This window comes from Notamacropus eugenii, chromosome 4, assembly GCF_028372415.1.
Source record: "Notamacropus eugenii isolate mMacEug1 chromosome 4, mMacEug1.pri_v2, whole genome shotgun sequence".
NCBI classification, from domain to species: Eukaryota; Metazoa; Chordata; class Mammalia; order Diprotodontia; family Macropodidae; genus Notamacropus; species Notamacropus eugenii.
The window spans coordinates 240,549,926-240,694,104 of NC_092875.1; the positions used below are offsets into that span (position 1 = coordinate 240,549,926).

Here is a 144,179-nt window from a genome sequence, read left to right on the forward strand (position 1 = left end):
TGGGAGAGGCTTATCACCAGTAGGTAACTGTTGGGTGACAATATTAACTTAGCTATTGAGACTCCAAATGTGACATCCTTGTCCAGCAACTAACAAGTGAACAAAAACGGAAATTGTAGATAAATAAGAGAACAGCTCCTGGGTTCTCCTCAGAGAGGCTAATTGAAGACTTAGTAAAGCTGATTTTTTTGTGCTCCCAAAGGCAACAAGAAACATGATTTTGAGGGAACTGCTCATGCACAAAGCTGATCTTCCTCCTCCTGACCAACCACATGTGGACTTAGCTTTGGAAAGGATGGGCAGCTTCACTCCACGTGTGACTCAGCAATGAAAGGACTTAATGTCTTGATTATTAGAATAATTCAGCAAACCCTGAGTAGCTGCTTGGTCCTTCCCCCCTCTTCCAGGTCTCCTCACCCACAATGTCAGGGGAGTCGGATGCTGTATAAGTTAAAAAGGAAACGCAGTTTTTGGTCTTCTCTATTCCATCAGCTCTTTCATGTGGCCAGTCTCTGCCACAAGATTTCCATGGGCAACCTGGTGTTTGTGTATGTCATAAATGGTCTACTTCCCCTACCCTGAGGCCACTCAACCAGGTAAGATTGCAACTGGGCCTCTGACTGCCTTTTCTATTTTGTATTTCCTTCCCTGAATAGGTGACTGGATATTATTTCCAAGATGGATGTGTCCAACCTAGTATGTGGTCTTATGAATTTGAGAGACCCTAGGTCACAGTATTGAGTTGATTTGCAGCAAGGGAAGTTTAGTCATTAAAAAAGATGGCTGCAGGTGAAAGGATGCCTGGCAGTTGTTTGCACAGTGCAGAAGCAAGGTAAAAAGTGGTCAGGCCCATTTGGCAGTCTTGCAAACTGCTTCTTAACGTAATGTTTGTGACAGTCTGCCAAGTAAATTATAACAGTGGTTTTAAGCTACTGATAACCTGAGTCCTGTTAATGTATGTGGTGGGTCTTTGGTGTCCCATTTCTTTTGTGAGAAGGAATTAAATACAGTCAATTCTGCTACAGCTTGACATACGTCTTCCTAAAAATCACTGAGCTGTGCAAAATTGCACGGTAAAAATGACAGAGCTTATGGGGAAAGTGAGGTTAAGGATATAGCACTCAAAAACTTAGTGACAAATTTTTTAAAAGGTAGAAATAATAAAAATGTAGCACAGTTTTATACACATTAAATGGTTAAGAAATACACAAATAATAAATATAGTGGTGGCATCCTTGGCTCCAAGGTGCTGCTCTGTGTGTTCCTGTTACCTGGGAAGGTGTGTTTGTGTGTGGAGTGTGTGGGTTTGGACCAGCCCTCCTCCATCTATACCTTCTACTGCATCAGAAGATACGTAATAGATAATACAATTAATATAGCACTTTACCTTGACAGGGACCTTAAGTCGGAAGCCACCAAAGCTGCAGCTTATCATAAGATCCTAGTTACTGACAACACCAGCCACTGCCCAGTGAAGGGTATAGATGGGATCAACCCATAGCTGAGAATGAGAGACACACACAGTACAGCCTCCTATGGTTGTAGTGGTGGGGTGTCTCTGTCTTCCCTTTTGCCACCTCTCCAGGTCCCTGCCCTGTTACTCTTAATACCACACCCCTCCAGGTAGTTCTCACTGCATCCTGTGTCAAGGAAGATGATCAAGGCATCATTTTGTCCTAATCAGAGCCAGATATTTTCTCTTCCCATAGATTCCACCACATGCTAGTAGTATCCATCCCCACCCCTCTCAACTGAACTATCAAGGTCAACCCACCTCCCATAAATTCCCTGCCAGTTTTCCTTCAGAACAAAATCTCAAATAAACAAAGCAAAAGTCAAATTATGCTCAAACTGTTCCCTTGTGTTGGAACAAATTCTCATTTTCATAATAAGCATTAAAGGCAGAATTGACTATACCTGTACCATACCTGATTCATATTGTATATTTTAGTACATTTTCACTCTTCTTTTTTTGGGGAGGGGGAGACTCTAGACATAATCCAAAACTTAAGCACTGAGGTGAATATGAGCCAGAGAGTCTGAGCAAAAAGAAGCTTTACCCCTCTCATTAAAGGTAAGCTTCCCGTAGGACTGAACCAGTATCGGGGGGCCAGAGTAGGACTACTCAGGGAAAAAAGGTGAGAGCAGTATCCCAGTTCATGGGTCTAGCAGCATTAACAATTGTTAGACATGAATCAGTTGGTCATCTCTTCTTGCAGTGCTTATAAAAAATATTTGCAAAATAATTTCACTTTGAAGGTAATTAATTGAAGCTTATGAACCAACATCTATTACAGAGAATGAGAAAGTAAAGAGATTTTACAAAGAACTTCATAAGACCTCTAAATTAAAACAACGTATATATTTTAATATTTGAACTTTAGTAAAGCTATGGTTATTGGGTAAGATAACTAAGAATATGTTGGAAAACATACTTCAGGAATAAGAAATGAGAAAGGCCAAAGGATTATAGAGTGTACAGAAGACTTATACCCATTTGTCATAAATGTGATATACGCTCTTTAAGAATATATTTTTTCCAAAAATAAAATGAATGGTTGGACATGGTAACAACTAACATCACAAAAAATAAAATTGATTTTATTTTGATAAGAAATTATATGGGAATTATTTTTAATCATCTATTTGCGTAAAGACAGACCAGCAATTTATTAGAACAAATATCAGTCACTACTCAGAAGAAAGAATAAAAGTTAGAGGGTATGGCACCAACTGAGACAACTTCAAGTTGACTTATTAAAGCAAGTAGATGAAGTAGGAAACTGGGAAAGGGATAAAAGAACTGACTTGATATGGACTCAATGATTTCCTAAATAAGCTTAATGGTTGTAAACCAATGACCACATTGAGAAAGCCAAGAGCTTCCTGGAGACTGTCTCAGCCAGCAGATACTTGATCTCCTTGACAAGTTTAAAGATGAGACACCTCAGGGTAATACCAGTTTAGTAACTTGTTTATAAATTGAGGAGGAATTTGGTAAAAGATTATGGGCAATATTACCTCATAAAGCCGTCAAGTTTATAGAATGCTTAGAGAAAGATTATATATAGTAGATCAAATTACCTCAAGGTTATTTAAAGATGAAACCTGAAGGAAGATAACAAATATGGAAAAATGCAAAAGATCTGTGAAGATTTCCATATCAAACTCTTATTTTCCTTCAGTGACAGTGGAGCCACCACATTTACACACTGAAATTACAGTCCCTGTTATGTTATATAAGCAAGTAAAAATGGCACAAAAGAAAACAAAGATAGAGCAGCTAGACTAAACAAAGGAGTCCATAATGGAAATGACATATTTTTGATGGTTTTGAGGGCTTATATATCAAAGTATTTGATGCCAATCACTTGGGGGAAAATAATCACAGGCTTTGTTATGACCAAAAACAGCAACCAAGAAAGCATCAGTCACTACTGACACATGTTCCTCCTTTCCCATCTCTACTGAGAATAATCTACTTTATGAGAATAATCTACTCATGCATTGAAGGTATCCTTGATGAAAGTTTAAGAAGGAAACAGATAAGGTTTCACAAATATTATTCCATAGCAGACAATATCTTCGTAATCATACTGAAAGCTAAAAAAAATAGACTAAAGCACTGAAAGCTGTAAAGAATGCAACATCTCATTTGTTGATGAGATCATTTATTTGTTGATTAAAAAAACATTTAATTCAGTGGGGCAAACTATGGCCTAAAGCAGTTATTCTTAACTTTTTTTCCTTTGAAGCTTTGTTTGTGGGTGCTTAAGAGTTATTCTCCCATTCTGTGTTCTGTCTTGGACATCCCTGACATCACAATTGATCTTTATTATTTTTTTTTTTGTTTACTCATTTTTTCACCCTAAATTAGGTCTCTGTGTTAGGATCATTTTGCACATTTCTGGCAGTAATTGTAGTAGTCTTATCTGGGAAGCTGCCACTATGTTCTCTAGGTATAGAGTGCTATGTTCTTCCAGGCTCACGGTGGCAGTTTGAGTCAGGGAGCAGCAGACTTTCATTGAGTCCTACATAGTCAAATCAAAGGGGCTTTCCAGGCTTCCAACCCTGTTTCTGTTCAGGTTACAGAGCTATAGATTTGTCCCTGGGTGGTACTCCAATAGACAGTAATTGGCCTTGTCAACCAGCTAAAGACTCAGTGAGTTCAGAGAGGGATCTTCTGCTGACCTCTAGGCCAGAGTTCAGTCCCTAGACTCTTCTAGAGATGCTACTGGTCTAATGAGTTCTATGCCTGTGACTGAGAGCCCTGAGAGGGCTGAGTCCTTGATCCTTACTAAGTGACTAAGCTTAGGTTTAGGCATTGACTCGTTCTAAACTACTCTGTCAGTACTGTTCAGAGCACTGGAGGATGTTTTCAATCCCTCTCTGGGACACCCTCTGCTGCTGACCTAGTTCTGTTTTCTGCTTAAGGCTCTGGTCCACCTATACGACTAGCCTCGCTTTATTCTCTGCCTGTGATCTTAGCAGCTTTGGCTGCTAGTGTACCTCTTGTCCAGGAGCCTCAGGGGCTAAGTCTCTGATCCTGGACTCTATGGGAGACGCCCTCCTGGGACCAGGATTAAATTTATGATCCTGACCCTTGTTCCATAGTTCCTACCCTGTTTACTTGTCTATACGATCTTGGGATAGGAAAAATAACCCAGTGTGGTTTGTTATTAGATTTCCTAATTATCACTCATTCTGGAGGTCTTACGTTTGCTGGAGTAGTTGTGGGGAGAGTTGAGTTGTACACAGTGGTATGCAGGAACCAGTTTGTAAGAGCTCTTGAAAGCTGATTGTTAAATACTCATTATGAACATTCATCTTTCAAAAATTAGCAAACACTATAAGTCAGGACTTGTATTATTGTTTTGTCGATTGTCTAGACTTAAGAAAGTGATCATGAAAATGCTAATAATGCAGATGAAACTTAAAAGTGTGTCATGTATGTATTTTTGTTCTTTTGTGAGTCACTTGTTAAGCAATTGCCAACACAGTTCTGGCTGAATTTTGTCTTCCAATTCCCATTTGTCCTTGCCACAGGTATTTGTCTCTCTCATGGAGGATGTTCAGTATCAAGTCCATACTGAAAGGTGTTCCCTAGGACAGGTGAGAGCCTTCAGGTGCAAACTATTCTGAATTCATCAGAAAACTGCTGAGCCTCCTAAATGAATGTCAGGGTCACTCAAAAAGTTTTGGGTAAACTCTTTACACAGGAGAAACTGAGTAGATAAGGCATGCCTTTTGTCCAGATTATGATGTGTAGCGGCACCAACTCCCAGAGTTGGTTCATCAGTGGAGAGACAAAGATCTGGATGCAGAATTGAACAAGGGGAGGAAAGCTTGCTGCGGCATCTTTGGGAAATTGCAGTGTGTTTTAAAGTATACCAAGCTTCCCAAAAAGAAGGCCTATCTTTTTTAAAGTCAGCATTCTTCATTTGAGGATTGATGGCTGCATATCATGTGGTACCTTCAGAATTCTCTTAAGAATTAGAGTTGGGGGAGGGGAGAGGTTACCAAAAACTCAAGTAGAGAAGTGTATAGTAGGCCTGAATAAGTTGTAGCTTATTACTAATGAAGAATTATGCAGAAGGGATGTAAAGGATGTCATCAAAGAGATACAGTTATCTCTTCCACATTGTGACTTTCCCCATCATGGTTTTGATACATTGCAGGTCAACATAAGAAATTAAATGGTGAATTTGGGGAGGGGGATTTGTGGAAGCCTCAGATGACAGAGAAAAGTTTAGAAATTCAGAAATGTGTAAAATATGTATATAATATTATATGATATCAACATATTTTTTAATACCATAATTATTCAGACTTCTTCTTTGGTATGAAGGGAAAGCCAAAAAATTTTACGCAGGTATTCCAGATCACAGGGGCAATGTAGAAGGGATGATTGTACATGTACATGACTGGAAAAGGAGATTGGGCTGTCATGTCATGAAGGTGAATAACTTGCATATACCATCAATATCCATTCAGTGTCACTAGAGGTGGACCCCTAGCATGTTAGATGATCACACCCACCCTGGTGGTTTTGCGGGAGGACATGAATAGTTGTCCTGCAAGTTGAAAAGCCATGAATGCCTTTGCACCTGCATTGATTTGGGGAACCTCTGCACCTATGTGATCAGAGATCTTTGAAAGTATTGGCTACTGGAGAGTCTGGCAACTAGATTTCAGATCTCAAAATAACAGTTTAAAAAATGCTATGGAAAAAGGCCACAAGATTATATATTTAAAACTGGAAGAGATCTCTAAGGTCAGGTGGACCTACCCTCTTATTTTACCAAAGAGAAACTGAGGACCAGAGAGATGAAATGATTTGCCTATGTTGACGCAGGTAGCAGAGACAAGCTCTGAACTGAGTCCTCTATCTACAAATCTAGCTCTCTTTCTGCAATTCATTTAATCTCCATGAAAAGCTGAAATAAAAATAAAGAGGAAAGACCTTTAAATTAGAGAAAAGTGAATTAGCAAGAGCAATATGAAAAAATCTAATTTTAAAGTAGGTAGAGTTAAATGAACTATTTCACATTTAAGTAATAACTTAGCAGAGGGGTGAATATGTATGAAATAACTCAATTTTACTGGCATCCTTCATGAAATGGGGTCTGTTTCAAATAGTCATTGCAGAATAAATTCATAGTCAGCTAAAATCTCCAAATATTCTTATGTAAACACATCTTCACAATACCCCAAGTATAGGAAGTAAAGGGTTTTAATTCCCCTGGTGGGTTTCTTTACTATGTTCCTCCAAATTCCTAGTTATTTCCCAAGGAACTCTGCATAACTTAGGTTGCCAAAGCAAGAGCATTAAGACTTAAAGAACTTCTCATAACTGCAGTGCTCTGCAGGTTATCAGAATGAACTGAATAGAACTGTGGCTTCTTAACTTGCATCACAATCTTCTTTTTAGAGCAGAAAAAGCAGGGCCTGAAAGGGTTCACAGGTCTTTCTAAACAAGAAAATCATACTCTGTTCTCTTCACATAATGAATAAGCCCATTTTTCATTGTTAATGCCCAATTTTTTTTTTTTAAAAAGTAAACCTCATTTTAAAAATCATTGAATTTATAATAGCATTACACTATTAAAATACTTCAATAGATAATTTCAGAGCTATAAGACACCTTCAAAATTATTTAGAGCAGCCCTCTCATTTTACAGATGAAAAACCCGAGACCCAGAGAGGAAACATATCTAGATAATCTGACTCTTGTTTTGCATGACATTCTACTGTCAGTTTCACGGTGTAGAGCAATGTTCTCTAAACTCTTTTGGTAGGGCACTCCTATCAGGGAAAAAACGTTGGAGAATGCATTCCATTATATGTTTATTTACTTATTTGTGAATAGTAGGTAATGGAGGACTAGCCAATGAGGGCCCAGTTCTTAGAGCATGCAGGTTTGCTTTTCCTGATTGCTTGTACAGAATGTGTGCTATATTCTCTACCTGCTGCCAATCTAATATATGGAACTTTGGGGAGCCATTGTCTGATCATGAGTGACTAACTGGAGTTGAGAGAGTGCGTGGAGATGGAAAGTCTTTTAATTGACTACTGAACTGAAACTGAAAGCACATGCAAAAGGTTAGAGTGAACATCTTGCTCTTTTCCATGGTGGATTTTGAGTGAGGAAGAATAGCTGTGATCCTCTGAGTGGGGAAAGGGGCAGTGGGCTCTAGCTTCTATCTGGCTGCTCATGGGGAGTTCCTCAACCCAGAAGTCCTGAGATCCTTCCAGGCACCAATTCCTCCTAACATTGGACAGGAGATCAGTAAATCAGGAGGCAAGGGGAAAAGATAAAAAGTTTAATTAGCATCAGCTGATGGGCATTTGCCAGGTGGATAGCAAAGTAAAGAGCACGAGCCCTCCCCCCCCCCCCCCTGCCCACGCAGCTGCTTGGCTATTTTCTGGTTTTTTTGCAAGGTTAAATAATAAGGACAAGATATCAGGTGATTTGGGAGAGAATGCATTAACCTTGAGGTCTCCAGAATTGCCAAAGATCAGATTTGTTCCAGTGGGAAATTCATTTCTCTGAGGTTAGTCTTATCAGAATATCCTGGTGGAATGGGAAATCTCTAAGACAGTGGAGGCTTCTTTCAAAGTAGAAATTGTTAAGGTTCATCCCCTCCTTGCTAGCCTAAGGGTTGCTATTTGTACAACTCTGTAGCTTCTTCTTTTACCTCTAAGGTTACTTTTTGGGAGGAGAAGATGTTTCCCCCAAATTATGGGTCACCTCCTCTACACCACCATATGTGTGTGAACCCATGATACCTTTCTTTTCTCTCTTTTGTGTTTATTCTTTCCTAATCATAGGTAAACGAGTGTGTGTTCATCCTTCGTTGCCAAAGAAGACCATGCCATCAGAGAAATGATGACATGACTTGCACTTGACTTTGTTTGGAGTGAGGGAGGGCTGTGCAGGTCACCAGCCTCACTTCTCCTCCAGAGCCATCTGAATCCAGTGACCAGATATTCATCAGGATGACTGGAGATGACCTAGGATGAGGCAATTGGGGTTAAGTGACTTGCCCAAGGTCACACAGCCAGTGAGTGTCAAGTGTCTGAGGTGAGATTTGAACTCAGGTCCTCTTGACTCCTGCACTGGTGCTCTATCCACTGCATCACCTAGCTAACCTTAGGTGAATGAGTATCCTGAGGTGGGAGTGCCCTGGTGGCTAGCGAGACTGGTAGATCCATCCTAGCCATCCAAAGTCTCACTGACAACTAGAATTCCAGTCAGTAGCATCAGTGAGTCCTGTTTGAAACTGGCACAATCATAGTGTGAACTGCTTGACCCAGCCCAGCATCAGTGTGGAAGGAGCTAGGGTAGCTGAGCAAGAGAGTGATTTATTCATTAGGTATGCCAGAAAAAAGACTCATAGGGCTAGGCAGCACACACACACACACGCACACACACACGCGCGCACACACACACACACACACACACACACACTAACCACTTTTAAGTTTGAACTCAAGCTTCTCAGGGATCAAATAGATTCCCAGGAGAGGTAGTGCCTTGTTTGTGGTGGGGCGGGTGTGTTTTTGTCCTTCTATATTGTTATAACTTCTTAGTAACTACCCTTTTGTAAAAGTTGATTGATTTCTGTGGGTTAATTGATAATGAGAATACTAGATGATGGCCCATGTACAATAGCACTAAAATACTCAGCCCAAGAGTTCTTCCTAGTAGGGAGGGGCGTGGAGGGGAGAAGGGGTGGGAGGAGAAATCAGTTGCTCCTCTGGGATCCCTCCAGCCAGTGACAGTGTAGATGGGGAGAGTGAATATTGCAAGGGTGCTAAATAGGTAACTACTGCTGTGTGATTCGTTCTGCCCCACCTAAAATACAAATAGGGTGGGGCCAGGACTTTTACTCATCGTCCATGTCCTCTGTCTTGGAGCCTGCCAGCTAAGTAGTGTCTTCCACAGTTTGGGGCAATCTAGGGGTGCAGGGGTGGGTATACTGAAGGTGTGTGTGGTGGATGTGTGGATTTTCCCACTGGCACTTCTGCAGCTGCTTGTCCAGGTAGCATTGTTAGAACTTTCCTGAGTGGCTGATTAGTGATATGAAGGAAGAAATTTGGGAATGGAGGTGCTGGGAGAAGTGGAGATATGTTAAGCCATGATGAGTAAAAGGCAGCTGCAGTGGATAGTACCTAGTACAGTGCCTAGAGTCAGAAAGATTCATCTTCCTGAGTTCAAACACGGCTTCAGATATTTATTCTGCATGCTCTGCTGGCAGTAGCTCAATGTTTGGGAGGCTCTGAAGGAAAGAATGGGAAGGAAGAATTAGGATCCTAAAGAACTAGGAAGGATTGTAGAGGCCATCAAGTTACATCCTTTCATTTGAGGAAAGTGAGGCTCAATCATAAAGGCAAATTAAGTCAATAAGCATTTATTAAGTGCTTTCTGTGTGCTAGACACAGGGTCTAAATTGTGGGGATATAAAGAAAGATTAAAAACAGTTCTTGCTCTCAAAGCACTCACCTTTTCATCAATCAGCAAGCATTTACTAAGTCCTTATAAAGTTCTAGAGATACAAAGAAAAAGCAAAAATGGGGAAAATAACATGTATCTATAAATCATCACACATAAGATACATACAGTGTCTATGGAAGCTAACAAAGGGGAATATGCCAGCAGCTGGGAGGACCAGGAAAGATGTCCTGCAGAAGGTGGTATCTAAAGGAAGCCAGGGATGGGTTCTAGGGAGTGGCGTTAAGGAGGGAGAACATTTCAGACATGGGCAAAGGCACAGACACAGGACATGGAAAGTCCTGTGGGAAGTACAGCAAGAAGGTGATCATGACTGAACCAGAGTACCTTGAGTAATGGGTAAGAAGACCGGAAAGGTTGGAAGAAATGTTGGTAAAGAGCTTTACAAGCTGAATAAAGGAGTTTATGCTTGATCCCAGAGTGGGGAGGCACTGGGAATTTCTGAGTAGAGAGTCAGGTAACAGGGTCAGATCTATGCTTAAAAAGTCTTTAGCAGCTGTGTGGAGAATGACTTGGAATGGGGAGAGACCACTCTGTGAGACCAGTTTGAAGCCTATTGCAATAATCTAGTTGGGTCCTTGTGATAGTTATTAATAGGCAATCACAATTTCATGAAACTTACATGAAAACTAGGTTTATTACAAGAGAAATGAATATGCATGTGGAACCCAAAGAGTTCATGATCCACATAGAAGTTTGCATTTTTAATGTGCATTTGTCCTTTGTTGCTGAAGAAGACCATGCCATCAGAGAAATAATGACATAACTTGCACTTGACTTTGTTTTGAGTGAAGAAGGGCTGTGCAAGGTCACCAGCCTCACTTCTCCTCCAGAGCCATCTGAATCCAGTGACCAGATATTCTTCAGGATGACTGGAGATGACCCAGGATAAGGCAATTGGGGTTAAGTGACTTGTCCAAGATCACACAGCTAGTGAGTGTCAAGTGCCTGAGGTGAGATTTGAACTCAGGTCCTCCTGACTGCTGCACTGGTGCTCTATCCACTGCACCACCAAGCTGCCCTTGCATTTTTATAACAGCAGGACAAAGAAAAGAGGAGATACCAGAAATCTCTACCTGAGGGAGCGTGGGAGGGGAAAAGGTGCGGTAAAGGAGGGGAAAGGACAAAACTCCTCCAGAAGGGGAGGAGCAAGGCAACAGCCAAAGCCACATGCTTTTCTCTTGCGAACTGCTAGACTATGAAGATAGGATGGTCTGCTTATCTACAATGGTCCCAGCGGCACAAGCGGTTCCTCAGCCTAGCACAGACTGATTGATGCCTGTCTTGACTCTCAAGGACACACAGGAAGTCCAGTTTGGGATGCAAACCACACATTATGTCAGCTGAGGAGTGTTTTGTCCTGGACATACTCAAGGTTTCCTGCATATGCTGGGTCCAGTATTTCTGGAAAATCTGGCAACTCAAAAAGACAAGTTCAGGGGACCCGTTAACAATCCTTAACATGATAAAATGAGACAATGAATGTGAGTCCCATCTGTAATCTCCAAGCACTCAGAAATTTGTTGTTATAACCTGAGAACTATAGCCCTGACCACAGCATCCACAAGGAGAAGCTATCAAAGTCCCAAGCCACGACTCTCCTCCAAGAGACCCCCTTAAAAACTCATCAGACTCCCCTCTATGTATAGTAGTTGTCATCGCTGCAATTATTATCAGTGGTAGGAGCAAATGTTAACCAGGATAGTAATATTCTTATGACCAAGTGCTGAAGTTGGTAGGAAAAAATCAAACTCTTAAAAATTGTGCCAATGTGTTTTCAGTATGTTTAACCCGAATATTTAACAGTCATTTTGAACTAGAAGATAACCTCCAAGCTGTTGTCCTTTTTTTTTTTCCCATGGAGCATCAAAGGCAAAAACAATGGCTGTTGGAGAAGGGTGAACTCTGTCTCAGTGGCCTGTTAACCAAGCCTAATTATTATCATTTAAATGCTAACATGGTCGTTGTCAGTGTTTCATCACTGCTTCACTGCCAGAAGCATCCAGCTAAGCATTATAGTTGGAAACACCTGCTGGGCCCTGATGTTTGATTTATTTTAAAGAATGTTAGATGGAAATAAATTGGAAGGTTTTAAAAATGCAAATAATTAAATGTTGCATCAGAGAGTATTTTGGTTATTGAGATACCTGCTGCACTCTTTAAAAATTAATGTCAGAAGGGATTTGAATTGCCAATGGCTAAAGCAATGTCCCTCACTAGGAAATTGCAAAGGGCCCTATTCAGGTGTCTGGAATCATCAGGAGGGCCACAGGTGTATTTGCATAATGGCATAAAATTTGCATGGGGTTTACATATATCATTTCTTTCTCAGTTATGCTCTTGAGATTTTGTTTTCATTTTCTTTTGCCATTAACTCACTCTTGCTGTCCCACTAAGTGACTGATCTTCACTCCCCACATTGAAGGTGAGGTAGTGTTATTAATGTGCTCCTTATCTAGGCTTAGCATCTACAATTCAGGGAATTTGGAATTGCATTCATTTATCAAACAATTTTGAGCACCAGTTACATGCAGGGGACCATTTTGGGTACTATGGGAGACTTAAAAGATGAATACAGCAGAGCACTTTGTTTCTAGAAGAAAGGGGATATAGTCAGAAGACCACAGGATTACATGTCAAAAGCCCTGGGTTCTAGTCCTGACTAGGACTCTCTATGTTGTGAATCTCTACACAGGTAACTCTCCTGGTATCTTAGAATCTCAGTTTGCCTATTTGTAAATTGCCTACCTACCTCAAAGGGGATGTTATGAAACTCATAGGATCATAGATTTAGAATAGAAGGGTGGGATTTTAGAAGCCTTAGAGGCCAACCTCCTCATTTTACAGAGGAGGAAACTGAAACTGCTATAGTACTGATATAATATAATATATCAATATATGATATATAAACTGATACTGGTATAATAGTATTATGTGGTATGCTATAGATACTATATAATATACTATATATATGTGTGTGTGTGTGTATATATATACATATATGATGTACTATACATATTATATGGGCAGCTGGGTGGCTTAGTGGATGAAGTCAGAAAGTCGTTCAGTTGCGTCCAACTCTTCGTGACCCTAAATGGGGCTCTCTTGTTAGATACTAGAGTGGTTTGCCATTCTCCAGTGGATTAAGGCATTAAGGTCATCTGTTGAAGTGATGACCTTGTAACCTTTTAACTTGAAAAGGTTACAAGCTAAGACTGAAGTGGAAGGAGAGTTGGTTGTGTGACCTTTTTTCCCAGAAGATAGTGTATTCAATGCAGCTTCTAAGGCTGAGATGTAACAGAGAATTTCTCTGCTGCTTATGCTAATTTTGTCCTGTTAATTAACACCAAGAAAACAGCCAGATAGCACCATATAGTCACAAGTGGAACCATCAATTACAGCAAATAGAGAAATGTGTGTATAAGTTCATTTACCTTAGCAGTGTGCTTTCAAGGGATGTCCACATAGATGATGAGGTTGACTGGAGCTAGCTCGGTGTTTGGAAAGCTCCAGAGAAAAATGTGGAAGAGAAGAGGTATTAGGCTGCCTACAAAACTGAAGGTCTAGAGAGCTATTGTGCTGACCTCACTGCTGTATGCACATAAAACCTAGACAGTATACCAGCGCCATGCCAGGAAATAAAATCACTCCCATTTGAATTGTGTTAGGAAGATTCTGAAGATCACCTGGCAAGACAGGGTGCGGGATACTAAGGTCCTTTATTAAGCTGGAAGGCCAACCATTCCAATTCTACTGCAGAAAGTGAAACTCTGATTGTTTGAATGCCAATGTACAATTGCTTAAAAGACTATCAGTAAAAGCAGGCACCCTGACACATCCAGGAGGGCCTGCTAGCACAGGTTCTTAGATCTGCTTCTCTAAAAGGAAAGCAACTTTTGAGGGGTCAACAATGTACTTTAATCAAGCTCATGTAACATTCACTTAGTTCAGGGGAAAAAGTCAGCCCCCAGAACTTCAGAGAAAATACAGACAGAGAAATAAAGACCAACAGTCAGGGCTTCCAACTGCCTGACCATAAACAATACATACATCACAGATCAACAGACAGATAACTGTCTGACCATACATACATAGTTACCAGAGAGAAAAGCACCAACATCTGGGTTTTCAAAGCCAGAGAGCTCCTTAGCGACTTCCCACTCTCATCTGGCACACAAACTTTCTTTCAAAAACCAAGTCCCAAAGTAAAACCTCACCTCAGAATATTTACATAGTTTTCAGAGCTGGAGGGCAGGACCTTCTGACCTAGTGCCTCAATAAAAATTAACAGAAGGTATTGAGGCCTATAAATGGGTGGGAAAGATCTTTAACTCTTCCCCCCACCCACCATTAACCTTAAATTACTATCTTATAGAGAACTCACACAGGGCAAACACTCACATGGTAGTCAGAAAAAGTGATACAAGGATATTCTTAAGGTCTCAAAAACTTTGGAATTGATTGTGGGACATGGGAGACACTGTCACAGGACCACCCAGTATGGTGCATCCACATCAAAGAAAGAGTACACTCTATGAGCAAACTAGAATTGCAGTAGCTCGAAAGAAACATAGCATGTACACATTTAAAACCATCTCCCAGTCTAAATGTTTTATAGACTATTTGTGCCTGACCTATGGTAGAGCCTTCTGAGCTCATACTGGTCTGATCAGCCACAGTTGCACGTGCTAAACCTTGACCCTGACACAGTGATTTCATTTTGGTCCTCTTCAAGCATGAAGGACAACAATCAACCAAGGCAAACAGAGATTAAATGATTTGCCCAGGGTCATACAACTAGTGAATGTCTGAGGCCAGATTTGAACTCAGGTCTTCCTGAGTCCAGGCCTAGTCGTCTATCCACCGAACCAGCTAGCTGCCTCTGAGTTCAAATCTGGCCTCAGATTCTTACTAACTGTGTGACCTTGGGCAAGTCGCTCTGTGTAGGAGGCAGCTAGCTGGCTTGTAAACCTTAAAATGCTATATAAATGCTAGCTATTACTGTTATGGCACTGCCTTATTCTGTTTTTTTCCACTTCTCTGCCTGTTACTTTTTCCTTTTTCTATCCCATAAGCTTTATCCTATTTTCCTCCCTCTCTATAATCTTTTCCCTTGGAGATCTCACCTGCTTCTAGGGCTTCTACTGTCACCTCCATGCAGATTGACACACAATCTATAGACAACTTCTTTCTCTCCCTTGAGCTTCAGTTTTTTATTTGCCACTGGTTGTTAGCTATATCTACCTGAATATCTCAAATGATACTTCAAACTCAACTTATCCCAAATTGAAATCTTCATCTTCTCATTCATCTGTCCCTCTTTTTAACTACTCTTTCTCTTTGGATGATATCACCATTCTTCCAGTCACCCAGATTCAAAACTTCCTAGTCATTTTTTCCCCTCTCTTTCACATCCCTGCCCACTTCCATCAGTTGAAAAGCCTATCCATTCTACCTGGGTACAAACTACCTCTGGCTATTAGATTGTAAGCATCAAACTTCCTCCCTTCTTTATAGTGATGGGGACCTGTGAGTGTACAGCATTGCATATACTATCACACTCCATTACTCTATTGGTAAGTTTTGTTAAATTGCTTTTTTCCTCTTTATTTTTTATTCTTCGGGTAATGGGGGACTGGAACATACACAGGGCACCTCTGATGTTGCTCTCCACAGGAAGAAGTGGGAAACCTCCTTGTAGGAGAGTTGTGATCTAATAGAAATGTAACAGTTAATATAAGGTAAACTGAGGCACAAAGTTCCTAACATGAACAATTTATCAGTAAAGTATGAATTTACCAATAAACAGCATCTCAGCTTCTTCAGCATAGTTGAGACCTCTGAGTGAGGGGGACAGCCCTGTTTTGTAGTTTGGGGGAGTGCAGAACAAAGAACAGGACTTTGTAGGTGGGGAACAAGTTATGATTGGTTAAAAGAACTCTACATCATGAATGGTGAAATCAGTATGATTGGTTACAGAGCAGAGCTGTGGAGAACAATATAATTGGTTACAAATTGGTAGTGACAGGCTAGCAACAACCCCCTCCTTTCCTCCTTGGACTAAAAAAAGTTCACTGTTCAAGTCTACCTGCAAAGGTTGAGACAGTGGGCCAACTTCTTTGTGGATAGCAAACCAGAAATCCTTAAAGGATGGCTTAGTGGTGTGAAGATACCTGACCAGACTCCCTAGTGTTCACCTGCATCCCTCAAGGATAACGGTTCCTTGAGGCAAGAACAGAACAGTGATTAGCAAGAGAACTGGATTTCTAAATTTAACTCATTACAGCTGAATTTCTGAACTAAGTTCAGTGACAGAACCATGACTTGGGCAGTTACAAGACAAAATCAGTGTATTGTAAATAGGATGACAGAATCAATCTGATCATTTCAGAAGAGCCTTAGAGGGATTTGGGAGTATGTGTACACACTGCGACTGGTTCTGGTCTGCTAACCACGTGGTGAGGAAAAGCCTTATCTATTATCTGCATAACCAGAACCAAGAATGCCTTCTTGAGCCCCTCACTCACCAGGGCCTTAGCCACTCTCTTTGGTAGTTCCTTCTTGATGAATCTGGCTCTTGGTTTGACTCCTTCACTGGCAGTGGCTGATGAGAGACAATGCTGTAAGGGCCCTCTCTTTCCAAGACCTATATGAGTTTTGAAAGATTGGGAAAGAACATTGTCCAAGAAGTTTGGGAACAAAGTCCATGCGAGATTTTGCAGGTGACCCAGTATTGATTCCACATGGATCAAGGAGTCACTTTAGGATCTAGTCTAGTAACAGCCACTTTCATTGTAGTAGCAAAGCACAGAACTTGTAGTTCATAGATTTTTTTAGATGTAACAAGGTCAGATATAGATAAGTATACTGTGTAACACTGCTGTGTTGTTCAACAAACACACACCTATCTCCCATTAGGAGGCACATTTTCCTTGACTCTCCAAGTTCCTGATGCTTTACCCTGATGTGATGAGACTTCAAATTCTTTTGGGACAATGTGCTGGTTATTTGGGAATGTCCTCTCATTGATGAGATGGCAAAGAGAAGGAAGTACAAACCAGACCATGTAGTAAAAATGAAGAGAATTCTCAATGGAGAACTGAGAAGTGAGAATTCTCAACTCAGAGTTGACTAGGAGAGACAATCCTCCAAGTACAAATATAAATAAATATATATGAACACATTTATATAGCATTTACTTTATATACTTTACAATTATTGTCTCATTTGATCATCACAACAATCCTGAAAGGTACATGCTAATATCCCTATTTTACATAAGAGAAAACTGAGGCAGACAGAGGTTATGCCCAAGGTCACACAGTTAGTAAGTGTCTGAAGCAAGATTTGAGTTCAAGACTTCTTGATTCCAGACCCAACACTCTCTGTCCACTGAGCCATTGAACCTGGAAGACAATATTAGAATTTTTTTTAATCTAGAGTAATGAAGCTTTACTAATATTTAATATATTAATTGGCACTGTTACTGTCACTTGGTCCATATATTAGATGGTGACGTGTCACTTGTTTTGTGAGGTGGTGCTTCTGTAACATGGAAAGGTTGACCGTGGTACCCTGACTTGTTCATTTGCTTTCAGCATATTGCAACATATTGTAGTTCACATGTTTCTAGTAAAATAGATTTAAATATTTTATTGTCTTGTTTTAACTAAACTAACCCTCGCAGTATGGACAAGCATTTTAAAAAGACTCCTGCAAAGAAACAGTGGATTGAAGGAAAGCTTATATGGACCCACCATTTGTATACCTTCAGGAATGAGTGCCTCTTCATTTTCCTTGCTGTCAGCAGGGATTTTGTTGGCAGTATGCAGGAGACTAATAGGCTTTAGCTAGGATTAACATGATGTCTATCTGGCCAAGTTCCAACATAAGGATGTGGTCAATTCTGTGGCCTTCAGCCCTCTGAATCAGGAGCTATTACTGAATGTCAGTGGTGACAGTACTACAAAAGTATATCAGTTTCTCCATACTTTGTGTATCTAGTAGGTCACTCACTGTACTCAAGAGTAGTCCCTACCTTCTCTTCTCTTTGTGTCTGAGCAGCCAAAAAAGCTGAGGGACCCTCTCAGGCTGTCTTGAACCATTTGGGCTACAGGAGACCATTCCAAATGTCCACGTTGTGTACAAACCAGAAAAAAACATGTCAGAACTCCCTGACTTGGTTTAGTTATTCTAGCAAATTGGCCAAGTCTTCCACCAAGCAATGACTCTGGCTTGCCTCTCCTTCTAAGCCTAATCCAGTAATTTACTTTGGAGAGTCTTTCAGGTAACATTGCCTTAACATAATTGCCCAGGACCCTATTCTGTTGATGGAAACATGGTAGTGAGCTGAAGACTCCCCTCCTATCCTTGGGCTTACAGCAATTTTGCCACAAGATGACGCTGAGCCATGAAAGTGAGCTGTGGGTGTGTGTTTGGGGGGAGGGGAACAGGATCCATATAATAGCCATCTTGGAGGAATCATAAGAGAAAGAACAGTTCAGACAAAACTATTTCACTCACACACACACACACACACACACACATACCCCCCCCCCCCACACACACACACACACTCACAGCCTAGACATGGGATTGCTGGGTAAGGTTCGTGATTAGAAATCATTTTATGAAATAAATTATTTGACTCTCCCTTTTACTTAGCACTGTACATATTCTACTCCAAACCTGGGCCTCCCACTTTCTGAACTCTGTAAGGAAGCTTGGTAATAAGAGCTTACTTTATGTGCTTCTCCTTACTTCGAAAAGCTAATTGATGTTGAGTCATTAAATGGAACTGGGGCACTCGCCAGCTTCTATATGAGTACAATAGTACATGTGTATAAATTCATAAATAAATAGACATATATTGGTGGTGTTTGCTCAAAAATATTTTACTGATAGGGGTTTGGAGACTGCTGGGCTTGACTGATGATCTAACTGCCAGCAGAGCTATAATAAAAGTGGGTCATTAGGGCCAAGGAAATTATCAAAATCTGCCAGTGTTATGTAAAGGCTGAGGAGAGCTACAAGTAGAAGATGGAATGATGACCCAGAGGTCCTAATGGCAGGTACCCAAAACTTTGACCTGTTTTCCCCACTTTGTTGGTGGGAATCTGGATTGAGGTGAGAAATTTTCTCTCTGAATGATGCTGGGGAAGGATAGGAATTCACTCACCAGAAGGACTAGTTGTTGAAAATCTTTAGATTTTTTTCTAATTCTTTTCCCGGTCCAATTAAATGCTTTTACTGATTGTATGTTATTTGCCTACTTTTTAAATTTTTTTTTTTAACAAAGTAATAACTAATTCTTTAGATCCAAACTCACTTTAGAAGCAGAGACAGACTTGAACCACTTGGTGTATACTTACCAGAAAATTCTCCCATTCTCCCTGGAGATGAATCTAAGTCCTTGAGGGGCCAATGTTGGCTGGTCCACAGGCAACAAAATAGAATGCTGAAAAAAAAAAAGAGCTAGCTTATCCTGGTGGTTGTAGAAGAGACCTATAAAACACATTAAATTGTAGTGCCTGGCCTATCATCAACAAGATTTGTTTAGCCTTAAAACTTTGCTCCAATTTGAATGCATTACTCCTTAACCTCCCTCCTAGTCACCACAGTGAATCAAGGACAGAGGTCCTTTACTTTCCTTTGATTTTACCTTCTTCTAAAAATCCAACTTGAAGTCACTTAACCATGTTTGCCTCAGTTTCCTCATCTGTAAAATGAGCTAGAGAAGAAACTCCACTCTAGTGTCTTTGCCAAGAAAACCCCAAATGGGGTGACAGAGAGTTGGACACAACTGAAAACTGACTGAACAACTAGTATCTCTTAACACTATGTGGTTCTCAAGATTTATCTAATTATACCGTAGCATTTGCATTTCTTTAATTCTTGTTCTATATCATGTTATTTAAACATAATGTTAAGCTGTTTTTCTTTAATGACTTTATTTACCATTTTTTATTTTTTTAAAGAATAACTTAGTGGAAAGGTGTACTTTTCTTTCCCTTTACTTAAACATGCCTATGAAAAACTGAACTACATGACCAGGAGCTAGACAAGAAGACTTTGTTTTTCTGTTTTTATTTTTTCTTTTCCCAGCTGGAAATAGGTAGGAAGATGGAATTGGGGGACAGGGTTAGGGAAAAGGAAGAAAGAAGAAGGTTACTGATGAATCCTTAAACAAATGCAGAAAGGTCAGAAACTAAAAAAAGTCAGAAAGAAGTACAGACAAACAATAGCTTTGAAAGCTACTTTATATACTTAGAAAGAAAAATGAGCTGTACATAGTAAGAACCTGCAGTTACACATACATTCCTCTTTCTCTGTCCTACTGTGTATACGGAAATTTTCATTTTGTTTAGTGTGTTATGTTCAGAATAAAAACAAAAAAAAGAAAAAAAATCCAACTTGGCCTATATTTATAGATTGCAGGGACATCTTTTCATATCCAAACCCTTGCATTTCCACTCTCACTTATGTCTTTCAGATTTCCCTTTCACATTCTCAGGGCTCTTTTCTGCAAGTGTGATGTTCCCAAACACAGAGCTCTAGCTGTAGTCTCACTAGAGACAAATTGAGAGGTAGGATTGTCTCCCCAACAATGCTCCCATTGAGCAATCAGAATTGCAGCTTGTGTGTTTTTGCAGTTGTGATGCATTGTTGACTCGTATCCAGCTGGTGGTCTGTTTTCTTTCTTTGATTTCTGTCTTCCATGTTACTACTCAACCAATGCTTTCCCAATTTCTGTTTATGGAATTTATAACTTCCTTACCCACAAAAATCCCAACTTCATATCCTCAAAGGTGATGTGGCTATGACACTGGACTCTGCATGACTGCAGACAGGAGAATGCATTGTGCTGCAGGTCTAACCCAGCTGAGATGGTGATAGCTCCATATAATCCCCAGGGAGGAGTGTTCAACTAGGTCTCTGTTACTTGTGGGTCAGACTGGCTAAGCAGCCAGTCAAAGTGTCAGATACAAATACTGTGCACTGACCCCAGCTGAACTATCTCAGGATTGCCTTTAATAAAGAAGGAGGCTTTACTTTGCTGGGGACATCAGGGTCCAAGATCTGGCCTTTTCACTTTGCAGCTTTAAAACCTCAATGATGAGTTTACTCTGTGCTTATTAAGCCCTGAGAAAAGGACAGGGAATCGTAGGACATGTTCCCAAGCCTACATCTGTTGCTTACTACTTATGTGACTTTGGGTAAATCACTTACCCTCTAGGGCCTCAGTTTCCTTATCTGTAAAATGTAAGTATTCAATGAGATTGCCTCTAAAGTCCCTTCTAGTTCTAAATCGATGGTCCTCCTCTGATCTTATAACTTTCTTATGTTGTTGGAACTAATAAAACTAATTGGTAAATCAGAATACTAGTTTGCTAATTTGCAGTGGGGACATACCTACCACAGAGGACATTGCAGGTAATACACTATCGTATGGAACCAGAAGGGAATTTAAAGATCATTTGGTTTGACCTCCTTATTTTATAGAGGGGGCGGGGAGAACTGAAACCCAATGAAATGAAGTGATTTACCCAAGGCTAAACAGATAGAGAGTAGCGGAGTTGGAATTTGAGACAGGGTTCTTTCACCTGTTTACACCTAAGTGACCTCAGTTCAATCATGCTTTACATCCCATCCAGCCTTCCATCACGGCCTGTTGTCACACACATTTTGCACAAGACTCTCAGGTCCTTCACTGTATCCCAGGACTTTTTTCTTGTCCCTGGACTTCCATGGCTCTGAAAGAGAGTAAGGCCGACAACTTTGCACAACTCTGCCTCTCTTAAATCCAATTCACTCAAAAGTCAAGACATCACCCATCATCCACCATTTTAGCCCAACATCATGATGTCATTTTTCCTCTTTGAAAATGAAGGATGAACAGTAACAGTAACAAAAGCTGTACAAGTCCTCTTCTCAAAATCCCTCCCACCTCTTGTTCTAGGAGCAGTAATCAAATCAATTTTACTATTGCTTCTGAAAATGGCTTGTCAATTGGCTACTCTACAGATCAGCTCTTTAATGTCTTTAATGCTTAGCACCATGCCTGCCATTCAGTAAGTACTTAATAAATGCTTTTGCATTCATCCATTCATTCCATACTCAGTTCTCTTGTAGTATACCACCATTATACCTTCTAGGTTTTGAAAATTCCTGGAGAGAAAGCTTATAATAACCGGGAGGTTAGATAATATAGAATCGATACAAGAAACATACTGTTGTATGTGGGCAATTCAATTATGTACGTAAGTATATTTTACCAAATGGAAAAAAAGGCAGTATGATATCGACAGAAAGCCAGGATTGGAGCCCAAATATCAAGTTTCACTTCCAAACTCTGACATATACTGGCTGTGTGACCCCAAGTAGGTCACTTAACCTTTTGATGCCATAAGCAACTCCCTAAAGCTACAAATTGTAAAGAAGGTACCAACTGGCGTTAGGTAGGAGAAGCTTCCTCATCTGGAAGTTCCATATATCAGCAAACTCATAGGTCCAGTCCCCATCCCTTTACATACTGCAAATGGTGATCTAGAATTAATGTGTTCTTAATGGATTTATTTCATCAAACTATACTAGTCAAAATGTAATGTTCAGTCATGTATGATCCTTTGTGACCTCATTTGGGGTTTTTTTTGCAAAGATACTGTGGTATGCCATTTCCTTCTCCAGCTCATTTTACAAATGAAACAGAGGCAAACAGGGTGAAATGACTTGTTCAGTGTCACATAGCTAGGAAGTGCCTGAAGCCATGTTTGAACTCCTGAGGATGAGTATTCTTGACTTCCACACTGGTGCTCTATCCACTATGCCACCTAACTGTCCAAAGGGATATACATGTACAGTGGCTACACACATTCATACCAGAATAGTCATATTGGCCAATCAGGGCACCCTTTCCTCTCAACAGTGTAGGAGACCCATTGACATGTTATATAGGTCTCTTTTTTCTAGGATTTGTGTTAACAATTCCATGTACAAATCTCAAACCAAACATATTCTCTCTTCTGCACCAACCCCCAAAACCTGAAACATAAAAGCCACCTGACCTCCTTTTTTTCTGAATTCCCAGTTTCTGTTAATGTCAAGACTTTTCTCCCAAATGCTTAGACCATCAACTTTGATCACCTCTGATTCCTCTCTAGCCTGAGCCAACATAGTTCCCTATCCCCAATCAGTTACCAATTTCTTTTCCCTCTTTTAATTACTCAGTCTAGTCCTGAACAATTGTAAAAGCTTCCTAACTTCATTTCCCTAGCTCTAGTTTTTCTCTAATCCAACTGAAAACACTATTTTTACATTAATATTTCTTTTTTAAAAATTTATTTATTTTCAGTTTCCAACATTCACTGCCACATAATTTTGAACTTCAAATTTTCTCCCAGTCTCCCTCCTTCCCCTGCCTCAGGACAGCATGTATTTTGATTACCCTTTCCTCCAATCTGTCCTCCCTCCTATCTCCATCACCCCCATCCCCTTACCTTCTATTTTCCTGTAAAGCAAGATAGATTTCTATGTCCCATTTCCTATATATATCTTATTTCCTAGTTGCATGTAAAAACAATTTTTGAGCATTCATTTTTAAAGCTTTGAGTTCCACATTCTCTCCCTTCCTCCTGTCCCACCCACCTTCATTGAGAAGGCAAACAATTCAAAATGTTATCCACATGTAGTCATGCAAAACACTTCCACAACAGTCATGTTGTGAAAGACCAACTATATTTCCCTCTCTCCTGTCCCACCCTTTATTTATTCTATTCTCTCCTTTGACCTGTCCCTGTACCAAAGTGTTTGCTTCCTATTACCCCTTCTCCCAATCTGCTGTGCCTTTAATTATCCCCCCTCTCTTATCCCCTTCCCCCCTGCTTTACTGTAGGGTAAGATAAACTTCTATACCCAATTGAGTGTGTATCACATTACTATTTCTAAACCTCAATTCTCCTCATGTCACTTTGCCAATCATAAACTTTCTTTAAAAAATCATTATTTATTTTTAACTTTTTAAAACTTTTAAAAAAACTTTTTGAATTCTGAATTCCCTCCTTCCCTCTAGTCCCTCCCCTACACATTGAGAAGATAAGCAATGTTATCCATTATACATGTGAAATCATGCAAAACATATTTCCATATTAGCTATGTTGTGAAAAAAAACAAGAAAAATAAGGTGAAAAAATTATGCTTCAATCTACACTCAGAGTTCATCAGTTATTTCTATGAAGGTAGATAACATCTTTATCAGGAGACCTTTGGAATTGTCTAAAATCATTGTATTGATCAGAGTAGCTAAGTCTTTCACAGATGATCATCATTACAATATTGTTGCTACTATGTACAATGTTCTTGTGATTCTACTCACTTCACTTTGCATCAGTTCACATAAGCCTTCCCAGGTTTTTCTGAAACTATCCTGCTTGTCATTTCATATAGCATAATAGTATTCCATCACAATAATATACCACAGCTTGTTTAGCCATTCCCCAATTGATGGGCATCCCCTCAATTTCCAGTTTTTTAACATCACACAAAGAGTTGCTATAAATAGGTCCTTTTCTTTTTTCTTTCATCTTTTTGGAATACACACCTAAAAGTGGTATTGCTAGGCCAATGGGAATGCATAGTTTTATAGCCCTTTAGACATAGTTCCAAATTGTTCTCCAGAATGGCTGGCTGGTTTACAACTCCATCAATGGTGTATTAGGTCACAACTTTTCCACATTCCTTCTAGTATTTGTCATTTTCCTTTTCAATCATATTAGTCAACCTGCTAGGTATGAGGTGGTGTCTCAGAGCTATTTTAATTTACATCTTTCTAATCAATAGTGATTTAGAGCATTTCTCATATGCTTTATAGAGAGCTTTGATTTCTTCTTCAGGAAACTACTTGTTCATATCCTTGGACCATTTATCCATTGGGAAATAGCTTTTATTTTTATAAATTTGATACAGTTACTTTTCTAATTGAGAAATGAGACCTATATCAGAGAAACTTGCTATAAAATTTTCCCTCAGCTTGCAATTTTCCATCTAACCTTGGCTGCATTGGTTTTGTTTGTGCAAAACATTTTTTTAATTCAATGTAATCAAAATTATCCATTTTACTTCCTATGATCCTCTCTATTTCTTGTTTGGTCATGAATTCTTCCTTTATTCATAGATCTGAGAGACAAAATTTTCCATTCTCCCCTAATTTGCTTATGCTATCAGCCTTTATGTCTAAATCATCTACCTATTTTGACCTTATCTTGGTATATGGTGTGAGATGTAGGTCTATACCTAGTTTCTGCCAAATCGTTTTCCCTGCAAATTTTTGTCAGATGGTGAGTTCTTGTACCTCTAACTTTAGATTTTTGGGTTTATCAAACACTAGATTACTATGGTATTTTACTACTATTGTGTATTATATACCTAATCTAGTCCACTGATCAACCGCTCTATTTCTTAGCCAGTACAAGATTGTTTTGATGATTACCAGATTGTGATATAGTTTGAAATCTGGTACTACAAGGCTGCCTTCTTTTATATTTGACCATAAACTTTCTGTGGCTCTCTGCTGTCTACCAAGTGAAATCAAATTTTTTTAGTTTTGGATTCAGTGCCCTTTATGCTCTTGGCTCAGTTTACCTACCTTTCTTGCTTTATTGTCCTTGCCCAGCTGCCTCTCATGAAGGGAAGAGATGAACTTCTTATGGGAGAAACTCATCAGGGAAATGGTGGGTGAGGCTAGTCCTTTTCCTTATTTTAATTTAAAAGCTCACAGATCTCCCAGATCTCTAGATGTAGCAAAACAGAGTAAGCTTTGTATAACTCAGAGGTTTTCTTTCTTTCTTTGACTTGTCATGGTCCTGGCTTTGCTGACCGTTCTTTGGTGCTGGTCAGTTGAAATTGTCTCCCTACTTAGATCCATTTCTTCCTTCTGCCTGTTGCTTTGAAATGATAGAAGGGCATGCCCTTTATTTCAACCCCTTTTCTGATTTTCTTGAAAACCTGGGGTTGATCTCTTGGTCTACATCATACCCACTTGACCTCTGCAGACTCTTTCGGTTTGTCTTCCTATCCCCTGATGACTGCTTTACCACCAACAAGCCCAAGGTTCTAGTCCTCCCTGGGACTGCTATTCATCAGACAGTCCAGGCTTAAAAGTCTTAAGCCAGTGTTACAGAAGACTTTTGACTATTTTTTTGCCTTGAGTCTTACCCGTGAGTAGGGCTTGATTAAACAGACCAGATCTTCCCCTACTTCCCTTATTCTCAAGGCAAGTTGGACCATTTATTATTCCCAAACATCTCACACCTTTTCAGTTTTTGTATTTTTGCTCAAGCTCTTTCTTCTGCCTGGAATTTATTTAGTGGCTTAAGGTTTATAAAATACTTTACGTTGTTGTTGTTCAGTTGTGTTCAACTCTTCATGATTCCATCTGAGATTTTCTTGGCCAAGGTACTGGAATGGTTTGCTATTTCATTCTCCAGATCTTTTTTACAGCTGAAGAAACTGAGCTGTTAGGTGACTTATGCAGTGTCACACAGTAAGTGTCTGAGACTGAATTTGAACTCAGGTGTTCCTGCCTCCAGGCTCAGTATTCCTATACATTGTGTCATCTTGTTGCTCACCTTACATACACTAATTACCTTATTTAATCTCCATAGCAATCCTATGAATTAAGTTTTTGGATGTTATAATCCCCACCTTATAAACAGGAAATGGGGGCAGAGGTGGGGGTGGGGTAGGATTCAAAGACTTGCCTATGGTTCCACAGATAAGTGACAGAGATTGGAGATGAACCCAGATCTCTCCTGCTTTTCTGAAGTCAGGCACTCCTTCCACTGCTCTGGTATGTTCTTTCTCCTCTATCTATGCAAGTCTCTTCTGTCTCTCAACATGTAAGTCAAATGCTGCTTCCTTTATGAAGTTTTCTCTAATTCCTCCATTTAAGGATGAACTTTTCTCCTTTGCACCCTTGTAGCACTTCAATTAAACTTCTGTGGCACTTCTTTTACCTAGTTATTTGTATGTCTATTTTATTTGCCTTCCAGTTGTAAGTTCCTTGAATTCAAGGACTATTCTTCCTTCACCTTTCCATTCTTTGAAATTTGGCACATAGAAGATGCCCAGTAAAATGATTTCTGAACGTTTGTTGTTTGTTAAATGTTTGAATTTAGCACTGTAACATATTCTTGTTTCATTTCCACATATTCCTCATATATATATATATGTATATATATATATATTATTGATAGAATTTTTATGGAGATGGATTCCAAATGAAGTCTAGAGACATGCCATACTCTTACCAGTAAATTATCTTCATCATGCTATGGGTTGGTTGGCTATTTCTTCAAATTTTCCTGGTAGTCTAGATCCCATTCTTGCCACCTGTCCTGCTTGGTACTACCTCCTCTAGAGTAGTGATCATGTGCAGGGGGACTTAACTCTCTCAGCTCTAGAACTTAAAGCCCATTATATCTTGCCCACCCCAGACATACTTAACATTCTGTCTCAGCAATTTTCTTACCCTCTGCTATGCCATCGCACATGTGCCCTTCCTCTCTCCTTTCCAATTCTGGCAGCATAATCAGATCAGTATTGCCATTTATACTGAAAAGGGCATGTTAACCAAGACACCTAATACTTCACTTACCATCCCTAAGATTTCCCAAATGGTGCTGGCTTCTACTCCCCTAGATGTGTTGTCTCTTTCTATTAAAATGGAAGCTCATTGAGGGAAGGATCTAACTTACTTTCTTATTTGTATTCCCGGGGCTTGCCATACAGTAAGTGTTTAATAAATGATATTTCATTTATTATTCCATCTATCCATGCATCCATGCATTCATTCAAAATATATGGATTTCTATGAATGTCAATCACAGAGGTCAATACTTTCTGACCGGAGATCTCTTGATGTTTGCTTTGGTTATGGCCTGACCAAATACTTCATTCCTGGTGGCACAGCATAATATTTTCAATATTCAATTTGGTCAAAATATTAATTAACCACCCATTATATGCAAGAGACAGTGTTTTAGATTGGGGGGGAATGCAAAGATGAAATATGATGCATTCAAGGAACTGATAGTCCAAAATAAAGCTAAGACGTACACAAATAGTTATGATATAAAACAATACAGAGGGTAAGGTATAGACAAAGTGATATGGAAATAGAGACATAATCTAAGGAAACATAAAGCTCTTAGCCTTAACTGGAGAAACATTTGGGGATATAATAAAAACAGCATATCTAGGGCTAGAGGTCAATCAAGGAAGAATTATTCAATTCATTGATTAGACTTTGGACTTATAATTGTGTTGGAGGGGCTTAGATCTCTGATTTCATGAGTATGGGGATTTCTTATGTAAGAACTCCTCCTCTGATGCCCATTAGATTTCATCTGTCATCGTTGCTTGAACCACTTGACCATGGTCACATAGTGTAGATTATCAAAGACAGGACTTGGACCCAGGTCTTCCTGATTCCAAGGTCAGCCCTCTATCCACTGCCCACACTGCTCCCTCATTAGTTAATTAGGCTTTAAACTTATAGTAATAATAATAATCTCTAATTATTTATTTGAATGAATGTATTTTGATAAGACTTAAAGCCTATTATGCTATATGATTTCAGACGGTGAGTTGAAAGTAGACAAGTCAATAAAGTAGATTAATTAATATTTTCAAATATCGATATTTTTAATTTAAGTATCACTCTAATCTAAAGCATAAGATCAATCCAATTAAAATTTTAAATATGTATTAAGTGCCCACTGCATGCAAAGCACTGCAATAAAGCCTGGATATACAAAGATGTGTCAAAGAAAAAAATGTCAATAATATACATACACTGTGTTTTAGGTTTGAGTCTACTAGAAACAATTTTATTTATTATTTATTTAACATTTAATTTATCACTTACTTTAACATTAATATATCTATCTCCAAGTCATTTCTAGCTTGGCTAGATGTTCAAAAATAGCTCAGTCCCCTATACCTTCCAACAAGACTCTCTGACCCCAAGAAGATTTCAGGTAACATTTGTAGGAATCTTGGGCAAGAAAAAGATCATACTATGTTAAAGTACAGTTTGGGGTTAGCAGTTGACAATAGTCACCACTGAACTGCCCCTGGACTACTTCCTAGTAATTCTTCCTGTGATCCATATCTTAAGCTTTAATTTCAAAAGAGAAGACGCCAACCCCAGGTTGGTCATGGAGGAAAGAGGACAGTCATACCATCTAGATAAGAGTTAAGTTTGGTTATCACTTTTACTCCATTTCAAAGGAATTCTTCCCATTTTCCTAAAGCAAAAAATCTGCAACGTCTTTTAGGCTACAAAAGTATCAAAGAACAAATTATAGAAATAATAAATAATTTCATTGAAGATAATGACAATAATAAGACAACGTACCAGAATTTTTGAGGTACAGTCAAAGCAGTGTTGAGGGGAACATGCTTATCTATAAACACTTTTACTAATGAATGAGAGAGAGAGAGATAGACAGACAGACAGACAGACAGAGGCAGAGAGACAGAGACAGAGAGAGACTAGAGACATGACTTGGGAATGCAACTAAAATACTAGAAAAAAAATTAAAAACCCAATTAAACAGCAAAATAGAAATCTTGAAAAATCAAAGGAGAGAGGAACAAAATTAAAAAAAGAAATTCATTGAATTAATAAAGAGATTTTCTTTTTTAAATGACAAAGTATTCTAGGAAACTTAATGATGGAAAAGACAGCTCTTTTAGCTATCTAAGGAGGAAAGAAACTTTACTGAGGAGGTAGCACTAACTGGCACTTGAAGAACAAAAAATATTTCGTTTCACAGCAATAATAAAAGCTAGTATTCATGTAGCACCTACTACATGCTCTGTGAGGTAGAGGCTATTAATAATCTCATTTTACAATTGAGGAAACTGAGGCAGAGAGTGACTTGCCCAATGTCACACAGTAGCTGAGGCCACATTTGTATTCAGAACTTCCAGACTCCAGGTGCAGTGCTATTTCCACTGTGCCACCCAGTTACCTCATTTATTTGATGAAAACAGGGAAGAAATGCTGTGTGTTTCAGGCATGGAAATCTCTACTGCCTATGTAAGTGCAGGGAGGTAGGAAAACTTAGGAGGAAACTGAAAACCAACAGGTAGGGTAATCTAGTTTGGCTTGAACAAGGAATGTATGACAGGAATTACTGTGCTAGGTATAGTGGAACCATATTATATTATGTTACATTATAGTTATTATATTTTATCATATCATATTATAATATAATATTACATTATATTGAATCTTAAATACCAGGCTAAGTAGTCATAGGCATTGAGGATGCTGGAAATGACACGCTCAGACCTGTGTAGGAGGAAGATTACTCTGGCAGCTTGATGGATTAAAGAAGAGACGAAAGTCAGGACGACCTGTTAATAAGCTTTGGCAGCCGTCGAGGTGAAAGGGCTTAAAGGTCTAAGTATGGATTGTGACAGTATGAGTGGAGAGAAGTTGTTGGTTGTGAGAAATGTTATGAAAATAAAATCAAAAGGACTATAGTGATAAGGTCTTGACCAGGTTAGTGCCAACGTGAATGGACAGGAGGTTACTAGTGTAACAGACAATTTAGAGATAGAATCAGAGAGATTTGGCAATTGATTGGCTGTGGGACTGAAGGAGAAAGAAGAATAAAAAGTAACTCTGGAATTTCTAGCCTGGGTGATAAGAAAATACAAAAGCAATAAATTTCATAACTAGTCTTACCTGCTGCAGGCCCAAACATCTGATGGGTATGCCAGTATGGCCCAGTGGAGAAAGCACAACTGGATTTGGAGAATTAGAGGATAAAAATGGGGATGAATGATATTAGATGGAAGAATATTAAATAGAATATTAGATGGCAGGCTTAAAATCCAAAACCATCTTGACAAGATAGAATGTTGGGCAAAAATTAATGAGATGAAATATAAGAAGGATAAATATAAAGTCTTATACTTAGGTTTAAAAATGAACTCTACAAACATAAGTTGTGACAAAGCATGACTAGACAACGGAAAGCCTATAAGAGCTAGGGCTTTTATGGGATTGCAAGCTCAATGTAGACAACTGTGACTGTCAAAAAAGCTATTTTGGTCTTAGGTTGCCTTAAGAGAAGCTACCAGGTTAGAGAGGTAATCACCATACTTTACTCAAACTACTTTGGTCACACCACATCTTGACTAATGTATGCCATTCCCAGTGCCACATTTTACAAAGGGCATTGATGAGCTTTAGAGTGATAATAAGAGGGCAAACAAGGTAATAGAATAGCCCTAGACCATGTCATATGAGGAAGGGCTGAAGAAACCAGGGATGTTTAGCTTGGCATGAGAACACTTGGAGAGAGGAAGAACATATGGTAGCTATCTTCAAATATCTGAAGGAAAGACCATCACATGGAAGAAAGATTAGGTTTGGTCCTAGAAGAAAGGACTTGGAGAAATGAGTCGACATCCCAAAAGGGCAGATTTAGGCTTGATATAAGGAATTATTTACTAAGAATTATCCAAAAGTATAGCATACTCTCTTAGGACATAGTGGGTTTCCCCTTCCCTGGAGGTCTTTAAACAAAGACTATATGACTACTTATGAGGTCTGTTGTAGAGGAGATTCTTAGTCTGGTAGGAACTAGACTAGATGACTTGGGTACCCTCCAACTCATGCTTGGTGACCTGGATCTGAATCCTCAGTCTGCAACCTTCTGCTTTTGTGATCTTGCTTACTTAACATGTCTGTACCTCTTTTTCCTCATTGATAAAGTAAGGGAGCTGAATTAGATGATGTTTAGGGCTCCTTCTACTTCCACATCCTATCCTCTTGTTACACAGATATCCACATAACAGAAAGTAAAAACCTTTTATTGATACAAATCCAGAAGACTTAAAAAAATCTGATTGTAACTTCATTGAAGGCAGAAACCTTATTGTGTACGTTTTTGGGTATCTCTCAGTGTGCCTTGTATTGCCTTATACAAATCAAAAATAATAAATAAAATATTTAACATATAATAATTACAAATGCTAACAAGGAATGAAACCAGGCTAAAGTTTGTGAATAGGATTAATATACCATTTGCGGTAGGATCAATATCCTAACCCCTCTACCCATGCAAGTTAGGCTAGTTTTTCCTCAAAAGGTAGTAAGACTTGGGTGACTCAGCAGACTAAAGTCTCTGTTAACACAATTTTCTGGTCACCTGAGTACAAAATAGTCATATGAATCTCTAAGTGCTGTGATGTTTGACTGGTGGATCATAATGGGTAACAGGTAAGGAAGCTTCACTCAGCTGAATCAATTCTAGGTATCTTCAATGCCTATTCTTGTTGAATATCCTTCTCTTGCTGTAGCTAAGTGTCTATTTTTTTTGTTCACTGTTGAATGATTTGCAAGTGTTTTGTTCCAATATCGAATCTAAACTACCAAGAGACTGGCCTGAACACTTACCAAGAAAAGGCAATACAAGAACATGTGAAAATCTCTACCTATGACCACTGCTGAGGACACTGTGATTATTACAAAAGCTATACAAACAGATTGATTAACAGAAAGAGTTACAAATAAGGAAACAAGATAGTTCTACTAGAACCTTGCAGTGGCCATTCAAAAGGACTTTGATTATATGATTAATGAATGAATCTTCAGTAGGATGAAGACAGAATAGGAAACAAGGATTGAAGAAACCACCTCTACTTCCAAAGCAGGCTAGTAGCTACTCTGTAATTCATTATCTTGGAGAGTTGCCTGAAGCACTGAGGGGTAAATTGACTTACAGGGGAATTACACAGATTTTAGGTGTCAGAATTTGGACTTGAACCCAGCTCTTTATGACTTTGAAGTTGGCACTCTATCCACTATGCCAAAAATTTAACAGTAAAAATGTAAAATTTTGTAGTTAGGTTTGAAAAGCAAACAACTTGAACATGGAATCTGAGTATGGAAGTGAGATAGATGCTCAGAAGATTATAGCTGGATTGCCGTTCATGTGAAAGAAGTCTTGAAGTTGTATTATTTTATTGAACTTGAGGTTGTATTGAACTATATTCAGCAACAATCATCAGTGGGGAACCAAGATTAGGAGGGAAGCAGAAAACTGGGAAAGAATTTTTGCAATAGTGTTTATGATAATGGCCTTATTTCTATAATATAGAGAGAACTGAGTCCAATTTACAAGAATACAAGCCATTCCCCAATTGATAAATAGTCAAAGGATACGAACAGGCATTTTTCAGGGGAAGAAATTAAAGCTATCTATAGTCATATGAAAAACTGCTCTAAATCACTATTGATTAGAGAGATGCAAATCAAAACAACTCTGAGAAACAAAACAACCTATCAATTGGTAACATGACAAAACAGAAAGATGATAAATGTTGGAGAAGATGTGGGAGAGTTGGAACACTAATTCATTGTTGGTGGAGCTGTGAGCTGATCCAACCATTCTGGAGAGCAATTTGGAACTATCTAGGGTACAAAAATGTGCATAGCCTTTGACCCAACACTATCGCTTCTAGGACTGTATCCCAAAGAGATCATAAAAATGAGAAAAGCTCCCACTTGTACAAAAATATTTATAGCAGCTCTGTTTGTGGTGGCCAAGAACTGGAAACTGAGGGGATACCCATCAATTGGGGAATGGCTGAACAAGCTGTGGTATATGAATGTAATGGAAACTATTGTGCTACAAGAAATAATGAATAGGAAGACTTCAGAGAGGTCTGGAAAGACTTATATGAACTGATGCTGAGTGAAATGAGCAGAACCAGGAGAACATTGTACACAGTATCAGCCACAGTGTGTGGGGACTATTTCTGGTAGATCTAGTCCTTCACAGCAATGCAAGAACCTAAAACACTCCCAAAGGACTCTTGAGGCAAAATGCCATCTACATTCAGAGAGAGAACTATGGAATTGGAACACAGAATGAAGCAGAATATTTTCTTTTGTGTTATATTTTGGTTTTGGTTTGTTTTTTTCTCATGGTTTCTCCCATTCATTTGAATTCTTCTATGTAACATGAGTAACGTGAAAATTGTTGTTGGGTTTGTCCTTTGCTGCCGAAGAAGACCCTGCTGTCAGAGAAATGATGACATGACTTGCACTTGACTTTGTTTTGAGTGAGGGAGGGCTGTGCAGGTCACCAGCCTCACTTCTCCTCCAGAGCCATCTGAATCCAGTGACCAGATATTCATCAGGATGACTGGAGATGACCCAGGATTCAGTGTGAGACCTTGGCCCCTTGAGGCCGAAGTCTATTCAGAAACTCACTTAGGTTGAGGTAATGCCCATTCAGTGAATAGGCCTATTGAAGAAGAAGTTAGGGGACAGCCCCTTTAATGAGACAAAAATAACTACATCAGGCTGGGAGGGAAACAGCAACAGTTACCACTGATAATCACTTAAACCAGGCAGGTCCAGAAAACAGCCCTTAAGTGGAGCTTGGGTAGGGGTCTAGTGTTGTCCAGTCTATGGGCTTCAGTGGGTTTAAGGTTTTGGGAAATGGAAAAGGAAAGGGAATGGGAAAGGGAAAGAAAGGAAGGGAACAAGCTAGTAAAACCCAAGTCAACCGGGCATATTCTGACCATCCAAATTTACCTTCCTTTGGAGAGGAGAAGGAAGGGGATTGGGAGACAGAGAGGAGAGGAGGAACTGAGTTACCCAGCTAGCTGGGTCCCCATTCAGGCAGCTGCGTCTACTCACTAATGTGAAAGTGTGGTTAATAAGAATGTATATGTGGAACCCATGTAAGATTGTAAACCCTCTCAGGGAGGGAGGTGGGAGGAAGGGGGAGAAAATCTAAGGCTTATGGAAGTGATTGTCAAAAACTGAAAACAAACAAATTAATTTAAAAAAAATAATCATCAATGTGGTGAGTCAAATACTTCCAAGAAATGTGCACCCTTCAACACTTCCATGACTTAGGAAGTAGTTTTTGAGAGTTGCTCTGGTCCTCGGACAATAGACTTGAAGTCCATCATTAAGCCAATATCTGCAGCCTTTCCAGTTTTGTAGGACCAACAAGAGTTTGTACTCGCACAGCTTTCTAGAGTCCAGAATCATCTCCATGCCATAGTGAGGCATCAGAGTAGGATTTCCATGGAGAAGGTAAAGGCTGGAAAAATGGTGTCCACAGGTTATATTCCATTTAGAATATTATCTCTAGCATGGAGAACTTTTTAGAAGGGACGTTTCCAAGCCATAGGAAACTAATAGATTTAGATCTTGAAGGTATCTTAGAGAGCATTAGGTCCCACCTTCTCATTTTAGAGATGAAAAAACTGAGGCACTGAGGGGTGACATACCTAGACTAGTGAGTGTTAGGTACAAGATTTGAACTCAGGTTTTCCTTACCCTAAGTTCACTTCCCTATCCACCATGCTACACTGCCAGGATATTGAGGAGTTGTAGGAAATCATGCTATCAGGAGAAGGATCTATGGATATTTTGCTTAAAGGAAAGTCTGAGAAAAAGACATGATAATTATTATGAGAGAGGGATTAAGCTTGCACTATTTGGGCATAGAAGGCAGAGCTAGGAGTAATATGTGGATTTTATAAGGTGAGACAGATTTTGACTTGATATAAGGAATTATTTATTGGCAATAAAAGTTATCTAAATATGCATTGGGCCTTTCCGTAGAAGTCACATTTGTTGAGGGTGTTGGGAATGGGTCCACATTTGGAGCAAAGTTTGGAGTAAATGACTTCTGAGTTCCCTTTTGATTCTGTGATTCTGTGAATAGAGCAAACAGCAGTTTTTACAGAAGTCATTCACCTTCATGTTCTCAATACTAGAATACATAGGAGGGTACTGATGGAATAATTCTTCTGTATTGTAAATAATACAATTCTGAAGGTATATTTTTCACTGTCTTATAATACCCTGGGACATCTGCATTTATTTCAAGGAGTGTCACAAAATTTTAAGAACAAAACTAATTTTTTAAAATGTTCCACCTGTCTCCCGCCATCCTGCCCCAAATTTAAGAATTGTGGTGGGGAGCTCATGGAATATGTCAACAATAATAAGATGTTGAAATTCCAGAAAGGTTAAGAATAATTTCTCTAGAAGAAAAAGGGACAAGTGAGCATAAACTGCCCCATCCAACCTCTTGAAAGGTGCTATGTTCCAACATGCACTCTGTGTCTTCCCTCAGGCTGTGGCCCATGCCTGGAATACATCTCCCCCTCATCTCCTATGCTCAGAATCCTTGTCTTGTTTCAAAGATCAGCTTGAGTGCTTTCTCTTATGAGGAATCTTCACAAATTCACACCCACCCACTCCCAGCCCCATCCCATTATAAGTATTTCTCTCTCTTTACCGAATTACCTCGTATTAATCTATATGTAATGGTTTTATTGTCCTTCTCTCTCTAGGAGACTGCAAACTGAGGACAAGAATTTGTTCATTTTTGTCTTGATAATGCTACCTTCTACCCTGCTTACTTTCACACAACAGGTATTTAACAAATGCTTGTTAAAATTGAATTTTCTTTAAATTTAAACAATAGAAAAGAAAGAGAAAAATGGTATCAAGACTACAAAAAATACTTAGCAGTTGGAGCCTGGGTTAATGTGTTGTAGATTCATTTTATTCAGCATTAGGCATGTCAGCTGTAGGGAGGCAGAATTTAACTGCTTGAAGGAATGAGAAAGCTTTATTAGAAATTCTATAGCAAATTCTTCTAACCATTACTAAGTGAAAAGTGCTAGCCAACATGTCAGACTGGATGTGGAGTTTTGCAAATAGAAAAAATTAAGAGAATAAACATGATGTGAAACTGGTATGTTATTCATGTTATTTTGACATATAGTACTATTAACATGTGGGCGGCTGGGTGGTACACTAGATAGAATGCTGCGTCTAGAGTCAGGAAGACTAATCTTCCAAATTCAAATCGGGCCTCAGACACTTGCTGTGTAACTCTGGGCAAATCAACTCTGTTTGCCTCAGTTTCCTCAACTGTAAAATGAGCTGGAGAAGGAAATGGCAAACCACTACCATGTCTTTGCCAAAAAAAAAAAAAATCAAACCCAAAATGAGGTCACAAAGAATCCAACACAACTGAAATGACTGAACAACAATACTATTAATATGTAAAACACAATATTTTTGAAAAGGAGAACTCAGATAACTCTGATAATTCATTTTAGTTTCAACTGTACTCTTGACAATTGCCTTTTTAAAGCATTTCAGTACCATCCATTGGCTTTCTTTACTATAGCCAGTATAATTTTTGTATATTATGGATTTATCAGGCTAAAACAGAATATTTAAGGATGGTAGAGATTCTGAAGAGGGAGTACCTTAAAAATGAGTTGTAGTTTCTGACACTTTACTGGGATTGAGTATATAATATGTTCATCTCGTAATGGAAATAATAACAAAAGGAGGATGCATTGAACATGTCTCACAGACTAACAATGTCTTGTTATATGGCAGTGCTGTCCAGGGCAATAGGATCCCATGAGAAACAATAAATTCTTGAGGCTATCATAATCATCATCTGCAATAGCACTGATAAAGTTTTTTGAAGTTTGCAAAATACCTTACAAATAATATCTAACTTGATCCTCATGACAACTCTGGAAGATAGGTGCTATGAATGCCCCTGTTTGACTGAGAAAACTGAGGCAGACAGAGATTAAGTGACTTGTTGGGTGTGGGGGTTGGGTCACACAGCTAGGAAGTAGCTAGGGCTGGATTTGAACTCAGGTCTTCTTGACCTGTCTCTAATTCATCACTATCTATTGTGCAGTCTAGGGGAATAATAATGAAAGTATATTTACAAGGTCTAGAGATCTACTCTAACTCACTGTGCTTTTGAAAAAATTTACTTCAGTGCTTAGAAAGACCTGTGATTTCATCATTGTAGCTACTCCTCTTATCAGTGAAGACTGCAACCCCTCTGCACCTTAGTAGATAGTCACTATGACCAAAAACTTAATCACCTGGTCACAAGATCAAAGGATGGTGGGATTGCTAGCTGGCAGGGACCTTGGGGAGGGAGCAGTGCAGTGGAAAGAAGGTGCTGGATCTGGAGTCAGAGAACTTTGGTTCAAATCCTTGCTTCTGGCATGACCTTGGGTAAGTCACTTAACCTCCAGTCCTCATCAGTCATCTATTTTGTAAACTGAGGGGACTTGACTAGAGAACCTCTAAGATTCCTTCCAGCTCTACATCTAGGATTCTATAATCCTATGGCCTCCTCCAACCTCCATCAAGGACAAACTTCTTGTGACAAGCCTCTCCGAATTTAGCTAATCTGGTCTTTTGAGCAATCAGCTGTCTTTCGGCACATCTTCAAAGTTCTTTCTAGTTTAGGAAGTTCTACCAGGATTTACACTCCCCTGCCATGACCTTCAAGAACCATGGAATCTATCACATCCAGAATAAGTCTTCAGTGGGGGAGATTTTTCTTTTTAAGAAAATGCTTTATTATGGGCTTATTTATATCCTCATCAAATTAAATCTATTGACTATTACTATCATAAGATTTAAAATTGAAAGGGACCTTTGAGATCTTCTAGTATTACACTCAAAACTAGTCTATTATTTTGGGACTGGACTTGGGATTTCAGGTGTATAGGGCACTTCTTTTGGAGAACTCTGTGCCAATGCAGATCAGCAATTAATTGTTCAACAACCTTACCATTTTAGAGAGTTATCTGGGGCGCTGACAAGTTAAGTGACTTGCCCAAGGTCAGAAAGCCAGTATGTGTCAGAAGTGAGACTTGAACCCGGGTCTTTCCAATTCCAGGGTGAGTTCTTTATCCACATTTCTCATAGGTATTGCCATTATTATTTTCTTGCTGCTTCTTTCACTTTAAAAAATTTTCCTGAATCTTGGAAAAGTTTGAGAAAATGTTATTCTTGACAGAAGACTTCATGTTCAGTAACTTTCATAACAGTTGTGTATAGTATGGACCATATTTCCAAGTGAAAAGTTTTCAGATCTTTGAAAAAACTTTGCCCTAACCTGAGATTTCTACCAGACTGGAAGTTCCCTTGTGTGTAATGTGTCTTCTTTCTCAACTGAACTTCTTTTGTATTTAGTGCTTGTCATGGGGTAGAAGCTTATCTTGACCACCCCTGGCTTTAATTGATGGCATCTATAACAGAGAAACCCCAGGTAAGGCTCTGCACACATTAATTGGCAAATTCTGTTCTCATGAGAACATGTGTGATACATACTTAGGAAATGCTTTGGACTCCCCCAAATGGAAAGCATTATATAGATCCAAGGCGCTATTAATTTATATCCCAGTCATATTTGTTTTATCTGAGGTTCAGAGAGCATCGCCATGTACAATGAAAGTGTAGTTTTTCTCTGGAATCTATGTTGATTGGTGAATGTGTTCCAGGTGGTATTAGAAAATGACTATTCTGGTTTGTGTCGTGGTGAACAGAGGGGGTTATTACACTCGACAATCATTACTCTGCTTCCTGTCTACAAGAAATAACTTGTTTTAAAAACTCTAAGTACAGGATTTTAGCTTGAGAAGGATGATACACAGTTTAGTGAATGAATAAAGGTTTTCCAGGCACAGAGAAAGGATGGTAATTAGCATTTTCCCTATAAGTATATACTCAGGGACAGCCCTAGGCAAAATTGTGAAGATGGTAAAATTTATCTTCAATCAGATCTACCTCCCCTTTCTGAATGCTACTTCCTGTTTTCACCTCTCATCTGTTCCATGGATCTAGTGTTCTTTTACTGACTGTCAATCCTGTCAGGGAGGTACAAGACCTGATTTGCTTATTTACACTAAAGTATCTAGGAATTTGATAAATTATTGCATGTATTCTTTTTCCCGGGAATATTTGTGCAACAATCCCCTTCAAATCAAATGACAATTGAGAGTAACCAGTCTAACTAAGATAGGAGTAATTAAAATATAACTAGGCTTCAGATACACCAATACTTGGGCTGAGTTTTGAGAAGTCAGTGAGACTTGAAAAAAGTAAATTTGGCCTCCAAGCCATCTAGGTGGGCAGGCAATTCTGTAGCAAGGGATACAATTATGAAAATTCTTTAGATTTGGGGGAAACTATAGGTTCAGATAACATAAGGAGACTTTAGAGCAGGAGCTCAGAGACTTGGCCAAGGGCCATGTGCCCAAAAATAGGGGGAGCATTTAGTTCAGGAAGACATGAATGGGATCTATGCTGAAGTCCTAGCAGCTTTTGAGGCCCGCACTCTTGACTCAGAATGGTATGAGGGAGGAGGGCCCAGACCAAAGGACCGGAAAAGTGAAGAAAAAGGGAACTCCATTAGGGTAGGATTGTTGTGGTTGTGTTTGTCCTTTGTTCTCAAAGAGGACCGTGACATCAAGGTGGTGATACCATGACATGCATGTGAATTGGATTTAAGTGAGGCAGGGCTGCTCAAAGTCACCAGCCTCACTTTTTCCTTCAGAGTCATCAGGGTCCAGTGACCAGATAGAGATCAGGATGACTGGAAATGACTCTGGATGCAGTGGGAGACATTTGCTTTTTTAAACTAAGGTCTTTAACAGGTCTTACGCTGACTGAAGTAACATCCATTCAGTGATTAAGGCTAGGTGGCAGAGGAGTCAGAGAATGGCCTCTTTTACCTAATCAAAAAAAAAAAAATCAGTCTGGGAGGGAAAGATCCTCAGACTTTCTGGTAAAACAGAAACAATTTCTCTTGATATTCACTCTGAGCCAATCAGGGCTTAAACAATCTCCAAGTGGGGATTGGTCTGGAACCTATTGTTGGCCAATCAATGAGAACCAGAGTGATTTGAGTTTAAAGCATGATCCTTAAGAAAAAAATCTAGCCGCGGATGAAACAAGAACTGGGAACCCCCGAGAAATTCCAGTCTGTCAATAATCTCTGCCAAACTGAACTGAGGTGAACCTGTGTGCCTCTAACCTGTCTAATTTGTCTATAGTCAGTCAGTAAACAAATGCAGTTAGTCTACCAATTCTCCATTAATGTCCCACCATGGTGTGAAGATGATCTTATTTATTCAAAGGCTACGCCAGGAGAATGCAAGCTCTGACAGGTCTTATCTAATCTGTACCTGCAGTAGTACCACTTCAGCTGACCCAGGAGGGGCTGTGACTGGCACTTCACTGCCAGAATGGATGCTACCTCAGGTAAAGCAAAATGTCATTTTGCCTACACCTGGCTAGTCAGTCAACAAGCTGTTACGAAGAGCTGGGTACCATGCCAAGGGCTGGAGATACAAAAAAAGACAAAAGGTAGTGGCTGCTGTCAAGGAGCTGACAATCTAATGGGGGAGACAACAGATGGATCATTGAAAATATGGAGGAAAGTAAAGTGAAAGAAGACTGGAAAGGTAGGAAGGGGTTGTATTTTGAAGGGCTTTAAATACCAAATGGGACTTTTTAAAAAAATGCTACTGAAAGTAATAGAGAGCCACTGGGGCTAATTGAATAGAAAGGTTGCATGGTCATGTCATCATCTTCTTTAGGAAGGTTACTTTGGTCAGAGTGGAGGATGAATTGGAAGTGGGGAGACAAAACAGGGAGACCAACAAGAGGGCTCCAGGTGATGAGAGTCTGTGGTTTCTCTCACCTGTTTTATGCTCTCCCAGTCCCAACCCTCCACTCTGCACTGCTGCTATGGACTGCTTAACTACCCTGCCCAGCTCTTTGAGTTTGCCATCCCTCTGTGATTTTTGGCTTGGTCAGCAAATGTAACTTCTCTGGCACAATGAATTTTTCCCCCTGGACCCTCATCCATGACCGCATGGAGCAGGAATAAAGAGTCATCTCATGTATTCAAGACCTTCCTGGACCTGCAATACAGACTACTGCAAAGCTGATATATTGGCCCCCCTCCATGCCACCTTCATCCCTATCCTGTATGTAGGGCCCCTGAAGCTGAGGGGCCATTCCCTGTCACTGAAGTAGGCCTGGGGCCCCTTCAGGCATGCTCAAAGCTTTGTAGAAAGCAAAAGATTGACTCCAAAACAGAGGTCCCTAAACTTGAGGCCATGGACTTGTGTGTATAAATGTGTGTGTAATATATAATATATGCATATGTATATTGAGGTTAGAGGTGCTCGGGACCCCAAAATACTATCATGCTGGGTCCTGCCCAAATGAATTCGACTCAAGCCTTCTTTCAGCCAAAGAAAAACAAAGTTTATTAAAAATTCACCATATTGGGTAGACTCTTAAGGAGCCTAAGCATTTGTGACACTTTGGCTGGTATTAACAAGCAGGCCAGATTGAATCTGAGCGCCTTCATGAAGGCAAGATGGAGTTTATGTGCAGAAAGACTGTGGGAGGAATCTAGAGGTGGTCAAGTAGTCTGGGGTGATAGGAGGAGGGGTTTAGGAAGGGTCTTGATAAGGAGTCTAAGGAGGATCTTGATGGGACTGGGGTGCCTAGAGTCAGAACCAAGAGAGTGGGATTTTGATGTGATCAAGGGTAGGGAGCAGCCAGAGACAATTGGAAAAAGGGATAATGAAAAGTTTACGGCCTCAGGTGAACTGCCAGATCAATGGGAAAATTCAAGGAGAGTTCAAGGGAGTTCCCAGAGCCTGTACCCCATATATTTATATCTATCTATCTACACAAACATATATGTATATATATATACATATATACACATTTTAATAACTATATTTCAAAATAATTTATTTCTTTGGTAATCCTCTGTATTTTATTTTGTGTTTAAACAATTATTTTTGAGAAGGGGTACATAGACTTCACCAGACTGTCAAAGGGGTCTGTGTCGCAAAACAAGTTCAGAACCACTATGCTATAATCAGGTAGTATCAGCTTCCTGCCTACTAGAGCAGAGCCTTGAACATTCTTTTTCCCTGTATTTATAGAGAAACTTTGAAGGTCTCTGAACCAGTACAGATTGTTTATGGACTTCTAACCTAGGCTAGGGAGTCCCCTGCCATATATCTTGCAGAGGGTCTGCTGTCCCCATTCTCATAGGAACCACTTTCCTCTTGACTAACACCGCAGGTCCTTATGGAATGCAAAGAGATTCTTTTGAGCCATCCTACTCTGAGCTAAAATGACCACTGCTCTGATTTCTAGAATCAAGCTGGATAAGAAATCATGAACAACATATCCACCTCAGTTCAACTAAGTCTAATAGTCTCTTCCATGGCTGACCTTTTTTTAATGATCAAAATTAAACCTCCCAACCTCCAGGTATTGTGGATTCCAATTTTGTGGATTCTGGATTCCTTTAAGAGCTTAATGGATATAATCCTTGCCCAGGGAGAGCAAGTCCTCCTATAAACCCACACCTCTGTGGTAGCTGATACAATAGATGAGTGATTATTTTGGTCTGAACCTGTCACTGCTAAAATAGCACTGTCTACCTGATTAGCCCCAGGGTTAAGCAGTATATCAACAGAGAGTGGCTCCAAAGTCTTAGGCTTCAATTCTAAGATGCACATTGTTTTAACTTTGTATTTTTGCTGGACTTGAGTGAGTTTAAATTGGAATCTTCTTTTTTTGTGGGGGTTATCCCCTAAAAACTAGCTTGACTTCATTCTGACATGAAAATATTTTTGTGAGATTGATAAATTTATTGCTATATCTCTTATGGGTAAGGATGCTATTATATGCATAGTTTTTAAAAATTTAATTAACTTTTTGCTACATTTTAAGTTCCTAACTGCACCCTCTTTCCCTCCCCTCTTCACTAGAGAAGACCACCATTTCACACATACACACACAAACACACACACACACACACACACACACACACCATACTATGCATACCTCTATTTAACAGTTCTTTGCGTAGATGTGTATATCATGTTCTTGTAAGCAACATATTGTTGGATTCTGGTTTTTAATCCATTCTGCTATCTGTTTTTGTTTTATGGGTGAATTAATCCCATTCACACTCAAAGTTATAACTACTAATTGTGTATTTTCCTCCATCCTATTTTTCCTCATTGCTTATCCTTCTCTCCCTCTCTTTTTATCAATCCTTCAACTAATTTACTTCTGAGCAGTGCCTCCCTAATCTGTATCCCTTCCTTATACTCTTCCCTTGCCCTGCTATTCCTTAATCTACCCATCTTTTTAAGAGTCCCTCCCTCATCCTCTCCCCTTAACTGTCTATCTCTTAATGTGCACACCCTTCTAAAAATCCCTCCCTTATCTTATTCCCTTGCTCTTTTATTTCTTAATCTGTATGTTCTTTTGAGTCCCTCCCTTATCCTCTCCCCCTACTTTTATATTTTTCTGTAAGTTAAGACTTTTACACCCTCCTAGACATATATATATATATATGTGTATGTATACATATATATACACACACATACGTATAAATATAAATATATGGATAGATAGATATACACACATATGTATATATTTATATCTATCCATATATCTATATCTATGTGTGTGTTATTCCTTCCTTAACCCAGTTCTGATGAGAATAAAATTCTAGCACTACCAGCCCACCAGTGTGATAGTTCTTCCATTCACACTTCATTTTTTGAAATAATTGCTCCATTTTACCTCTCCCTACCCAATTTTATTTTTTAGAATCATCCCATCATACTCAACTCAACCCTAAACCTTCTATCTATGTATACCCTTTCAACCTACCCTAGTAATTATAATATTCTTAAGAGTTACAGATCATGTATACAAGAAGTAAACAGTTTGGCCATATTAAATGCCTTATAATTGGTCTTTCATGTTTACCTTCTTATGTTTCTCTTGATTCTTGTAGATCAAATTTTCTGTTCAGCTCTGGTCTTTTTCTCATGAATATCTAAAAGTCCTTTAATCATTAAATATCCATTTTTTTCATTGTAGGATTATACTCAGCTTTACTGGGTAAGTTATTTTTGATTGCAAACTCAGCTCCTTTGCTTTGCAGAATATCATGTCCTGTGCCCTTTGGTCTTTTAATGTAGAATCTTCTAAATCTTGTGTTATTCTGACTGTAGCTCTGCAGTATTTAAATTGTTTCTTTCTAGTTGCTTGTAGTATTTTCTCCTGGACTTGGGAGCTTTGAAATTTAGCTATAATGTTCTTACGAGTTTTCATTTTGGGATTTCTATCAGGTGGTGATAGATGAATTTTTCCAATTTCTATTTTTCCTTCTCATTCTAAGACTTCAGGACAATTTTCCTTAATAATTTTTTCAAGTATAGTATCTAGACTCTTTTTTTGATCATGATTTTCAGATAGTCCAACAATTCTTAAATTGTCTCTCCTTGATCTCTTTTCCAGGTCAGTTGTTATTATAATTAGATATTTCACATTCTCTTCTATTTTAACATTCTTTTGATTTTTGTCTTTATTATTTTTGGTCCTATGAAGTCATTAGCTTCCCTTTACTCAAGTACAATTTTTAAGGAGTTATTTTCTTCCATAAGTTTTTGAATCTCTTTTCTAATTAGTTTTCTTTCTTTACAATTTTCTTGATTTTCTTGCATTACTCTTATTTTTTCCCCTAATTTTTCCTCAATCTCTCCTATTTGATTTTTTAAATTAAATTTATTTATTTAACTTTTAACATTCATTTTCACAAAATTTTAGGTTACAAATTTTCTCCTCTTTTGTCCCCTCACCCCCCCAAACACCAAGCATTCTAATTGCCCCTATGACCAATCTGCTCTCTCTTCTATCATCCCTCTCTGCCCTTGTCTCCGTCTTCTCTTTTGTCCTGTAGGGCCAGATAGCTTTCTATACCCCTTTACCTGTATTTCTTATTTCCTAGTGGCAAGAACATTACTCAACAGTTGATCCTAACACTTTGAGTTCCACCTTCTTTACCTCCCTCCCTCTCCACCCCTTCCCTTTGGAAAGCAAGCAATTCAACATAGGCCAAATCTGTGTAGTTTTGCAAATGACTTCCATAATAGTTGTGTTGTATAGGACTAACTATATTTCCCTCCATCCTATGCCCCCCATTACTTCTATTCTCTTTTAATCCTATCCCTCCCCATGAGTGTCGACCTCGAATTGCACTCTCCTCCCCATGCCCTCCCTTCTATCATCCCCCCCCCCCCGCTTGTCCCCTTATCCCCCACTTTCCTGTATTGTGAGATAGGTTTTCCTACCAAAATGAGTGTGCATTTTATTCTTTCCTTTAGTGGAATGTGATGAGAGTAGACTTCATGTTTTTCTCTCACCTCCCCTCTTTATCCCTCCACTAATGAGTCTTTTGCTTGCCTCTTTTATGAGAGATAATTTGCCCCATTCCATTTCTCCCTTTCTCCTCCCAATATATTTCTCTCTCACTGCTTGATTTCATTTTTTTTTTTAAGATATGATCCCATCCTCTTCAATTCACTCTGTGCACTCTGTCTCTATGTATGTGTGCATGTGTGCATGTGTGTGTGTGTAATCCCACCCAGTACCCAGATACTGAAATGTTTCAAGAGTTACAAATATTGTCTTTCCATGTAGGGAATGCAAACAGTTCAGCTTTAGTAAGTCCCTTATGACTTCTCTTTGCTGTTCACCTTTTCATGCTTCTCTTCATTCTTGTGTTTGAAAGTCAAATTTTCTTTTCAGCTCTGGTCTTTTCATCAAGAATGCTTGAAAGTCCTCAATTTCATTGAAAGACCAATTTTTCCCCTGAAGTATTATAGTCAGTTTTGCTGGGTAGGTGATTCTTGGTTTTAGTCCTAGTTCCTTTGACTTCTGGAATATCCTATTCCATGCCCTTCGATCCCTTAATGTAGAAGCTGCTAGATCTTGTGTTATCCTGATTGTATTTCCACAATACTTGAATGGTTTCTTTCTAGCTGCTTACAATATTTTCTCCTTGACCTGGGAACTCTGGAATTTGGCCACAATGTTCCTAGGAGTTTCTCTTTTTGGATCTCTTTCATGCGGTGTTCTGTGGATTCCTTGAATATTTATTTTGCCCTCTGGTTCTAGAATCTCAGGGCAGTTTTCCTTGATAATTTCATGAAAGATGATGTCTAGGCTATTCTTTTGATCATGGCTTTCAGGTAGTCCCATAATTTTTAAATTGTCTCTCCTGGATCTATTTTCAAGGTCTGTTGTTTTTCCAATGAGATATTTCACATTATCTTCCATTTTTCCATTCTTCTCTCTTTGTTCTGTGATTTCTTGGTTTTGCATAAAGTCATTAGCCTCCATCTGTGCCATTCTAATTTTGAAAGAACTATTTTCTTCAGTGAGCTTTTGAATCTCCTTTTCCATTTGGCTAATTCTGCTTTTGAAAGCATTCTTCTCCTCATTGGCTTTTTGAACCTCTTTTGCCAATTGAGTTAGGCTAGTTTTCAAGGTGTTAATTTCTTCAAAATTTTTTTGGGTCTCCTTTAGCAGGGAGCTGATCTGCTGTTCATGCTTTGACTTCATGTCTCTCATTTCTCTTCCCAGCTTTTCCTCTACCTCTCTAACTTGATTTTCAAAATTCTTTTTGAGCTCTTCCATGGCCTGAGCCCATTGGGTGGTCTGGGACACAGAAGCCTTGATTTCTGTGTCTTTGCCTGATGGTAAGCATTGTTCTTCCTCATCAGAAAGGAAGGGAGGAAATGCCTGTTCACCAAGGAAGTAACCTTCTATAGTCTTATTTCTTTTCCCTTTTCTGGGCATTTTCCCAGCCAGTGACTTGACCTCTGAATATTCTCCTCACACCCACCTTGCCTCCTGATCCTCCCAGCCAGTGTTTGGGGTCTGAGATTCAAATGCTGCTTCCAGCCTTAGGGCTTTTGGCGGGGGCAGGGCTGCTATTCAGTGTGAGATTAAATTCAGGTGCTGAGGTTGGGGCAGGGCCGCCTCTCAGGCTCAGTTCCCTCAGGGGGTTTATGCACAGACCTTCCACAATGGATCCAGGCTCCTGCCCCTTTGGGGAGCCCCGGTCTGCAGCCTCCTCTCAGCTTCTACCTCCCGGGGGGGGGGCCTGAATTATGGGGGCACCCCACTCCCCTCTCGACCCGCCAAAGAGACTCTCTCACCGACCCCCATCACCTGTGGGTGGAGGGACTTGTGCGGCCACTGGAGATCCCGTCCCTGAAGCCTGCTCGGATCTGTATCTCTCAGTGCCGCGGCCGCTGCCGCAGCAGGTCTGGGCTGGGCTCCGCGTCTGCAGCGCGACAGACCTTTTGTGAGAGGTTTGCAGGTCCTTCTGTGGGTGGAGGGACCTGCGTGGCTGCTTGAGATCCCGTCCCTGAAGCCCGCTCGGATCTTTTCCTCTGGGTGCCGCGGCTGCAGCAGGGCTGCACTCAGCTCCCAGTCCTGGTGCCCAGTCCGCAGCACAAAGGACCCACCGCGAGAGGTTTGCAGGTCTCTCCGGAACAGAAATCTCCCTCGCTCCAATGTTCCGTGGCCTCTGGGTGCAGAATTCGCCGTGAGTTACTTCCTTGTAGCCATTCTATGTGTTGTGGGTTCGGAGCTATGTGTATGTGCGTCTTTCTACTCTGCCATCTTGGCTCTGCCCCCTCCTATTTGATTTTTAAAGTTCTTTTTAAGCTCTTCCAAAAATGCTTTTTGGGCTTGTGATCATTTTATATTTTTCTTTGAAGCTTTAGAAATAACTGTTTTGACTTCACTGTCTTCATCTCAGTTTGAATCCTGACCTTCTCTGTCATCATAGTAGCTGTCTATGATCGGGTTCTTTTTCTTTTGCTTACTCATTTTTTAGGAGTTTATTTCTTGGCTGTTAACTTTATGTGAGAGTCAAGCTCTAGTCCCAAGATGTGGGGATAATATTTTTGGCTTCAGGTTTTTCTTGCTGTTGTTTTCTGAGCTCCATCTGGGGGCCTGACCTCAGGTACTACTCTCCACCTCTGAGTTGAGACTAGGGTCCCCAGCAATGCTGTCACTGCAAATGCTCTTACTCTCTGAGGTCAGTCCAGTAGCCTCAAACTTCAGCTTACCCCTCTGCCCTATAACCAAAACCAGGGATTCTGTTTTCTGGCAAGTGACCACAGCCAACAAAGATCCTACACTTCTTCAACCACAACCATCAGGGTATGCTCACTCTTCCTCTCCCACAGCCACAGTCGTGTACTATGTCTGGTCAGCTCACCAGGGTCCCTCATTCAGTGGAAGACCAATCTCCTCCTTATCAGCCATCTGACCCCCATACTGTCCATGGGGCAAAAGTTTCTGAAGCTTAGGCTCCTTGGACATGGCTGTTCCCAGGGCTTATTATTTGTTGATTTACTGGGCCCAGAGGTTTCAATTAGGCAAGACTACCATCCTGGGAGGTCAGATCTCTCTTAATGTCCTCCCAAGTTGTCTTAGGCAGACAACTGACTTTTAATTATTTCTGTCACTCAAAATTCACTTTGAAGCATTATTTTAAATTATTTGTGAGGGAATTTGGGAGAGTCAGGTAATTTCCTGCCTTATTCCACCATCTTACCAGAATTCTCCTTGTGTACATAATTAATTGCTATATGTTGATGCATGGTATGAATACTGAGAGTCATGGGTGCTAGGTAGCACAAATGATAGTGTGCTGGACCTGGAATTAGGAAGATCTGAATTGAAATTTAACTTTAGACACTTGCTGGCCATGTGATTTTGGACAAGTCACTTAATCTCTATCTGCCTCAGTTTCCTCAATTATAAAATTAGAATAATAATAGCACCTACCTCCCAGAGTTGTTGTGAAAGTCAAATGAGAGAATATTTGTAAAACACCTAGCACAATGCCAAGCACATAATAGGTACTATATAAATGCTAGCTGTCATCATCATCATTATTTGAATCTGTTGCTATGTTATCGTATTAAGCACAGCGTAATAATCTAAAAGAGCATTCTTGTAGTTGTGTATTTATAGCTTGCATGAATATTTGTGTGTTACTATGGGCATATTTGAAGAAGTACCTGAAAAAGATGGAAATTAAGACAGCTGAGTGACATTGTCCTGATTTTGTGATTGAAATACATAGAAGTTTTCTAATACTAAGAATCTATCTAGATCTTAAGAAAGAGAACAATTCAAGGATATTGGGCAGAAAAATTAGGAGAGTATATATTTAAAGCCACTATTATCAAGGCAAGAGAGACAAATCAGGAAATTTTTCCACTCCTACCTAAGAATTTTGGCCATGGAGATATGACTGAGGAATTGACAGAAAGGAGATGTTCCTGGAAATTTCATATTAGTTCACCCTCAGAGGAAGAAGTTTTGCTTAAAGAGGTAGAACATCTTGTAATCAAAAGAGTCATTTCTACAGAGAAATTGTGTTCAATTAAATACAGAAATACTACTTCATCTGAGTGGAAGGTAAGGCCATATCCCCTACCATAGTAGATGGATTCAGGTCATTTTCTCTGAACATGAACTATCTCTCCTATGGGGAGGCTTGAGTTGAACAGGCAAAAATTTGGTTAGAGATACAATAAGATCTTTCAGCCAGGCAACAGAGGAGACTGACAGAGAGTCAGTTTCAACGACAGTGAATAACCTGTTTGATGTCAGATGTCACCTGGAATGAATATATACAACTTTAGCTAAATTGTATGAATGGGGTAGATCAGAAGAAGCTTCTGATGTGTATTTCTTGAATACTGTGGATTATAAAGGAGAAAAGTATGTTGAGTTCCTATTCAGGGTGGAGCAACAGGTCAAAGACTAATATAGATAGCTACTGTGGGTCCTGAGAACACAGACAAGTATAATGGCATTTTGGAGACTGAGTCAGAGCTTGGTACATGATCCTCATACCCCCAATGTGTGCAGTTATAGAAAATACTGCCAACAACACCTGAGGTGAAACCATCTACTGAATTTTAGGGTCAGTTTACTAGGAGAAATTAGCTTCATCAGGCTTACTCAAATGAGGGCTGTAGGTGCAAAGTAGGGGAATAGTATCACCAATGCTGAGGGTAGACTGAGGAGACAATTAGATGAGAGATGGGAGTAGTGACCAAATTGATTCCTCTTGGAGAAGTAGAGGGCCAGGGGAATGGAGGGCACCAAAGTCTGACTCAAGAACACATCCATTAAGTTATCACTGGAGTAATAGACCCATTATCTGTTATAATAGGGAATCAGAGGGACATGCAGATGATGGGGTACAGATTCTGAGAACCTCCTTGAACTCTCCTTGAATCTTCCCACTTAATCTGACTTTTCATACTCAAATCTGTTACCCTTAAACTAGCATGGCCCTCCAAGGTTGGTTGTCTCCAGATTGCCTCTGGCTGATTCCCGTCCTTGATTACTTCCCCACCCAAGCCCTCCATTGTCTGATACAGTTGTCTCCAGCTGTTTCCCACCCTTGATTACATCACTAGTTACCCCAGTCCAATCAAGATCCACTTAGACCCCTCCTCCCAGACTACTAGGCCACCCCCAGATCCCTCCCATGGACTTTCTCTACATAAATTCCATCTCACCTCCATGAAGATGCTCTAATTCGGTCTAGCTGAGATTCTTTCTTGCCTACTTGTCAGTACAAGTGTCACAAATGGTTAGGCTTCTTAAGAGTCAATCCAATATGGCTAATCTTTAATAAACTTTGTTTTACTTTGACTGAAAGAAGGCTTGAGTCATCCATTTGACGGGACCTGGCACATCAGTATTTTGAGGTCCCAGGGACCCCAAACCTCAACATTATGGTTCCCTGACCTCAACATATATATTGACTGTACAAGTGCCAGAAATTCTAAGTTGATTGCAAAAGAGATGTCTTCTTTTACAGCTTCTGGAAAAGGTAGGGTTAGGAACCCAGCTCCTCTGGGTCCCCCAAGGATAGTCATATTGACCTCATTGCCAATTTTGTTGTTGGTTAGTTATTTTCAGTTGTGTCTGACTCTCCATGACCCCTTTTGGGGTTTTCTTGGCAAAGATACTGGAGTGGTTTGCCATTTCTTTTTCTAACTCATATTACAGATGAGGAAACTGAGGGAAACAGGGTTAAATGACTTGCCCAAGGTCACATAGTAATAAGTATCTGAAGCCAGATTTGAATTTAGGTCTTCCTGACTCCAGGTCTATCCAGAGATAGACTCTCAGTCTATCTACTGAGCCACCTACATGTCATTTCTTTCAACAACTTTATTAGGAAGTCCAACTAATTCTGCTATGTACAATAAGTGGCTGTGATGAATAATCCTAATAGAATCTCTTCCGTTTTCATGCACTGCTCCTAGTTCTGCCCTCTGGGGCCATTCAGAATAAGTCTAACCCTTTATTGGACATCTGAATACTGACTCTGAGGTGAGAATTCAAATTACACCTCTGATGCTTACTACGTGTGTGACCCTGGGCAAGGGACTTCCTGTCTGTCTGCCTCTGAGGTCCTTTCTATCTCTATGATCTTATGATATGCGTGATGAGTGTTATGATGTCATTATCATGTCCCTACTCTTCTCCCTACTAACCATCCCTAGTTTTTTCACCAGTCCTTATATATAAATTGATCACATCTGGATCACCTTCTTCTAAATGTAAGACAGCTTGTCCTCACTAAAATGCAAGCCCTAGAGCCAAACACTACACTCCAGGTGTGGTCTGACCAGGGCTGGGTACAGCAGGACTTTCCTAGTCCTGGGCTCCATCTAGGCCTTTCTCTGGGATGCACAGTTTAATTACAGTAGATTGTTGTATGCTGCCATATTGATTTGACAGCCACTATGAAGGCCAGATATTTTGCAGCTGCTACTCTGTAACCTCCAGTTCTTAGCACAGTGTTGCCACATAGTAAGTACTTCCAATCCAATCTGATGAACATTTATCAAGCATCTGCTGTTCACCAGGCACTGTGCTAAGTGCTGGGGGTACAATTAATAGAAAGAAAGACAGCCTGAAACACACAAAAGGAGGTAGGAAAGGGTGGTGGTATTATTGTTGTGATCCCATTTGGGGTTTTCTCCCAAAGATACTAGAATGATTTGACTTTTCCTTCTCTAACTCATTTTACAGATAAGGAAGCTGTTAAGTGACTTGCTCAGGATCACACAGCTAGTAAGTATCTGAGGCTGTATTTGAACTCAGGTCTTCCTGCCTCCAGGCCCTGTACTCTATCTATTGTGCCACTCCAAGCTGTCCCAGGAAAGGGTGAAGGGAAATCAAAGTGTATCTGGCTTGGAGGCATCTTGTTCCATGGAGTTGAGACCAGGCAAAGGAGCAGATACAGAGTTGGTTGAGTTAAAAAAGGGTCCAGTTTCTTCCCTATATAAAGGAAGGCATTAGGAGGAGTTTGGTACTCCACCTTCCAGTCTTCTAATAAGAGTAGAAAGGATGCTAAGGGAGGGGGTGTCAGTCAAGGCTTGGGCTATCCTGTGGTGATGAGATTGGAGGTGATGAGCTTAACTTGGGAGGACCATCTTGTTTTCTGGAGCTGAAACCAGGTAGAGCAGCAGATGCAGAATGTAATGATGTTTATTGATTATTGATGTATTGATAAGTTTCCCTATCTTTTACTTATGATGTTGATTTTTTAATCCCAAGTATAAGACTTTATCTCTGCTTCTTTTCATCTCATTAGATTAGACCTGAGGTTCTAGACAGTCAAGTTTTTGTCTACTAAGCCATCCCTCCTAGCACTGTATTGTCTGTATAGCTGATGAACATGCTATTTATGCAACTCATTGATAAAAAAATGTTAATATGAGTAAGGTCAAGGACATATCCTTAGAGTCCTCTACTAGAAACTGCCCTCTAAGTTGACAATGAGCCACTAATGACTGTCCGTTCAATCAGTTACGATTCCATGCAGTTGTCTTATTATTTAGCCCATGTCTCTTCCACTTTTTCATCAGAATAAGGGACTTTGTCAAATGCCTCGTTAAATCTAGGCAAGTTATATTTATGGCTTTCCCCTGAATGACTGGTCTAATAACCTTTTCAAAATAAAAAAGGATTTCACCAGCTGCCTTACCAACAATTAGAGACCATGCCCTGGAGAACGTAATGTTTTCATCTTTGGTACTCCCATCGTAGGGCCCTAGTGTTCTGGTTGGTTGGTGCCTCAGAGGGCCTACTACATTCAGGCAGCCATTCTTCACCTAACTTCTCTCCTGACTTGCAGTCTCACGTGTCCAACTACGTATTGGACATCTCAAACTGGATATCTCACTAGGCATCTTAAACTCAAAATGTCCAGAACTTAACTCATTCTCTGTCAGTCAATCTCCCCTCTTCCTAATTTTCTATTATTGTAGAGGGCACCACTATTCTCCTGGTCTTGGAGGCTTGATCCTTTATAGGTCATTCTTAGCTCCTCAGCCTCACCTCCCCATCCCACACCCAAACAGTGGTCAATTCCTATTGATTCTACCCTTAGCCACCTCTCACATATGCCCCTTACCTCCCCTGACCCTGCCACCACCCAGGTGCAGGTCCTCATTACCTCACACTCAGATTATAATTGCCCTGGTTAGTCTCTCTGCCTCAAATGTCTCTCCAATCCAGTCCATCTTCTACTAAATTATCAAATTGAGCTTTCTAAAGCACAGGTCTGAATATATCACCTCTAATAGCTCCCTATTACCCCCAACATCAAATCATCTCTTTGGATTTTAAAGCCCTTCATAACCTGGAATTTACCTTCTTTTCCAGTATTATTACACATTGTTCCCCTTCATATACTTTGTGATCCAGTGATGCTGGTCTCCTGGCTCTTCTTCACAATTCTCTATGTCTCTACTTTGTACCTTTTCACTGGCTGTTACCCAGGCCCTGAATTCTTTCCCTCCTCATCTCTGGTTTCTGGCTTCCTTTAAATCTCAGCTAAAATCACACCTTGTGCCAAAAGACTTTCCCAGTCCTTGTCAATGCTAACGATTTATCTTTGTGGATTATCTTCCATTTATCCTGTATGTACCAAGTTTGTACAAAGTTGTTTGGTGTTGTATCCCCCATTAGACTGTGAGCTCCTTGAGAAGAAGGGACTATTCCTATCTTTCTTTCTATACCAAGTGATAGAACAGTCCCTTCCTTCCTTCCTTCCTTCCTTCCTTCCTTCCTTCCTTCCTTCCTTCCTTCCTTCCTTTCTTCCTTCCTTCTTCCTTCCCTTCTTCCTTTCTGCATCTAACAAGATTTAATTCATGATTGAGAAGACACATGCATCCATTCATTCAATGAGCATTTAAGTAAGCACCTGCCATTTGTCAGATACTATGTTGGAAATACAATGACAAAAATAAAGTCAATGCCTGCCTTCAGTGAACTTACATTGTACTGAGGGAAAACAACATGAATACAGCTAAGGAAACATAAACTACATACACACACACACACACATTCACGGGCCATCAGAATAAACTTTTTGTAGGAAACAGCATTGAAGGAATCTAGAATTTCTATGAGGTGGAGTAAAGAGGGAGTCCATTCTAGGCATGGGGATAGCCTATAGGAAGGCATCCAAATGAGAGATGGAATGTTATGTACAGGAAATGAGCATGCAAGCTCACCGACTGGAAAGTATAGTATGCTACTCATTGCCGAGGAAGCCAAAGACAGAGGACAATGTTCCACACGCAAAAGAATGCTTATATAAAGCAGCATTTTTTTGTTGTATCAAAGACCTGACAACAAAATACGTGCTTTTCAAAGGATTAGTAAACTGAAATGTCATAGAATTTCATTACACCCTTAGAAAAGTGAATATTATTGAATCAGAGAAATATGGAAAGGCCTATGTATTGATGCAGAATGGAATGAGCAGATCTAGGAGAACAATTTATATAATGACCGTTAGAAGTGAGCCCGTCTAACAAGCCCCCAACAGTGAGAAACATGCTCATCTTAAAAAAAAAGAACAATGCCTGTTGTGAAATCAGGAAAGCCTTTATTAATCTTTATGTTCAGAATGGCCAGGTAGCCTCCCCAGCAAGGTTACAGGACGACTACAACATGTGCAAAAAATGGGGCTTCTTATATTGTTTTCCTAACTTTGGATCTCCCACGATACAGTCCCCTGGCCATGTGACTCCATGGTCTCCTCTCTGATAGGCCCTTCCTCACACAGCTCCTTGAGCCTGCCCATTAGTTTCTGACCTTTAACCTGTCCATGCTAGGTCACAACCCTTATCATCTAGGAATGTGGAAAACAGAACTTTCTTGCCTTCCACAATGATCCCAATAATAATGTACAAGAAACAACTGTGAAACACCTCAAAACTCTGACAAAGCACTGACCAAGAGGCAGTATAGTGAATGAATAGGGCACTGATCTTGGAGTTGGGGAAATCTGCTTTCAAATCCTACCTCAGACATTTACGAGCTGTGTGACTTCAAGAAAAATCATTTAATCTCTTTGTGCTTCAGTTTCCTCATCAATAAAATGAAGGAAATGAACTCAAATAGTTTGTGAGGTCCTTTCCAGCTCGAAATTTATGAACCTAGGACTTCAAAAAGCTGATTATTAAACATGCCTCCCAGCTCCTGGTAGATAAGGGATGATGGACTAGAGCAGTGAGGCCTTCACCCAGAGTCCATGAGTTGTTGTTTTTGATATTTTGATAAATATATCTCAATATAATTGGTTTTCTTTGAAATTGTGTGTGTATTGTTTTATGCATTTAAAAACATTATCTTGAGAAGGGTTTCTAGTCTTCATCAGACTGTCAAGGAGTCCGTTACACACACACACACACACACACACACACACACACACACACACACACGCACACGCACACGCACACACACACACAAATTAAGAGCCTTTGAACGAAAGGTCAGAATCTGACATGAGTTTTCAGATATAGCCAGTCGGTTGATTTATTTTGCTTGACTATTCATGTTTGTTATAAGGGCAGGTTTTCACTTGAGGTGGGGGTAGGGGTGGGGAGATAAGTGAGAGAGTAGATAGTTATAGACATGAAAAGGAGCTTTGAAAAACCATTTGAAAATGCACAGAAGAAAAAGAAGTGAAAAAGGGAATGCAAATAAAACAATTTTGTTACTTCTTTATTAAAAAATGCATATGTGTGTGCATAGACAAACAGACAGACAGATAGATAGATTTTTCCTGTAGCATAGATTCTAGACTTCACCATCATTCAAATTAGCAGGCTGAGTCCCCAGAACAACACCATTCCTTACCCTTCAGGGTTCTAGGGCTAATAAGGGGATGGAGATAGCTCTACAATTACATATAAACCCCCATTCAGTGTGTTCCCCCAATAAAAATTAACCAATTAATATTGGTTACATTTTTTTACAAAGGGATATTTACTGATAATGTATATTAAGGACAGAAATACAAAATTGTCTACCCCTGAACCAAGACACATTCTCCTCTCTATATATCCCCTCATTTCCCAGAAGAGTGGACTTAATCTTAGGCATTATCCTACCTTCAGCCTTCTTTTTTTGGGGGTGTGTGTGTAGAGGGGGTTACTCTCTGGCTAGGAGAGTTCTTCTCTCTCTTTGCAGAGCCCCCCTTAGGTTTGCTTTTAGGAGTGGCATAATCAGTGGACAAGTTACTCTCGCTTGTAGGGCATGGTTTTCTCAACTGTTGGGTCCAATTACTGCTAGGCTGAATCGGGCACATTACTCTTCAGGACTGGCTTCTCACCAGATTTTGCTGCTTCTGCTGTGGCTGCTGCTGCTGCTGCTGCTGCTGCTGCTGCTACTACTACTACTACTACTACTACTACTACTACTACTACTACTACTACTACTACTACTACTACTACTACTACTACTGGCTCCTGCTGCTGAGGGGACCTTCTGAAGCTCACACGACCATAACCTGCTCCACTCTGTCTCCAGTATTTATTCACCTAAGATCAGGAAAAAACTGACAGAACAGAAACAGAAAAAACAGGCACCATTTGTTTATGGACATGATTGCCACTTTCTTGTCAAAAGCTGTCAAGGAAGAAAGAAGGGCAGCTCATTCTTTTGAACTTTTTCTATGCACACTCAGTTCTGGCTCAGTGGTCAGTTAAAAGACTTTTTCAACATTTGTAAACCGACAGGAAACAGAAAATAACTCTGCCTGCTATCTCAGTTGGGGAGGAAAATAGCCCTTCTGTCATGTGTTTCTTTTTTTGGTGGGGGGGGGAGAGGGAAGGTAAGACAATCAGGGTTAAATGTCTAAGGCTGGATTTGAACTCAGGATTTACTGACTCCAGGGCCCATAATCTATTCACTGCACCACCTAGCTTCCCTGCATCGTATGTTTCTACAAGCAAGCAGACTTGCCAAGATTCCACATGGATCGTTTCATGTGCTCTAAAAGTTAGTCCTCATTGGCCCCCATTACATTCCTCAAAAGACAAAAAACAAAATCAACTACACGTAACAGAAGTTCATGGTTTCTTAATCAGGCCTCTTCCCTGTTCTTTGTATCTTGAAATATTTGTATGTGGGTGATTGTTAAGCTCATAACGAACAAACTAATTTTTAAAAACAAAGGAAAGTATGGGAAGAAAGATCATGTCCAGTAAGTCAGTTTGTTTCAGAATATCTTAGATGTTGAAAGAAATAAGGAGACAACGTAAATGAAACGTTGGAAAAAGAGATTGACAGAAGAAATGATAAAGAATTCAGAGAAACCTGAATTGATGCACAGTAAATAAACAGAACCAGGAGAACAGTTTATATGAAGAAAGGAAAACACCTCTAAAAGATAAGAACTCAGATCAGTGTAGTTGACAGTCATGACTTCAGAAGCCTGATGGTGAAGCAGGTCTTCTGTCACTTAGCACAAAGAAAAATGTAGAAAATGAGGCATGCATTCTTTGTTACAAGGAGAGGTTTTATTGAGGTTGGGGATGGGGAGTCACGATGTTGATGTAAAAAAAGAGAGCACTGATAAGACATAACGAAAAAGAAAAAGGCACCCCAAATGAATATTATTGAAATTAAAAGATTGGAGAGTGGCAATAGCTATACAGGGGGAATTTGGAATCATACTGTTATGGAATGGGGAGAAAGAAACACCAAAAGGGGAGACAAAGTAAATAAAGAAATAGGGACTTGAACTTATTGTCTTGGATATCAACTCATAGTCATCTATTTTATTTAATCTTTTCTGGTTCCAAGAGCAATCTAAGCAGAAAAAACAGAAGCCAAGAGTTGAGCTTTTCCAGTTTTTCTCCTGTCATCCACTGTCACCATTCCGTCCACCTCAAGAAAAGATACTGAACCCTTAGGATTGTTCTCTTTTCCCCAAGATATCTAAAAATTAACAAAAACCAAAAACCTTTAGTCATATACTTAGCTTTATTTTTGCTAAGGGAGGACTAGCACCTCTGGTGTGAGGGCTTGCCCAACTCTGCAAAGGGCTGCTCATTCACCTTCAGTGTTCATCTTCATCCAACTCTCACCCATGTGTCCAAGAAACTGTAGCTTGTGTGGTGTCCATACTCTGGTAAAACCATCTCAACAAATGGCTAAACTAGATTGAGGGTGACCAACAGGCCTCATACTCATTGGTGAGTTGGGGAATTATCTACCCCAAGCATGTGAAGACTTCTCCTGGCAGAATGGGTAGATGAGAACAATTTGTTCCAAAGGCCATGAATTGTGGAGTGCTTAGAGCTTAGGCAAGGACACCAAGGTCATTTACTGCATTCTGGGCTATCCCCAGTCATCCTGACTTTTATCTTGTCACCAGACTTGGAAAGATAAAGTGAGACTGGTGATTTTACCCAACTTGGCCTTACTTAAATCCAGTTCATGTGTGATGCCCAAAATGTCACTGGTCCTCTTTGAAAGTAAAGGACAAATAACATCAGTTTTTCTTATTAGCCTCAGACCATGCTTAGGTTTGCTATGTCTAACATTACGTGTCCTAGCATCAAAGTTGACTGAGGCCTCAAAGGTCACTCACTGTTCCAATGTACACCTGCGTAAGGATCTCCTCCACAATATTCCTGACACGCAGTCCAACTTCAACATGTAAACTTCGAATTGAGAGGGAGCCAACTACCTCTCAAAGCAGCCATTCTTTCTTAGATAGCTCTAGGTGTTAGGCACTTCCCCCTACATCTGGCTCCAAGTCTCCTTCCCACTCCCATCCATGGCTCCTGGTTCCACCCTTCTCATAACTCTTGTTTGGGACCAAGCTTGGTCATTAGAATATCTTGGCTTTTAGGGTCATTTTTCCTTATTTTTTCCATTTACATGGTTGTGCACATTCTTTATATCATTTTCTTGTTTCTGCTCACTTGACTTTGTATCAGTTCGTATATGTTTCCATGCTTCTCTGTGTTCACTGTAGTCATCATTTCTTATAACACAGTAACATTCCATTACATTCATGCATCACAATTTGTTTAGCCATCCCCCAATTGAATGGCATCTACCTTGTTTCTATTTCTCTGCTACCACCAAAAAAATACTGCTATAAATATTTTGGGATATAAGAGGCTATTCTTTTTTCACTAACCTCCTTGGAGTATATGCCAAGGAGTGAAGACTCTGGACCAAAGACTACGGACTATGCATTACAGATTAGACAAGGAAGAATCAGAAATAACCTAATTCAATAATCTGGTATATGACACATCTGAAAACATAAATTGCCTAGAAAAGAACTCCCTATTTGATAAAATTGTTGGGAAAACTGGAAGGCAGTCTGACAGAAATTAAGTTTAAACTAACACTTTACAGTATATTCCATAATAAATTTTAGAAGGATATGTGACCTGAATATTAAAGATCATACTATGAAATAAAATTAAAAAGAAGCAGATCATAGCTACAGTTGAAGAGTAAATTCTTAACCAAACAAGGAATAGATGAGATTATAAAAGATATGATAGAGAATTTTGATTATACGAAATTGAAAAGCATTTGCATGAACAAATGAACTCAGAATAAGAAGGGAAATGGTAGATTAAGGAAAAAAAAATCTTTGTATGAAATATCTCTAATAAAGATATCATATACAAGATATCTTCTCTACCAATGCAGACTGGCAACTTCTGTGCAACTTAGAACCTTAGAGAGTTGCCTGGGGCATCAAGAGGTCAAGTGAAGTCATAAGATCATTTATTTAGAACTGAGAGGGATCTTGGAGACCACCTAGTTCCCTGCCTCACCCTACTTCATTTTACAGATGAGCAACTGTGGCCCACAGAGGTTGTGATTATGGAAGAAGTGGGACTTAGACCAGATCTGTCTAGCTCCTCATCCAGCTTTCTATTTTTTAATACCATGACTGCCTCCTTATAGGGTTTGTTAACAGCAAACAAACCACCCACTCTCACAGAGAGTGTAAGGAGATGTTCTCCAACCTCTCCTCCATGATTCATTTCAAATGGACTTCTCTGGACTTCAAATCCATGTCTCACCACTGCTAACTCATGCTGGAACTTTCTCAGCCCTGGAGACCTCCCACCTTGGAATATTCCTCCACAATGCCTGCCCCTTTTCCCTCATTGGTGAGTTCCTCCTGGAGTCTCCAGTTAGTGAATGGGTCCAAGTCAACCTGCCATCATTCCCCTCCTGGCCCTGTTTCTGACTTTCTCTAGACTTGAAAACCATACCCCATCATCTTCATTCTCTTTTGTATGTTGTCTTCTATCATTAGTTTGTCTACTCCTTAAGGGCAGGGATTGTCTTTCTTTTTGTTTGTACTTGTATCTTCAGGGCTTAGCACAGTGCCTGACACAATGTTGTTGCCTTTGAGTCATTTAAGTCTTGTTCGACTGGTCAAGCATTTGGGGGTTTTCTTGGAAAAGATACTGGAGTGGTTCACCATTTCCTTCTCCAACTCATCTTACAGATGAGGAACTGAGGCAAACCGGGTTAAGAGACTTGCCCGGATTCACCCAGCTAGTAAGTATCTGAGGCTGGATTTGAATTCAGGAAGATGAGTTTTCCTGATCACAGGCCCAGCACTCTATCCACTGCATTACCACCTTCCTTCCTTCCTTCCTTCCTTCCTTCCTTCCTTCCTTCCTTCCTTCCTTCCTTCCTTCCTTCCTTCCTTCCTTCCTTCCTTCCTTCCTTCCTCCCTCCCTCCCTCCCTCCCTCCCTTCCTTCCTTCCTTCCTTCCTTCCTTCCTTCCTTCCTTCCTTCCTTCCTTCCTTCCTTCCTTCCTTCCATTGAGTCCAAGTTTGTCTGTAGGTATAAGGAATGAAAACCTCATATACAACTACAACGCAAGCACTTGCCCTTTTCCGAACTGTGGACTGATTAGCCTTGAGGTGAGGAGATGGGGGATGGTGAAGCAGTGAGGAGGAAAGGAGGCTGCTAAAATTAGTGGGGTTTTATATTGATGTAGACAAAGGGAGCCCTAGCCTTTTCTAAATGCACCAATCTAGGATAAGCAGACACTAGGCACCGTTGAATATGCCAATCATGAGTAGATCATATGAGGATAAATGTAGGGCTTGGTAGAATTCCTTCAGTGTAAGACTGTATTCATGGATTCATCAGTCATTCCAGCTGTTTCTTTCTATATATTCCTCCCTCCTCCCTCCAGGGGAAGGCATCTGGTCTAACCAGCCTTTATCAGTCCTATACCTTTTTAAGTATATCTGGTGAAGACGATCTAATAGGTTGCTCTATTAACTTCATTCACTCAGTCATTCAACACACATTTATTGAGTGGATGTTGGATGATGTGGGGTGTACAAAGAAATAGAGAACATGTCTCTGCCCTTCCAGGAGCTTACAAAATCAGTAAAGCAGATAAAACAAGTATACAAATAGCTAGTAAATATTAAAATATAAAGTCAAATGAAAGACAAGGAGGAATCATGTACAGGAAAAAAGAATGTGAGTTCTGTTGAGTAAGCAGGGGATGGCAGGGGAAAAAATTCTCTACATCTGCAAGACTAGTTGTGCTGTCTCTAGCTTAATAATGTGCTTTGCTTTCCAACTTTTCTAAAGAAACAGAATCCTTATAAATGGAAATAAATCTGTATGACTTATTAACCCATTTCTGCTTTCCTCCTTGTTTGCCCTCTGAAAAGCAATCAATCATCTCAAATGCCAAGGGTTTGGAGTTAAAACTACTCAGTACTAATGTTCTTTTGGTACAAAATTCAAAATTATCCTTCATTGTGTCCTAATTAGGCCTTATTGAAATTTCAGTGTCTGATGCTATACCAAGCAACCAAAAAAGAACTGGACAATTCTAACATTTCATTCTCAAATTATTAATAAACAAAACAGAAAGCTGGTTAAGCCTAGAGCATGAGCTGATGAGCCATTATCTCAGCCTTTGTTTCTCATAATTCAATGCTGATATCATACCCTCGGATTTTCATACAATCTTTTAATTGAAGTTGAATGTAAAAACGCACCATTTCTTTCACCTTCTCCAAACAGCTACCCTATCTGGCCAAGGTGCAAACTGCATATTTTAAAGACATTCTGCAGGAATAGATCAAAGTGTGGGGGGTGAGGGGGTTAGGAAATATTTTAAAAGGTCTCCAACAGTCAAGAGGAGTGGAAAGGATTATTCATAACCCCTTGGTGCCAGCAGTTCTGGAACTTCTGAAGCTATGTGCTAATGCATCTTGCATTAGCGTTTAGCATGCAGGAAATCCCTCCACCCAGTGCCAGGGGGCTTGAGGAGTTTTGGCATCCCTTAAGTAAACCAGTGTTAAACTTTTTGGGGCTTCAGGTTTCCAGCTTTGTTTGTCTTAAAACAAGCATACATTTTTTTTTTTTGAGAGGAGGCGGGGCTAAAAGAGAAAGGAAAAGGGTGATTTTTTTCTTAATACCATAAAGAAGTTGGTTTAGTAGAGAGGAGTAGATGAAGGAGATAGAGTACTTTGGGTAGGTGAGCTTGAGAGGAAGTGTGGCATAAGGGAATGTGCACTAGGCTGAGAATATGAAACTTGGATTCTAATTCAGGTTCCACACATCAGGTGGGTAACTTCAACCACCAGGTGGCATTGCTAGCCCCCAAGCTGAACCTATTCAAGGGTTAGGAGCTGGACCATCCACCCACCAAGCAGAAGTCCTGAGAAAGTGTCAAGCTCTGTGTGATACTCAGACTGTGAGCAACCTTCTGCCCAATAGCTCTGCTGCTCTCTGGGTGTCTGCAGGATCTAATTAGTCCGGAAAGATTGTTAGTGTGGATTTATCCATTCAGAATTTATGCAAAACAATTGGAGGAGGGGAGCAGGGAGGGAGAGGAGACATATAGAAGAAGAAAGTAAGGCATAATGATAAATCCAAACAACTCAATTCTTATTTCATTGATGCCTTAGCGATGTAGGAGAATAATCCATGTCTATAAATAGTATACTAAACATTTTAGAAAAAGAATTTAAGGTAGAGGCAGTGTGGCATAATGGATAGAGAGTTGGTCCTGAAGTCAGGAAGAGCTGAGTTTTAGTTTTGCCTCTGACACTACTTGTGTGATCTTAGACAAACCATTTAACCTTCTATTGTGCCCCCATTAATAGGGGTTGAGATTGGGGTATGTGTGCAAGGTGGGGGTGGGGGTGGCTGCAACCCTGCAATTTTCACTAACATCTGAGTTTTCTATACCCCTATATCTATTAAGATAGCAGGAGTCCTGGAATGTTTTGATTTTTGTCCTAGTAACCAGCAATGCCAGATCCACAAAATGACTATATATAGGTTTGCTCTAGAGAAAGAAGTATTTAATGAGAATAATCAGGCTATAGAATATAGAGGAACTCTTAGTTCAGTAATGACCATGCCAATCTCATTTAATAACAACATGAAGGAGCCTTAGCAGTTTCAGATTACATTAAGGAAAGGGCTACAGTGATTCTGCCTGTGCTGCTACCCACTGCTACTTCTTCTACCTGGGCCTGAGCATTGCTGCTGTCCACTCTGTTGGGTCCAAGCGTAAATGCCACCCCTCTTTTGGGCCTGAGCATTGCTGCTGTCCACTCTGTTGGGTCCAAGCGTAAATGCCACCCCTCTTTTGGGCCTGAGCATTGCTGCTGTCCACTCTGTTGAAACTCCCCTCTGCTGATCCCAAGAGTTTGCCTGATGCTGAATTTCCTCTCTTTGCCAGGCCCAGACACTGACCAGGTGCTGGGGCTGAGCACTAGCCTCTGCTTCCTCTTGCAAGGCCTGGATATTGCCATTGCTGTTGATGTTGCCTTTTCCATTGGGCCTGAATGTTGTACTACCCATTATTAGAGCCCAAAGACCAGGTCCCTGTCTGGTCTACCATATTGGTTAGGTAAGGAGTGGTTAGGAGGCAGGATTTGACCATTCAGGTGAAGGCTTGGGCTCTTCTTCCTGTTGGTGGTCATCCCCTCTAATGCAGACAATCCGTCTGCTGCAAGTCATTTATGACTGAGGGTCCTTGGGACTTCCAACCTCTTGAAATAACTGGGGTGCCATCATAGCTAGGAATATCTATCTCAGGAATGTGGTTAGCTCACCTATGCTCAGGCAAAGAGACAAAACTAAAGAGGCAGCCAGAGACTTTTAGCTAAACCAGTACATAGTCTCTAGTTGCAGAGTGTGAGCAATCATTATTTTTGATGTTATGGGAGAGAGTATCTGGGATCTGTACTGGGATACATTCAACTAGGAGCCCTCACCCATCCCTCACTGGAAGGCCTAGAAAGAAAGAGGTAGAGGAGAGAATTATATGCTACATATTTCAGAGAGAGTGGAAACTTTTTCTCCTTTTAAACAGATACACAGTTATCTCTTTCACATTACGACTTTTTCCCATTGCAGTTTCAACATGTTGCCAGTCAGCATAAGAAGTTAAATGGAAATTTGGGGGGAGTTTTGTGGAAGCCGCAGATAACACATGAAGACCAACAGATGACACAGGGCCTATGACCAAATTACTTAACCCAAATTTTACAATAAGATACTATAAACACCCCATAAAAGTAAAAGAAAAAATTCAGATGTCTTCTCTGGTACAAAGGAAGGGCCAAAAAATGTTTACATGTGATTTTTCCAGATGGTGCGAGTGCCATGCCCCTAACCCCCTCCATATGGAAGAAATAACTGTACATAGTCCCCCACTAAGGTCAAAGATGGGGAAGAATCAGAAAATCATCCAGAGTTTGCTATCACATCCCCAAATGCTAAGTCCTTCAGCACTGAGCCCAACACAAAGCCCCAGGGTTTACGTGTTTGCCCCTATAACATTCTCCTCACTTAAATGTGTGCTGACATCAGTAAATCAACTGAGTTGCACTTGACACTCATTTGAGCACTTCTTTGGCTTCCCTACCTTGCCCCTGGTAAACTCATCATTGGGAAATCTCAGCATCTTGCAAAATCCAATTATACTTGGGCATAATTCCTCACATTTCATCAGTGCCTGCTGCCCAGTGAATTGGAGGGTAGAGCCATAAACTTCTCCCTTTAAGGGGAGGAACAGGACTGAGGTTTCCTCAGACATTTCATTTCCCAACTGACTGCTCTCATTTTGGACTTCTTTGACTGTTCTTCCATGCCCTTATGCTAGGACCCCTCCCCCACAGCTTTTCAGGTTCCGTTTGGGTGTTGCCTTCCCCCATTAGATTTTAAGTTCCTTGAGGGCAGGGACTATCTCTTTTTCTTCTTTGTATCCTCAGCACTTTAGCTTGTAGTAGGTGTTTATTGCCTCTTGACTACTGTCCATCTTTCTAATTCTGGCAGTTTCTCTGAGACGGCTCAGGCATTGAAGTGTTCCTGGATGCTTTGCATTGGAGACTCTCAATAAAGTCCACATAGCATGGTTCTTAATCATCTTCCAAATATGATATAAAAGTCTCAAACAATCTATTTTGCACAGTTCTTAGAGAGTTGACAAATTAAGAGTCTTCAGGGAGGTCCTAAGCCTATTCTAACTGGTGAGCCTGAAGATTACCATCATCCTCAAATACAAAGTTATGCAAATTCAACAAATGGCATTTTAGATCGATCATCTTCAGTACATGATTCATAAAGACTGAAAACTCATTGGCATCTGTCTCTGGTAGTTTAATACCCGTTTTTCTATTTACTTTCACCTCTCCCCCAGGTCAGTAGATACCCTCTCCCTGTTCCACTGACAGGAATAATGATATATGGCCAGAAGCAATGATGTTTACAGGATGCAAGGTTCCTATATCAGAAGATCCCCTCACCTGGGGCTTCCCTTCCTCTGCATTGACCTTCCCCCACTTCAGCTATGAGGTCCACCATGAAATCCTGATCCAATACTACTGATTATGCGAATACACATTAATTACCTAATTACTTAATTACTTAAATTTATTTTCATGTAGTATGATCTATAGGATTTCAATATCTTTTTCATCCTTTTTAATACTCTGTAGTTTATCAAGAGCATAGCTAAGTGACACAGTGGATAGAGTGCTGGACTTAGAGACAGGGAGACTCATCTTTCTGGGTTCAAATCCATCGTCAGCACTTACTAGCTGTGTGACCCTGAGCAAGTCACTTAACCTTATCAACTTCAGTTTCCTCATCTGCAAAAGGAGCTGGAGAAGGAAATGGCAAACCACTCCAATATCTTTGCCAAGAAAACCCTAAATGGGGTCACAAAGAGTCAGACATGACTGAAAATGACTCAGCAACAACAATGACCAAGTTTATCAGGGTTCTCCTTAAGATGAGGTGAACGCAATTCTCCAGGTCAGAATACAGTAGGATTATCATCTCTCTGAACCTGAACATTATGCTTTTAAAAGCAGTCAAGTTTGCTGTTGTTTTTGGTTTTTTGACTGCTATCCCATGCTGTTAACTCATATTGAGTTTGCAGTTTCCTCAGATCCCCAGATCTTTTCCAGATGAACTACCATCTAACCATATCCCTCCCATATGGTACTGGTGAAATTGATTTTTCCTATCCAAGGATAAGATTTTATGTCTATCCTTATTAAATGTCATCTTATTAATTTTGACTCAACTTTCTAACCTGTCAGTATCTTTTTGGATCCCATTACTAAACATAGCTATTTTTCATAGCCTTGCATGCATCATCTGTAATCTGATAGGGACGCTAACTATGCCTTTATCCAAATCACTGATAAAAAAATTTTTTTTAATACCACAGAACTAAGCACAGAATCCTCTTCACTAGAGACATCTCTCTAAACAGAGGATGAATCATGTGTTCTATTTTGGGGATCTCATCATTTAATCAATACAGAGTGATACAGTGAAAATAAGTTCAAATTTTGTCACTAGGACTACCTGTGTAACATTGGGGTAAATTACTTAGCATTTCAGGGCCTCAATTTCCTCATCTGTAAAATGAGAGAGTTGAACTTGATGTCTACTAAGATCCCTTTCCACTCCAAATCTATGTTCCTAGTATTACTCAAATCACATCTCTCCATCTTTTTCACATGAATAGCACTGAAAGACTGGTAAATCCTTTGTTAATGTAGGAGGTTGTCCTAGGGAGTTCCCTGATCAACTTGATGAAGTTTCATGGAATAAGCCTTAGACTTTGACTTTGTCTCAGTGTAAAGGGTCTGGACATGACCACTTGACCCCTTTGAAACTCATTTCAGATCCTTTGAAGATGAAGTGGTTAGCTTAGACGAGGGATCAGCAAACTATAGAGCAAGAGCCATGTCCAACCTGCCACATGCTTTTATATGGCTTGTGAGCTAAAAATGGTTTTCACATTTTATTTTATTAAACTGTTTATTTAAAACTATTTTAAATACAGTAAAACTTGATCTAGGTCGCATAGTACTCTAAGGTTAGTAAAGTGCTTTACAAATATTTCATTATATCTTGACAGTAACCCTAGGACGGTAGTTGCTATCATGATCCCTATTTTACAGATAAGGAAAGTGAGGCAGAGAACATTTAAGTGACTTTCCCAGGGTCACACAGTTAGTGTCTGAGGCTAGATTTGAACTCAAGTCACTGTGCCACCCAACTGTTTGCCTACATATCCCTTCACCTAGAAGAGTAGTAAGGAACCAGGCCAAGACAAGAGGAGCGAAAAGACCTAGACACTGCTCTCCAGTCTTACAATGAGTTATTAGAACATTCGATTCAATCAGTGGTAAAGGAGTTAGTTGTCTCTTGAGTAACATCAAGTTTATTTTCCTCCTGGGTGGCATCCTAGAACTTAGGGTAGCATTATAAGTCTGGAGCCATATCTGCACCTCTGGCATGAAAGTAGAACTCACTGTTTTTCTCCCAAACCTGTTTGTTTCTGTTTCAAAGGGAGTTCTAACCACAGGATAGTATATGAGTGTCAAAAATTCCTCAGGAGCCCAAGAAGAAAAGAGTGAATCATTAGAGAAGAGAATTGTGTCTATTTTTTATAGGCTACTGTGAATCCTTTATGTGTTTCCTGCATTTTCTTGGAAAGATGTAGTATGGAGTAAAAGGTGCTCGGCACCTACTGGGCAGTGCTACGGTAAGAGCTTACAGGGAAGCTGGGGATTCTGGTGCTCGCATCTGTGAAGACTCAGTCTTTTAATGATGTGTTCCTTACAAGATTAAATTGTTCTTCTGGTTTTGTTCATGTCATTCTGCACCAATTCATGCCAGTTTTTACATGTTTCTCTGAATTCTTCATATTCATAATTTCTTATGGCATAATAGTATGCCATTATATTCATGGGACACATTTATTCAGTCATTCCCCTGTTAATGGGTATGTACTTTGCTTCCAAATTGTTGCTACAAATATTTTTATACATGCAAAGTCTTTCTTTCAGTCTTTGACCTTTTTTGGGTACATATTTAGCAGAACATTTCACTGGTTTAAAAGATATTCTAGTTTAATGATTATTGAATATAATCCCAAGAAGTTTTACAGAATGATCAGGATCAGGATCAATTTCCAGGATCAATTCACAGCTCCAGCAACAGGGAGTTATTCCAACAGACCTTCCAGCAACTGCTGTTTGCCTCTTTTGTCATCTTTGACAGTCTCGTGGGTGTGAGGTAGAGCCTCTAAGTGGTTTTAATTTGCATATTTCTTATTATTAGTGATTTGGGGCATTCTTTCTTACGGTCATTTCATATGGTCATTGCATTTCTTCTGTTCAAAATTCTATTCATGTCCTTTGATCACCCCCATGTTGTACCTTGAGGGCTCATCTGGGATTGTTTAATATATATATTTTTAGCATATTTTAAACTATTTGCGGTAGCATCATATCAGTCAGAAGAGCTCAGGAGAGTCCCCTCAATATGTACCACATTGTTCTTCTTGGGGGTTCACCTGGTATTCTTATCAACTTCATATACTCTAGTGGGGGTTGGAGGGGCATGAAACTTTCATTTTTTTCTCTTTTATTGATGTCATTTATCTTTCCTATGTATTTTGTGCGATTGAGGACAGAACCCAGAATGAATCTAGAGGAATTAAATGCTTGGCATAAAAGGTAGTTGGTAAATTCTTATTCAATTTAATTAAGTTGAATGGAATAGAACTTTACACAATTACACAGTTAAGTACTGAGAGGTGGTGAGTGAGAGTCCCCAAGCACTCTAAGTTATGGAGCTCTGAATCACATAAGGTTGTTAATTGGGAGGCATCTAAGAACTGTATGTACATCATGGCTATTGTTGTGAAAATCTTAGGAGGAGTATAAAGGACCAGGAAAGGCACTGAGGAATTTAGACAAGAGAGCATTTGCTGTATTGAGTAAATTATCTGACATATTTAAACCTGTACCCATCCCCAGGTTACTACACTAGAGATTTCTGGGAATTTCCCTTTGGGTAAGACTGGGGACTCTTTTAGTTGAGATGTGATACCATTCAAAATCAGGGGGATCATTCTTCCCAGAGTTTTTCTCCTCCCTCCAAGAGTGTCTCCCTGAATAGTCTGGAACTATGTGTGTCCTCTCTCAAAGCTGGAAACCCCAAATTAGAAGACCTAGGAGATCTCTCCTTTCCCACATATTCATCCATTGCAACATCACAGGTGGAACATTGAGAAATCATTCTCCACAAAAGACCAGAATCTTTACACAAAGGAGCTTAAACCCTAGGTTACATATTGGTGCTCCTTCAAATACTCTTAACTTCCAGTTTCTTCAATCTACTCATTTCCAATGGTCTGCTCTTTCACTCCACTGCAGTTGAAGACAGAGATACCCACCCCCGTGTTCTACTTCCATTTTCATGAAATTCGAGATTCCTTTATCTGATCATAATCTCTTATCATTCCTTCTTTCCTTAAGCCTCACTACCCTAACTCTGCATCATTCTCACCATGACCTCCATTCTCTCTACCCTTCAGTTCTGTTATTCCCTGGCTACTCTCTGCACTCACCTCCCTTCCTTATCTTTACCCCTTAATGAACCAATACAGTTCTGCTCTATCTTTTACTCTTGAATCCCTTGCCTTAATGTCCCACCTTGTTAAACATCAACCTTGGATTACTCCCAATATCCATCTTCCTCAGTCTTATTCATATTCTGCTGAATGAATCTAGAGGAAATCTAGAAACCTTGCTGATTGGGTCTACTACAAACTTATGTTCTATAATATTAAATGGGCCCTCCTTTTATCAATGCAATAATCCTAATACTTAATCAATTTGCTATTCCATTCTTTCAAACCTTCTTGTCTTTCTTTAAGTCTCCTATAGCAACTTCTTGGCTGAGAAGATTTCACATCATACTTCATCAAAAAAATTGAGACCAATTTCCATGAGCTCCTCATAAAACTCTTCATCTGCCTTATCTCATAACACTCCTACTATCTCCTTTTTCATTCTTTTCTCTCATGAGGAGATGACTCTTCTCTTTGACAAGTCCAACCCCTTTATATACACCCTTGATCTCCTCTCCTTTAGTTTTCTCCAGTAAATTATCCCCAGTATCATTCTCTTTCTCTCTCTTATCTTCAATCTCTCCTCTTCTTCTGGCTCTTTACTGTCTACAAACATGCCATATCACTCCCATCCTTAAAAATGCTTACTTCATCTGACCATCACTACTATCTACCCTCCTAGATTTCTCCTCCCCTTCTGATGTTAAACTTCTAGAGAAAGCTTAGGTTCTTATCCTCTTACTCTCTTCTAAACCCTCTGCATTCTGGCTTCTGACCTCATCACTCAATTGAAACTGCTCTCTCCAAAATGATCAATGATATCTTAATTGACAGATCTAAGGATCTCTTCTCAGTTGTCATCCTCTTGACCATATTCTCCTCCTGTATCCTCTCTGCCCTCTGGTTTTTGTGACACTGCTCTCTCCTGCTTCTTCTCCTGCCTGATTGACTGCCCTGCTTTATTCTCCTTTGCTCGTTGTTCGCCCATGTCATACCCCCTGTTGGTTCTGTCCTAGGTTCTCTTCTAATTTATCACCTGTTAATCTCATTACCTTTTAAATTTTTAAAAATTACTCTTGCTGGTATTACCATCCTCTTTATCACCAAGGCTCAAAACTGAGGTGTTACCCTTGATGATTCACTCTCTTATCCTTAATATTCAATCAATTTTCAAAGTCCTGTCATTTCTGCCTTCTTGACATCTCATATATGCCCCTTTGTCTCTTCTGATGCTACAACCCCCCTAGTAGAGGCCTTCATCACCTCATATTTGGACTCTTGCCACATAGCCTGCTGACTGATCTCCCTGTCATGAATCTCTCCCCATTACAGTCTATCCTCTGCTCAGCTGTCAAATTGATCTTCCTAAAGCACAGAGTCTGATTTTGTCATTTCCCTACTCAATAAATGCCTGCAGCTCCCTAGTACCTCCAGAATCAAATATTCTCTGTCTTTTAAAGCCCTTCATAACCTACCCCTTTCTACTTTTCTAGTGTTGTATGTACTCTGAGAACCAGTAGCACTGGCTTCCTTGCATCTCCTGACTCCAGACATTTTCATTGACTTACCCTCCATGCCTGGAATTCTGTCCCTGCCTGTATCCTCCTCCTGACTTCTTTTAAGTTTCAACTACAGTCCCACTTTCCACAAGAAGTCTTTTCTAATCCTCTTTAATTTCAGTGCCTTCCCTCTTGGACTATCTTGTTTATATAATTATTTGCATGTGGTCTCCCCCATTACAATGTGAGCTCTTTGAGAACCGGGATTGGTGGTGAGTTTAGGGGTTTGGTTGTTTGTTTTGCCTTTCTTTGTATTTCAAAGGTTTAATATAGCAGGAATTTAATAAATACTTTTTGACTAACTAACTAGCAATAAAGAGAAAACAAAAATAGTCTTGCATAGGAAATGTCACCTAGCTAAGCCTTGAAGGAAGCTAGGGATTCTAAGAGCCAAAGATTAGAAAAGAGTGTGTGCTAGACATAGTGGAGCAACTGTGCAAAAATATGAAGATAAGGATGGAATACCATATATAGGGAACTGTTAGCAGGCCAGTTTCAACAAAAATGGAGATTATATGAATGAAGATAATGTAAAATAACTGGATAAACCATCAGGGGACAAACTGTAGAGGGCGTTAAATGCCACACTGAGTTTATATTTTATCATAGTGGAAAGAGGGAGCCTCTTTAAGAAGGTTAGAGGAGAGGGGGGCCTGTGAGACAAGCTTCATTTTGATTCTTTTCTAGGAGATAGACAATGAGGTCCAGAGTTGACTTACTACCATTGTGATCTTGAGTTGCTTGGTCTGGCTCATGAGTCTTTGCCTGGCTTACTTTGGGTCCAACCTTGGGTGTAGTTAGACCTTTCTTTCTCCCTTCTTTCAATCAATCAGTCTACAAGCATTTATTAAGTACTTATTACAGACCAACAATAAGCTAGGAGATACAAAGACGATGTAACAATCTCCATCCTCCATCCTCCATCCATACATCTATTGAGAGAAACTAATGTACACACATATAAGAAAGTACAAAATATGTACCAAGCACATATTAGATGATTTTTGGGGTTGAAAAAGCACTAGTAACTGAGGTGGTAGGGAAGGAGGGAGGGTGGTATCAGGAAAGCCTTGCTGAAGAAAGTGGCATTTGAAGTGAACTTTAGAGGAAGCTAGGGATTGTAAGAGATAGAGATGAGAAGAGAGAACTGTGCACAAATGGGATGTCATGTGTGAGGGGTAACAAGGACATTTTAGTGGAATATTTGAATGGAGTAATGTATAGTAGGCCTGGAAAAACAAGTCAGAGTTAGATTGCAAAGGGGCTTAAAATGTCACAGAGTTAGCATTTTGTCCCCAGAGGCAATAGGGAGTCACTAGAACTTTTTGAACTGGGAAGTGACATAGACCATTGCTTTAGCAAGATCAGTTTGACAACTATGTGGAGGATGGTTGAGAGGGGAGAGATGCTTAAGGTACAAAGACCAAATAAATGCCTATTGAAGTAGTCCTGGTCAAATGTGATAAAGGTCTGAACTAGACTGTTGAATGCAAGAGGAAAGAAGGGAATAAAGTGAAAGATACTGTGTAGGTGGAATCAATAAGACTTGTAAACTTACATAATAACTTTACATATTTTAAAGGAATGGTAAGCTATACATGATACATTTATAGTCTCATGTATGATTATTTTTTTTCTGTTTTACTATGTTATGGAAATTTGTGTTTTATTTTTAAGTTCAGAATAAAATAAATAACTTTTTTTTTCCAATTAGGCTAGCCCATTGGCACTCTTTTAATGAACAGATTAATCATTCAGATGAGTATAATGGTGTCATCGCAAGTTTTAAATATGATAATCTATGTCTAATGGTACTAATCTAATGGTACTGCAAAGCCTTGGCTTAGAGGAAAAAAAGGAGACAAAACTGGCAGTAGATTTAATAAATGAAAAAAAATTAAAGGCTTGTAAACTGATTAGAGATGGTGTCTTAAAGAAAGGGAAGAGTTGGGGGCAGAGTCAAGATGGCAGAGTAGAAGGATGCACCACTAGAAGCTCTGCCCCCACAGTCCATAAAATACCTGTAAAAAATGTCTCTAAATAAATTCTAGAGCAGTAGAAGCCACAAAATGACAGAATGAGATTTCCAGCCCAAGGCAGCCTGGAAGACTGACAGGAAAGGTCTATCGCACTGGGCACAGAGCAGAGCTTAGCCCAGCCTTGGCCACACTGTGGCAGGGACAAGACTGGAGCAGGCTTCAAGGAGCCACCGACAGCAGCTGTGATTCCCAGATTCCTCAACTCACAAATGCCAAAGGCAGCTTCAAAGGTTAGTGAGAAGGTTCTTTCACTTGGGTGAGAAGGGAGCAGGGTCCTCCTGCCCTAACCCCAACCCCAGGTAGCCGCAGGTGGAAGCAGTTTTGGAGCCCAAGCCTAATATGGGGGAATATTGAGTTGTTGATGTGGATCTCATCCCTGAATGGCAGCCCTGGGGTGAGGAGAAGCAGTGGCTGGCATGGTGGAGCTGGTGGAGGCTCTGGAGAGGGAATTCTACTGCCAGATCCTGGGCAGAAAAGAGTGCTTGTAGTTGCTCCCAGACAGAGTACAGGTCTTGATTGTGCCACCTTGGAGGAACTGAGAACTTACAGGTCCCCAGAGTATGCCCTCCTCTTGACAAAGAACTCAAAAGTCAAGTAACTGGCTGGGAAAATGCCCCAAAAAGGAAAAAAGAATAAGACAATAGAAAGTTACTTTCTTGGTAAGCAGATATTTCCTTCCATCCTTTTGGATGAGGAAGAACAATGCACACCATCAGAGAAAAACCTAAAAAAATCAAGACTTCTGCATCCAAAACTTCCAAAATAAATATGCAATGGTCTCAGGTTATGGAAAAGCTCAAATAGGATTTTAAAAATCAAGTAAGAGAGGTGGAGGAAAAATTGAGAAGAAAAATGAGAGTGATGCAAGAAAACCATGAAAAACGAGTCAACAGTTGGCTAAAGGAGACCCAAAATAGCTGAAGAAATTAACACCTTTAAAAATAGACTAATTCAAATGGCAAAAGAGACCTAAAAAGCCAATGAGAAGAAAAATGCTTTAAAAAGCAGAATTAGCCAAATGGAAAAGGAGGTTCAAAAACTCACTGAAGAAAATAGTTCTTTAAAAATTAGAATGGAACAGATAAAATCTAATGACTTTATGAGAAACCAAGAAATTACAAAATAAACCCAAAAGAATGAAAAAATAGAAAACAATGTGAAATATCTCACTGGAAAAAAAACTGACCTTGAAAATAGATCCAGGAGGGACAATTTAAAAATTGTGGGACTACCTGAAAGCCATGATCAAAAAAAGAGCCTAGACATCATCTTTCATGAAATTATTAAGGAAAACTGCCCTGATATTCTGGAACCAGAGAGTAAAATAAATATTGAAAGAATTCACTGATCACTTCCTGAAAGAGATCTGGAAAGAAAAACTCCTAGGAATATTATAGCCAAATTCCAGAGTTTCTAGGTCAAGGAGAAAATATTGGAAGCAGCCAGAAAGAAACAATTCGAGTATTGTGGAAATACAATCAGGATAACACAGGATCTGGTAGGTTCTACATTAAGGGATTGAAGGGCTTGGAATATGATATTCCAGAAGTAAAGGAACTAGGATTAAAACCAACAATCACTTACCCAGCAAAACTGAGTATAATACTTCAAGAGAAAAATGGTCATTCAATGAAATAGAGAACTTTCAAGCATTCTTGATGAAAAGACCAGAGCTGAATAGAAAATTTGACTTTCAAACACAAGAATCAAGAGAAGCAAGAAAAGGTAAACAGGAAAGTAAAATCATAAGGGCCTTACTAAAGTTGAACTGTTTACATTCCTACATAGACAGATAATATTTGTAACTCTTGAAACTTTTTTCAGTATTTGGGTAGTTGGAGGGATTATACACACACACACACACACACACACACATATGTAGACAGAGGGCACAGAGTGAGTTGAATAGGAAGGGATGATATCTGAAAAATAAAATTAAGGAGTGAGAGAGAAATATAATGGAAGGAGAAAGGGAGAAATGGAATGGGACAAATTGTCTCTCATAAAAAAGGTGAGAAAAAGCATTTTCAATGGAGGGGAAAAGGGGGAGGTGAGAGGGGAAAAGTGAAGCTTACTCTCATCACATTTGGCTTAAGGAGGGAATAACATGCACACTCAATTTAGTATGAAAATCTATCTTACAGTACAGGAAAGTAGGGAAGAAGGGAGCAAATGGGGTAAGGGTGATGATAGAAGGGAGGGCAAATGAGAGGGGGGAGTAATTAGAAGTAAACACTTTTGGGGAGGGATAAGGTCAAAAGAGAGAATAAAATAAATGGGGGGGCAGGATAGGATGAACAGAAACATAGTTAGTCTTTCACAACATGACTATTATGCAAGTCTTTAGCAAAACTACACATATATAGCCTATGTAGAATTGCTTGCCTTCTCAGTGGGGATGAGTGGGGAAAGAGGAAGGGAGAGAAATTGGAACTCAAAGTTTTAGGAACAAATGTTGAGAATTGTTTTTGCATGTAACTGGGAAATAAGAAATACAGGTAATGGGGTATAGAAATCTATCTTGCCCTACAAGAAAATAGAGAAGGTGGGGATAAGGGAAGAGGAGGTGTGATAAAAGGGAGGGTAGATTGGGGGAAGGGGTAATCAGAGTGCATGGTGTTTTGGAGTCAGGGAGGGGAGAGATGGTGAGAAAATTTGAAACTCAAAATCTTGTGGAGGGGGGCGGAGCCAAGATGGCGGAGTAGAAAGACGCACATACACATAGCTCTGAACCCACAACCCAAAGAATGGCTACAGGGAAGTAACTCACGGCGAATTCCGCACCCAGAGGCCACGGAACATTGGAGCAAGGGAGATTTCTGTTCCAGAGAGACCTGCAAACCTCTCGCGGGGGGGTCCTTCGCGCTGCGGACTGGGCACCGGGACTGGGAGCTGAGTGCAGCCCTGCCGCGGCCGCGGCACGGAGAGGAAAAGATCCGAGCAGGCTTCACAGACAGGATCTCCAGCGGCCACGCGGGTCCCTCCACCCACAGAGGGATCTGCAAACCTCTCGCAAAAGGTCCGTCACGCTGCAGACACAAAGCCCAGCCCAGACCTGCTGCGGCCACGGCTGCGGCACCGAGAGAAACAGATCCGAGCAGGCTTCAGGGACGGGATCTCCAGGGGCCGCACAAGTCCCTCCACCCACAGGTGACAGGGGTGGGTGAGAGAGTCTCTTTGGTGGGTCGAGAGGGGAGTGGGGTGCCCCCATAATTCAGGCCCCCCCCCGGGAGGTAGAAGCTGAGAGGCGGCTGCAGACAGGGGCTCCCCAAGCGGGTAGGAGCCTGAATCCATTGCGGAAGGTCTGTGCATAAACCCCCTGAGGGAACTGAGCCTGAGAGGTGGCCCTGCCCCGACCTCAGCACCAGAACATAATCTCATACTGAATAGCAGCCCTGCCCCCGCCAAAAGCCCTGAGGCTGGAAGCAGCATTTGAATCTCAGACCACAAACACGGGCTGGGAGGATCAGGAGGTGTGGTGGGTGTGAGGAAAATATTCAGAGGTCAAGTCACTGGCTGGGAAAATGCCCAGAAAAGGGAAAAGAAATAAGACTATAGAAGGTTACTTTCTTGGCGAACAGGCATTTCCTCCCTTCCTTTCTGATGAGGAAGAACAATGCTTACCATCAGGCAAAGACACAGAAATCAAGGCTTCTGTGTCCCAGCCCACCCAATGGGCTCAGGCCATGGAAGAGCTCAAAAAGAATTTTGAAAATCAAGTTAGAGAGGTGGAGGAAAAGCTGGGAAGAGAAATGAGAGACATGAAGTCAAAGCATGAACAGCAGATCAGCTCCCTGCTAAGGGAGACCCAAAAAAATGTTGAAGAAATTAACACCTTGAAAACTAGCCTAACTCAATTGGCAAAAGAGGTTCAAAAAGCCAATGAGGAGAAGAATGCTTTCAAAAGCAGAATTAGCCAAATGGAAAAGGAGATTCAAAAGCTCACTGAAGAAAATAGTTCTTTCAAAATTAGAATGGCACAGATGGAGGCTAATGACTTTATGCAAAACCAAGAAATCACAGAACAAAGAGAGAAGAATGGAAAAATGGAAGATAATGTGAAATATCTCATTGGAAAAACAACAGACCTGGAAAATAGATCCAGGAGAGACAATTTAAAAATTATGGGACTACCTGAAAGCCATGATCAAAAGAAGAGCCTAGACATCATCTTTCATGAAATTATCAAAGAAAACTGCCCTGAGATTCTAGAACCAGAGGGCAAAATAAATATTCAAGGAATCCACAGAACACCGCCTGAAAGAGATCCAAAAAGAGAAACTCCTAGGAACATTGTGGCCAAATTCCAGAGTTCCCAGGTCAAGGAGAAAATACTGCAGGCAGCTAGAAAGAAACAATTCAAGTATTGTGGAAATACAATCAGGATAACACAAGATCTAGCAGCCTCTACATTAAGGGATCGAAGGGCATGGAACAGTATATTCCAGAAGTCAAAGGAACTAGGACTAAAACCAAGAATCACCTACCCAGCAAAACTGACTATAATACTTCAGGGGAAAAAATGGTCTTTCAATGAAATAGAGGATTTTCAAGTATTCTTGATGAAAAGACCAGAGCTGAAAAGAAAATTTGACTTTCAAACACAAGAATGAAGAGAACCATGAAAAGGTGAACAGCAAAGTGAAGTCATAAGGGACTTACTAAAGCTGAACTGTTTACATTCCTACATGGAAAGACAATATTTGTAACTCTTGAAACATTTCAGTATCTGGGTACTGGGTGGGATTACACACACACACATGCACACACGCACACACACATAGAGACAGAGTGCACAGAGTGAATTGAATAGGATGGGATCATATCTTTAAAACAAAATGAAATCAAGCAGTGAGAGAGAAATATATTGGGAAGAGAAAGGGAGAAATTGAATGGGGCAAATTATCTCTCATAAAAGAGGCAAGCAAAAGACTCATTAGTGGAGGGATAAAGAGGGGAGGTGAGAGAAAAACATGAAGTCTACTCTCATCACATTCCACTAAAGAAAAGAATAAAGTGCACACTCATTTTGGTAGGAAAACCTATCTCACAATACAGGAAAGTGGGGGATAAGGGGACAAGCAGGGTGGGGGGTATGATAGAAGGGAGGGCATGAGGAGGAGAGTGCAATTCGAAGTCGACACTCATGGGGAGGGATAGGATCAAAAGAGAATAGAAGTAATGGGGGACAGGATAGGATGGAGGGAAATATAGTTAGTCCTATACAACACAACTATTATGGAAGTCATTTGCAAAACTACACAGATATGGCCTATATTGAATTGCTTGCCTTCCAAAGGGAAGGGGTGGGGAGGGAGGGAGGAAGAGAAGTTGGAACTCAAAGTGTTAGGATCAACTGTCGAGTAATGTTCTTGCCACTAGGAAATAAGAAAAACAGGTAAAGGGGTATAGAAAGCTATCTGCCCCTACAGGACAAAAGAGAAGATGGAGACAAGGGCAGAGAGGGATGATAGAAGAGAGAGCAGATTGGTCATAGGGGCAATTAGAATGCTTGGTGTTTGGGGGGGGAGGGGATAAAAGGGGAGAAAATTTGTAACCCAAAATTTTGTGAAAATGAATGTTAAAAGTTAAATAAATAAATTTAATAAAAAAAAAAAAATCTTGTGGAAATGAATGTTGAAAACTAAAAATAATTAAATAAATTGGAAAAAAAAAGAATCAGAAAAAAAAAAAAGCTGATTACTCCTTAAACATTCCCTAATCCCACCCCAAAATACCTAGTTAGCATATTTGGCACAAGTGATACTATAGAATATCCTATTAAACTTTACCTGTACCCCTCTAAGGTTGCAGGTTCCCTAAGAATTCTTGCCCACTGAAAAACATAATAAATCTTTACCTTGACCTAAACAAAATTAAAAAAAAAAAAAGGAAGAGTTGAAGATGACTCTCAGGTTGTTCACCTAGGTAACTAAAAGTATAATGGTACCATTTAGAGAGTTGATACCATTGAGAGAAACCTATCTTTGTGGGTTGGATTATTCTCTCTGAACCAATTCACAGAGGCCCTTTCCCCCCTACCCCAACCACTCAGAGAGGAAGTGTCTCTTTGTTAGTATGCACAGCATAATAGATACATAGAATTACGGGATTTAGGGCTGGAAGGGAGGGTTCAGCTGCCTCATTTTTTTTGCTCTCATTTTTTTCCAATTTATTTATTTCACTTCCATAAGTTTTAAATTTTCTCCCCCTCCTTCTCAAGAAGGCATGCAATCTGATATGGGCTCTACACATACATTCCCTATTAAACATATTTTCACTTTAGTTATGTTGTATAGAAGAATTAAAACAAATGGGAGAAACCATGGGAAAGAAAAACAAAACAAAACAAAATAAAACAAAAAAGAAACTAGTCTGCTTCAGTATATATTCTGATTCCACAGTTCTTTCTTTTTTTAAAATTTAATTTTATTTATTTTCAATGTTCTACAATCACTACTACATAACTTAGATTTTTTTTCCCTCCCTCCCCTTCCTTCCACCCTACCTTCCCTCTCTTTCCTCAAGATGGCATACAATTTTATATAGGTTCTATGCATATATTCCTATTAAATACATTTTCACCATAGTTATGTTGCATAGAATAATTAAAATGAATGGGAGAAGTCATGTAACAAAGCAAAACATAATACAAAAGAAAATGCTCTGCTACATTCTGCAATTCAATTCTGTAGTTCGTTCTCTGGGTTTGGAAGGCATTTTGCCTTAAAAGGCCATTGGGAATTTTTTAAGTCCTTGTATTACAGTGAAGTTCTAAGTCTACCAGAAAAAATCCTCATACACTGTGGTTATTGCTGTGTACAAAATTCTCCTGGTTCTGCTCCTTTCACTCAGAATCATTTCATATAAGTCTTTCCAGGCTTCTCTGAAGTCTTCCTGTTCATTATTTCTTATGGCACAATAGTATTCCATTACACTCATATACCACAATTTATTCAGCCATTCCCCAATTGATGGGCATCCCTTGATTTCCAGTTTTTGGTCACTACAAAGAGTGCTGCTATAAATATTTTTGTACATGTGGGACCCTTTCCCATTTTTATGATCTCTTGGGGATACAGTCCTAGAAGCGGTATTGCTGGGTCAAAGGGTATGCACATTTTTGTAGCCCTTTGGACATAGCTCCAAATTGCTCTCCAGAATGGTTGGATCAGCTTACAGCTCCACCAATAATGAATTAGTGTTCCAACTCTGCCATATCTTCTCCAACATTTATCATCTTCCTGTTTTGTCATGTTAGCCTATCTGATAGGTGTGATGTGGTATCTCAGAGTTGTTTTGATTTGCATCTCTCTAATCAATAGTGATTTAGAGCATTTTTTCATATGATTATAGATATCTTTAATTCTTCTTCTGAAAACTGGCTGCTCATATCCTTCGACCATTTATCAGTTGGGAAATGACTTGTATTCTTGTACATTTGACTCATTAGAGATGAGGCCTTTATCAGAAATACTAGTTGCAAAAATTCTTTCCCAGTTTTCTACTTGCCTCCTAATCTTGGTTGTATTACGTTTGGTTGTGCAAAAGCTTTTCAATTTAATGTAATCAAAATTATCCATTTTGCACTTCATAATGCTTTCTGTCTCTTTAGTCAAAAATTCTTCCCTTCTCCATAAATCTGATAAATACACTATTTCTTGCTCCACTAATTTGTTTATAGTACCAGTCTTTATACCTAGATCATGTACCTATTTGGACTTTATTCTTGTGTATGGTGTCAGACATTGGTCTATGACTAGTTTCCACCACACTGTTATCCAGTTTTCCCAGCAATTTTTGTCAGACAGTGAGTTCTTATCCCAGAAGCTAGGGTCCTTGGGTTTATCAAACAGTAGATTGCTATATTAATTGACTACTGTGTCTTGAATACCTAGCATATTCCACTGGTCTACCCTTCTGTTTCTTAGCCAGTAACAAGTGGCTTTGATAATTGCTGCTTTAAATACAATTTGAGATCTAGTAGAGCTAGGCCACCTTCTCTAGCATTTCTTTTTATTAGTTCCTTTGATGTTCTGGACCTTTTGTTTTTCCAGATGAATTTTGATATTATTTTTTTCCAGACCTAGAAAATAATTATCTGATAATTTGATTGGTATGGCACTAAATAAGTAAATTAATTTAGGTAGAATTGTCATTTTTTTAATATTGGCTTGGCCTACCCACAAGCAACTGATGTTTTTCCACTTACTTAGATCTGACTTTATTTGTGCGAAAAATATTTTGTAATTGTGTTCATATAGTCAATGGATTTGTTTTGGCAGGTAGACTCTCAAATATTTTACAGTGTCTACCCTAGCTTTAAATGGGATTTCTCTTTCTATCTCTTGCTGTTGGGTTTTGTTACTGATATATAGAAATGCAGAAGATTTGTGTGGATTTATTTTGTATCCTGCAACTTTGCCAAAGTTGTTTATTATTTCAAGTAGTTTTTAGCTTGAATCTCTGGGATTCTCTAAGTGTATCATCATATTATCTGCAAAGAGTGATAACTTAGTTTCTTCTCTGCCTATTCTAATTCCTTCAATTTCTTTTTCTTCTCTTATTGTTTCAGCTAACTTTTCTAGTACCGTATTGAATAATAGTGGTGATAATGGACATCCTTATTTCACCCCTAATCTTATTGGAAATGCATCTAGCTTATCTCCATTGCGTTTAATGCTTGCTGAAGGTTTTAGGTAGATACTGCTTATTATTTTATGGAATGTTCCATTTATTCCTATGCTCTCCAGTGTTTTTAATAGGAATGGGTGCTGTATTTTGTCAAAAGCTTTTCCTGCATCTCTTGAGATAATCATGTGGTTTCTGTTAGGTCTGTTGTTGATATGATCAATAATGCTAATAGTTTTCCTAACACTGAACCAGCCCTGCATTCCTGGCATGAATCCTACCCGATCATAATGTGTTATTCTTGTGATAAGTTGCTGTATTCTTTTTGGTAAAATCTTATTTAAAATTTTTGCATCTCTATTCATTAGAGAAATTGGTCTAAAATTTTCTTTCTCTATTTTGGCTCTTCCTGGTTTTGGTATCAAAACTATATTTGTGTCATAAAAAGAATTTTGGAGGACTCTTCCTTCAATTTTTTCAAATAGTCTATATAGTATTGGAATTAGCTGTTCTCTAAATGTTTGATAGAATTCACTTGTAAATCCATCCAGCCCTGGAGATTTTTTCCTAGGGAATTCATTGATGGCTTGTTCAATTTCTTTTTCTGAGATGGGGTTATTTAAGGATTCAACTTCCTCATCTGTTAATCTGGGCAATTTATATATTTTAAAATAATCATCCATCTCATTTAGATTGTTGAATTTATGGGCACAAAGTTGGGCAAAGTAATTTCTAAATATTGTTTTAATTTCCTCCTCATTGGAGATGAGTTCACCCCTTTCATTTTTTCATACTGGTAATTTGTTTTCTTCTTTTTTTTTAAATCAAATTGACCAAAGATTTATCAATTATTGTTTTTTTCATAAAACCAACTCTTAGTTTTATTTATTAGTTCAATAGTTTTCTTAATTTCAATTTTATTAATCTCTCCTTTGGTTTTCAGTATTTCTAATTTGGTATTTACTTGGGGATTTTCAATTTGTTCTTTTTTGAGCTTTTTCAGTTGCATGCTCAATTCATTGATCTCCTCTTTCTCTATTTTATTCATGTAGGCATTCAAAGATATAAAGCTTCCCCTAAGAACTGCTTTTGCAGTATCCCATTAGATTTGGCAGTTTGTCTCATTATTGTCATTCTCTTGAATGAAGCTGTTAATTGTTTCTATGATTTGTTGTTTAATCCTCCATAATTCTTTCTCTGGATATGGATGGCATTTTCCATCATGAGTCCTTTTAAATTGTTTTGAGTCCTTCCATTGCAAAGAAGGACTACATCTATCAAAATCAGTCATTGAACACTGTGACTGTTTCTGTGAACAATGTTCTCCTGGTTCTGCTTACTTCACTCAGCATCAGTTCACATAGGTCTTTCTAGGATTTTCTGAAGTCTGCCTATTTATCATTTTTTATAGCACAATAGTATTCCATTATATTCATATATCACAACTTGTTCAGTTATCCCCTAATTGATGGTCATCCCCTCAATTTCCAGTTCTTGGCTACCATAAAAAGAACCACTGTAAATATTTTTGTACACGTGGGTCATTTTCCCATTTTTATGATCTCTTTGGGATACAACCCTAGAAGTGGTATTTCTGGGTCAAAGGCTATGCACATTTTTATAGCCCTTTGGGCATAGTTCCAAATTGCTCTCCAGAATGGTTGGATGGGCTCACAACTCTGCCAACAATGAATCAGTGTTCCAACTTTCCCACATCTTCTTAGCTGCTTCATTTTATAAATAAGCTTCTTTTTATCAAGTTGGATGTCCTGTGTTCCTTTCTTCTTTTAAAGAGGTTTTAAAGGAGAAAAAAGAAAAGGAGAAAGAGGAAAGAAGAGAAGGAAGAGAAGGAGAAGTAAGGCAGAAAGAGAAGGAAAAGGAGAATAAACAAGAAGAAGAGAATAAAGAATAAAACCAAGAAAAGCAAGGAGGGTTTGTGTCCAAACTCTTAAGGCCTGTATTTTATGTGCTCATAAAATCATAGATTTAGAGTTGGAAGAGAACTTAGAGATCATCTAATCTAACCCCCTGATTTGATAGCTGAGGGAACTGAGTCTGAGAGAAGTTAAGTGATTTGTCTAAGGCCATAAAACTCATTCTCCATGCTATTTCAAAAAGCTGTACATTCAATAATTCCTTACCACGTGGAGCTCCTCCTTCCCTTTGTTTAAGGTTTTCCTATATAGGGGCATGGGGACACTAGTTCACAAAGCTTGGGATACCAGTCTCCCAGGCACCAGAGTTCAGGATACAGTTTATAGACACAAGAAGGACTAGGTTCTGGAATCCATCAGTGAATTGCCCCATTTCCTCAAGTCAATCACTTTTATCTTTCTGGGCCTCAGTCCTTATCTGTGATATGGATGTGACTGCACCCTTAAAGAAATGTAAAATGTAAGTGCTAAGTGCAATGCAGGATGTCAGAAAGATCTTTTATGCCATACTAAAAATGTGAACTGGTTCCATCAAATTTGGATCAGTGCTTTCAAAGGGGCTGGAAGTTTTCTTTGTGCTAAGAAGGTACAAAGTAGGCTGTTGATGGGGGGAAATGATGCATTAGTAGTACATTGATGCTTTTCTGGATAAAAAGGGAAATGAGGAGATTTGGAAAGCACATTTAATTAAGTATGTCTGAGGACTGAGCACTGAATTTTTTTTACCAAGTCACTGGGTTTTCTAGTATTTTCTCTCTGAGAAATGATACTGTGCCTACTAATGTTTAAATTTATTACAGGAACTTCCTCAGTGAGAATTCCCTATATCAATGAAATCTTTGACCAGTCAAACAAACAAACAAACTCACATCAAAAACCTTTCAATTGACCTGATCTTTTTCAATTATTTAGGGCATTTCTCTCTCTCACCTTGATGATATCATCACTTCTTCAATAAGATCATAGATGTACAGCAAGAAAGGATCCTGGAAGCCATTCACTCTAACTCCCCATTTTCTAGATGAGAAAATTGAGCCTCAACTTGCCCAGGGTCATATAGAAAGTAAGTATCAGGCATGATCTGCTCTGATTACTGGTTTAGATGAAGGTATAGATATCATGCTTAATTTTTAGATGCTATAAAGCTAGTGGGGATTTTATCTCATTTGATGTTCACCATAACCTTGTAAGGTAGGTGCTATTATTATCCCCATTTTACAGTTGAGGAAACTGAGGCAAATAGAGATTAAATGACTTGACCAGGATCACACAGCCGTTGTTTGAACTCAGATCTTCTTGACTCTACTTTCAGCATTCTAATTGCTGTGCCACCTAACTACATACTTACATATATAAGTATATATGTATACATATGTATGTGTGTGTACTCACATGTGTGGGTATATAACTTGGAACACTTCTTCATTGAGAGAGTGATCAGGAATACAACTGGAACTTAAAAATCACTTCTCCTTACACCAACAATATTTAAGGGAGCAGATAGATATAATTCTAGCCTAGTACCCCTTCTTTCTAAGGAGAGCAGAATTGCCAGCCTCTGGCCCCAATATCCTTCTTCCACTTCTGAAATGAATGGAAAAACTCCCTTTCAGAAGGGGAGAGGGGACTCTAGAGATGTCTATTCTTGCCTTCCTGAGAGCCACATATAGACAGACAATTTTGTTGTTGTTGTTCAATCACTTCCAACTCTTCATAACCCCATTTGAGCTTTTCTTGGCAGAGATACCTGAATGGTTTTCCATTTCCTTCTCTAACTCATTTGACAGATGAGGAAACTGAAGCAGACAGGGTTGAGCAACTTGTCCAGGATCACCCAGCTAGTAAATTTCTGAGGCTGGATTTGAACTCAGGTCTTCCTTACTCAAGGCGTAGCACTCTATCCATTGCAGTACCTAGCTGCCCAGAGAGACAGACTGTACTGATACATTCTCTTACACCAGAATGGTGAAGGGATTAGAAATCATGCAAGACAATGATTAGCTGAAGGAAATAAGGATGTTTAATTTTTTAAAAAGAAAACTTAGGAAAGACAGATGACCATCTTCACATTTTGGAAAAATTATCATTGGGAAGAGAAATTATACTATTTTATCCTTGGTCCCGGAAGGAATAACTGGGACCAAAGGATGAACATTACAGAGGATCAAATTGTGTTTCAATGTAAGGAGAAAATTCCCAACAATTAGAGCTGTTCAAAATTAGAATGAAATCTCTTGGGAAGTATTAAGTATGCTAAGTATACTGTCACTGGAGGTATTCAGGCAGAGACTGGATGACTAGTGGTCAGGAATGGTATAGAGAGGATTGGTGATATGCATAAAGAATTTGGCCAAATGACCACACAGAATTAAAGAATCTTGGAGTTATAAAGGACCTCACAGGTCATCTCGTCTAATTCACATCTGATTCCATATACCATCTATAATATTTCTGACATGTAGCTATCCAACCTTTGCTTAAAGACCCCCAAAGAGAGAGAGCCAATTACCTCCTAGAGGACCCCATTCTACTTCTGGATAATTTTAATTCAGGGATTCTTAACTTAGGGTCCACAGATAGATTTCAGGTCATACTTGAATTTGGATGGGAAAAAAATGTTATCTTTCTTTTCACCAACCTTTAAGTGAATATTTCCTTCTATTATGAATGTATCAATGAAACATTATTCTGAGAAGGTGTTTAGAGACCATGACTCAAAAAAGGTTAAGAAACCCTGTTCTAATTTTTAGAAGATTTATTCTTTTTGTTGTTCAATCATTCAGTTGCATCTGACTCTTTGTGACTCTGTGGATCACAATGTGTCAGGCCTTTCTACCTTCCACCATCTTCTGAAGTCTTTCCAAGTTCACATTTCTAGCCTCTATGACACTATCTATCTCATCCTCTGTCATCTCCTTTTTCTTTCACCTTCAATCTTTCCCAAATCAAGGTCTTTTCCAATGAGTCTTGTGTTCACATTATGTGGTCAATGTATTGAAGCTTTGGCTTCATTATTTGACTTTCCAGTGAATAATCTGAGTTAATTTCTTTTAAGTATTGATTGATTTGATCTTCTTGAAGTCCAAAAGACTCTCAGAAGTCTTCTCCAGCAACACAATTCAAGTGTCAATTCTGCCTCACTCAGTATTCCTTATAATCCAACTCACAGTCATATATTGCTTCTGGAAAAACTATAACTTTGAATATACAGACCTTTGTCGGCCAAGTGGTGTCTTTGCTTTTTAGATTTGCCATAGCTTTCCTTCCAAGGAGCAAGAGTCTTCTAATTCCCTTGGCTGCAGTTGCCATATGCAGTGATCTTTGAGTGAGCCTAAGAATATAAAATCTGACATTGATTCCATTTTTTTGTCCCTCTGTTTGCCAGGAAGTGATGGAACCAGTTGCCAAAATCTTAGTTTTTTTTAAGTTAAACTTCAAGCCAGCTTTTACCCTATCCTCTTTCATACTTATCAAGAGACTCCTCAATTCATCCTCACTTTCTGCCATCAGTGATATCATCTGCATATCCGAGACTGTTGATATTTCTCCAGACAACCTTAATCCTGACTTCAATTTGTCTAGCCTGGCATTGTGCCTGATGTATTCTGCCTATAAGTTAAATAAATAAGGTGACAATATACAATCTGGTATTCCTTTTCCAATCTTAAACCAATCAGTTGTTCCATGTTCAGTTCTAACTATTGCTTCTTGGCTCGCATACAGTTTCCTTAGGAGACAAATAGATGATCTGGTGCTCTCATCTCTTTGAGGACTTGCCACATTTTGTTGTGATCCACACAGTCAAAGGCTTTAGTGTAGTCAATCAAGCAAAAGTAGATATTTTCTGGAACTCCCTTGATTTTTCCAAATTCTAGCTAATGTTGGCAATTTGGTCTCTAATTCCTTTGCTTCTTTGAAAACTAGCCCACTCTTTTGGTAATTCTTAGACCACATGTTGCTGAAGTCCAGCTTGCAGAATACTAATCATAACCTTGATGGAATATGAAATGAGCACAATTATTTGGTAATTTGAACATTCTTTGGCACTACCCTTCTTTAGGATTGGGAGGTAAACTGATGTTTTTAAATTCAGTGCCCATTGTTAAGTTTTACAAATTTGCTGACATATTGAGTACAGCGCTTTAATGGCATCATTTTTTTTTAGGATTTTAAATAGCTTAACTAGAATTTCATCATCTCCTCTAGCCTTATCGTTAGCAGTGTTTCCTAAGGCCCACTTGACTTCATCTTTCAGAACATCTTGCTCTAGATCAATAACCACACCATGGTAGGTGTCAGTAATGTTAAGATCTTTCTTGTATAGTTCTTATGTATATTCTTTCCACCTCTTCTTAATCCCTGCTTCTTTTAAGTCCTTACCATTTTTGTCTTTTATTTTTGCATGAATGTCTCCTCGATATCTCCAATTTTCCTGAAGAGATTTCTTGTCTTTCCCATTCTATTGTACATTCAGTTGGGTATAGCTTTCTTTTTCTTCTGTACCTTTCTCTTTCCTTCTTTCTTCAGCTATTTGTGAAGCCCCATCAGATAGACATTTTGCCTTCTTGCTCCCCTTTTTCTTTGAAATGTTTCTTTGTAAAGTTTATTCTTACAAGCCTAAATCTTTCTATCTGAATTTCCTGCCTTTGAAATTCCTTCTAACTGCATGATTTTATGATTATGCAATTCATACTTTAATAGTACCTTAAGATGACTATAATAAAAATTATGGTGTGCACATTGTTTTTACTTGACATTTATAAAAAAGTTTACTGATGCATTTTATTTTGACATTAGTCACTCCCTAACAAACCACTTCTCAGGCCCCCGCACATTTTTCAACAAAAAAGTAAAATAAAACTGTCTCATGTGGTGATTTTGACTGGTGGTACATATTATTTTCCTTTTTTGTTTGTCATATATTAACAGGGAGGATATGTGGTTTAACTTTAATAATTTAAAATCAGAATTGTCCATTTTATTTGACCTGGTTTTTGTTGCCTTTTAGTGTTGTCTTAATTTCCCTCATTGTAATGATTGTGTATATTGTTTATTTGGTTCAGTTTACAGCCTTCTGTATAGCTAGATGGCACCGTGGGTAGAGTGCCAGTTCTGGAATCAGGAAGACTTGTCTTCCTAAGTTCAAATTCAGGCACTTACTAGCATTGTGACTCAGGGCAAGTCACTTAACCCTGTTTGCCTTAGTTTCCTCATCTGTAAAATGAACTGGAGAAGGAAATGGCAAACTACTCCTATATTTTTGCCAAGAAAACCCCAAATGGGGTCATGAAGAACTGGACATGACTGAAAATGACTGAACAACAATATCCCTCTGCATCAGTCCATCTGTATGTTCCCAGATTTTATAGAATTCTTCATATCCATTGTTCCTTAAAGAGCAATTAAATCCCTTTGCATTTGGAGTGATAGAAATTTGGTTCTCCTCACCCCCAGTTCAGTTTATATAACCACAGTAACTTAGAGGTAAATAGTAGGAATAACAAGATATTAATGCCCTAATGATATTTGTTAGTTGAATGGCTTTAGTTTTTTCTATTACAAATAGTGTTGCTATTTTGGTAGATCTTCCTTTCTGTCATTAATCTCCCTTGGGGCATAAACTCAATAATGGATCAAATAATATGAACAACTTAATGACTTTTCTCAAATAATTCTAAATTATTTTTCAAGATTGTTTGATCATCAAATAACTCTACCAGTAATGAACCTATATTGAACTCATATGCCTATATTACTACCTCCCCCCAACTCTGACTTTTTATATCATTATTCATTCGATGAGTCTTCATTGATGCTTTGATTTTTTTATCTGCCTTTCACTGATTATTTTTAAGTGAAAATGTTTGTTTTTTTCTAATTACATGCATACATTTTACACTTTGAGCACAAAATTCTCTTCCTCCCACCCTCCTCTGACCCCTTCTTGAGAAGGCAAGCAATTTGATATAAATTATACATGTGCAGTCATGAAAAACATATTTCCACATTAACCATGTTGTGAAAGAAAACACAGACCAAAAAAAAAAGAAAAAGAAAACAAACCCTAAACCAAAACCCAACAAGAAAAATAAAGTTAAGAAAAATATGCTTCAATCTATATTCAGATTGCATCAGTTCTTTCTCTGGAGATCAATGGCATTTTTCAAAATAAATCCTTTGGAATTGTCTTGGATCATTGTATTGCTGAGAATAGCTAAATCATTCACAGTTGATAATCATTACAGTGTTGTCTTTACTGTGTACAATATTCTCCTGGTTCTACTCACTTCACTTTGCATCAGTTCATGTCTTCCCAGGTTTTTCTGAAATCATCTTGCTTGTCATTACAATCATACACTATAACTTCTTCATTCATTTGTCAGTTTATGGGCATCTCCTCAATTTGTAATTCTTTGACACCACAAAAATAGCTGCTATAAATATTTCTGTACATATTGCTCCTTTCTCTCTTTCTTTGATTATTAGTAGTAATTTTGATCACTGTTTCATATGATTTTCAGTAGCTTCTACTTATTGTTTTAAAAGTATTTGCTCATACCTTTTGACTATTTAATTATCTGTTAGGGAATAGCTCTTAGTCTTATAGGTTTGCATCAATCTCTTAGAGATTTTGACTGTCATACTTTTTTTCTTATTTGGAGATGCTGCTGCAAAAATCTTTCCTTTCTTTTTTCTTAGTCTGGTCACACTGATTTTGCTCATGAAAAAAGTTTTACAATTTGATATAATTAGAATTTGTCTTCTTTTCCACACATACACACACACACACACACACACACACACACACACACACACACACACACACACACACACACTGGTTCTTTCATGACCTATAAAATAGAAGTTAACTTTTCTGTGATGGTTTGCTTCTCAAATAGCTCATGAGAAAGGAAGGGAAAACTATGCCTCATCCAGTTTGTAAATACAATAGAACTAATATCAACATGATTATCATTGTTGGTGACTAGGTTGACAAATATGAGTTACATGTATATGGAAATATGTTTACATATGTATGTATGTATTCTTTGCTATTTATGCATTGTAACTCATAATATTTTCAAATAATTAGTGGCAGAGACTGAACCTTCTTCAGTTTTGCAAACTTCTGCAATAACAGTTATGCTTTAGTAGTGGAAAGGATATAGGACCTAGAGCAACAGTCGTATGTTCACATCCTGGTTTCAGTACTTCTTAGCTGTATCATTACAGGCAAATAACTCAATTACTTAAATAATCAATAACCAATCACCATAATCAAGAAATAATCAATCACTGCTAATAATCAGTCACTAAATATAAGATGCAAGCACACCTTAGAAATTACCCTTCCTCACAGGGTTGTTTTGGGAAAAAGTCATTTTGTAAACTTTTAGTGTCATCCAGGGGGTTCCAAAAGTTTTAATGCCATTTTAAGCTTTAATGATTTAAAGTAAATTATCATTATTAATGATAATAATATAATAATCAATCACAATACCAAGATGTTCATTGCATGTTAGTAATAATAATAACTGATGTAATTATCTCCACTTCTCAACACTCGTGTGAGATGGCTGTGTCTGTTAAGAGATTAAACTAAACTTACCAAGATTTCATGACAAAATCTGTGACAGAATCAAGGAATACCAAGAGTGTCTTAACAATCAGTTTTCCAAGTCTAAGCACTTACCCCCTCCACAAAGAAAGTGATGAACTTTTTTTGTTCCTATGTTGAGGAATCCATTACAGTGTCACAGAGCTAATACATCCTAGGAGAAAGAGATTCCTGGAAGTGATTTCATAGTAGTAATACTTCCTGGCATCTGTGTGAACATAACCAGGTAAATTAAGCCTGGCCCATAAATAAGAAATCTGAAGAAAATCAGTCCCTAAATGCCAGGCCTAGAGGCCTGTGTGGGCTACCCGAGTCTTCTTACCTCACCTCCGAGGTCTTCGGTTGGCCAAAACCGGATGCTCATATGAGAGAAAGGACGTTCCAGAGTCGAACAAGGGTTGAGCTTTATTTCAGGGTCTAGTTACAAGTGCAGGGGGGTCTTCCTTAGGAGGAAGAAGGGGAGATTTCCTAAGGAGGCTAGGATCTTAAGGGATTGGAAGTAGAAGTACAAGCGGGGAGAGAGGGGGAGGGGAGAGAGGAAAGAAGAGAAGCGGAGCCTACTGTCCTCTTGGCTCCTCACATGCTAAGAGAGCTTTCAGGCTTCCTCAATCCTACTTAACCTTCAGCCACACAGTTTGCATCTGAATACCGTGCTGTTAGATAACAATAGTGTGCCCAGATCCGGGATGACCTCGAGGGCAGGGAGACTCCACCCATCACGTATCTCCCGGGGAGAGGCAGAAATACCCGATAGCCGAGCTAGCTCAGTCTGACCTTCTCGAATCCCCGCTGTTCATGGAGGGCCTCGTAAGACTCTAAGATTTAGAAGTCCCACTTTCACCCGCCCGAGACCGTCCACACGGATTTGAACTTCCAATCCCAACACCTAAAAAATCAGGCTGGAGACAAATAAATATGCCAATATAAATGTAAACAAGAATCCCTATTACTGATGGTATCTTTTTTTTTTCCAGAGGAGGGATTTCTAATAATGATATATCAAATTCATCGCCAATATATTATTCTGTGATTATATAATTATAGCAATCATGTGAAGGGCTAATGGAATATTTGCATATTGAGACAGGTTTATCATTGAAATCATAATGGAAGAGAGTGTTCTAATCTTAATTTTTGAAAATAGTCTTAAATATTATATCTGTCCAACATCCTCAATTCCATCTTTCCTCTGATCTTTCTCCATGAATGTTGTCTTTCCAATCTCAGTGTGCCCTGAATTTAAATCAGAAAGAATCTTCTATTAGACATCTCTCTCTTTTGGTGCCAGGCTGGGAAAATCACTTGATGGGTGCTTCTTAGGCATAGTCTTCCACATGGGGAGGTGAAGCAAGCAGCCAAGGAAACGAATAAAACAATGAATAACCTCGATGTAAAAGGAAAGAAAAGCCCTGTCATTGAAAGTGAATGTTGCAAAATTGCCAAGAGCAAACAAGGTTCAAAAGAACTATGAAATGATATACCTATCTCCCCACCTCTCCCTACTTCTTTCCAGAAGTGAACAGTCCATGAATGAGATACATGTATGTATTTTCAGAGTTTTTTGATGCATTTATCAATTTTTCTGATTTTGTCTGAATTTTTTCTTTTTCCACTTTTTAAAAATATTATTTGTTATATGGGATGGCTCTCATGGAGAAGGGAGGAAGAAGGATATTGGAAGAAAATCTGGTAATGTAATAAAAGATATTAACAAGCATTTATTCTAAAAAGGAAATAAAGAAGATTAGAGGAGTAAATTAGGTGAAAATATGACTTCTGTTTTATATATGTGAGTATGAGATACCAACAGGACCTCCAGTTAGGCAGCTGATGATGCTGAACTCTCAGATAAATAGATGATAACAGATAGATAGATAGAGTGAACATTTATTAAGTATTTACTATATGCCAGGAACTATATAAAGTGCTGAGGATACAAAAAAAGAGAATTACACAATCCTTATTTTCAAGTGCATACATTCTGCCAGGGCAACAGGCAGATGATGGGGAGAGTGAGCTGGGGATTTGCTGGATGTCTAGGATGAGGAGAGAAGAAAGGGTCAAAATTACTCTGAAGTTGTAAGAGAAATTAGGGGAAGAGTCAGATTTGGGGGAAAGAGATGAAAGATGTCAGTTTGGGATATGTTAAATTTAAAGTGATGGTTGGTGGAACACCTAGGTAAAGATAGATAGCCATAAGGAAGCTGGAAATATGTAACTAAAAGTCTGATGAGATTGAGAGTAGAGATAGAAGCTACCTAAAAGTAATCTACATAAAAGTAATCATTGAAGCAAATTGCTTCCCTTTTCTACATCTATTATCTCATCTAGAAAAAAATAATAAAATTTTAGTCCTCAGAGGGGCATTAGAAATCATCCAGTCCTATACCCTCATTTTATAGATTCAGAAACTGGGGGACAGAAATCGCAGGCAGAGGAAAAGGTCCTATATATACCAAAATATTTACAGTGACTTTTTTTGTGCATGTGGTAACAAAAAACTGGAAACAAAGTTGATACCCATTAATTGGGTAATGGCTGAAAAATTATGGCATATGAATATTCTTGTGCCATTAGAAATGATGAGTATGAAAAATTTAAAGAAACATGGGAAGAAGTTTTACGAAATGATGCAGAATGAGGTAAGTAGAAATAGGAGAACCATTTACTCAATGGACATGAAATATACAAAAGATTTCAGATGAATGAGTGAAAAAATATTTGTTAAATGCTTACTGTGTATGAAATCTCTGTGGTATGGAGATGCAAATAGAAAATCAAAGCAGTCCCTGCTTTTAGGCAAGACCTGGCCCCATGGTCACTAGGGTACAATGGCCAAGCAATGATAGGTCCAATTGTGACGTCAGAGGGCTAACAGTGATTCATACCTCCTATTTCTTAGCAGAGAGGTGGGAGGACTGTAGGTGCAGAAGGAGACATGCGTTATCAGAGTTGGCCAATGTGTTGAGTGGTTTTCCTTGGCTGTACTTTTTTTCTTTTAAAGGAGAATTTTATTGTCAAAGTAGGGGTTGAAGAGGGGGTAGTCACTGGGAAATTTCAGCAAAGTAAAAGAAAAAGGAGAGAGAGAGTCAACTCAAAAAGAATCTGAGAAGATAGGCTAAATGACTTGCTTAAGTTGTCCTTTTGCAATTAGAGCTCCAGCATCCAGAGATATGCTAGAGTCAGCTCTAACAGGCTTCAGAGAATCAGTTGTTAAATTTCCAGTATGAGGATTTACACTACAGAATTGGTCTATTAATCAAAGCTTGACTTATTGTTTTATTGATTATCTAGATTTTTTTAAAAGTATTAATAACAGAGATAAAAATGTAAAGTATATGCCTACTTTTCTACTCTCCTCCCTTCCCAGAGGCTAGTTATTTCACATTAAATATTAATCTATACACTCCTGTATTGTTCTATAAACATTACATCAGCTCAGCAAGAGTCCAGGAAGTAGAAGGCTCAGGGAATGAAGTCAGCACAAGAATGGAGGCCTGGTGACTGGAGGCTAATAAAAATAAGAATATTATCTTTCATTTATGTAGTGCTTTAAGGTTTCAAAGTCCTTTACATCTATTATCTCATTTGAACCCTCATAACATTTCTGCTCTGAGGTCAAGTCCAGGCTCTTTCTATAGTATAATACTGCCTCCCCTTGTGTTTCATAAATGTAAAGATTTAAGCTTTTGGGATTCACTGTTTGGTAAAAATTGTTAGAAAAAGTGGAAAGCAAAAACTAAGTCTAGACCAATATCTTACACCATTTATCAAGATAAGGTCAAAATGGATACACAAAAGAGACATAAAGGGAGATATCATAAGTAAATTAGGACATGGAACATATTCCCTATCAGATTTGTGGAGAGGAGAAGAATTTATGAATAAACAAGAGAGAGAGAATTGTAAAATATAAAATGGATAATTTTGATTACATTAAATTAAAATGTTTTTGTTCAAATAAAACTAATGTTGTTGTTGTGTTTGTCCTTTGTTTTCAAAGAGGACCATGACATCAGGGAAATGATGACATGGCTTGCATTTGACTTTGATTTGAGTGAGAGAGGACTATGCAAGGTCACTAGCCTCACTTTCTCCTCCTGAGCCATCTGGATCCAGTCACCAGATATTCATGGGAGACCCTTGCCCTTTTAGGCTAAGGTCTTTTCAGATTCTCACTTAAACTGAGATAATGCCCATCCAGGGAATGGGCCTTGCCTCTTTAAGAAGTGAGTTAAGGGTTGGTCCCAAGCTGGGAGAGGAAGATTCTCAGGGTTGCTGTTCCAAAGAAAAACAATTACTATAGACATTCACTCTAAATTTATTCAAAGACAGGAGGGTCCAAAACACATCCATTAAGTGTATCTTGACCAGGGACCCATTGTGGTCGAATGTATGAGCTTCAGAGTGAACTGAGGGGAAGGAAGGAAGGAAGGAAGGAAGGAAGGAAGGAAGGAAGGAAGGAAGGAAGGAAGGAAGGAAGGAAGGAAGGAAGGAAGGAAGGAAGGAAGGAAGGAAAGAAGGAAGGAAGGAAGGAAGGAAGGAAGGAAGGAAGGAAGGAAGGAAGGAAGGAAGGAAGGAAGGAAGGAAGGAAGGAAGGAAAGAATCTAGGTAGTAAACCCCGTTAACTAGAAATTTACCTCCCTTTGGAGAGGAGAGGGAGAGGACAAGCTGAGTTATCCAGCTAGCTGGATCCCCATTCAGGCAGCCTGGTCTACTCACAGGCTGTGTTTGTCCTTCGTTTTCAAAGAGTACCATGACCATCAGGGAAATGATGATATGACTTGCAGTTGACTTTGATTTGAGTGAGGGAGGGCTGTGCAAGGTCACCAACCTCACTTTCTCCTCATGAGCCATCTGGATCCAGTGACTAGATATTCATCAGGATGACTGGAGATGCACCATGATGCAATGGGAGTACCGGAAAAACTACTATAGCCAAGATTAGAAGAAAAGCAGAAAATTGGAGGGGGGGATGGGAAGGAGGAATTGTGTAGAAAGTTTCTCAGATAAAGACCTCCTGTCCCAAATATATAGAAAATTTTGCCAAATTTGATAAGTGGTCAAAGAATATGAACAGGCAGTTTTTGGAAGCAGAGATCAAAGCTATATAAAGTCATATGAAAAAATGCTCTAAATCATTATTGATTAGAGAAATACAAATTAAAACAACTTTGAAATACCATCTCACACGTATCAGATTGGTTAAAATTACATAAGTAGGAAGTGACAAGTAATGAAAAGGATATGGAAATATCTGGACACTAATACACTGTTGATAAAACTGTGAACTGATCCAACCATTTTGGAGAGCAATCTGCAATTATGCCCAAAGAGTTACATATAACTGTGTATACCCTTTGACCCAACAATATCATTATTAGATATAAAATCCCAAGGTGATTAGGGAAAAAGGAAAAGAACCTATATGTTGCAAAATATTTATAGCAGCTCTCTTTATGGTGGCAAAGAACTGGAAATTGAGGTGATGCCTCAATGGCTAAACAAGTTGTGATATATGATGGAATATTACTATGCTGTAAGAAATGATGACCAGGTTGATTTTAGAAAACGTGGAAAGACTTGCATGAAATAATGAAAAGTGAAGTGAGTGGGACCAAGAGAATGTTGTATACTGTAAAAGCAACATCGTTTGGAGAGTAACTCTGAATGATTAAACTACTCTGAGTTATATGAATATTCAAACCAACTGCAGAGGACTTATAAAGGAAGGTGCAATTCACCTCTAGAGAAAGAACTGATAAATAGAAATATATATTACATATTTGTCTTCTCTAGTGAGGAGTTGGAAGGAAAGGAAGGAGGGAAACAGCCTGGAACTAAAAAAATAACAAAAAATAAAATAAAAAATAAATATTAACCCCCCCACACACACACACACATAGAACACTTCCTCTTTTACCTGTTTCACAACGCTGTTGTGAGAATCAATTGAGCCTATGATGTGAAATTACTTTGCAAAATTTAAGATACTATAATATGCAATTGCATAATTATAATTGATTATGCAAAATCTCTGGGAAATCCCAGAGAGTCCCAAACCTAGGGATAAGTGCTAAGGGGTTTCCCACGTGGTTTGTTGGTTTAGTGGCTTGCCCATGATCACACAGCTGGTAAGTGTGAGAGACCAGGATTCATACCAGGGGCTTCCTGAGTGCAAACTCATCACGGCTACTTCTAGCTGTGGACTAAACAAATGGAAAAAAAGCTATTTATTATGACTCTATAGGTACTTGAAAAGCTTCTATAAACATTTATCAAGCACCTAGTATGTGTCAGTCTCTGTTAGGTGTTGGTTATACCGGTAAAAAAGTGAAACAATTCCTACCCCCAAGGAGTTTACACTCTATAAGGGGAAAGAACATGTACATGTATATGTATACATAAAATATATGCAAAAGAAATATAGGGAAGTGGGGAATTGGAGGCCGCTAGGTGGCACAGTGGCTAGAGCAATGGACCTGGAATCAGGAAGACCTAAGTTCAAATCCTGCCTCAGTCACTCACTAACTGTATGACCTTGGGAAAGTCAATAAAGCTCTGTTTATTTAATCTATTAGAGAAGTAAATGGCAAACCACTTCAGTATCTTTGACAACCCCATGGACATCATCGACATGCTATGATCTACAGGGCCATGAAGAATAAGATGTGACTGAATGACTAAACAACAAAATGGAGGGTAAAATGAGGGAATAGCAACTGGGAAAATGAGGAAAAACTCACTCAGGAGGTGGTACTTAAATTGAGTATTGGAAGTAGGGTTCTAAGAGAACAAGTAAGAAGAGAGAGCTTGCTAGGAGATGGAATGTTGTGTGTGAGGAAGATGAAATAGGCCAGTTTGGCTGGACCCTAGAGTGAATGAAAGAGAATGATGCATAATAAATCTGAGAAAACAGGGCAGGGGAAAGGGATGGAGTCAGATTGCAAAGGATTTCTAATGTCAAACTTTAAATTCCATAACTTTACCAGCTACTGCTGCATAATCTTTTATCAAATTTACCTCCTAAGACGTTCAGAAGAATACCTCCCAAATATTCGGAAGACACATTTTCCCCCTAACTTCTATAATTCTGACTGCAAAGCAAATCTCAATTTATGTGTTTGTTTGGGATGAAGGTAGAAGGCAGCAGCAGATACTGCCTCTGTTCACCCTCCAGAGACATCTTCTTCTATCATGGCTCTCTCTATATAAACAGGAGTTTAGCTACTACTGTTTGCTCACTGTATGTCTTTCAGCCTAAGTGCCTAAGCAGCTAATGCCTTCCACATTCCCCAATCTCCTGCACCTTATGTGTGATTTGAGGAAGCAGTTGGGCTGTTGAGTCATTGGCAGAGCTCCTGTCTGATGAATATTTCAGTATCTCCAATATTACATTAATATCAGCAGTTCCCCCTCTACAGATATGTGCAAGCATGTGTGATAATTAGAAATTAAAATACTGCCAGATTTGCTTTGGAGAGAGTAACTTTGATAGCACGGTACCAACAAATGGATTTCGTCAGCCGTGAACAGATAAACACAGCTGTTTTCTTCACTCATGGGAAGGCTATGAAACTGTGAAAATGTGTGGTACTCTATCTGCTTGAAATATGACTTCAATTCTCACCCTGATTCTTTTTGACGCCACAGAAATGAATCGTGTTTCACTGGTTTAAGTAAAAGACATGCCAAGAGGTGGCATCATTAGAACATTATGATTACTTTCTAGAATGATTAACATTAGTAGATAAAATAAATGTCAACGATGGACTTCTTTAATTTAGTCAAAATCCTCACTTGGTTTGGTAGGGAGAAGAGAAATAGACAGACACAGCAATAGAGACATAGACATGAAGAGACAAACACAGACAAATGGACGCAGAGGAGACAAAGAAACAGACAGCACTGAAAATCTCCTTAAACACAACCTAGTCTTCAATATCCCTTTGTGTCTCATGAACTACTTGAGTCAGAGAGAGTTTTCAAAAGATAATCTCTGCAGCTTCTGGAAAATAGCTCCCTTAGATGAATCCCTGATTGAATATCGAAGATAAATCCACATAATTACAGATGCTTTCTGTATAAAGGAGAAAGTCCATTAGGAGTTGTGACTCTCCTTTCAGTTCTGTGTGAACAAGATATTGAATCCTCTTCTAATTTCATTCATTTTGCTATTTCTCTATAAGTGGGTGATTATGGTGGCTTTCTTTGGAAGCTAGTGGCACTAAGAATACTTAGTAGCAAGGTAACCCTGGACAAGTCACTTGCCTTATCTATAAATAAGGCTAATAACAATATGTAATAACAACAAATAACAGTAACCTCCCAAAGCTGTTGAGAGGATCAAAGGAGATCAAAGACTTTGCAAACCTTCAAATACTCATTCAATGTCAGTTATATTTCTGTTCTCCAGAGTCATTCATATATGTACTGAATATGTTGTAGATTGTGACTCAGCACTGAAGAATCAGTCATTATTCAATGGTAAGTTATCCTCCTCCTCTTCTCTTTTTCCTTTCTAGTTCCCAAGAGCGGGAAGAAAAGAAAAAAACAAGGTCTGCTCATTTTTTCTGGGGCTACTCTATTTCAGGTCTCATACATTCAACTATAACCTCCTTGTAGATGACTCTCAGATTTATTTATTCAACCCTAGTCTCTCTCCTGAACTCCAGTTCGGGATCACCAGATGCATAATAAATATTTCCAGCAATAACATTTCCAGTTCCCATAGGAATCTTTAACTCAATGCATCAAAAACAGAATTCATTATCATACCTCCAAAGTCATCCTCAAACTCGTCTCTCTCCCTGACTCCTCACATTCAAACAGCTGCTAGGCCTTGCCAATTCTGTCTCCACAGTATAGATCTGTACCACCTCCCTCTGGGCTCACTAGCACAACTTGCATAGACCTTGAAAGGTTGGGTCTCCAAAGGGTGACTGCTCCTTTACTCAGGGTACTAGAGGTAGCCCTAGATTAGTCATTCTCTCTAGGCAAGAGATAGAAGAGGCCTTGCTTCTCCTGTTCTATAATCCTTCCTGTCTCAAGACTCCTTTCCTCAGTAAGGCCTTCAGTATCAGTTCTATTTTAGTCAATTTTACCTTCCGAACTCATTTGAGGGATCTTATGTGGATGATTAGCCAGGAAGAAAGATATGAATGCCATGTGAGTCAAGTTAATTGTCTCACTGGCCTTTTCATATTCAAGTCTCAGGCTCTTTCTAGGACAGGGAATATATATTTTTCATTTGTGTGCCCTCAACTTTACATCTTAATATCTCTATCCTATAAGTCTTCCAGACCTTCAGCTTTTCTTGAAAGTCTCATTGGGAAGGAAGGTATCTTTAGATTAGAAGTCTCCCTCTTACATATCATATCCATCTCATTTTCCCCACTCATATTTATACCACCTTAGCTCAAATTTTGATAAACTATATCTGATACATATTTGATAAACTATGACAATAGTCTCCAAATTGATCTTGCATCTAGGCTTTCTCCTCTCTAGCTCATTTTCTAAAAAAACTTTCAGGTCACTCCCCTGCTCTAGAGTTTCCTGAGAATATCCGTTCATGATTCCAGTTTACTGATGCTGAAATATGCTATCCAAGGATGGAATTGATTTTCTATGACAGAGAAGTGATGGATTTGGGGTACAGAAATACACACATACACACATATTTGTATATAGCCATTGAGGGAATTTGTTTTGCTTGACTATGTATATTTGTTCTAAAGAGTTTTTCTTTTTTCCCCAATAGAATGTAAAGATTTATATTTATTTAAAAATAGAGAGGTGAGGAGTACTACAAATGTAGAATGTTGCACGTCTTATCAGATGAGGTCATTGTACTATTAGTTTTATTTAATTGTTTTACTTTGTTATAAGGCAACTCTCATAGGGTAGGGGGTAATCTGGAAATTTTTGTAATGTAAAAATAAAACTCATCAATAAAGCTTTAAAAATGAAAAAGAGACAAGAAAAACATCACTTCAGATTGAGACGATATTAAAGAGAGCAACCTACATCACTGTACTACTTGGAGCACCAGAGAGTAAAGTACCAAAGATCCAGTTCCTTTGATGGAAGATTATCAGCCCTACACATACACACATACATGCACATACACACACACACAAGTATATGTGTATATACATATATTTTCAATGGAATAAAGATTATCTTTTTTAAAAACTGATTTGGGTTTGATATGAGTATATATTAACATTATATTACATATTATGTTATAATAATTACAATGTCATTATAATGATATATTAATTATAAGTAGATATTAACAAAAGAAACTCAATTCATTTTAATTGTGAACATACTTGGTCATGAATGAATGTTATAAGTGTTATGTGCACTAAAAAAGAGAATTGTCATGGTTGATAAAAAGTTAATGCTCGTGGAACCATGTTGAAAATTAATAGATGTGAAGTCTAAATCTATGTAAGAAATCAAACAGGATCACTTAACCTTCTTTGCCCTTAGTTTTCTCAGGTGGAAAATGAGATGGAGAAGGAAATGGCAAACCTCTCCAGTATCTTTGCCAAGAAAACCCCAAATGCGGTCACAGAGAGTCAGGCATGACTGAAACAACTTAACAACAACAACTTCCTGACTCCAGACATGAACTCCATCCATTCTGCCTCCTACCTGCCCCATCAGATAACTTATAAGGCTCTTTTTAAACACATTGAAGATGCATCACAGCAAGGCAGCAGCAGAAGAAAAAGAAACTGAGAAGAGTGGAAGACAGAAGGGGAGCTGATAAAAGCTGATCTTTTGGAGCTCTGGCAGTTAGAAGCAGTCAACTGTTGGAAGGTTTCAGTTGAGTGATTCTTGATTGGTCAGAGAAAATTTATTTACATGACATAGAGCTCCAGTAACAACTATTGCTCTTTCAGAGCCACCTAGAATTGGAGGAAAGTGAAGCTTTTCATCAGGGTTCCCTGTTGTCACCTCTGACCTAGGAAGGAAAAGCAGAGGTGCTTTGCAGCTGCATATGGTGGTGACTGAGTTGTGTTGTTAACTGAGCTCCATTTCAATTGTACTGCACAGCATCTGACTGACTGACTGACTGACTGACTGACTGACTGACAACCCAGGTGTGGGCTTCCCACCTCTACAAAGGCATGGGGATGGAGAGCTTCTCTTTGAGCCATACTTTTTCTCTATAATTCTGTAACTTGCTTTTGATTGGGTTTTTTTATGGTTGTTTTTTTCTCTTTACATTGTTGTACTCATATGTGTTGTTTTTTTGGCTCTGCTTTTACTTTACTCTGCTTCAATTCATGGAGATCCTCTCATGCTCTTATGTATCGATCATATTAATCATTTCTTATACACAGTCATATTCTTTTCTATTCACATATCACAATTTGTTTAACCATTTCCCATTTGATGGACATCTACTTTATTTCTAATTTTTTTCTATCATAAAAAAGTACTGATAAAAATATTTGGATGTATATGGGAACTTCTGTCTTATGAATGGTATCCTGGGGATATAAGCCTAGCAAAGGAATCTCTTGGTTATAGCGTATATGCATTTTAATCACATTATCTGTATAATTCCAAATTAATTTTCAAAACAGTTATATTAATTCATAGCTCCATCAAAAATACACTAGTACAAAGATGTCAAATAGCCCATAAGACTCCTGATTAAAATGTAATTGGAAAATATTTAATAAAATAAACACATAAGACACAGTGTTCATTTGTGATTTTCTAAGTCAATATGTGTCCTACAGGGATCTTTATTTACGGTTCAGTATACCTTTATTTTTGAGTTTGACACCAATGCAATAGTGTGCCTATCTTCTCATAGTCCCTCCAAAATTGACTGTTCCCATCATTTATCTTTTCCAATTTACAGGGTATAAGGTGAAATTCTAGGGTTGTTTTCATTCTCATTTATTTTAATATTAATCATTTGGAGCATTCTTATAATTCTTTTGAGAACTTTTTGCTTTTATGCTTTTACTACTTATGTGTGGGACACATATATCTACACATAGAAACACACATATATACAAGTATGTATATATGTACGTATGTATGTATAGCTAGAGATAGATATACATTAATTGTTTCTGTATCTTTGATATCAATCCTTATCTAAGAAATTTGATACAAAGATTTCCCCCTGATTAATATATATTTTAGTTGTTTGTATATCTTGAATATCAACTTTTGTCTGGGAAATTCGATGCAAAAATTTTCACTCAATATATATTGTGTTTATGTATCTTGAATATCAGCTTTTGTCTGAGAAATTTGATACAAAAATGTTTTACTTAATTAATACATATGTATGTTAATTGTTTATGTATCTTGAATATTAAATTTTATCTGAGAAATTTGATACAAAGATTCTCTACCCCACTCCCCTTCATTGTTTCCATTCTTATCCGAGGAGCATTAATGTTGTCTGTGCAGAAGTTTTTGGTTTCATATAATCAGTTATCTATTTTGTCTTCTGTAATTACGTCTATCCTTTGTTGGTTAAGAATACATCTCCTACCTATAGCTTAGAAAGGTATGTGATCTGCTTCTATTTTAATTTTTATAGTGTAATCTTTCATATTAAGATCATATATCCATTTAGAATTCATTATGTAGTATGGTGTAATATGTTGGTCTCAGTAGAATTTCTGCCAGACTGCTTTCCAGTTGCTCCCAGCAATCATTATCCAATTGGGAGTTCTTTCCTAAGTAAATTATGTTTTCCAGTTCTCCAAACACTATGGGGGGTGGGGAGGGAATTAATTTCCATTGTTTCTGATTCTCCATTCTCCAGACTGTTCTGTTAATCTACTTCTTTATTGTTTAACTGCTGTTTGACTGCTTTACGATATAGTCTGAAGTCTGGAAGCACTATTTCATCTTTATTCCTACCTCTTTTCATCATTCTCTTTGATATTCTAAATCTCTTATTTTTTGAATGAATTTTATTATTTTAACAATTCATCTGAAGTATTCCTATGATAATTTCATTGGTAGAGTATTGTCATTTTTATTATATAGGTATGGCCCAGCCATAAACTCTGAATACTCCTCCAGCTATTTAATTTGTTTACAATAATAATAATAATAATAGTTAACATTTATATAGCACCTACTATGTGCCAAACACTGTTCTAAGTCACTTTACAAATATTAATTATCTCATTGGATTCTTAAAAAACCCTGGAAAGCAGGTGTTACTGTTATCATCATTTTGTAGTTGAGGAAACAGGCAAACAGAGTTTTAATGATTTGCCCAAGGATATTAAGCTAATAAAAGTGTCTAAGGCTGGATTTAGACTGGGGTCTTCCTGACTCCAGGTCTAGCTCTGTAAGCAATATAGTGTTATCAGCTCTCTTATCCCTTATTTCTTTAAATGCACTTTGTATTTTAATCTATACAAGTCTTTCATGTGCTTCAGTAAATTAATCCCCAGATATTTTATGCATGTTGTAGTTATTTGGAATAGGATCTCCCTTTCTGTTCAAGTCTTTTGGATCTTTTATTATGTAGAAGCATTGTTGATTTTTGAGAGTTTATGTTGTAGTATGTAACTTTGCTGAATCTATTAACTGCTGCATTTATTACCATTTGCTGAGTCCCTAGGATTTTCTAAATACACCATATCAACAAAAAAGGATAATTTTATCTCTTATTGATCAATTTTTGTGCCTTTAATTTCTTTCTCTTGTCTTATTGCTATTGGTAGCATTTCCTGAATCATATAAAATAATAGCAAGGAGAATGTGCACAGTTATCTTTGCTTTGCTCTTATATTCATGGGGAAAGATTGTAGTGCATCCCCACTGCTTAAGGATATTTGCTCTTTTTATATATAAATACTTTTTGCAATATTAAAAAAGTCCTTAGGGCTTAGTACTATATTTGTCTTATAAAAGGAATCTAGCAGGATACTGTGATAGGACTAATATCTTCCAGTTTTTCTCCACAACCTGAGTTAAGTATACCTCTCTTCTTTCCCTCCTGTGATAAGGATCAGTTTTCCCTAGAAGGAGCCAAAATGGTCCTGGGACTTGATTGTCCCTTATTTCCCTGACATATTTTCCTAGTCATCTAAGGGCTCCTCCTACTTGAAGATCAGGAGAGTCAATATGTCCTTCACTATGTAAATTTTGTCTTGATGATCAGATGTTTTTCTTTTTTTTTTTATTTCTTTTTTTTAATTTTTCATTTTTAACACAGTTCACATCACATAAAACAATTCCCACTTTTGATCAGGTGATACTTCTTTGAAAGCATTTACAATATAGACCACAAACGAATTTTTTTTTTTAACATTAACCAACTGAGACACGAATAATAGCTATGCATGCTAACTTCACAAGCTCTTGACCTAATTGTCTCCACGCTATTACTAAGAATTAAAGGACCCTAAGTTATTGTTGTTGGTCTAAAGTCCTAGGCCTAATAGCTTAATTTTAGGCTTAACCTTGGATGTTCCCCTACCAACAATCTATAATTTAATAGATCTGGTATTAAGTTTACAAACTTTTTAACTATAAGAAATTGCCCCTAAGAGTAGGGACACTGCAGGGAAACAATATCTCCCCAACTTCATGTCAATTCCAGGCAGGAATAGATTGTCAATTTGCATTCAGTCAGACTTAAAGTCTGCCAGGTGTCAGTGGGGAAACTGAGTCAGGAGAATCCTACCTCAGCCCAGGCTGAACAGCCACTCTACCACCCTTCCTATGAGATCACCTTTTGCAGTTCATACCAGCATCTCACAGGCTTACTGGCATAATGGATTGGAGGCTCAGACCACCTTTCTTGCTATCCATACCTGGAGTTATACTCAGAAGAGCGGTCACTTAATAGTCCCATAGAATCTTATAATAGTAAGTTCCAATAACCAGGTTTCAGATATGACTGTAATTTCACATTGGCTAAGGAACATCTTTTGAGGCAAGTCTTAAGTGACTTACATGCCTTTCTACACTTGTTCTAGTTCCTGATTAAATAACAATCATAAAATCAAATTTACCATTAAAACCTTAACTTTTCTATCAATGTCAAATTTTACCCGAGGTCACCTGCCTCTAGGAAACTTAGACTAAAATTCTTTTCCCCAAACTAAAGATGTCTCTGATTTAGTCTCAGTAATTAATTCAGCCAGTTGTTTTAATACTAATTGCTTTTACATCACTTTGTAACATGTCCAATTTTTCTCCCATCTCTCCCCTCTCCCCACTCCCTAATATTTTGCATTTGATTACCCCTTCCCTCAATGTGTCCTCCCTTCTATCACACCCCACACTTCCCTTATTTCCATCTTCTCTCTTTTCTTGTAGGTCAAGATATATTTCTATACCCCATTACCTGTGTTTCTTATATGCAATAATAATTCTCAACATTTGTTATATGCAATAATAATTCTCAACATTCGTTTCTAATACTTTGAATTCCAACTTCTCTCCCTCACTCTCTCCCTCCCTATCCCCACTGAGAAGGCAAGCAATTCAATACAGACTAACTATGTGTCGTTTTGCAAAAGACTTCCATAATACCCATGTTGCATAATACTAACTATATTGTCCTCTATCCTACTCTATCCCCCCCTTATTTTTTTATTCCCTCATTTGACCTTGTCCCTTCCCAAAAGTGTTTATTTCTAGTTACTCCCTTCTCCCATTTGCTCTCCCTTCTATCATTCCCCTCACCCCACTTGTCATCTCCTCCCTTGCTTTCCTGTAGTGTAAGATAGATTTTCATACCAAATTAAGTGAGCATGTTATTCCCTCCTTAAGCCATATGTGAAAAGAGTAAGCTTCAATTTTTCCCTCTCGCCTTCTCATTTTACTCCTCCATTGAACAAAATTTTCCTTATCTCTTTTATGAGTGATAGCCTGCCCCATTCCATTTCTCCCTTTCTCCTCCCAGTATTTCCTTCCCTTACCCCTTAATTTTGATTTTATTTTATTTTTTGTGGATATCATCTCTTCTGATTCAACACAACCTGTACTCTGTCTACATATATGTGTGTATGTGTGTGCGTGTGTGTGTATGTACAATCCTTCTACCTACCCAAATACCGAGAAAAGTCTCAAGAGTTACAAATATTTTCTTTCCATGTAAGAATGTAAACAGTTCAGCTTTAGAAAGTCTTTTATGATTTCTCTTTTCTATTTATCTTTTCATGCTTCTCTTGATTCTTGTGTCTGAAAGTCAAATTATCTCTTCAGTTCTGGTCTTTTCCTCATGAATGCTTGAAAGTCCTCTATATCATTTAAAGACCATTTATTCCCTTGAAGTATTATACTCAGTTTTGCTGGGTAGGTGATTCTTGGTTTTAAACTCAGTTTCTTTGACTTCTGGAATATCCTATTCCAAGCCCTTTGATCCCTTAATGTTGAAACTGCCAGATCCTGTGTTATCCTGATTGTATTTCCACAATACTCAAATTGTTTCTTTCTAGCTGCTTGCAGTATTTTCTCCTTGACCTGGGAACTCTGAAATTTGGCCACAATATTCCTAAGAGTTTCTCTCTTCAGGTCTCTTTCAGGAGGTGCTTGGTGGATTCTTTCAATATTTATTTTGCCCTCTGGTTCTAGAATATCAGGGCAGTTTTCCTTGATAATTTCATGGAAGATAATGTCTAGGCTCTTTTTTTGATCATGGCTTTCAGGTAGTCCCATAATTTTTAAATTGTCTCTCCTGGATCTATTTTCTAGGTCAGTTGTTTTTCCAATGAGATGTTTCACATTATCTTCTATATTTTCAAACTTTTGATTTTGTTTTTCAGCTGCTTGGTTTAATCATAGTCATTCATTTCCCTGAACTCAATTCTCTCGTTCAGAGAACTGTTTTGTTCAGTGAGTTTTTGAACCTTCTCCTCCATTTGGCTAATTCTGCTTTTTAAAGCCTCCTTCTCCTCATTGACTTTTTGGACTTCTTTTTCCAATTGAGTTAGCCTCCTTTTGAAGGTATTATTTTCTTCAGCATTTTTTTGGTTGTCTTTCAGCAAGCTGCTAACTCATTTTTCAAGCTCTTTTATTGCCTGAGACCAATTTAAGTTCACTTTGGAGGCCCTGGAGGCAGGGGCTTAACTTCTTGTGACAGTAAGCCTTGTTCTTCCTCATCAGAAAGGATGGGAGGAGGCATCTGTTCACCAAGAAAGTAACCTTCTATGGTCTTATTTTTTTTTCCCTTTTTGGGCATTTTCCCAGCCAGTTACTTGACTTCTGAATCCTTTGTCAAGAGAATGGTCCTATTGCCCCTCCTCCCCCCAAGGCTGAAATTTGACTCAGCTGCTGGATTCCCTAGGACTTTGGGTGGGGGCGGGGCCATCACTCAGGGCTGAAGTTTAGAGTAGCTGCTCCCTACCGCCAGAGGCTTTAAGCTGAGCTACCTGGACAATAGACCCATAGCTGCCTGCAGTCTACTGCTGCTGTTGCTGCTCCTGTTCCCCTCTTGCCCAGCTGGGAAAGTCCTCCCACACTGACCTTTGGAGCTTTCTTTGTGGCTTTGTGAGTCGAGAGATCTAGGACCCTCCCTGCTGGGAACTCTGTCCCAGAGGTCTGTTCAGGTCCTGTTCTTCCCAGTGCCACCTGGCTAGGGCTGGGCTCCACTCTGCTCAGCATCTAGTGAGACAGACCTTTCCTGTTAGCCTTCCAGGTTACCTTTGGCTGGAAACCTCTTTCTCTCTGTTGTTCCGTGGCTTCTGCTGCTCTAGAATTTGTTGAGAGTCATTTTTAACAGGTATTTTGTGGGCTGTGGGGAAAGCACTAGAGTATATGTGTCTTTCTACTTTGCCATCTTGGCTCTGCCCCCCACCCCCACATGCTTTTCTATATGGAGACAATGGGGACCAAGTTCAGAGATTTTCATGGACACTGTATTTGTTGCATATCCTTGCTCTTTTTGGGCAAAATAAACCTTCTTTTGTTAACTGCTCAGTGATTTGTGTAGTATTGTTATAACTCTAAAAGTTTGATAGAATTCTCCTATGAATTCATCAAGACCAGTCCTTCTCCTCCCCCGCCGCCCCATGGTAGTTGTTACTTTACAATTAGTTCTATTTCCTTTTCTGATAGGATTGTTTAATCTTCTATTGGATTGAGTGTATTTTATATTTTTGAAGGCATTCTTCTATTTTCTTTATGCTCTTAACTTTAATAGCATGTTTAATAACGTATGCTCTGATAATTATTTTTTACTTCTTGTAGTTTTCTGTGATTTCACCTTTCTCATTTGCTCTTTTATTCATTTGATTTTCTGCCCTTTTAAAAAAATCATATTGGTTAAGGGTTTATGAATTTTATTTGTCTTTTTAAAGAACCAACTTTTAGTTTTACTAATCATTTCTGTAGTTTTTTTGGTTTCTGGTTTATCTATTCTTTAATTTTTAATGTCCCCTTTAGGATTGCCTACTGGTTGGACTTTTAATTTTTTTAAAAAGTTATATTTAATTGATTGATTCTCTCCTTTTCAATGTTGTTAATGTATGTTTCTAGGAATATGATTTTCCCCTTGAGGTATGCTATAAGTACATCCCAGAAATTATAGTATGTTGTTATGTCATTATAATTTTCCTTTAAATAATTGTTTTTATGATTTGTTCTTTGATGCGCACATCATTATTTAGAATTCCACTGTTAAGATCCATTTGGATCTTCATGTTTTGTTTGTGGTGCCTGAAGTGATTACTATTTTTATTGCATCATGATCCATATAGGTTATTTATTATTTCTGCCTTTTAATATTTTTTGCAATATTTTTTGTGCCCTAATACATGGTACATTTTTATAAAAGTTCCATGTAGTTCTTAAAAATGTATATATTCTTTATCTATCCCATTTAGGAGATACTATGAATCTTTGAACTTTTGTCTCTCCAGCAATTTGATCAATTCTATGCTTTCCCTTCTGTTTATCTTTCTGTTAGACTTATCCAAAATTGAGAGAGGGACAATGAAATCTCTTGACACTATGATATTCCTGTGTATGTTTTCTTATCATTTATTTTTTCCTTATGAATATGGATGCTAAAGCATTTGGAGCATATAAGTTTAATGTTGATATTGGCTTGCATATGTTTCCTTTTAGTATAATATAGTTAGTTTTTTTGTTCATCTCTTTATGCTATGAATGTTTGTTTTTGCTTTGTCTGATAATATGATTGCAACTCCTACTTTTTTGGATTCACCTGATGTGTAGTAATTTTTTTCTAATCCTTCATTTGTGTTTTCTGCATTTCTTGGTTTTTTAGGTATATTTCTTGCAAGCAATAGATTGTGGAATTTCATTTTCTTACATAATCTATCACTCATTTTCATTTTATTGGATTGTTTAATCCATTCACATTTAAAGTTATCAGAGTTAGGTTTCTATTTTCTCCATTTGTCTCTAATACTACCCTCAATTAAGATTTTTTCCTCTTCTTCTGTAAAAACAATACTTTGTCTCTTCATTTATTTTTAGCTTAGTCTATTTTAAGGTAATCATATTCCCATTGGCTCTTTTCCCCATCCCTCAAGTCTACCTCTCCTGTTTGTAACCCTTTCCCTTCAGTTTTTGAAATTTTGTTTAACTTATTAGTTCCTTCTTTTTATTTAGATATTTTTTTTCTCTCTCCACCCCCAGCTAAGGAGTCAAATAAAATTCCCCTTCTTTTCTTCCTCTTCAATATGTTTTATTTGCATTTCAATTTTCTGTGACCTATTAAAAAAAGTTTCCCCCTCCCCTTTTCTCTTCTTTATTTATCTTCTAAACTTTTATTTTTTGATACATGATCTTAGTCCTTGTTTCTCTATTCCCCATAGAATTAAAACTTCTAAGATATTTGGGGGGGGGTTTCCATCTTCTAAATGCTTCAAATGTTATCAATCACCTTATAAATATTGTCCTTAGACCCCTTTTTCAGGTGTCTTACTTTTGGGAAAATATCAGTTCCTGAAGGTGACAGAAAGAATATTGCCCCATTGTAGGGGTTTTTCTATATCCATGATTGTGTAATTCATCATTAACCTTTGCTTTTCCCAAGACCACTTTCCCCCATTTACCAGGAAATCTCCTTGGATCTATACCCTCCCACTCAGGTGTCAGTTGCTCTTAGTAGCTCTGATTCAACTTCTCCTGAGACAGGATAAGTGGTCTCTTTGAAAAGCAGATCCCTACAGATTATATCCATTGTAAGGTCCTCATCTCTCATTTTTCTTTAGGCTGCACTCTATTTTCTTTGCCATATCCCCAGAAACTTTTTTCATCCTGGAGGTGCACTTCAACCCTGGAATCCATACATCAACTACCCTCCACGTCTGAAGCCTTTCCCTCTGATTGGATGACATCTCTCAGAAACTCCACTTAAGGAGGGCACCCAGGCCAGCCTTTGTTTCATTCCTCTTCAGACTACACTTTGGACTTTTTTTTACTGTAACTCCACATGGAGTTATTCCCTTCCACCACTTTTCAACTTTATTTTATGTATTATCTTCTCCTTTAGAACATAAGCTCCTGGAAGACAAAGACCATTTTTCTTTTGTCTTTTATTTGTATTCACAGTGCTTAGCATAGGGTCTGGCATATAGTATGCAATTACAAATGCTTGTTTACTGACTAAGTAATGCCCTTTATAGGTTATCTCTAGTCCCCATTCCACTGCTGAGACAAGATTCCACCCTTTCTTTTCTCCTTTTTCAATCCATCCCTTTGCCATCTTATCCATTTCTCTGTAGACTCTCTTCTTTCTGAAAGAGTACTGTTAGCTTTTTATTTAACTAGGGTATATCACATATCTTCACCTTTACTTCATTCCCTCTCTCCTTTTATGTGTTTTTCTGTTCTATAACTGGTCCCACAAAAACACTGATTCACCTGTAGGTAGAGTGCTATGAGGTTTAGACCTGTTTCTCCACCATCACTTCTGTTTGCCTTCTGCGTTCACCCTTGTCTCCTGGTGTACTTTTAGAAAGAAGTTTTTTTTAAAGGTCCTTATGGTGCTTTTTTGTTGTTATCTTTGGTTGCTGAATTTGTTTACCGTTCTTGTATTTCTGTTGTCTGGAATGTTTGAAAACAATTTGCTTAAGTGTGGCTCTTTTCCTAGGAATATCATGAGCGCTACTTTTATATCAAATACTCATCTTTTTCTTTAATTGTTAGGCTCTGATTTGCACTGCATGCCACTGTGAGTTTAATCTGGATCTCCTTTGCTCTTTGGAACACATCCTTCCATTCTCTCCTGCTGTTTCTAGTGGATGCAGAATAGTCTTGTATTATTAGAATTTCCTTTCCTTTATATTTTAAGGTCTTCCTCTTGGTCTCTTGCAGAATTTTTTGTCATTGAGAATATTTTATTTTAACCATGATATGCCTTGAAATATGTAGCAAAGGGTTGTTGCTGCTGTTGCTTTTCTGGGTGTGATCTGTGATTTCTTTCAATTTGTACTTTGTTTTCTGGGTTCAGAAGTTCTGGTCAGTTTTCTTATTTTATGTCTTACCAAGTTTTTTGACTTATATTCTTCTGGGAGACCCAAAAACCTTGTGTTATCTCTAATAAAACCTGTCTTTGTTTTCTTTGTGTGGAGATCATGCCAGTTTTTTTCTTTTCTTATTCCTAATTGTGTATTTTCATTTTCAATCAGTTATTTTACTTTTTGTTTCTGTGATGATGCTTGACACTGTGGATTCAAGTTCTTTTTTTCTCTTTTGACAAGGTTTTTTGCTTTGCAGACCATAAATTCTGTTTTTGCAATATTTATTTCTTTTAAAACTGCTTAGGAACATTTTTCTGTATTTCTATGTTCTTTTGGGAATCCACAGAGTCCTCTGTCTCATCAGGTACTGATTAATTTTCCTTTATCTTGAAATATTTATTCATAGATGTCTGTATTCTTTTAGGTGAGCTGGAGGGCACATTCCCTTCTGCTATTAAAATCTTCCCTGTTGATTTATCTGCTTATATTCAAGGTCTTTGCATGAATTTTCTTCCTCTTGGAATCTTTGTTAATTTTAATATTTTTCCACTCATATTCCCCTATTACTCACTTTCTGATTCCTTCTCCTTTGATTGTTTTCTCCCTGGAGGCTTGACCTCAAAGTTGTCTCCATCTCTTTCCATCTTGGGAATTTCTTGTTTGACTCTCCTTAGTCTCTACCCCAAGTGACTTCTGGGGAGACAGAACAGGCTCTAGGTGGATAGTGGTATTAATGTAGTACCGTACAACCACATAACATTTATCTCCCCTGAGTTTCCTCTGTTTCTCAGTTGCCTGGCTGAGTTCTGTTGCAGCATAGGGCTCTGCCTCACCGCTATCACAGCCAGAGTGAGCTAGTTTTCCTCAGCATGGGAGTGAGGGGAGCGGGAGAAGAGTTGAATTCTGTTGCAAGGCCATGGATTGGTTAGTGCATCCTTGCCCATTTGGTGGGTAGTGGGGGATGGGGTGCTGAGTGAATACTTTAGGCATTAAGGATTAGCTTTCAATGCTATTAGCTCATTAGGACCCTGAAAGAGTTTGAATGTAACCATGTGGTGGTGGTCTGTCCCTGGGAATTTAGAATTGTTAGTGTGACAGTAGATTAAAGTGAGTGAGCTAAAACCAAAGAGAAATGGAGTATCTGACAGGCCTAAGCAAGAGATTGAGTCACGGGTTGCATATGTATTAAGACTCCAATGGATACCATCCCACTCCAATGGATACCATGTCACATTGTATCATGGAGTATTATAATTAATCAGTGCACACATTACTGCTGTTCCATATGCATTTAAAAACATTATTCTGAGATTCAACTCAAGCATCACCTTCTATACCACAGGTTCTTAACCTGAATTTGAACTATGAGCTTGCTTTTTTTTTTTTAAATGCTACCTGTATTTAAATAAAATTGGTTTCCTTAGTAATTCAGTGTATTTTATTTTAGGCATTAAAAAAAACCCCATTATACTAAGGAGGGGTCCCTAGGCTTCACCAAACTGCCAAAGGTACCAGGAAGACAAAAAACAGTTAAGAACCACTCCTCTAGAGGAAGTGAAAATGAATGAATAGCTCTGGAAAGGTATAGAAACTATTGCCTCACCCCAGATTGGTTCCCTGGGATCAGGGCACCTCACTGGGCAGCAGGGCACCTCCCAGGGTTTCTCAGACAAAAAGAATTTCTGTTATTTGTCCAGGTGCTAAGATTCTGATACAGAGTGCAAAAGTGGTATGAGATACTTCAACAACTGATTCATCTGCTGGAAGCCTTATTCTACTAAAAGCTGCACATGTGGCTAAATCCTTGCCTTTCCTAGTTGATAGAACTCAGATTAGGAGTGGTTGACTGCTTAATGACAGTAAAAATTCATTAATTTAACCCTTTAATGTTTTCCAAGGCATTTTTTTCTCAGGAAAACCCTGTGCAGTAGGAAATAAAAACATTATTGTCCCCATTTTATAGAAAAGAGATGTTTTTAATGCTACTTTTTGCAAAAGCACATTATGAATGCCAGAAAAATATATTCTCTGTGGCAAAAAGATATTTATTTTGTGATGAGTAAAGTCATACGTGTTGCAGTGAAGGATCAAAGCTTTTAGTAGGGGGTGGGGTGTGTGTGGAATGTCGACATATTTCAAGGAGGAGAAGACATACATTCTGCAAGCCTTGCCTTGTCCTAGCTCTGTTTGCTGACCATCTCATCTCTCAGCAGGTACAGAAAGTGACGAGAGGGACTGCTACACTGGACATGATTTTGATCAACAAGAAGGAACTAGTTGGTGAAATATAAACAACCAGAACACTGGGAGAAAGAGGCCATGTCTATGCAGAGGTGAACATGGGCAAGCTCAGGCAGAGACCCCATATTTTAGTGTAGTCCAGAGTTTCTATGTATAGCCATCCCAGATTCTACCAAAAACAGATGTTTTGGAAGAGGTTTGCTGGAAAAGCTGCTTGTGAAAGTTTCTGGGATTGTTCATAGAGAGTTTTGGGAGAGAGATGTCTGAAGGAGTTGGAGGAACCAAGATCTGAGTGCTTGAGGCACATATTCCATCTTCGGAGAAGTGGGCAAATGCTAGGATCCATGCCTGTACCCCTTCAGCTCTTTTATTCAGAGAGACTATAGTGACTAGCTGATTATTTCTAATGGGTAGCCTGTGTGACAATGAGTTTTGAGGACCATGAAGCAACTATGGTGCTAAATGGACTTGATTTCATATGCCCCCTCATCTACATTCTCTTCCCCTGCCCACTCCAAGCCATAGAGGAAGCTATTAGGTTAATGCACTCTCTATACGCCGCCCCCCCCCACTGACCTCACCCCCTAGTGTCTAAGCAAGAAAGACCATTTCCTGTCCTTGCAGTCAGAAGTGTTTAGCTGTGGCATTTCCAATGTGCTGTGCTAGCCTGACCCTCCGGTTTCTCTCACACCCTTCCTCCTCTCTGTTCCTTCTTTGATATTGGATACCTCCTGTTAGAAAAAAAGAAAGAAAGAATTAGCGCCTTTGGTTTTGTGTTTTTATTTAAGGCATAGAGGAGAGCAGAAAGTGAGCCTGGAATACCAGCTATAGATTTATCCAGTCCCCCACCCCCAGAGGCAAGCACCTAGGCACCTTAGCGGGGGAAGCAACTGAACAATGGTCTCTCCCTAGCAACTGCCAAGCCCAGTAGTGCTGCCCACATTTTCTAAGGCAGTCCAAGTGGGTAAGCAAGGATAAATAAAGAACAAAGAGAGTGCTCTATAAGCTGAACCTGCAGTCCCCACATCAGTCACTCTTAAACTTTTTTAATCTTAGGGTTTCTTCGCATTCTTAAAAACTACAAAGAATATCAAAGAGCTTTTGTTTATATGGGTTATAGCTGTCAGTCTTTACCATATCAGGAATTAAAATTTTTAAAATATTTATTGATTCACAAAATAAACATAATAAACTCATATGTTAGCATGAATAACATTTTTATTTTAAATAGCTATTTTCCAAAACACACAAAAAGTTTAGTGGAAGGAGTGGAATTCATTGTTTTTAGGTCTGCAAATATCTTTAATGTCTGGCTTAATGGAAGACAAATGGATTCTTATATCTGCTTATGCATTCAGTTTGTTGTGATATGTTGTTTTGGCTGAGTCGTATGAAGAAAACCCAGCTTCATACAGAAATGTATTTGCAAAACAGAGGAGTATTTTAATAAGCAAATAATGTCTTAGTAATATTATGAAAATAGTTTTGACCTCTGGTGCCCTCTGAAAAAATCTCAGGGACACCCCACTCCCCCATAAACCACTCGTTGAGAACTGCTGCCCTAGAGCATACATATTACAAATATGAATGTGCTAAATATACGTATAATATAAATGTGTTAAAGATATGACATATATGTTATATTTGCATATACATACAAGATATACAATATTATATGTGTAAAACATGTGTGTGTTTTAGCAAGCTGAAAAGCCAAGGACAGAAGGTGGAGGGAGGAGAGGAATTGTCTCATGGTAGGTTCACTTGGATTCCTCTATCCCTGCCCTGAAACCTGTGCTACACGAGGGGACCTCACCTGCCACGTCCGCCATACATTCAGAAAACGCTATACAGTTGTCCAACAAATGTCACATTCAGAAAGTAAATTTGGAAAAATTTGGAGAAAAGATAAAGATGACTCCATGTCTGAGATTCTAAAACGGAAGATGGTTCAAAGGTAGAGAAGGTTCTCATTAACAACAAATTTTTTTAAACTTCTGTTAATTTTCAATAAGTTTAATGTCTTTTGTTCTTATTTAAATATATTTAAACATTTATATAGTATTTAATATTATTTAAAATTAATTATTAACTATTTAATATTATTTAAACATATACATATATAAAGAGATGTGTGTGTGTGTGTGTGTGTGTGTGTGTGTGTATCATACCCCTCCTTCTACCACCACAAAATGACACTTCCTTTGTTACAGGGGAAAGAGTTGGGCAAAACCAAGTGATATAGTGGTCATGTCTGTCAGAGCATACAATATTCTGTACCTGTAGTCTCTACCCAAAAGAGAAAGGTGCTTCCTCATCTCTTCTCTAGGATCATGACAGTGATTCACCCATTGAGTTTCATGTTAGTGCTCTTTAAAAAAAAATAATATTGCTGTCATCATGATAGCCTCCTGGTTTGATTACTTCCTTATTCATCAGTTTATATAAGTCTTTCTATGTTTCTCTAAATTCCTTATATTTTTCATTTCTTATAATGCAATAATATTTCATTACATTAGTATAACACATTGTGTTTAGCCACTTCCCAAAAGATGAGTAACCTCTTTGTCTCTAGTTTTTTGCCACCACAGAAAGTGCTAGTGTGAACATTTTGAAATTTGTGGGGCCTTTCTTTTTGTCTTAGAATTTTCTACTCCAGGAATGTACTCCCTGGGTCAAAGGGTATGACTAATTCTGAATTGATTTCCAGAATAATTGAAACAATTCATAATGGCATATCAGTGTTCCTGTTTTTGTGAAACCTCAACAATTAAATTCTTATCATATAATCACAAATGATCCAGGTGAGAGAAAGGAGGGGAAGGAATTTACAGACTAATGAGTTCAGACTAGAAATAGACCCATTCAAATGGTAGTAGCAAAGATACCTAATCAAGGAAGAACTGACTTCTTTCAGTTACGATGAGGATTGAGAAAAGCCATCTAGATATGGTGGCAATACTGAAGATAAGTAAGTCTGCCAGGATAAAGCTTGCCCAAGACTGGACAAAAGAGGAGCTGAATAGGAGGCTGAGAATAGGTCAGGGGTGGGGAACCTTCTGCCTCGAGGCCTCATGTGGCACTCTAGGTCCTCAAGTGCGGCCCTTTGACTGAATCCAAACTTCACGGAATAAATCCCCTTAATAAAAGGATTTGTTCTGTAAAACTTGGACTCAGTCAGAAGACTGTATCCAAGGACTTAGAAGGCTACATGTGGTCTCAAAGTCCATGGGTTTCCTACCTCTAGAATAAGCTCTTCAGCCAATGGACTTCATACCCTTCATATCTCCCATATCCTGTCTGTCCCCCTATGCAGCTTGCAGAAAGAGGCATTATCCTATTGGAGGACTCTACTGCTCTTAGAAGAGTTGTTTCCCAAACTACAATGGGAGGAAAGAGAAGCTATTTAGAAATGTGGGTTGAAATTGTTTTCTCTTGCATTCCTCTTCATATTTTTCTTAAATAAGAATTTTATTTTTAAGGGAATTGAGGGAAAAGAGAGAGACACACATAGATAGACAGTGAGATTATTAGTAACATTTGAGAGAGGAGTTTCAATAGTGAAATAGGGTCAGAACTCAGTTAAAGCTAAAAATAAATGGGGGGTAAAGAAGTATGAGCAGTGATAATGGGTGTACAGCTAGGAAAAAGAGGTGATTTAAAAGAGGAAAGTGTAACAGGATTTGTAGTCTCCATAACTGAAGGAGGTGCTGAGGACAGGAAGTCTCTAAATTAGGAAATCAGCAGGACCCCTCACCTTCAGCAAGCTTTTGTGAGAATAGAGGTCAGCCAGAGTGATAGCAAAGGATGATCATCCCAGTGAGGGGAGTCGCTAACCTGGTGATATGTATGTACGTCACTAGCTCTGTGACTCAGAATAAATTTTGCTTCTTTCCAAACTGGGGAAATCTTTGGAGATTTTGTGGTAGCAAAACTGGGGCTTTTCCTTGACAGGTTTGGCCTCACCTGGCCAGAAGACAAGTGGGCAGACAAGAGAGGCATTCCCTAGGACCCCTGCTGGGAGGGCTACAGGAGAGGTAACAATAGAGAAGGTCTGCTGACATCTCCTGGGACCAACTTGGAACTGCAGGAGAAGGAGGGATGACAGTGAGAAGAGCTACAGTTTAAATAGAGCTTTAGGGTTTGCTAAGTACCTTACAACTATCATCTCATTTGACCCTCAAAACAACCCTATGAGGTGGGTACAAGTATCATCACTCACATTTTATGGATGGGAAAACTATGGCTAAGGGACTGGCTCAGACTCACGTAGCTCGGAAGTGTTCAGACTTTGATCTTCCTCACTCCAAGTCCCACACTCCAAGCACTATGCCAAAGCAATGTCTAATGTCACCTGTGGAGACCAATGAGCTTCATATACCACCTCAGACATTTACTAGCTGTGAGACCTTAGGCATGTCACTTACTCTACATGGGCTTCATTGCCCTTATCTGTAAAAATTAAGGGTTGGTCTCTGAGGTCCTTTACAACTCTGGATCTGTGGATGAGACTGTGAAAGCAGCATCTGATATCTCTTTGGGAGCAGAAGAAAGCCACTTGATTCTTTGAGAAATTGGGAATTTATGTGAATCTTTGAGAAAGCGTTACTCAGTAGAGGGCTCGTTTGTTTTCCAAGTGTTGTTTTGGGGTCCGTTTTGTTTTCTTCTTTCTCTTAATCAGACCCTGGTCACTTTATGAACTGGATTCTTTCTTAGAATCATTCTTAGTATAGTGCAAAAATCCCACATCTTTTTTGTATTGTGACACCTCTTGGCAGACTAGTGAAGCCTATGAACCCATTCTTGGAATAAGATTTATAAATGCACAAAATAAAATAATTAGAATTATGAAGGGAAAAGATTATATTAAAATATAGTTATCAAAATATTTTTTAAGAAAGCAAGCTTATGAATCCCAGGTTAAGAATTTAAGTAGGTGAGTGGGGAGAAGAGGATGCCAACTTTTGCCAGGTTTCTTGGGTAAAAGTTATAAGCCAGGAGAGTTAGAAAATACCTTACAGTGTACCCAGGTAGAGGCATATAGGCAGCTCAGTGGATAGAGAGCCTGTCCTGGAGTCAGGAAGACCTGAGTTCAAATCCTGCCTCAGACACTCACTAGCTGTGTGACCCTGGGCAAGTCACTCCCTTTGTTTGCCCTAATCCACTGGAGAAAGAAATGGCAAACCACTCTAGTATCCTTGCCCAGAAAATCCCACGGCCAGTATGAACCACAGAGTCATGAAGAGCTGGATATGACTGAACAACAACGTACCCGTTAAAATGTTTGACAAAGGATTACATACACAAATAAGCATGATACAAGGTTGTCAGTGTAGCGTAGTAGAAAGGGTTGGCAGGACGGACACTCCCACTTCTTTTAGCTTAGATGATCTCTAAGTGCCTTTTTTGCCCTAAAGCCTATGGTTCCTATGAAGAAGCATTTAGTTTGACTTCCTCCCATTTCACAGATGAGTCCTGTGACCTGGGTTCCAGTCCCAGTTTCTTTTTTTTTCTTATTAGCTGTGTGACACTGGAGAAATCACTTGACAAGGTTCAAATAAAGTTGTGCATATGTTAAGATCACACTAGAGTCTTTCATATTGCAGAGTCTTGAGGAATTACACAAGAAAGAGGTGAGGAGAGAGTGTATTTCAGGCATGGAGATCAATGTGTGCAAAGGCAGGAAACAAGAGATGGAATATTCTGAAGAGCAACAGCAAATAGGATGGTTCAAGCAGAATGTAGATCTCATGAAAAAGGGCAACCCACAGGAATCCTGGAAGGGGCTGGGGGGATGCCAGATTATAACAGATTTAAAATCCCCAAACAAAGAAGTTTTTATTTGATCCTGGAGGCAATAGGGATCGACTGGAATTTTTTGAGCAGGGCAACAACATGGTTGGACCTATGCTTTAGGTATACCACTTTGCCAGTTATGTGAAGGATGGATTGGAGGGGGAGGAAATGAGATACAGAGAGGCCAATGTGGGGGAAGAGCTATTGCAATAGTCTCAGTGAGAGGTGATATGGACCTGAACTAGGATAGCTTCAAGTGTGAGTGGAGAAGAATTGATAGCATTTACATAGCACTTCAAAGTTTGCAAAGCAAACATCTCATCTGATCCTCACTGCATCTCTGGGAAGTAGGTGCCATTATTAGCCCCATTTTATAGATGGGGAAACAGGCAGGTAGCAGTTAAATGACTTGCCCAGGGTTACATAGCTAGTCAATGTTTGAAGCCGGATTTGAGTTTAAATCTTCTGTACTCCAGGACCAGGCCTCTCACTTGAACCTCTAGCTGCCTAGGACAGGGACAGATGTGAGCTAAATGACTGTAAAATTCACAGGCTTTGGCTATTTACTGAATATGGGGGTGACAAGTCAGAAGGTGTGAATGAGTTGTGATTTTAACGCCTTGTAAAGAGCAGCTACACTGATGAGTTTGCAGGTGCCCTGAAGCTTCAAAGTAGGGACAAGAATAGTATAGAATGAAAAGGTGGAGATGGGCTAGAGGGAGAAGAAAAGATGAGTACCATCAGAGATCTATTGAAATACTGAAACATTTAAAGATACATATCAAACCAATAGAAAAGAACATTACAAACTTTGCAACTAAAAAAAAAAGAACCTGTGCTACCTGCTCACAGTGTTGCTAATTATAAGGAAAATGCTTTGTAAACTACTAAAGACTTTCTCTTTTTGTTGTATTTCATTATTTCAGACTCTTTGTGACCCCATTTGGGGTTTTCTTGGCAAAGATACTAGAGTAGTTTGCCGTTTCCTTCTCCAGGCCATTTTACAGATGAGGAAACTGAGGCAAATGGGGTTTTAAGGAACTTAGCCAGGATCATACAGCTACTTAGTATCTGAGATTGGATTTGAACCCATGAAGATGAACCTTCCTGACTGCAGGGCTTGTGCTCTATCCATCAGGCCACTTAGCTTCCCCCAGACTTTCTCTACTGTTCTATAGAAACTTTTTCATATGTTAGAAGAACTTTCTCCCTTTGCAGCCTTTCCTTCTGATTCCTTCCAGAACATCCATTTTAAGGAGAACAACCAGGCTAGCCATGTCTTCTTTCTTCTCCAGGATGTACCCCTGATTCTTCATCTCCATCTTCATCTTTGGTTTCTATTTACATGTTGTCTCTCCTATTAGAATGTAAGCTCCTTGAAGTCAGGACTGTCTTTCTTTCTATTTGTAGCTAAATTACCAGAGCTTAATACAAGACAGGCATTTAATGAATGCTTGTTGATTTTATCAATCTGAGATATTATTAGAACTATAGGATTTAGACTAGCAAACAAACTTGCAAATCATCTATTCCCCCTGTCCTCATTTTATATATGAGGAAACTGAAGCTCACAGAGAGTTATTTGCTTAAGTTAACACAGGTAATAAACATCAGAAATAAGATTGGCATCCAGGTCTGATGCTTTTAGATCCAGTGCTCTTCTCTCTGTACTACTCTGCTTTCTGTAACACCAGCTGTAGGGATACTTTTTCGGTTCTCATTTGAATTGGCAGGTTAGTACCCCTAGGCAGTATAGCTCCCATTACTTATTCAGGGTTCTAAGGGCAACTCTGGGAGATCTTGAATTTCTAGTACTGTTGAGCCCCCACCCCCAAACTGAGGGTATGCTCTCCCCCTATACACACAGGGTCTCTGAGGATAATAGGTTCAAAGGACAAAGGTAATGATACACATATGTAGTGAACACATTCAGCAAAGGAGTATCTCACAAGTCCTAGCACTAGGAAGCCCTTTTCTCCTTTGGTGGAGTTTCCATGAACTTCCAAGTTTCACCTTTCTACAATCTACAATTGACATTCTTTACGTATGAGGTAGGTTATACTCTCTGAAGTTTTTTCTCCCTCAAGTGGTTTCCTTTCTATTTCCATCTGTGTCTGGGTTTTCCTTAATTTGTCTCTGTTCCTGGTTGTCTCAGTCTTTCTAATAATATAGTCAATGGGGAGAGAAGAGGAGAGAGAAGGAGAAACTCTCTTTTCCTCCCAAGATTGATTCCTATCAGGGAACTTGAATCATTAGCTATTGAATCTGAGGTCCATTACCACTCATTGCCCAAGTCACTTGTTCTTATCTGTACTCATTCTCAACAAATCTCAAGAACTTTCCTGGGCTGTATCATCTTATTTTCAATCCAGTGGCCAAAAATTCTATTGTCCTTTCAAACTGAGTAAGGGCTTATTCATACATTGTGATGCTGTTATAAGAAAATTCCTTAATACTTGGTTTACTCAGCTGATTGACTGATAGATTAATTGGAATAGAAGAAGAAGCCCACTCTTATACTTATACTACTTCTTGACTCAATTACTTGAGGATTGGGACCATGTCTTATTTAAACTTCATATTTCTTCTAACACTACTCACAAGCACAAGGGCTGTAGTAGAAAGAGTCCTTAATTTGGAATAGGAGAATTTGCAATTTAAATCTCTTTACCAAGTGTGTTGTAATGCACAGAGCACTGATTTTAGAGCCAGAAGACCTGGGTTCAAATCCTAATTCTAAAACTTACTTACTACCTGTGTACCTTGAACAAATTATTTAACTTCTTTGGGCCTCAGTTTCCTCATAGGTAAAATAAAGGGGTTAGTCTACATAATTGCTAAGTCCCCTTCTAGCACTAAATCCTATGATCTCGAGTAAGCATTTAATGAATGAATGGAGCAAGGGCACAGGTAAAATCCAGTCAACTCTAAGAAAATTTGAATAGGAAGTGATCATAAATTTTTTCCTGCAAGTAAACTACTAATTTTTTTTATTGTGTGGCAGATCTTATAGCTACTGACCATGTATTTGAAAAGGCTTTTCATGATTTCTTTTTTCATTGTTTATTTAAGCTTAAACTTTGAGCATGTTCTGAAGCTGTGGGGGAAATTTAGTCAATGCAGAAGGCAAAGCAGTAGGGTGGAACATAGTCTTTCTTTAAGTTTTAAATTCTATTTATAAACATGTTACCATTGTATTTACGTGAGGATCAGTGGCCAGCTCTTGAAAATCTTTCATGTGGATCAAGAAAAAGTGTTGGCCATTACAGTAAACAGGCATAATATGTGTGCATAGAATCTAAGAATATACATGCTGGTCACATTGTTGGTGCTCAGTCAACACTAAAAAATAAAACACAATAAGGTGGCAGAATGTAAGTCCTAGGGGCATTCTCCAAAGAACAGGATCAGAAAATGGGCATTGTTACATCCCAGGCACAGACTTAAGGAATGGTGAAATTGGACCTTTTCCATAGGGGTGTGTCTGGTATGCAATACTAACTGGGGGTGATGGGGAGGAGAGAGGAGGAAGTTAGTAGTAACTCAGAGCAGTCATGCCCAGGCTGGTCAGCTTGTAGCACTCTTCGGCAAAGTTTGTCCACTGACCTCCTGTGACCCTTCCAACTCCCAGAGCAGAAATGCATTCTCCTGGCAGCCTGAGATGATGACTGAGAAAGAGAGGCAGCTGAGGAAGCATGACTCTTCCCATTTCATCACAGCTGGAGCACAGACCAAGCAGTAGCTCTGAGTAGGCTTAGCTTGACTCTTGGCAAAGACAACCCTGGCCTCTGGGAACCCCTGAGTGCACACTGGGACAGGACTTGGAAAACAGGAATTAATAGTAACCTGATGCAAACTGTGGTGCAGTACTGAAGTTTTGCAATTTCAGGATTGACCTGGTATGGTACAGACCTTCCAGAAAGTTTCCCTAAGACGCCCATTGATTTGCACGGAACATTTTATTAGGCTGTACACCAAGGGAAATTTAAAGAAAAAAAGATTTTTTTAAAGGCAAACATTTATTTAATACTGGAATCTAAAGGAATTTTAATTGATCAAACAAAAGAAACTAAAATTTAACCAATTAAAAAGAAACAACTGAGCTTTAAAAAATAGAAACGTTAAAAATAAGAGATAAAATTCCAATTTCCCCTTTTGTTTTTCTAAAATTGGATTCTTTGCAGGTACTTTTGTGCCTTTTTTTTTTTACATTTACTGATTCATTTACTCAACAAATGTTTACTAAGCACTTATGTGCAATATGAAAGGCTTGGTGAACGGAGAGCCGGCAGTTTGAGAGTCAGAGGGAACTAATTCAAATCCCTCTGATCACATACAAGCTGTGTGGCTCTGGGCTGGTTACTGAACTCCTTAGGGTCCCCAGGCTCCCTTTCTAAGACTATAGATGAATTGCAGTTTGGAGGTAGATCTTCATGGCCTCTCTATCTTGATGACATTGGAAGCATGGTTAAAAAAAAGCACAATGCACCTATGTTCTGCTCTGTCAGAGAGACACAAACATAGAAGATCCCAGCCCTCAATCCAATGCTACTAATAATAACAATAGTTCACATCTACATAGCATTTGGGGGGTCTCAAAGCGCTTTTCTCACCACAATGCTGTGAGGTCAGGAGTTCCCCAAGCTAACGAACATCAACTCCTCGTTTTGGACCCAGGCGTCCTTGACTTCAGAGCTGGGGCTTTTTCTGCTCTACTACAGTGGGTACCTCACTTAGCTTGTCTGGACCTCAGTTTTCTTATCTGTGAAAAAAAGAAAGTCCAATTAGATGATTTTTTATGGGATTGTAGGATTTAGGACAAGACTGGCACTTAGAGATCACCTGAGCAAATAGAAGTAATTTTCCCAAAGGTCTGCTGGCCTAGGTCTTAGCATCTTTAAGACCTCTCCCAGTTCAAAGTCCAATGATTCCATGGAAGAAAATTAAAATGGTCACAAAGAGTTAGGGATGACACTAATAAAAATACTTTGTTCAACAATTACATATCAAACAGGTACTGAAGCAATACTTGGATTAAATCAGATTGAGGAAAATTTTATTTAAGTCATTTAGATGGAGGGGTAGGAAGGATGATGTGTGGAGAGACAGCAAGAGTGACATGGGCATCTATGCCATGAGTGCAGCCCTTGATTCCAAAGAAATGCTACCAGCCCTTGTGTTTAGACTTGTCTATTTGCCCTAGATTGGTGTTTGCAGGAAGGTCCACCTCCCTTTGTCTACCTCAGTATAAAGCTACAGGGCCCCTAACATCCCTGAGCCAGCTGGTAGTCAAACTGCCATAATAATCTGGCTAGAGCCAACTTTCTGGGAGCAATTACATATATAGCTTCATTTCCTTACTCTAAAAAAAGATTGGGTATCCAGCTGTTCATCGGGCAAAACAGATGCATGTACATCTTCTTATATCCTTTCTACATGAACGAGCAGGTCCGTGGGGTTTGCTTATTATTCAATAAACTCTGTAGTTGGTGTAAGGTAGGTATGGTAGTATCTCTGTTCCCCTAAATTCAGAACCTGACAAATAGAAGTTCAATAAAGGAGGAAAGCATCTTAAGGCTAATGCTGATGTAGAAAAGATAACCATTTTGTTGCTGATAGGAATTCAGAATTGAGAAGTAGACCAACTGACTCTTTCAAACTTTTCTAACCAAGGATATGTGCTTTGCACGTATCACAATTGATACCATGGGAGTAAAAAAAAAAAAAGAATTGAGAGACATTTTCTCACTCTAAGTCAAATGAGAGTTTAATTCAATCTGAGGTATTGATTTCAGAGGATTGGTGACCTTAGATGGAAAAAAAAAATCACATCTTTATTTTCACTAAATTTTAGTGTCCTTTGTAATCTATGTATTTTATTCTATGCAAATGCATTTTTTAAGAAAGGTATTATTCTGAGAAGGGGTCTATAGGCTTCACCAGATTGTTGATGTCACAAAAAGAGATCGAGCTCATGGTTTAAACTGAGATCCTGAACAGCAGCAGGAGAAAAAGGAATCCAAATGTTAAATGGAAATTTTCTAGCTACTTGGCTAAGTGTGAATTAGGTCTAGATCTCAAAAAAGCTGGAATTGAGCTCTAAATCTATGATCAGAGAAAGCTATGAATTTTTCAGAGCTGGGAACCTTTCAGTGGGTAGCTCAGAGACGAAGTCATGATCCAGTTGAAGACCAGTAGATGGCAGTAAAGAGCACAGCATCTCAGCAGAGACACCCAGCAGAGAGCCCCTTGGTAGAAGAAGCTACACTTTTGAGAGCTACAGAAAACTGTCTTTGGTAACAAAGGACAGAGGACATCAGGGGGTATGAAGTATTGGAAGATGTGAATTGCCCTTGCCATTACGTTCCCGTAGGTCCCTATGACTATGTCTCTCCATGTGTTTTTCTTGGTCATATAAGTTCCTTCCTCCACTAGTGACAGCTTGGAGAGTGTGCCCCTATTTGCATATGAAGGATCTTCCTTGGCATTTATTTTGCTATACTGTTTGAATATATAAATGCCCTTTGTTCTGAATTAATTTGTCTTCTTACTGGCCTATAAAAGAAAACACATGGGGGGGAGGGGGTTGCTTCTGAACTACAGTTTTGAGTAGATCTTGACACACCAAAATGCCTTGAATTTAGGAGAGCTTACAGGAGATCCACATGTGAGGGCAGCTCAGGTATTTCATCAAATTGCTATTCCTGATTGGTCAGCCAGAAGAGCTATGGGCCAATGAGACAATTTCTTGGCCAAGGAGTAGATACAGACAAAGGGTCCCCATTCAGGAAATGCTTATACATCTGCAAAGTTTGAAGGCAGAAATAGATAAATAAATAACTGCAATAAAGCAAATAAATGTGTCCATGATTATAATAAAAGCTTTGACTTCTAGACATATTCCTTACATACATTACCTTAGTTAATCCTTACAATTTAATCTATCAACTTACTATTATCATTTTACATTTTGGGAAACTGTTTCTTGGAAGAATAAAGCCACTTGCTTAAAGTCATATGACTGGTAAGTGGCGGAGTTACTCAGATCTTCCACTTGTTCTTTCTACTAGACCAGGATGGAAAGTAGTCTACTAGACTACTTTCTAGTAGACCAGGACAGAAGCAAAATTCTTGAACTAAAACTTGCCGTTTTGGGCAGGTATGATTTTTTTTTAACGTGTGACCTATATGTTAGTTGAACCCTAATTAGAACAGATCCCCTAGACCTCTGACAAATTAGGCCAGTATCTCTCATAATAGTCACTATGCTCCAACTTGGGGGCAACCCCCACCTGGGGAACATGTGCTTCGTGTGTCTCTCTCACATGGACTTCTAGCCCTACAAGTATTTAAGCTACATTGACACTAAACACAGAATAGTTTTATCAAAAGAAGTAAAAGACAGAAAACACTCTCAAACTCAACGTCAAATTAGTAGCTGAAAAGGAACTGGGAGGTTACAGGATCAGAGATGGAGCCTTCAAGATTGAGTGGTCCAATGCTCTGTTTTTTCAGAGAAGGAAACTGATGCTCAGAGAAGTTAGTTAAATGTCTTAAGTTCACCCGGCTAGCAAAAGTGTGAGGTAGGATTTGAACCCAAATTGTCTAACTCCAAACTAAGTGCTCTTTCCACTGTACTATGCCTCTTATCCTCTTTCAGTAAGTTCTGTTTTCCTTTACTCAGGTCAGGGTTTGCTCACAGCACTCACAAAACTCACAGCCCAGGCCTTAATGGAATTTTTGTAACTTGAGTGGAGTCAAGCGCTATTGTGGAAGTCCAGGCTCTGAGTCTCACAGCCTGCTCATCATTCCTTCGGCTCCCTCTCTCTAGCGTTTCACACTTACTCTCTACAGGCCTAAGTTGTCTCTCTCAGCTCAGCCAGGAAACTTGCCTGGTGCTCCACCTGGAACCATCACTTATTCTAGCTCCCCGAGAAACTTGACCTTGGAATTTCTTAGCTATTCCTCTGCAGCACAGTCCCAATCCCCCCTCCACCACCACCACTCCTTCTAACTTCCCTTTGTTCCTGCAAATGTGGGCTTCCCTTCTGTCTCCCTTGTGGAAAGTGGGAAGAAGGGGCTGGACCACTTCCTTCTGGTATAGCTCAGGTCCTTTCAGTGTCTGTCTAACACAGATGACAAGCATGCAAAGCCAGGGGGTGGAGGAGAGAGAACACAAATATGTGTTTGGTCATTATCATAAAATTGGCAACAAATCTTTCAGTGAAGTGGAAAAGCTTCCCTAGAAGTCTGCTTTCCAGCATCATGAAAGACTCCGTTTTTAAAATTTTTTACAAATGTGGTTTTCAGATACCTTTTTTCTTTTTTTCCCTTTTTTTTCCCAGCAGTGTCAAGGGCTAGAAAGTAATAAAAACAGCAGGATAGTAGAATTATTGTTCAGAGGCCTTGGTAGCAATCTTAAGCAATTAAATTTTATATGTGGAAAGTTAATTACTTTCTTAAGGAAAAGAATAATTAGATGTCTTCAGTCAGCTAAGATTCATTATGAATAAGCCAGTGCTTCCCGTAGCTTGGCGTAGTAGCAGTTACAGCAGCACTAAACTGAAAGCATCTATTGGGGATGTTCCCTTAGTCACTGGCTGAGAACTTTTTTAGAAATGATGTCTATGGTAACACATTTTCCTCCCCAACTCTCTCTTGAATGTGAAATATAATTGAAAGTTCTCAGGAATTTGAGAGCATCTATTCCCCTACTGAGCCACAAAGGATAAAAGTATTCAGAAACATCAGCTCTTTCTGTAGCAGAGGAGTAGTCCCTGATGACAGACCCTTGCTCCACTTTCTTATTAAAGGAAGTGATGAGATTTACAGACTGGCCTTCTGAATTTGCATTGCAATGCTCCTTGTGTTACATCACTCAGTGCCATCACACGTGTGCTGACACGCTGCTGTCAGTGCAGCAGCTGCTTAGATTGTCACACCATCCTTGTTCCCAAACCCCTGCAAAAGTGAAAAGTACAAAATATAGTGGGACAGGCAGCAAATACCAAGCCAAGGGATACTGAAGGGCTAATTAAGGTCCTTAGGAAGGTTTTTAGGAAAATAACCATCACATTTTGGACTCAATAAATATCAGAAAAGCAACATAAAACAGTAGATAGAGAGTGAAAATGATGAAGACTTGGGTCCAAGTCCCTGATACCCACTTGCTAGGGTGACCCTGGGCTAATCCTTTATCCTCTTGGTGCCCAAGACAATGCTCTAAAATTATAAAGGCACAAATACTTGCCAATCTTTAGTTGGCAGAGGGAGTCTCTTCCTATACTAGTGAAATGTGTGGGTCACCTTCCAGATTTCTTCCCCCCCAAAAGTTACATAAACTGACACGATAATTCATGGCAATGCAATGTTGCTCATAAAAGTTTGTTTGACAAAGATTGCAATAAAGCTAACTCTTGATTATCCATGCTAGCAGAGAGGAGTATGGGTCAAATAACTATAAACTGTGGTTGAATTTAAAAAACAAGAACACAGTCTACATTCTTTTAGAAGGCACTGATACATATATGTATACATGCATGCATGCATATATGTATGTATACACATGTATTCATATACATGGGAATACTTATTTACAACATATTCATTCATATCTGTGTGTATACACACACAAACACACACACACACATTTTGGCAGGGATGTGAGGAAGCAACAGACTCACTGTTCCAAATATCTTACCCACTGGTCTCTTTTCACTAGGCCGAGAGTCTAGAAGACCTAAGATCAAATCTAGACTTGGATACTTATTCACTCTGTAACCTTGGGGAAGTCACTTAACCTCTGTGTGCCTCAGCTTTTTCAACTATAAAATGGGGATAATAATAGCACCTACCTACCAGGGTTTGTTGTTGTTGGTGTTGTTTTTTGAGGATTAAATGATATAATATTTGTAAAGAGGTTACTTCGTACAGCATCTGGCAGATAGTAGGCACTTAATAAATGCTTATTTTCTTTCTTCCTTGACTCTTCCCCCCTCAAATTCATCCTTCATGCCATTACCAGAATAGTTTTCCAAATACACACTTTTAGATTTAGAACTGGGAAAGATCTCTGGGATTATCTCACCTAGTGCTGTCCAACTCAGAAAGGGCCCACTAAGTTACATATAAGGATCCCCACAAGCTGCATACTGAATTTGAAAACTGCATATGAGCATTATCTATGATCTCTTGTATTTGGGGGCAGCTAGGTTCGTGCAGTGAGTAGCACGACAGGCCTAGAGTCAGGAAGACTCATCTTCATGAGTTCGAATCTGGCCTCAGACACTTATTAGTTGTGTGACCCTGGCTAAGTCATTTCATCTGTTTGATTCAGTTTCCTCATCTGTAAAATGAGCTACAGAAGGAAATGGCAGGCCACTCCAGGATCTCTGTGAACCCAAATGGGGACACAAAGAGTCAGACTTGGCTAAACAGTAACAAAATTGTATTTTCATTTATTCTATTTAACATTTTAATCTGGCTCAGCAGCTCTGGGGAGAGTCCTGTGTTTGACATCTCTGAGTCAGCCCAACCTTTTCATTTTACATGAGGCTCAGAGTGGCTAAGTGACTTGCCTAAGCCATACACATAGAAAGTGGCACATCTGGGATTCCAGATTTTTGGACTTCAGATCTAGCACTCTCTCCATGGCTCCTCTGAAATGTATCAGCTAAGAGCCACAGTTACCACTGTCTTCAGATTTCAGGTTATCTATGAGAGAGAAAATTGAAGCTATCAAGAAAAAGGGCATAATAATGAAAAGCACTTTAAAACCTCAATTGAGAAGTTCTCTCTCCCCCTACCCCTTGCTCTGTTTGGTCAGTTCTTTCCAACACCTCCCATTTTAAGGAAGATGCCCAAACTACCCAGGTCTTCCTTCCTCTCGACTTGTGCCTCTCCAGAAGTTGGATCAGAAGATCTTTGAGGGCCCTTTGACTCTAAGGTTCTATGAAAGTAGTATCCCAATTTGGGTTGTGTTTATGGAGTATCATATTTCTTGTATCTCCTTAATTAAAAAAAAACCCCTACTATTCCTCCCTCTCCTTAGTGCTTTTTGCCTTTTCACATTATGAATTATATCTTTTATACAATGTCAAGTCTGTCTTTCTGGTCTAGACATGTTCTAGAGTGCCAAAGGATGATTCTCCAGGTATAGATAGACAGAGGGTAACAACCTTCTGACAAATATGGGGTCAGATGCACCCTGAGAAGTATATAATAGCTTCTGACAGAAAGCAGAATAGTGGTGGGTCACAGTTCCATCAGAGGAATGATTGAGTTTCTCCATACACAGGAGAATGATAAAATTTCTGTATTTGATTTCATCTTTTACAAAGAACTCTGATTTCTTTAGCTTTATATTGGATGAGTTCATCCAACTCATTAGATTGATGGGATGATGGAATATTTCATTCTGACAGAAGGGAATAAAAATAACTCTACTCTTCCTCTATGGTTGAAAACTATGCATAAGCAAAAATGTTGGCAAGGTTCCTGGTTTTTGTTTTTCCTTTAACTGAATCTCCACTTTCATGGCCTGGAAATCACTTATATCTTTACTTCTGTTGCCTATGTGTCTTTCTCCTAGTCAGTCACTCCATTCTGATTTCCATTATCTCCCTATGCAGTTTAGACCCAATGATTAGTCATCACCATGGAACCCCTAGTTCTATTGACTTTCTGATAGCTCCCACTCTACCAATTCCTCTTCCCAGCTTCTCCTTCCCCAACCTTCCTCTTCTCTCAAAACCTCTCCTGGGCTATTGAATCATGCTGGAGAAAAGAATGAAGTCACATTGACTTAGCCCATTATAAATTAATGCTAGCTAACTGGAGATTGGGCATGGAGTGCTATTTGGCAATCCTTTTATTCATTTATTATTGATTCCATATTACATTCCTCCAAATTTTTTCTGCTTTTCTCAAGATCACTCCAACTCTCTTCACTCTCAGGAGAGGAGCTTGTCTTTTTTTTTTTTTTAATGAAACCGGGTCTATCTACTGTGAGCTCTCTCAATTCCTCTCCTCCATACTTCAAAACTTTTTTGTCCTTCTCTCTTGCTTCAGAGTCCCATCAATCGTTCCCCCTCTCTCATGTCATTCCCATCTCCCCTACTTATTCCCCACTGCCTCCCTTCCCTCTGACCTAGAAAGAGACATATATGTTATTCTGTAAAAAAAAAAAAGTTTCAAATCTTTTGTCCCATCAAGTTTCTGTCCCATTTCAGTCCTTTTTCACCACTGAATTTGGCTTTCACCTCCACCACTCTACTGAAACTGCACTCTGAAAAGTCACCACAACATCCTATTGGAGATGTCTAACGGTCAATGTCGTTTTGGAAGCTCTTTCATTTGAAACCTCACGTTGGTTCTTTGGGGACAAGTTTCATCATTATAATTTTATAGCATTTATAATTTATAGCATTCTCTTATTCACATTGTTGTACTCATTCTGTAGATTGCATGATTTTGCTTACTTTTCTTTGTATGAGTTTGCATGCCTTTTCAGGCTTCTCTGTGTTCATTATATTCCTAATTTCTTCCAGTAAATTCCTGCACTACAATTTGTTTAGGTCTTCCCCAAATCAAGGGGCATTTCTTTTACCCCCAGTTCTTGGTTACCACAAAAAATACTGCTGTAAGTATTTGGTATATATAGGGTCTTTCTTTTTGTCATTGACTTCCTTCAAGTGTGTGCCTAGTAGTGGAATCTCTGGGACAGCAACATAAACATCTTAATCTCTTTCTTTATATGATTCCAAATTCCTTTCCAGAATGGTTGGACCAATTTTCATTTTCACCTTCAATGAATTAACGTACCTGTCTTTCCATAACCTATTCAGTATTGACAATTCTTATTTTTGTCTTCTTTGCCAATTTCCTGATTACGAGGTGAAACCTCAATATTGTTTTGATTCTTAGTATTATCAACTTGGAACATTCTTTCTTGTGGTTGTGAATAGCTTGTAATCCTTGAGAATTGTTTGTTCATATATTTTGACTGTTTTTCTGTGAGGGAATAGCACTAGATCTTATACATTTATATTAGTTAGATATTAGACTTTTATAAGAGATATTTGATACAGATTTCCCTTCCCCATCAATTGCTTTTCTTCTTATCTTAGCTGTATTAATTTTGTTCATGCAAAAGCTTTTTAATTTCATGTATCTGAAATTATCTATTTTATCTTTTAATCACCTCTATCCCTTGTTTGCCTCGGAATTCAACCCCTACTCAGAACTGTGGGAAGTATATAATCTGTTTCTCTTCTAATTTTTATGGTATTCAAATATTTTTAATATTTTAAAATCTTTGTATTTAAAATATATCTTTGATATTTAGGTCACATACTCATTTTGAATTTAAGTATGTTGTAAGGCAGAGGTGTCAAAGACATGACTCACAACACTCCTGACTATGGCCCAAAGCAGATTAATATGTATTTCCTATGCAATTTTAATGTGTTGATGTATTAATAATTTTTTTGAAAAGAAGAAATATATAAATGTGTGATTTTCTAAGTCATTTTTAGGCTGACAAGGATCCTCATGTACAGCTTAGTGATCATTCAATCAATAAATATCTATTAAGTGTCTACTCTGTGCCAGGCACTATGCTAAGTGATAGGAATACAAAAGAGGTAAAAAAATCATCCATGCCCTCAAGGAGTTTACAATTTAATGATTCCCAGTTTTATTTCAGTTTGACACCTTTGGTGTAAAGTGGGTTAAATCTAATTCTGCTAGATGGATGTACTGTTTTCCTAGCAATTATTGTCAATAGGTAAATTGTTTTTTTCAAATTTGTCAGACATTGAATTATTGAATTCAGTTATTTCTGATTCTTCCTTGTCTAGTCTGTTTCGTTGGTCTAGTTTTCTATTTCACCAGCACCAGATGGTTTTGATGACTACTTCTTGCATAATTTGAGGCCCAAAAGTACTATTCCTTCTTCATTTCGATCTTTCTTTTTCAATTATTTCATTATTCTCCTGGATATTCTAGGTCGTTTGTTCCTCTAAGTGATTTTGTTATTATTTTGTATAATGCTACAAGGTTTTCCTTTGGGAGTTTGATTGTTAATTATACTCAATTTGTACATGAAATTTGGTGATATTGGGATTGTTATGTTGGCTAGACTCAACTATGAGCGAGGAATATATTCCTTCAGTTATTTAAGTTGTTCTTTATTTCTTTGAGGAATATTTTGTAATTTAGCTAAATGGGAATCATGTTGCTTTAGTAAAGTGAGACCCAGATATTTTAAGCATTATTTCATTAATTTGAATATCAATTCTCTATTATTGCTGCCTAGATTTTTTTGTAGCCTACAATTTTACTGAAGCTATTTATTGTCTCAATTAGTTTTTTTGCTAATTGTCTAAGGTTTTCTAAGCAAACCATCAAGTAAATCAGCAGTCAATGAGAATAGCTTTATCTCTTTGTCTTTATGCCTTTAAGTTCTTTTTCATATTTTTGTGCTATTGCTAGCATTTTTTGGACTATGTCAAATAAAAAGTGCTTATAGGACTACATATAGGGAAAACTTCTAGTGTTTTCTCATTGAATACAAGGTCAACTTTCAGGCTTAGACAGATATTTTTATCCTATTAAAAAAGTCCCTCTATAACTATGTTTTGTAAGATAGGGTGTGTGGGGGTAGGGGTACAGTATAAATGAGTGTTCTTTGTGAAATGTTTTTTCTGCGTCTGTTGCTATAACTATGTGGCTTTGGATGTTTTCGTTTCTAATGTGATAAATTGTGCTATTCATTTTTTCTAAGGTTGTGCCATTCTTATATCCAGTTAGAAATTTGGGCACTCTCAAAGGATCTAGGTTGGAATTCCATTTTTGCCACTTAGTACATGTGTGGTTCTGGACAAGTCACTTAACCTCTCCAGACCTCAGTTTTCTCATAAGGCTGAACTAGATGAACTATAAGGTACTGTCTAGCTCTAATACTATGACACCATGAATGATTTTTCAAAAATAAATTTCAGTGATTTTTTTGCCAGGATTTAAAATTTTTTGTATTGATATTTTTTAGTGAACAACAACAAAGGACCTTATCCTGAAAGGGTGAGGGTCTCACATTGCATCCTGGGCTATCTCTGGCTATCCTGATAAATATCAGACCACTGGATCCAGATGGCTCAGGAGAAAAAAGTGAGGTTGGTGACCTTGCCCAGCCCTCCGTCACTCAAATCAAAGTCAGCTGCAAGTCTTGTCATCATTTTGATGTCATGGTCCTCTTTGAGAATGAAGGACAAACACACAGCCAACATCACCAACAACAACCTTTCTATAATTTAGGCACTGGGACTATATTTGTATCATAGAAGGAATGTGTAGAGTGTTTCTCAATTTTTGAGGTTAATTTCTGCTATATAGGTGCTAAATATTCTTTAAGAATTTGATAGAATTCCCCTGGTCCATCTGTACCAGGTTTATGGTTTGTTTTGTTTTTAATTTTGGTAATTCTTTTACAGCTAATTCATTTTCTGAAATGGTATTATTTAAGATCTTTATTTGTTGCTAAGTTAATTTGAATATTTTATATTTTTATAAAGAATATTTGTCTATTTCATTTGAAATCTCAGTTTTGTTGGCATGTTTCTTTGCATGGTAGATTCTGACAATTCAGTTCATTAATCATTCCTTTCTCTCTCTTTTTTAAAATATATGGTTTCAGAATTACAACTTTTCTTCTGAGAACTGCTTTAGCTACATTCCAGACATTTGAGTATGTTGTCTCATCATTGTCATCATTCTTTTTAACATAGTCATTAATCGTTTCTTTGGTTTGTTCTTTGACCTACTCATCAGTATTTCATTATTTCCATTTTTTTTTTTTGCTTGGCTATGGTCTATGAAGAATGTATTTAGTATTCCTGCTTTTCTACATTTATTTGCAATTTTTTGAGCTTGAATACATGATCAATTTTAATGAAACATGTGTATGTGTGTACATATACACACATATTATATATGTATATATGCGTATGTATATACACATGTGCATATCCACATGCACACAAATACATACGTACACATACATATTATTTAACAGTCTCATTCAGATCTCTAACAGTTTTTCAATCCATAGTTTACCTTTCACTTACTTTTCTCTTAGATTTGTCCAGCTCTGAGAAAGAAGCCTTGAAGTCTCCTATTTTGTGTCATTATCTTTTTCTTTCCACAATTCAGTTCATTTTTATTTTATAAATTTATATGCTATGCCATTTGGTAAATATATGTTTAATATTGATATTGAGTATCTGCCTTTTAAAAAAATATTATATAATTTTCTTATTTATCTCTATTGACAGCTAGGTGGCACAGTGCACAAAGTACAAGGCCAGAAGTCAGGAACATCTGATTTCAAATCTGCCCTCACATGCTTACGAACTCTGTGACACTGGGCAAGTCCCTTAACCTTTGTCTGCCTTGGTTTCCTCATCTGTAAAATGGGAATAATAATAGCTCCTACTTCCTCAGGAAAGTAATAAGGATCAAATGAAATAATATTTGTACATCACTTAGCACATTTTCTGCCACATAGTTATAGTTGTTTGTCCTGCATTCTTGAAGAGGACCATGACATTGGGAAGATGATGCCATGACTTGAATTTAAGTGAGGGAGCACTGTGCAATGTCACCAGCCTCACTTTCTCTTCCACAGTCATCTTGATCCAATGGCAAGAGATAGATCAGGATGCCTGGAGATGGCCTCCCGTCACATGGGGGGGCCATAAGTAAATGCATGTTTATTAATTGATTTTCTATTTAAACTATTTTTAAGCTAGAGATGTTTGTTGTAAATGTTTATTTTTGCCTTGTCTGATACCATGACTGCAACTCACTTTTTAGATTCTCCTGATGCATGATAAATTTTGTTCCAACCTTTCATTTTGATTCTGTGTATGTTTTTGCTTATGAGATGTGTTTCTTATAAGCAACAGAATGTGAGATCTTATTTTCTTCTCCATTCTACTACTGTCTTCTTTTTAATTGGGTTGTTTAGTCCATTCACATTTAAAGTTGTGATACTAAAGTTTATGCTTCCCTCCATTTGCATCTCTAGTATTTTAAAATAGTTTGTCGTCTTCTATTTTAAGTTACCATTTTGTCTCTACAATTGGTTTAACTTAAACTTTTTTGATGCAATCCCTCTACCCCCACCCCACTTCCACCCTGGCCTTACATTCACTTGCATTTGTGAATCCCTAGTTTTGGCATTTTTGTTGTTTTTTTTTTCTTTCTTTTGTTCATTTAACACGGGGACTCACCAATGAGGGGTCAGTAGCTAGAGCATGTGCAATATACTCTGCCTGGTGAGGAAACTGATGAGATTAAAACAACAAGTGGTAGTGAGAGTTAAGTGAACCTCCCTGACTCTATCTTGTGACTCAGTTCTGGAGCTAGCCCAGTTCCCTTTGTATTCAATTATGAGCCTCGTCCAATTTCTGTCTTGTGAGAAAACTTTATTCAATTGTGGAAATTGTTGTATTGTTTGAACCTAGCTCTGCATGGCTGGGAAGCTGGATCGCCTCTACCTGTTGCTTAGAGACTCTTAACTAAAGGCCTAGGTTATGCTGACCAGAAATCCAGTCTGAAGACTGATGCAAGGAGTTTTCTCATAGTTTAACTTCTCAAGCAACCCATATGTCTTATCTTAAAACTAGCCTTGTACGGATCAGTTGTTTCCCTGTTCCTTTGGTTGAATTCAGACTCCTGGGCAAAGCAGGACACCTCTTTTTCTGATTTCAGGAATTGCATATATTTCCTCTCCCCCTCCCAACTTGGAGAGTTTCTAATCTTTCCTCCCTCTAGAAAGCAAATTACCTAATTTTGTATCCTGGTTGATTATTTTCTTTTAATTCATTGGTCTTATTTGATTAATTGGTTTTTAATGCATAAAAATTTGTCTCTTTCTGTATTTGAGACTCATTGTTAAAGCTGGGGAAAACAACTGGTCTAGATCTGTTATGCAATTGGCATGCATTGTTTGAGGCCATGTCCAGTTGTCCTGATGTGTATCTGGTCACTGAACCCAGATGGCTCCAGAAACGAAAGTGAGGTTGCTGACTTTGCACAGGCTACACTTCCTTCTTAAGGACCAAGTCTTAAACCCAAATGACTCTGGTTCTCACTGATTGGCCAGCAATAGGTTCCAGGCCAACCCTCACTTGGTCATTGTTCAGGCCCTGATAGACTCAGAGTGAATGAGTAAATGAGTAAAGAGGAATTGTTTTTGTTTTAGCCTGAAAGTCTGAGGGTCTTCCCCTCCCAGTTTGGACTACATTTGGACTACATTAAAGAGGTCATTTTTTGCTTCATTTTTTTTAACCTAGTCTTAATCACTGGATGGCAGTTGCCTTAGTCAAACTGAGACCTGATAAAGACCTTAGTTTTAAGGTCTTTCACCACATCTCCTGTCATCTGATGTGTATCTGGCCACTGAATCCAGATGACTCTGATGGAGAAAGTGAGGCTGGTGACTTTGCACAGACCTCCCTCACTTAAATCGAATTCACTTGCATGTCATGGCATCACCTCCCTGATGTCATGGCCCTCCTTCAGAACAAAGGACAAGTAGCAGCAGTATGCATTGCTTCATAAATCAATATGCTTGAAAGCTCAGTCATTTCACCTTTTACCTGCCTTACTGGTATCAATCCACATAGGAGGATTTGGTCAGCCTGCTTCTAAAAGTGTATGATGTCATATGATGGAGGAGCCTTTTCCTTACTTCAGAGCATGTGCAGCTATTATTTATCTTTCCTCTGTTTATTTGGTAGTGACAAAAAGCCTTTTAGTTGGCTGCTATGCCAGGATTATGTGTACAAAAACCTCTCTCCCTCACTTCTCTCTTTCTCTCTCTCTCTCTCTCTCTCTCTCTTCCTCTCTCTCTCTGTCTCTGTCTCTCTCTCCCTCTGTATCTCTCTGTCTCTCTGTCTCTCTCTCTCTCCCTCTCTCTTTCCTCTGTCTCTCTCCAGCTCTTCCTTTTCTTTCTTCCTTCCTTCTCTTCTTCTCCTTCTCCTCTTCCTCCTCTTTTCATCTCTCTCTGTCCCCTCTTTCCCTCACCATGAAATTATGAACACATTATGCTGTTATTTTTCTCTCTGTTGTGCTCCATTCTTTGTTGTTCTTAGATGAATATGAGCATAGAAGAGTTAAGTTAAAAATCTCCTATTTTTTTCCCTCCCCTGTAAATTTTGTTTTCAGGGTTTTATTCTCCATCTTTTCCTAAGAAGAATTTCTTTTCTTAATGTTAATGATTAGGCTTAAGTTGACAATTCCATCTTGAGCTCCTTTGCTTTTTGAAATATACTACTCCACACTAATGCGTTGTTGATGGAGTTGTGAACTAACCCAGCCATTATGGAGAGCAGTTTGGAACTATGCCCAAAGGGCTATAAAACAGCGCATACCCTTTTGATCCAGCTACTAGATCTGTATCCCAAGAGAACATTAAAAAAGGGAAAAGGACCCCCATGCACAAAAAATGTTTATAGCAGCTCTCTTTGTGGTGGCAAAAAATTGGAAATTGAGGGGATATCCATCAATTGGGGAATGGCTGAACAAGTTGTGGTATATGAATGTAATGGAATACTATTGTTCCATGAGAAATGGTGAGCAGGCAGACTTCAGAAAAACATGGAAATACATGCATGAACTGATGCTGAGTGAAGTGAGGAGGACCAGGAGAATACTGTACATGGTAACAGCAACATTGCATGATAACCAGCTTTGATAGATTTAACTCTTCTCAGCCATACAATGACTTGACAATTCCAAAAGACTCATAATGGAGAATACTATCCACATCCAGAGAAAAGTTATGGCACCTAAATGCATATTGAAGTGATGGGGTGCTTGGGCCCCAATTCTAAAATTGCCTTTCTCTTTTAAAAAATCACATTTCTCCCTAACCTCCAAACACTATCCCAGGCAGTTTTCCCCAGCCCAAAGACACAGCCTGCCGCAGTAACAACTGTTACATTGTGACGTCATGGTCCTCTTTGAGAATGAGGGACGAACACAACAAGCTCCCTTCCTGCTATGGTAGCCAGCTGCACCTGTAGAACTCAGTAGTTTGAACCAACTATGTACTGACTGAACTGGCTGTGCACTGGGTCATAACGACATTTACTACCCACTGACCAATCATACGTATCCTCGACTTACACACATGTATACTCCCTTACATTTATCTTGTCTAACAAGACATTGATGAGAGAAGCCTGGTATTTCTGAGTTAGTCCTACCGCAAGTTGACTTAGTGGCATTTCAGGCCTAAAAATCACACCTCCAGGTAGCCATCCCCACCCCCCCACCCCACCTTTGGTGATGAATTTTGGGTAAAATACCTGCGCAGTAGATACTAAAAGTGCATGTTCCTTTAAGAACTGACCACTCCTTAACCACTCCCTAATCCCACCCCCAAACACCTAGTTAGCATATTTGAGGGTTTTTTTCATTTTAAATTATTACATTGAAAACTGTAAGCTTCTGACATGTTTATTAATTTCCTCTTAGAGATTTCATTTCTCTTGAACCATTCTGGAATTTCTTCTTGTTGTCCCATAACTTCTTGAGATTCCAGAGAATTTTATGTTTCATCAGGAATTGATTTACTTTTCTTTGTCATATACTTGTTAAGAGAACTGTATAATCTTGAGGATTTAATATTATTCTTCTGTTTTTATGTCTCCTCTTGATGATATTTACTTGTATTCTGAGTTTTTATTGAGTTTTCCTTCTCTTGACATAGTTGCTTTTTCATCTTTTTTCTTATATTCTCCCTTTTTCATCACTTATTTTCTGACTCTTCATATTTTGCTGGTGGGTACAACCCCGAGACTGGACTAAAAATCTGTCTTAGCTTCTTCCCATTTGGTGTGATTTAGGGTTCACCACTCTGAATCGCTGCCTAAGAAGGTTCTGAGGAAGCAAGACTGGCTCCAGCTGACTTTCAATTTAATTTTCTTTGGGCACAGTAGAGCCACTCACTCTGGACCCTTTTCAAGTTCCTCCCTTCACTCTTGCTCCTTCATTCTGTGATTGAGCTGAATTATCACTTGCTGCCTTTTTCTTTTCTTTGTCTTTTTTCTTTCTTTTTTTTCTTTTTTCAGGGTTGGGGAAGGGTTTCCAGACAAATTCTCTGAAGGTAAAAGTCAACCTTTTTTGGCTCCTTCTACTTCCTTTCCTGGCTCGGAAGAATTAGTGTCTGTAACCAGTGGTTAATAAGTATGGAATGAGCTGTACCAACGATATCTACCACAGGAAGGCATGTCAGAGTGTATTCCAGGCACAAGCTTCTGGGTCAGCTTGTGTCTGTCTGTGCATCTCTGCTGGGATCATGGAAGCTGATAGAAGTGCTGTGAGTGAGCCCTTTAAGGATTAGTGGTCATCAGCATTAATTCATAAAAATTTTACCTTATTAGTGCTTTCCCTTTTCATTTATCTTGTAGCTTCGATTATGATTGCATAATTCCACTTTGGGGAGTTTTTGAGAGTTAGTGAGACCTGAAGAAAGTGTCTTGTCTGTTACTTTGTTGGTCTCATGACTCATTGCATTACACCTTTCTTGATTCTATCTCTTTCCTTGACTTCCATTGATCTGCTCTCTCCTGGTTCTTTTTTTCTGTCCCTAAAATTCACTAACTCCTCATTCTCTTCCCACTCTTTAAATATGAGCATCCTTCTGCCTAAAACTGTCTCTTCTCTCTATGCTTTCTTCCTATTAACTAAAAAATCACTATCACTGGCTTTATCTGAATGATTCTCAAGTATGTGTTTTCCAGTCCTCA

At 38.8% G+C, this 144,179-nt stretch overlaps 2 long non-coding RNA genes across 5 annotated transcripts; one reads left to right on the forward strand and one right to left on the reverse strand.

Annotated features, from left to right (window-relative positions):
- The first annotated feature begins 7,847 nt into the window (after positions 1–7,847).
- LOC140501087 (uncharacterized) lies at positions 7,848–117,772 on the forward strand. Of its 4 annotated transcripts, XR_011966060.1 has the most exons (6): positions 7,913–8,054; positions 8,332–8,584; positions 36,419–36,500; positions 39,099–39,174; positions 86,167–86,317; positions 116,535–117,493. It is a non-coding gene; the product is annotated as an uncharacterized lncRNA (long non-coding RNA). The 4 variants fall into 4 exon arrangements; XR_011966061.1 differs by lacking the exon at positions 8,332–8,584 and having other exon boundaries at positions 7,848–8,054; XR_011966062.1 differs by lacking the exon at positions 86,167–86,317 and having other exon boundaries at positions 7,901–8,054; positions 116,538–117,772.
- Positions 17,201–21,759, reverse strand: LOC140501083 (uncharacterized). Its single transcript, XR_011966055.1, has 3 exons — positions 21,619–21,759; positions 19,387–19,472; positions 17,201–17,421 (listed from the first exon to the last, which is right to left on the reverse strand). It is a non-coding gene; the product is annotated as an uncharacterized lncRNA (long non-coding RNA).
- Positions 117,773–144,179: the final 26,407 nt, after the last annotated feature.